This window comes from Panulirus ornatus, chromosome 29, assembly GCF_036320965.1.
Source record: "Panulirus ornatus isolate Po-2019 chromosome 29, ASM3632096v1, whole genome shotgun sequence".
NCBI lineage: Eukaryota > Metazoa > Arthropoda > Malacostraca > Decapoda > Palinuridae > Panulirus > Panulirus ornatus.
Genome location: NC_092252.1, coordinates 15,444,023 through 15,588,201, shown reverse-complemented (window position 1 = coordinate 15,588,201; position 144,179 = coordinate 15,444,023). Strand labels below are relative to the sequence as shown.

Here is a 144,179-nt window from a genome sequence, read left to right as displayed (position 1 = left end):
CGGCATCCCACAGACTCAGGGCTGGTAGCCATCCCACAGACTCAGAGCTGGTCGGAACCCCACAGACTCAAGGGCTGGTCGGCATTCCACAGACTCAGAGCTGGTCGGCACCCCACAGACCCGGGGGATACAGACTTATTGCTACTGGTGGCCGCTGCACAAGTCCAGCCACTAACATCGTGCAGCTCGTCCAGGATCGAGTGTGTATACTCGTGTTACAACGAGAAGTGGGAGGCTCCCGGAGCCTCGCTTGGCCACGCTAGATATCGATCTTTGGCCAGTTCGCCAGTGCCTCAACCCGGAGCAGGTGGTCCCGCGTTGGGGAGTCTTCACGCGAACACTACAATCCCAGTAGAGTTATCAATGGCTCGGGCCAGTGATCGAGACAGTAGAGGTGATAAATAATCGTTGTTTTGACTTTTACTTGTCCACACCGGGGCAGGGGTAGGAGGCCGGTTAGGGGAATCAGGAGCGAGGTCACCAATATCGGCCATACTCCACCCCGAGGTACTTGTCAATATGGCTCAGGTTGAGCGTGTTATTGCCCTTCAGTTTTGTAAAGAGGACACGTGTCTGGCCAGCGTTACGCTCGTCCGTCCCTCATTGATCGCAGCCTCACAATCTATGTCCTTCCTTCGGTATTATCGGCTCTTCCGCCGCCCGATGCAGCTGCTGCCTCTCGTTCCCACAACCTTGAACTTTCCCGGGCGATCGGCTGTCGCCTCCGGCGGGGCCTTCTGCTACACTTCCTACTGGAATAACCGCACGCAGATAAGAAATGGTCTGCTAAAGCCTAGAAAAGCTTCATCAAGCTTCCCTGATGACCTCTGAACCTTGAAACATAAGAAGTAATCATCTCGAGAAGCGTTGACTGATGAGGTGGCGCTCTTAGCTATGGCCGAGGCTAGGCCCTCTCGTCCTTCTGGTTCGAATCCTTTAAATGTTTCACAAGTTTACTGCTTGGGGGTATTGGGGGATCTTCTGACCTGTGTATTATTAACATACACACACACACACACACACACACACGTCCAAGTCTTTCAGGATCACACTTCAGTCTCCTTTTCGTTTTTCTTCTCGTCTGATGTTGGAGGTACAATCCCCCGTAAGGGTTGGAATGATAGTAATTAACGCAGGAGTTATATACGTATCCCTATCAGTCCTTGGGTGTCTGTCGCCTTCAGTCGATATCGGATCATAGCACCGTGCCTGAGACCGTATACTGAACTCCCCTGGCCTCCTACCGAGGCCCAGTACAGGGGCTGGTGAGATGAGGAAGGATGGATGGCTGGCGACCTTACTACCAGGGTGACGAGGGACGCAGGAGTCTTGTGGGGGAATGACTTCCACTCTGAGGCTGCAGAGCCATGCTGGAGGAGGCTGTGGCGGATGGGGTGAGGGGGAAACACTCTTAACCCCCTCTCGACCGTGGACGCTGACGATGGCAGGACATTAGGTGGTGATCTCCTCGAGTCTGAGGTCCCCGAGGTTGGTGAGTGAGGGAGCACGCTGGGCAGCTGTGCCAGGCAGCTGCGACACGGTGAAGCTGCTGGTGCTACCACGGTGATGCAACGTCACGCTGGCCATGCTGCTGTTGCTGCTGCTGCTGCTACTACTGCTACTGCTGCTGCTGCTGCAGGGGGCCCGGCTGTGGCCGCTCTCCACGTTGCTGCTGACGAAGTCACAGTCCTGGTCCAGATAACCCGCCTGCCGGGGAGACAAACCCCCGATAAGCCAGGCAGTTGGCACCACACACCCACATCAACAGACACTGATATAACATACTCTATACTTACATGTATCGACGAAACGCACTCGACGCTCACAAAACACACTTCAAAGTTATTAACAAGTGACTCAGCATTACCCACACTTCAAACCTGACTTAACACACTTCAAACCTTACGTTTCCTAGCAAGATTTACTTCAAATGAACAAAACACACACATTACACACCATATACAGAAATACACACACACACACACACACACACACACACACACACACACACACACACACACACACACACACATCCTAGAGATAAAACACACTTCACACTTTAATCATTTGGCATAAAGAAAATCACCAGCACACACGTACACATAACTATTTGCACACACAACACACTACACCCAACGCTTGCCTTTGAAACACTTGGAATACACCTGAACACCTGGCTTATGAAACACTTGGAATGCCTCCCAACATGTGGCCTATGAAACGCTTGGAACACATCTCAAAACCCAGCCTGTACAACACTCAGAATACACCGCAACACTTGGCCTAAGAAGCACTTGGAACATGGCAACATTTGCCTTAGATGTCAATTGCACCACTCGCTTCCTACATGCAGCTGTTTACAAATTAATCACATTCAATAATGAATGAATGATAGTGTTTGTTTGTTTGTTTGTGTGTGTGTGTGTGTGTGTGTGTGTGTGTGTGTGTGTGTGGGTGTTTGTGTTGGAGGGGAAAGGTCAGCGTTGCTCACCGTGGTCAGTGTGGGTGTGGGCGAGAGTCAGGATTACTTACCTTGGTCAGCGTGGGTGTGGGCGAGGGTCAGGGGTACCCACCGTGGTCAGTGTGGGTGTGGGCGGGTGTCAGGGGTACTCACCGTGGTCAGTGTGGGTGTGGGCCAGGGTCAGGGTTACTCACCGTGGTCAGTGTGGGTGTTGGCGGGTGTCAGGGGTACTCACCGTGGTCAGTGTGGGTGTGGGCCAGGGTCAGGGTTACTCACCGTGGTCAGTGTGGGTGTGGGCGGGTGTCAGGGGTACTCACCGTGGTCAGTGTGGGTGTTGGCCAGGGTCAGGGTTACTCACCGTGGTCAGTGTGGGTGTGGGCGGGTGTCAGGGTTACTCACCGTGGTCAGCGTGGGTGTGGGCGAGGGTCAGGGGTACCCACCGTGGTCAGTGTGGGTGTGGGCGGGTGTCAGGGGTACTCACCGTGGTCAGTGTGGGTGTGGGCGAGAGGGTTGTGGTCAGTGTGGGTGTGGGCGGGTGTCAGGGGTACTCACCGTGGTCAGTGTGGGTGTGGGCGAGAGGGTTGTGGTCAGCTGGGTGGGCTGCCCGTCCTCATCCATGTTGTAGTTGTTGTTGACGGTCAGTTTCTTGGTCTGTGGAGGACACAGGAGGAGGGTCAGGGGACGACACACACCTGGGGTTTATTCGCCGTTCCCTACGTTGGTGATGTAGCGCCAAGAAGAGACTAATAAAGACCTCATTTGCTCCCATCCACTCTCTAGCTCTCAGCCTACTATCCACAACCAGGCATCACAGGTCCTTTCCGTGGTTGTCCCCAGCTGCTTCATATATACTTTGGCTCAGTCCAATGACAGCACGTTGCCCCCTATATATCACATCCCTCCAATTCACTCTATCCAGTGCAAACCTTTTACCCTGCCAGGTCCCGAGCACTCAAAATCTTTTCTCTCCATCCTTCTCTACATGCAAAAAACATAGGCGTGTTTGGAGGAAGAGTTGTATAGGTGTAAGTCTTAGCCGCTGAACAGAACAGAATGGAAGAGGGTGGATACACTAGAAATGAGATGCCCGAAGACGATATGAGGCGTTAGGTGGAGTGAACACATTAGCAATGATAATGTAGATGTGTGGCAGTGAGCATAGTCTGAGTTAGAGGGCTAGCCAGGATGTCCTAAAATGGTTCGGATATCCAGAGAAGATGAGTGAAGAGAGACTGAAAAGAGGATCTTTGTGTCAGAAGTGGAGAGGAAGGCTGTGGTGGTGGAAGGACAGGCTGGAGGATGTTTGGGGGCATTTAGGAGCGCAAGAGGCATGTAGTTGAACGGAATGAGTTAGAGTGATGCAATACAAATGGGATGAAATGCTGACATGCGTAAGGAGCAGTCAAACAACCAGAGTGAACTATGGAATAGTTTACGAGGCTAAGATGACGCTGGTGGTGATCCAAGTTGATGACCAAGGGTGACTTGCAGGAAGGAGGAGGAGGGGGGGTGATGATATGAAGTGACCTGTGGTGACATGCGGGATGACAACCTGACCTCAGGTCATAAATTGGGCTTATTTGTCAGGGTTGATAAGCTAAGCTAAAGTGTGGATGGATTGATGACGTCAGCTACGCAGTTCGTTGATGACCTTATCAGCTGACCTTTGGGGTGATGATGAAGCCCAGGTCACTGTAGGAGATGTCGGTGAACTCTTCCTCTGATGATTCCTCAGTCTTGCCCTCGAGGCGACAGTGGGCAGGACGTTGCTCGAAGACGACGCCACCTTCGCCATCACCACCACCCATGTCCAGGGTCCTCGGCGTGCTGCTCCCTGACCCCATGGCTGCGGGGGTCAAGCTCTGGTCAGTCCAGGCAGGGAACCTCAGGGAGCAAGGTATATATATATATGTATATATACAAAAATATTCAAAAAGGGTAACAGTAATGGCTTTCACACTATCAAGGGAGCTGGGATAAAGACATTCGTCGGGAGAACATAAGGTTGGAGGGCGAGGAGACTGTCTAAGAACAGACCGCAAGATCCATGACGAAGTTATCTGTTGGAGGACAGTACTAGGATCATGCGATCCAGATCTATCAGAAAGAAGGAGACGGGATAATAGAGCAAATGGCGTCTCCCTACCCACCACACCCTCCGGCCCAACGGCTATCAGGAAAACAGACGAGAGTAAACGCCAGGTATTTTGTGAAGGGTGTACTACTATGGGAATTTCTATAGGAAAGTGAGAACGCGATTACTGCCCAAACTTGCAGTGGAAGGATCCGTGGAAGATATTCAAACCTGGAAAAAAAAATGATAAAACCGAAGAAGAAAATGGGTCATATGCTCCCGAGTGGGTGGAATATCAGTTTATCCGTCTTGAGGTAATTTATTTATTCATAACTGATATCGCTGAAGTATTCTCTTGCTATGTCTCAAAAGGTCTTGATAGTCTTGGTGTTGACATTTGGCTGGTGATATATTCTGCTGGTCTACCACTGTGGAGCTGAAGAAAGTTTTGCCCACATTAGTGTTAGATCTCCTCTCTTTTAATTCATGTTATATTTTCCTTATTGAATGTTTGAATTAATGTGAAGAATTTGTCGTATGTTGTGTTATCGAAATTAGCTAGTATTCTAAATCTATTAGATCTCCTTGGAGCCTGCGCAATTTTTCTATATAACGATTTTAGATTTCAGGTTCATTCAATATGATCATTTCTAATTGGCGATATTAGCTTTGTTGTTTTTCTCTGTATTTGCACTGTTGTTAGTTTCTTTTGTTCTTCGTCAAATTTGATCGCCAGGAAATGAATATCATACTGCAACTGAGGTCTGGCCAGGGCGTTGTAAAGAGTATTGCAATTTTCGTTTCACAGCTTATAATTCTGGCTATGAAACCAATCATTCTATTTCCCTGATCACATGCAATTAGACATTGTTTTAAGTCGCTACTGATAATCACCCGAAGGTCCTCTCCTTCTTACATTTGTGATCTAAATTTTTCTCGACACAGTGAAGTACTTTGCATTTGTCAACGATGAAGTCTATTAATGCCATGTTTCTAACAAGTCCAACAGTTCATGTAAAATACTTGAAATCTTCAAGCACTCATCCTTTGACTGAGCAATATTTCCTAATTTCGTGTTTTTAGCAAATTTTGAAATGCTACTGATCAGTCTTGTCCCCAAAGTCGTTCATGTGGATGATGAGAAAAATCTGGTTCATCAAGATTTGGGATAAAGTTAGACCCCAGAGTTGGGATAAAGTTAGACCCCAGAGTTGGGATAAAGTTAGACCCCAGAGTTGGGATAAAGTTAGACCCCAGAGTTGGGATAAAGTTAGACCCCAGAGTTGGGATAAAGTTAGACCCCAGAGTTGGGATAAAGTTAGACCCCAGAGTTGGGATAAAGTTAGACCCCAGAGTTGGGATAAAGTTAGACCCCAGAGTTGGGATAAAGTTAGACCCCAGAGTTGGGATAAAGTTAGTCTCCGGGGGAGTCTTATACACCAATGATATGATCATGTTAATGAACCTTATAGATCCAGGATATGAACCTGATAATTAGCTTTATAGACCAGATACACGAGCCTGACAAGGAGCCTCATAGATCAGTAAAATGAACCTGATAATGAGCCTTATAGGACAATGGTATGAACCTGATAATGAGCCTTATAAACTTGGGACATGAGTCTCATAATGATCTTTATAGATTCAAGACACAAGCCTTATGATGCTCCTTGTGCACCAGTGATACGAATCTGGTAATGAGACTCACAGATAAGAGCCTGATAATGAGCCTTATAGACCAGTGAAATGCATCTGATAACGAGCCTTATAACCCAGCAATGCGGATTTGATAGGGAGCCTTATAGGCCCACGACATAAGGTCGAATGTTGAATATTTCAAGATCTGCTGAAGAGTGGATGTCAAGCTTTGACTTCCGGGTTGTTGAACCTTCCGGGAACGGGCATACATCATTGAAAAGATCGTGTGTACGTGCGTCATCCGTCGTAACCCGAGGGTCGTACCGTCGTCGTCCCCGAGTGTCGTACGGGTCGTGCTGGTTCATGGGTCATATTGTCGTGCTGGAGGGTACCACCGTTTCAAGGTCACGTTTTCGGGAGGTCGTGCTGTCGTACGAAGTAGTCGTACCTTCATGTTCAGTCAGTCGTGACTTCGTGTTTAAGGGATCTTTCCGTCGTGTTCAAGGGTCGTAACGTCGTGTTCAAGGGTCGAACCGTCGTGTTCAAGAGTCGAACCGTCGTGTTCAAGAGTCGTACCGTCGTGTTCAAGAGTCGTACGAACAGGTTCAAGAGTCGTACCGTCGTGTTCAAGGGTCGTACCGCCGGGTTCAAGGGTCGTACCGTCGGGTTCAAGGGTCGTTCCGTCGTGTTCAAGGGTCGTACCGTCGTGTTCAAGGGGGGGTGGGACTATTCACTAACTCAGTATTTGCCCCTCATGGCCCTCGCTAACTACCCAAGCACCAGGGACAAGTTAAGTATAAATGTTACGTTGTTCAAAGTGGCATCTGTTCTACGTAACTATGGTCACACGATACGTTGTTCAAAGTGGCATCTGTTCTACGTAACTATGGTCACACGATACATGTGATATTGTTGTATGAGGCAACGCACAACACAGAGGAGGAGCTGAAGCCAGTAGCCTACTGTCTACGATAGATGTAGCTACTGTCTGCGATGGCTGTAGCTACCGACTACGATGGCTGTAGGTACTGTCTGCCATGGCTGTAGTAGTGGCTACGATGACTGTAGGTACTGTCTGCGATGGCTGTAGCTAGTGGCTACGATGGCCGTGGCTAAAGGCTGCAGCTACAACCACTGTAGCCAATGGCTACAGCCATCGTAGACAGTAGCTGCAACCATCGTAGCCACTAGCTACAGGTACCCTAGACAGCAGCCACAGCCACCGTTGACAGTAGCTACAGCCATCGTAGACAGTAGCTACAGCCATCGCAGACAGTACCTACAGCCATCGTAGCCACTACTACAGCCATCGTAGCCAGTAGCTACTGCCATCGTAGCCAGTAGCTACAGCAAATCATCAAGAACGGATAGAAAGGAAGCAGACAGTCTGCTGTAGTTAGTACTACATGACCCTGTCATCTACAAGACTCATCATCTACAAGACTCACCGTCGTCTCCAAGACGTGTATGAGACTCACATTACATCGTCTGCCAGACTCACCGTCTTCCACCGTGACTCACCGTCGTCTCTACCAAGGTATTGCCTCAGCCTGTTCCTGGCCTCATCGTAGTACCCGCGGAGTCTGTCCACGCCAGAGACCACAGGGGTCTCCTCATGTCTCACGAAGGGGTCTCGCTTCACGGACAGCCTGCCCGCGAGGTGTTCCATCCCACATACACACACTCACACACACACTCTCTCTCCCTCTCCTCTGTCCTCTCACTGTCCCGCCACTGTGCGACCCATAGGGATCGTCGGTAGATACAGCCAGCAACTGGGAGGGCTGGACGGGACTAAGTGGGGTCGCGATGTGTCTCCTCCCGCTCACTGTCGGTGACTGTATGTAAGCGCCATCCAGGCCCGTCGCGTCGCTACTGGCACCAGGTGGCCGCGCGGGTCATCAGGCTCAAGCGGAGCGCAAGGTTGTATTGAAGAGGAGGGACGGCTCCCACCACGCCTTCATATCCCTGCGCTTCTGGCTCCTCTCCTCCTCACAGACCCATAGGGAGGGCGGAGAGGATGGGGATGTCCTGACGGTCTTGACCAGGCGCCCTTTGAACCCCGGACGGGTGGGAGGGGTTGACCTCAAAGAGTGTGAAGTCGGGAGCCACAGATGATAAAGAGGGAGCGTAAGATAATCCTAAATACGGGTACTAATCCGATCCAGTTCACTTACTCCTTCAGCATAAAGCGGCTGCACTTGACCATCAGACTCTCTCTCCCTCTTTCTCAGCTATATGCTGACCTACTGAGGTGGGTCATGTATATATATATATATACATCCTCTACTACGATCACTCTTAAATACATAATGTCTATGAATAGCCGAAGTCTAAACACGGCAGGGAACACTCATTATCGTTTTCAAGGGTGAATGTGATCGAAGATACTGAGTTATTCAGGTTTTCATCGTTAACCTATGAAGACAAGGCATCATCAATACACCTGATCCATTTTGAGTCAATGGTGTTCGGTATCATACAGCCCATGACGGTAGGGTCATTCAGCTGGTGATTTTCCTTCAATGTTCCTTCGAGATATTATTGTCTGTAGTCCTGATATGAAAGATGATGAATGAGGGAGAGTTCATAGAATTTCCTCACCCCGAGATGTGATCCCAAGGCCTTCGTATCCTTCAGCTTGGCCAGAACGATATTCTGTGAGGCAGAGCCTCAGCAGCCTTACATAATTAACATCCCTCTTACTCTTGCCTCACACTGGCAGTTTCATTAAGCTTCCACACCTTCTGACCTCCTTCAATATTAGCCTCGCCTTCAAAAATCAAAATACGCTTCGAAATCTAATTAAGAATTCTTTTGTCAACTCATGTCACTGTGTTCGAAACATAAACAATGTAAGGAGGTTGAATATTGCACCGGCACCCTAGGACCTTGAACCAATGAGAATGCAACACAAATATACCGTTGGTCGTCGCCAGGAATATAGAGTTTCATTTTCAGTTTGGCCTTGTATCTCACGGAAAGAGACTTTTAAACTCGCTGCACCATCACTTTATTCTTATGTGTATAAACACACACTTATACACACAAACACACACCCCTGCACATTTATCGACTAGTCCCAAAAGGAGGATGAACAGCTGGAACAGGGTGTGGGCTGACTGCTGCACAGTGGGGGAATCATGGTCAGCAATGCTAACATCTTCACTACAAAGACCCGTTCATGCGTTAGACTATGAGCACCCTATTGCCTGGGATATCAACTGCTTCTGTAATGTATATTTGTAAAGATATTGTTGACAAAAAAGATAACTGAATCTATGGTATCAATCTATCTAAAGTGTTAATGGTAACCTTAACATTGGTATATATATAAACTGGATCCATTTATCTACCACTAATAAGATTGTTAGGAATGTTAGAGTTGGGAACTGGTTGTAGCCTCATGTGATGGATGGTCAATCTTACAGGGCAGGTGACCTTCCCTCTGGTGTGTCACTCCTTGTTGCCCACCCAACCCAAGATTTACAAAATAAACAACTTTACCAGACATTGGAGGGCCTGGTATCTCATCTCCCTTTGCCTAGAAAAGAAACTAGAAATATAAACTAGGATTACCTTGTTAGGGTTATTTAGTTATCTAGTTTACCTCGACAGTTGTTAAGGCTAGCCATTCGCCATCTGTTCCTTTCCTATCCCCTTCTTGTCCTACCTTACCGTTCCGTTCATGTGTCCCATCTCGGTATCTTCATCATTCCGCCCCTCTTTGCATTCTTCATCCTTTTCCTCCTACTCTCATTCGTGGATGGCCCGAGAATGTCATCAAAGACTGGCTTACTGACCCGAGCGTTTACGGCCCGTTAATCACAGATGATTAATATAGCGCCACTGTATTTGTGACCATAGGATTTACGCACAGTCTATCGCTGTTGCATTGTATAAGAGAGAGACTCATTAAACGTACACATTCTTCCGGGACACCTAGATGTTATACTTCCCACCTTGAGACTTGTTTGGTGTCACTACCTTATTGATTTTTATTGATTTTTATATATCATTTGAACGTAAAAGAGAACAGAAACAGCAGCCTGATCCAACGTACTATAGCGTCACCAATTTTTACCTGTTCCCTATGCAACAATTTTCTTTCAGTCGTGTTCAGTCATTTTCTATGGAAACAATTTAAGGCTTAACTTGTAATTTTTGAAGCAACACTGGTAGCAGGATCCTTGAGGAACTAGATTGATCATCAGGTCGGAAACAAGTTAAACAAAGATATGTCATTCAATAGATTAATTCTACGGTAAAACTACATGCCTTTCTGAACAGCTTCTTTGATAATATCCAGCATATATTGCATGCAGTTTTAACAGTGAGTCATTTCAGTTAATTATATATATATATATATATATATATATATATATATATATATATATATATATATATATATATATATATATATATATATATATGGGAAAACACATAACATGAGGTTAAATCACATGCAAACAGGCAAATTCATCACTGATAGCAGCTCATTACCATTTCATTCATTCATTAACAGTAACTCATTACAATCTAAATAACTCATTAACAGCAGTCCATTACAGTTATCAATGAATTGATCTGTAAAAGACCTTTTTGCTGGATCGATGTGGTGACTTTTCTCCTACTGAGCCCAAAGGAAAGTGTGTTGTTTCTGGCTATAGGAAGCTCATGCACCTAGAACGCTGCATCTTGTGTTGAATCTGTTGATCTTGTTTTATCTATTTGGAAAACTTTTCTTAATTTCACAAAAAAAAAGTTCCATTTGCGCAGAGAGAATAGCTTGGGTTTATTATTGATTATCTTTATACAGCGTTTGTTCGAAACCACGTCCTGATATTGCCTTTTTTTCTCACTTGTATCAGATCTCTGTCTGTCATACAAAAACAGAACAAAAAATCTGTTCAAAATGTTATAACCCCAGCCACGTGACCCCACCCCCATAATCACTCTCCCTTACAATGGTTACTGCCGGATCAAGTGTACAGTGCTTGGCCTGTATTGATTGGTGCTGGATGGCGGAACTTAAATTTGTGATGTTGGGATTTAAATAACTTTGTTAAGTGCTGGCACCTGATGAGGTGGATTGTCTCCACGAAACATGTCATGACACATGTATAGAAATAATTATATGTCTAATCAGATTGTCTGAACTACTGAAATGCAATTTCACCTTCATATATATATATATATATGTGTGTGTGTGTGTGTGTGTGTGTGTGTGTGTGTGTGTGTGTGTGTGTGTGTGTGTGTGTGTGTGTGTGTGTGTGTCCATCCCACTACATCTAATAACTAAAGAGCATCACCCCTGGATATAGAAGACATTCCACTTCCCTTCCCAATCCCTTTAGCTATGTGAGTTCCTTCCCCAACACCTCTCCTATATATGAGGTTCAATCCCTTGAGATGTTTATATACCGCATTATTTTTCTCTTGAGTCTATCTAGAGCCTCTTGAGTATTCATAAACATCTTCGTGCCTATATCTGTATGTTTTGGCTTTATAGTAGAGATCCTGAGGTCTTTCAGTGTGAGTTACACAGTGATTATGAAAAATGTATGTACCTGATCTAACCCCCCCCCCCCCTACACACACACACACACACACACACACACACACACACACAGGGGGAACAGAGAAGGGGGCCAGCTGAGGATATTCCCTCAAAGGCCCAGTCCTCTGTTCTTAGAGCTACCTCGCTAACGCGGGGAAACGGCGAATAGTGTGAAAAAGAAAAAAGAAAGATATATATATATATATATATATATATATATATATATATATATATATATATATATATATATATATATATATATATATATATATTTTATACCAAATATGTATTCATTACATCACTATCAATCGACCGCTCGTAAAATCCATTCGAGCTTCACAAGAGTGAACTGATGGTGTTGTGATGGTGACGCTGTGGCAACTATTTGGGTCGAGGTAAATATGCCTTACGTTCCACGCGTGGTGACTGCGTCTGGGAAATGGATCTCAGGCAGTTTTTCTTGCCTGACTCCATGAGCACGACGGTACGAGCTTTGGACACGACGGTACGACGGTACGGTGCCAGCACGACGGTACGACACCTTCATCACAAGGTACGGGCCTTGAACACGACGGTACGACGGTGTGATGGCAACACGACGGTACGACTACTTCATCACGAAGGTGCGGGCCTTGAACACGACAGCACGAACCATGGGTATCATCTCCTTGACCTTTGACCTGACCTTTAAGGAGTTAGGTCAAAGGCCAGGCCATCACTTCCACAGGTCTTGCCATCCTGCTGAAACTGCAAAATAATGGCACAATTGACCACCTAATTACACCAAGCATTTAACATTGAAGTCAAAAATTTCCTTCGTTTAATCATCAAGATTATAATTAGTCACCTGATTAATATCATGGTTGTCAGGTGATATCTTATCCTTCGAGAAGGTGAAGGTAATTAACACTAAACCCAAAAAGCCATTGGATTATTATCTCTCATACGCCACACTGGTATAATCAAGGAGGGCAACAATATTCCACGTTGCACTGATATTAAGAACGTTATCAGTCTTCAAATCTCTCAAGGAAAGTTTTGAGGTTATGAAACGTGTTGCGTGTACACATGCAACAATTATGCCACGCAAATGGTGTATGTTGCAGTTGAGAAAATTACCTTCCGCATGTCAAGAACAGTTTTAAAAAAAGGTGTTGATTATATGTTTAGATGGTCCCTACATCAGGTGCGACAGCTTCTACCTGCATGTTAGGACAAAGTTAGAATATGCATCTCAAGTTGGGTTTGTGCACTTGAAGAAGCACATAGAGTTACTGGAGAAGGTCCAGAGGAGGGTAAGAAAGATGGTACCAGAAGAAAGAAAGGTGAGTTAGAGTGAGGAGATAGAGGCTATAAAAATGCCTGTCTTGGATGGGAAAAGAGTAATGGGCGACTAGATCACAACCTTCATGTTTCTAAACCAGTTTGATGACGTCAACCGTAAACAGTCCTTCGAAACATGCACAGATAGAGCAACTAGAGGACATAACATAATACTGACCGAGAAACTTGTGAGAAAACATATGACGAAGTACTTTCAAAGTGTACGAATAGTGGTGGATAAATTTGTGGCGGCAGACAACGTACATAAGTTTGAAATGTTTAATGATAATAAGAGACATTTCAAGAGATGAGGCACCCGCTGCGTGTGGAACTCCTTCCCAATCACTACAATCAGGTAGTTAGAATGAGGCAATTACACGAAGGCCTCACCAGATTGGTTTCCTCACTAGAAGACTCATGTAGAGCTGGTGGAGAAGGTCCAGAAGAGCTGAGGGAACTGGTCATCGCTCCGTAACGTTACTCCAGTCGAAAGCGTTTGCATAATGGGGGGCGCATATATTCAAACACAGTACACTCTATGTACAGAGAGGAATGGATAAGTTATGATTGTTTTTGCCTCGTCCATTCAGCTCTTGATCGCTCGTGTATTCATACCAGATGGTGGAAATCCGTAGACTTACGAGACACCTGCAAGTGAGAGGAACTCGTGCAGTAGAGGAAACAGGACACGCAGGTAGGTCTTGCTTAGGAACTGGGAGCCATCTTGGTATATTGCCTCTGACGTCCACTGGGAAAAGAAAATGGGTGTGAGACACCTGAGGAATGAGAGAGAGAGAGAGAGAGAGAGAGAGAGAGAGAGAGAGAGAGAGAGAGAGAGAGAGAGAGAGAGAGAGAGAGAGAGAGAGAGAGAGAGAGAGAGAGAGAGAGGGTGAAGAGTTTAACGGCGCAATCACTGGGCTTTATGAGGCAATGAGTGTCTCTGAGGCATTGCACATATTGAGACCCCCCCCCCCCCACGTCGTGGTGGCGAGTGTCCATAACCCTGCACGGAGGTAACACGGTGGCGTCTTCTGTGCCGCGGTATTTTCCCCTCTTCGTCTTTTCCCTGCCTTAACGTCTGACTACATCCTCCGTCTCCTGCTGAGTGGAGGTGAGGTGAGGTGAGGTGAGGTGAGGTGAGGGAATCGTATCAGAGGTCTTCTAGCAGTCTAGAGTTCCACAGTTCACCCACAATATCACCTTATATTTCACTCTGTGTCGCTGCTCAATTTCTCAATGAAATCCGACAGACTCGTTACGTAAAACCTCCTTTTTTTTCCTCCCCTGTGATGTGCCTGCCCAACGCTTCCTAACGATCTTTCCTACCATGTTTGCGGGTCAAGCTAGCCCTTGATGGTGGACCCTATCGTCCCAGGGGGTACGCTACTTGGCCTTTATCTTCTCACTCGAGAATACTGGCGCGTCGTCGCCTCTCTACCATTGGGTTCGAACATGACCCATGGTATGACAAGGGTCTTCGTGTACAATAGTGTCAGTTCAAGTGGCGGGATGCCATTTGGTCCCTGGGTTTTGTGTGGGGTCCAGACCCTTCGCATGTCTCATCGCTTCAACTGGATTGATTTCAATATCATCTTTTCTTCTTGAGGCACCTTCCCCTCCCCTGAGACTGGCAGATTGCTCATGGTGCCGTCTCTGTCTTCATGGGCAAATGCACTCTGCAACTTTGTGTTCAGCTCCTCACAGAAGTCCTCGTCTGTATCAGCACCTCTCCTCCTCCTCCTCCTCTGAGTTTCATAATCTAATTATTTCCTCCTTTACTGTTAAGTTGTGGTAGTGTGGTGGTGCAGCAGCGTGGTAGTGTGGTGGTACAGCAGTGTAGTGGTGTGGTGGTGCAGCAGTGTGGTAGTGTGGTGGCGCAGCAGTGTGGTAGTGTGGTGGTACAGCAGTGTGGTAGTGTGGTGGTACAGCAGTGTGGTAGAGTGGTGGTGCAGGAGTGTGGTAGTGTGATGGTGCAGGAGTGTGGTAGTGTGGTGGTGCAGCAGTGTGGTAGTGTGGTGGTACAGCAGTGTGGTAGTGTGGTGGTACAGCAGTGTGGTAGAGTGGTGGTGCAGGAGTGTGGTAGTGTGATGGTGCAGGAGTGTGGTAGTGTGGTGGTACAGCAGTGTGGTAGTGTGGTGGTACAGCAGTGTGGTAGTGTGGTGGTGCAGCAGTGTGGTAGTGTGATGGTGCAGCAGTGTGGTAGTGTGGTGGTACAGCAGTGTGGTAGTGTGATGGTGCAGGAGTGTGGTAGTGTGGTGGTGCAGCAGTGTGGTAGTGTGATGGTGCAGCAGTGTGGTAGAGTGGTGGTGCAGCAGCAGTGTAGTGGTGTGGTAAGGAGTTATACAGACACAAAGTGTTATCACAGGAGGTGATGTGGTGAGCCAAGATAACCCCAGCAATATGATGATAATGATGATGCGACATTATGATAATTGCTGGTCACGCTCTAGTCCGCTGGGAGAACTGGTGCAAAATGTAGATGCCTTAATCACGACCCCTCCGACAAGAGCATCCTAACAGACAGCCAGGGGATATACATCAACAGGCCAGCAAGCTCACTACCTCAGTCAGGTGCAAAAAGTTCCCCCTGCTGAGGCGAGCCGTTCAAAGCCCATCTCCCAGCAAGCAAGTTGAAGAAGAAGGTTTTTGAAAACTGGAGACGTGTGTGTGTGTGTGTGTGTGTGTGTGTGTGTGTGTGTGTGTGTGTGTGTGTGTGTGTGTGTTTTCCTCATTGCCAGATTACCCTTTCTCTTTTTATGTAAACTGACGTCATTGCACTTAAAACGTTATGAACGAAGGGTGTTCTAATCCCTGGGGTGTGTGTGGTAGTACATGGGAGTCTTAAACCACAGCTGATCTTAGTGATGCCTGGCCAGGTGTGTTATGTCTGGCTAGGTGTGTGGTGTGGTGTCTAGCCGGGTGTGTGGCATGGTGTGCCTGGCCAGGGATGTTGTGACCTTCAGGTGTGTGAGGGCTTTATAATGACCAGTCAGGTGTGTACGTGGTGTATCGGACTGTATTGGCCACATTTGATTCCGTTAGCCTATTATTGTTTTTATTATTAATATTATTATTATCATTATTATCATTATTATAATTTCTATCATTATTATCATTGTTATCATTATTAACATTATTTTTATCATTATTATTATCATTATTACTATTATTATCATTATTATTATTATTATTATTATTATCATTATTATTATCATTATTATCATTATTATTGTTATCATTATCATTACTATCATCATCATTATCATCATCATTATCATCATCATTATCAATATTCATCATTATCATTATCATTATCATCCTTATTTGCTTCTCTGGTTGAACCTCTGGACTTAACTGCGAAGCTGCATTATTCTGGACCTTTGAATTTCCGGGAAGAGTCGACACAGACACGTCCTCCGTTAGTAACCCCTCTTCCCTCCCTTCTCCCTTCCCCGAGTGACCCCTTCACGCCCGGAGCCGCCCCTTCCCCTTCCCATCCGACATCTCCCTGTTGGTTTAATCCTGGCGCTACGCCAGTAAAGAGGCTGCAGGTGTAACACTGTACCCTCCCCAAGGTCTTACTACCCACCTGTATCCTTCTCAGTGTCCCACTACCCACCTGTATCCTTCTCAGTGTCCCACTACCCACCTGTATCCTTCCCATCGTCCCACTATCGACCTGTATCCTTCCCAGTGTCCCACTACCCACCTGTATCCTTGCCAGCGTCCTGCGCCCACTTGAGGATGGAGTCCAGTCGATTCTCAGGCAAAAGCGACGCTGCGCAGTCCATGTATTTGACCTTCCCAGTGACCCCGAGTGTCTTGTAGTTGGCCTTTACGCCCGAGAGATAAGCGCTGGCCGTACTTGCGCTGTCCGGCACCTGTTTATCAACGGTGTACGTCTGTGGCACAGGAAAACACACACCTGCAAGTCAGCTTTATACGTCTGTGGCACAGGAAAACACACACCTGCAAGTCAGCTTCATACGGCTGTGGTACAGGAAAACACACACCTGCAAGTCAGCTTCATACGGCTGTGGCACAGGAAAACACACACCTGCTTGCCAAGAGTCCCTTGGTGGCTCTTAGATATTAGCTGAATTAGACCCTGTATAACTGGTGGCAGAGGGAAAGGTAGACGGGGGAAACATGGTCGTGTGTTGTCACTGTTGGAATATCACGCAGAGTACAGAGAAGCCAGGCTGCCATGAAGTTGTAAAGGATATGTGTGAGTCAGTATGAGGTTGGAATCAGAAAGAAAAGATACACCAGAGATTAATTCTGAGATCCGTATAGGTGTGTGTGTGTGTGTGTGTGTGTGTGTGTGTGTGTGTAGATCCATCTCTTGCATGTGAAGAGAATGGAAAGAGAGAGAAACACGTAGGAAGGAAGAGAATTCTACAACTTTGCTCTACGATGAAAGAAGGAGGTAAAATGGCCAATCCTCGAGTGGTTGGTTTTAATATATAAACTATGGGAAGCAGGAGGCAGTCGTGCACAGTTAGTCCAGGTCTTAGGGACCAGGACGCTTGCAGACAGCTCATGGGAGAAATGGTAGAAACATCGCCTTCAGAACAGAGGAAGGGAAGCAACGTGAAGGTGGACAGAAACGCGATGGCTGAGTGGAGGCGACAGGTGGAGAGTACGTAAGGGGGAAGGTTTTTCAATCCACTCAGGTAAAAGAGAAATGGATGTAAAGTTACTCACAGGAAAATTGATTTGTAGAACATCAGATTTTGATAATCACTGAGTGGATTTCCAAAATATGGCGGACGATATAGTCATGCTTCCCAATATATTAGAGATACATGTGGAGCTGAAAATGGATCATGAAGACCATTAATGATGAGAACAACAACAGATGAGTGGGATGGACACTGTATAACGAAACAAAAGAAACTCTACAGAATGTCATATACAGTCAGCATATATATACCGGTTATAGTTCCTTTTACAGTGATTGCTAACACGACTAACATGGCTCACCTGTGTTATCTGTAGTCATAAGGAAGATGTTTAGTGATAACTTTACCTTGAGCAAAGCAATGTTGGGGAACTTCTCCCACACAAGGTGCCCCTCTTCCCCAGATATTCCCTCCTTCTGCCCCTTTAGGATACGTCCAGCCGTCCTTACGGTGACACCCATGCCTGTAACATAGTCAGGAGATCTTAATTACCATCCCTGTATATCTGTAACATGGGCAGGGGATCCTAATTGCTCCCCCTGTATGTCTATAACCTAACCAGGGATTGTAATTACTATGCCTCTGTACCTGTGTGATAGCCATTGGTGTCTTTACGAACGCTGTACACCTGTAGCATAACCAATGGATCTTAATCACCATCCCTCTATACCTGTAAGATAGTCAAAGCCTTAATTACTGCCCCTGTATAGCTTTAAGTTAGCCAGGGGTCTTAATCACCATCCCTGTATGCCTGTATGATAGCCAAGGGTCTTAATTACTACCCTTGTATACCTGTAAGTTAACCAGGGGACCATAATTACTGGCCATGGATACCTGTAAGATACACAAGTGCTCTTCATCATCGCTGCGGTGTAACTGTAACTGAACCAGGTAATTCTGATTATCGGCCGGTACACCAGGGATGCTAATGATGATAATATACCATAGACGTGGGAGTCTTGGAGGTGACACCAAGAGGACTGTGATGGGCGGTAGGTTGCCTCATCACCAGTACGTGATTCTTCCTGTATTCCGGCCACAACCCTCACCGTATCCTCCTCCCGGTACACACAACACACTGCCGGATCAACACACCCATAGTCTATGCTACTAATAGGTATCTGAGGGCAAGCGTGGGTATGAAATATCAAAGTAGATATATCTCAATGAAGGTAAAGATATCTCTTTTTTTTTTGTTTTACTTATTGCCCCTTTTCCAAGCCTGTCAGAAAAGTCTATGAATATTTAGACTCACGTAGAGAACATATGCTTAAGGTTGGCCATAGTGCTATAGTGTTGGTCATAGTTTGGACTGTAGTGGTGGCCATAGTGCCATATCGTTGGCCATAGTGCTGGTCACAGAACTATGCCATAGTTTTGGCCATAGTGTTGGCCAAGCCGAGACACTTGCACCACTACCGTACACATCAAGTGACAACGTTGGCCTTGGGCACGACTTTACGACCTTCAGTACGACGGTACGACCTTCAGCACGACGGTACGACCTTCAGCACGACGGTACGACCTTCAGCACGACGGTACGACCTTGAGAAAACGGTGCGACCTGTCGAGGATGACGGTACGACCCTTTAAGCACAACGGGATGACCCTTGGAAATAATGACCTGACGGGTCAGGTCAGAGGTCAGGCCATCATTAGAGAGAAGCGAAGATTCAAACCATCATTAAAGACGAGGGAAGTTAAATGGCTGGAATTATGTGATGAACTTCTCCTCCGGTCGAAGCTTTCCAATATGATAGATGACTCAAGTTTGATTGGCCACCAGTGATGATTTACCAGAGGACTGGCTTCTCTCTGACTCAGTGCTGCGTGCCGCGTCCTCCACTGTGAAGCAAGTGGAGGGCGAACTGCTTTTTATGCCCCTACCATGAAACAAGTAGGGGGCGGCATTTTGCTCTCTACTCCCCCACTGTGAAGGAAGTGGGTTGTTTATTGTTTTCCACGCTCCCACTGTGAAACAAGAGGAAGGCATATTGCTTTTCAGGCCTCAACTGTGAAGCAAGGAGATGTCATATCGCTCTGTGTCCCTCCACAGTGACAGACGTGAATGGCATATTCCTTTTCATGCCCCCACTGTAAAGCAAGTGGAGGACATATTGCTTTTTTATGTCCCCCAATATGAAGCAAGCGGATGACATATTGCTTTCTATTTCCCCCACTGTGAAGCAAGTGGATGACATATTGCATTTTATGTCCCTCACTGTGAAACAAATGAAGGGCGAATTACTTGGCATCTCTCCATTTGTGTGTACATGTCCGTGTGTTCGTCCATCTAATTAAGTCTTGTCATTATTACTGGATTAAGCTGGAAGTTTGATGATTCGTTCCTTACATTTTGGAGATATACTGGTTATATCATGGTGGCCATATTAAGGGTGTACTGGTTATATCATGGTGGCCATATTAAGGGTGTATTGGTTATATCATGGTGGCCATATTAAGGGTGCACTGGTTATATCATGGTGGCCATATTAAGGGTGTACTGGTTATATCATGGTGGCCATATTAAGGGTGTACTGGTTATATCATGGTGGCCATATTAAGGGTGTACTGGTTATATCATGGTGGCCATATTAAGGGTGTACTGGTTATATCATGGTGGTCATATTAAGGGTGTATTGGTTATATCATGGTGGCCATATTAAGGGTGTACTGGTTATATCATGGTGGTCATATTAAGGGTGTACTGGTTATATCATGGTGGTCATATTAAGGGTGTACTGGTTATATCATGGTGGCCATATTAAGGGTGTACTGGTTATATCATGGTGGTCATATTAAGGGTGTATTGGTTATATCATGGTGGTCATATTAAGGGTGTACTGGTTATATCATGGTGGTCATATTAAGGGTGTACTGGTTATATCATGGTGGTCATATTAAGGGTGCACTGGTTATATCATGGTGGCCATATTAAGGGTGTATTGGTTATATCATGGTGGCCATATTGAGGGTTCCTTATGCTTTACAACCATTTTTCAACCACAGCCAAGATTATGACTACAGACAACCTCGTCTTGGATCATTAGGTCTCCTCTCACCCGTCGCTCTAATGTACTCTCAAATACCTTTACTGTTCCACGTTCTACCGTCTAAAATGTTTCCTCATTCCCCCAGATATCTTCTCATATCTCTTATATACATTCCCCTAGATATCTCTTCATATCCCTTACAGACATTCCCTAGATATCTCCTCATACCCTTTATAGACATTCCCCAGATACCTCCTCATACCCTTTATAGACATTCCCCTAGATATCTCCTCATACCCTTTATAGACATTCCCCCAGATACCTCCTCATACCCTTTATAGACATTCCCCTAGATATCTCCTCATACCCTTTATAGACATTCCCCTAGATATCTCCTCATACCCTTTATAGACATTCCCCTAGATATCTCCTCATACCCTTTATAGACATTCCCCCAGATACCTCCTCATACCCTTTATAGACATTCCCCTAGATATCTCCTCATACCCTTTATAGACATTCCCCTAGATATCTCCTCATATCCCTTATAAACGTATCTATATCATGAAAGGATAGTTTAACCCATCAGCTCAACCCTACGCTCTCCCAAATCTGATGATATTCATTCACCTCATAAAACTCTCAACACCTCATTTCCCCTTTTGTAACTATCCCAACCAGTATTTGTGTTCGTCCCAGTCTCATTCTCCAACACTTTCACACCATCGCTACCTCATTACTCATCTCATCTTCCTCCACAAGCCCCAATTATCTATTTTCCCCTCACCCCTCCTCATTTCTCCTCTCGTCACGGGACTGTTTGCGGAATATCACGCACCTTATGAAGTGGACCATGATCAGGGTCCGGATGGGACCCCTAGCCTGAAGGAGATGACACAGATGGCCCCCAGTGGCCTCAGGAAAAGCTCTGAAGGCTCCTTCCTCCTTGTTAGTATTAATCAAAAAGTCTATCATAGATTTACGTCTTTTTCGTCCCTCACAAGGCCTTCAAGTAGCTGGCGGCCGTGCCCACGGTGGATGGACATGAGATACATGGAGGCGAGGACGTGGCTATGTTTGCCAGAGGTACCTACGTCAACCTTGCTTGTCTACTGTAGGAATATTTATCATCGAATACAGTCATCTTTCATCTCAATAACTCTCCATATTTTACCAAGTTCATGAAGTGATTTCTATCTTTTTTTTAAGAGTATTAACTTAGATATGTTTATTCCTCACATCAGTTACTTTCAGCAATGTATTGACTCCTATAGTCTAGTGGTTAGCGTTCCAGACCGGAGTCGAACTCGCATTGGTTCGAATCCTGGTCTCCCCAGTCGGTCCGCAGCCAACCCAGCTATTCATCCTCCCCCTAGGGGATGGCTTAAGCTTGTGTATATATATAGTGTAAATGAAAGAGTCTTGAGTAGGAAATTTCTGATTTTGTAACGTAAAGATAAGGGTGAATCACACGTAGACGCACACACTTCACGCACAGAAGTGTGATACGTTTTCCTATATAAGTCACATAAATGTGAGTGATACACCTGGTTGAAAGATGTGTTCAACTGAATCTCTTGAATATCTCGTGGATGTGCAGTCTTGCGATACGTCATTCATTAAGTGGTTCGAACGACGTCGCTTCAAATGAACCTGTCAGTGCTTCAAATTCAGTAAGAGGGTCTTTTACATTAATTGGTAATACCATTTCTCAAAGCTTCTGAATCATTCTTGAGTTGCTTCAGTCCATATGCAAAAGTTCAACTTCATTTTGCCTAAGTTCTAGTTTCATGTAACAAAACTGAAGTTCAGAATACGATCCCTTCATCCCCTGTGGGATTATTCCAGTTTGGTCTGTATGCAAGAAATATTTCAGATCCTTCAGCAGTGTGTCTGTGAAGTCTGTCTGTCTGTCTGTCTGTACCTTCAGTCACAATAAGGTGCACAGACCGTGCCAGGAAAGCTCACTGAGGATCACGAAGGAATACCAGAGGATTTCCCTGAAGATGTTCAAGACGAACAGATGGAGGAGGAGGAGGAGGAGGAGGAGGACTCAACGGAAGAGGATGATGACGAAGGTGATTCCACCGAAGAAGAGGCTAGCACCAACACAGAGGAAGATGGTGAAGACACAAACCTCGAGCCAGTGGAAGATGTTGAAGACGCTCACGGCCACTCGCTGGTCAACCTTGCCAATGCCTATGTCCACGCGAAGAACTTCGAGAAGAAGAAACAAAAGACAGGCGCTGCTGCCAACAGTGCCACTTGTGTTACTGTTCTCTGTATGATATTCCTTTGGCTTTATGGAGTCATTCCTCTCATGACTGTGATCAACAGTATACATACCTTATGAACTATGGACTCCATTGTGTGGACATCACTCGTCAATCTTTCTGTGGACATCTATACCGTATATGTATGTATGTATCTATCTGTAGGGGTTCGAAAAAAAAAGAGGAGATGAGAAGAAAATGTGTATACGATACCGCAGGTACGTTATTACTAGTAGCATTTGATGAAGATTATTATTTGATGGTTAATGATGTTCAGGTGAAATTACCATAGGGACCCATGGCCATGGTTTACGTAAAACCTCTTAATAAAGACACTAATGACCCAACTAGGCCAATGGACTGCCAAGCGTCATACTTTGACGACCCCTTTCCTGTGGGTTAAGGACAAGCCAATAATATTCTCACATTTAATACTTGAATCAAACGACATGAGTCCACATAACACGACAATTGAGTGTCCAAAGGCATGGCGTGGCTGTATATCTTGTTATCTTACTGGTTGCAACACTACTAACATGATCAGTCCTCATGCATGGGTCCTCAGACATTATCACATGAAATATCTAAGGGCTACTTGATCACGTGACCCTTGAGCACGACGGTGCGACCCTTGAGCACGACGGTGTGACCCTTGAGCACGACGGTAAGACCCTTGCGCACGACGGTACGACCCTTGAGCGCGAGCGACGGTAAGACCCTTGCACACGACGGTACGACCCTTGAGCGCGAGCGACGGTACGACCCCTGGGTATGACGGTGCGACCCTTGAGCACGACGGTGCGACCCTTGACCACGACAGTGCGACCATTGAGCACGACGGTGCGACCATTGATCACGACGGTACGACCCTTGATCACGATGGTACGACTCTTGACCACGACGGTACGACCCCAGGGTATGACGGTGCGACCCTTGAGGACGACGGGACGACTCTTGAGCACGACAGTACGACCCTTGAGCACGACGGTACGTCCCTTGAGCGCGACGGTACGACCCTTGACCACGATGGTACGACCCCTGGGTATGACGGCTTAGTCTTAAACCTAACCCTTAATATCAGGTCACATCCGTCGCCTGCTCGAGCGGTCGTGACGAAACATCGTCTGCCATGATCGTAACGCTTAACCCCCACCCCCCCAACCCCTCCCCACCCCCACCCCCTTCCCACACCCCAGACCTACCACCTGGGGAGGAAGGGGGGGGGGGGACGGTTTGCATTAGGGCGCCAGGATCTCTCGTTAGCGCCAGGGGCGTCGGGCATGACGTACACACAAGAAGAACAAGACTCAACTGGAAATGTCATCACAGTTCCCGTCCTATGCTATGATGCCCTGCAACAAGAGGGGTCCATCTTGCCTCACCTCTGTAGCCCTGAAGGTGGAACTGGTCCAGTTGATTTCTACCTCTTTCGGGGTTTTTGTAAAGCATGGGCCTGGAGGCCACCACGACCCAAAGACCCCGAGCGATGGCGTTGTAACGGACCCTGAGAGTTAGTTCTCTCTCTCTCTCTCTCTCTCTCTCTCTCTCTCTCTCTCTCTCTCTCTCTCTCTCTCTCTCTCCTCAATGCCCACACTTTGGTATGAGAGCCTGGACATTATGCCAACACCTTTATCTTTTACCACAAAGTAATCGAACTCTTTCACTCAGGCGTTAGTCGTCTCTTCAACAGGAACAGGTATGACGTCCGTACTTCTACCTCAACACAGTAGCGGAAGCCACCAAGCCTTAAAGAACGAACACCGTCAGCATCGCTTACTAAGCCTAAAAGAACGACCGCCTTTAGCGTCAACCACCAGGCCTAAAAGAACGAACACCTTTCCTTTATGGCCTCCTGGAGGACGCTCGTATCTCCCACTCCATTAAAGTCCTTCCACCCTCATCCATCAACGCTACCCACCTCCACCCACTCCACGGGGTGGAAGCTCATCCACTAATGGCTCCAGCGGGAGAAAGTCTAAAGCGATAAGGTCATAACAAAGACAGAGTGAGGAAGCGTAGCCAAGTGCGAGAGGGAACCCTTGCTGTCCCTCCAGTGTAGCCAGGGAGGAGTGTGACCCCTTGCTACCCCTTCAGTGTAGCCAGAGAGGGGTGTAACTCCTCGTTGACCCTTCACCACTATAGTGCGACCCTTGATCAAACAGATGCTGCCCTTAAGCACGTGGGATCGTGTTAAGAGCAAAGCTTTCATACGCAAGGGGCGTCTCAAGCTTAAGATTCGTACCGCCGTGCTCAAGGGTCGTACCGTCACACTCAAGGGTTGTACCGTCGTGATCAAGGGTCGGATCGTATCGCCGTGCTCAAGGCCTCGTACTGTAATGCTCAAGGGTCGTACCGTCGTGATCAAGGGTCGTACCACCGTGTTCAAGGGTCGTACCACCGTGTTCAAGGTCGTACCGTCGTGTTTAAGGCCTCGTACCGTCGTGCTCAAGGCCTCGTACTGTCATGCTCAAGGGTCGTACCGTCGTGATCAAGGGTCGTACCATCGTGATCAAGGGTCGTACCGTCGTGATGAAGGGTCGTACCACCGTACTCAGGGGTTGTACCGTCGTGATCAATGGTCGTACCACCGTGCTCAAGGGTCGTAAGGTCGTGATCAAGGGTCCACCGTGGTGAAGGGTCGTACCGTCGTGCTCAAGGGTCATACCGTCGTGGTCAAGGCCTCGTACCGTCGTGGTGAATAATATGAAGCGTTCATATGTATCGTTCAGTGTGCAGCCTCACACATCCCTCCTGTTCACACATGGTCCATTCCGACGTTCCACTAACTCCACAAATCCGTGCCTTTTGTCCACTTCTTATCTGATAGACTGATTGCTAATCTACTCGTCTGATAATCCAGTACATCATTAAGAGACGGATTTAACAGAACACTCGAAGCCGAAGTAGTTTCTGATGATGACGACAGAAATCTTCGCCTTCAGTACACGCCTTCGAGTAACCTCACTCATGGTGAATGAAGAAGTTTTGTCATGTGAATTCTTTATTGAAAAAAATCAGTGACAAAATTTAGATTGAATATATATATTAATACTTGCTCGCCTTCATCCATTCCCGACGCCACTTCGACCCACAGGAAACAGCACCGCCACCCCTTGCGTTAGCGTTGTAGTGGCAGAAAGCATACGAAAAAAGGCCGCATCCGCTCATATCCATTCTCTAGCTGTCATGTGCAATGCACCGAAACCACAGCTCCCTCTCCACATCGTGGCCTCACAGACCTTTCCATGGTTTACCTCAGACGCTTCACATGCTCTGGTTCAGTCCAAGAACGGCACGTCTACCCCAGTATTTCACATCGTTCTAATTCTCTCCATAACCTTGAACGCCTTTCACCCTCCTGCATCTTCAAGCCCCGATCGTTCCATTCACTGCTAAGTTCACTCTCAGATATCTAAAACACTTCATTTTCTCCAGTTTTTCTCCATTCAAACTTCCATCCCAACTATCTTGTCCCTCAACCCTACTGAATCTAATAACCTTGCTCTTTTTCACATTCACTCTTAACTTTCTCCTTTCAATCACTCTTCCAAACTCAGCCACCAACTTCTGCAGTTTCTCACTGCGTCCATAAGCACATTAAACAACCATGGTGACATCGCACGCTCCTGACGCAGACCGACCCTCACTGTGAACCAATCACTCTCCTCTCTTCCAACTCGCACACACGCCTTACATCCTTGATAGATAGATAGATAGACAGATAGATAGATAGACAGATAGACAGATGATTAAATAGATAGATGGGTAGATAGATAGGTAGCTAGAATCTAATAACGTCCACATGATGGAGTCCACAGTTCATAAAGTCTCCATACTGTGTATCACAGCCATGGGAGAAACGACTCTATAAACCCAAAAGAAATATTGTACAGAGAACAGTAACACAAGTGGCACTGTTAGCAGCAGCGCCTGCCTTTTGTTTCTTCTTCTCGAGGTTCTTCACGTGGACATAGGCATTGGCAGGGTTGACCAGCGAGTGGCCGTGAGCGTCTTCAACATCTTCCACTGGCTCGAGGTTTGTGTCTTCACCATCTTCCTCTGTGTTGATGCTAGCCTCTGCTTCGGTGGAATCAATTTCGTCATCATCCTCTTCCGTTGAGTCCTCCTCCTCCTCCTCCTCCTCCTCCATCTGTTCGTCATGAACATCTTCAGGGAAATCCTCTGGTATTCCTTCGTGATCCTCAGTGAGCTTCCCTGGCACAGTCTGTGCACCTTCAGGAGCCACTGTTGGGTGGCTCTCACCCCCTTCAGAATGCTCAGGGACGTGTGGATACTGGGAGCAGGAGTGTCCCTGGGTGTCGTCCGCTGGTCGGCCACAGTCGTCCTTGTACGGACCAATGCAGGCGGCGTAACCCATGACGTGGGCCACGTACGTCTGTTCGTGGACCCGGTGGAAGAGGTGGCTCATCGGACCTGCGAACCAGACAAAGTTGGTGAAGGTTTACACATCTGACCTGAAGCACCGGAACTCATGTGGTGAATCGTCTACTGACACACTGAATCCTTATGGTGGCAGGCTTCACAGACAAACTACTGAAGGATCTTAGATACTTCTTGCATACAGACCAAACTGAAATCATTCCACAGGGGATGGATGTACCATATTCTGAACTTCAGTATTGTTATAAGAATCTAGAACTTTGGCAAAAGGAAGCTGAACGTTAGCATATGAACTTAGCAACTCAGGAATGATTCGAAAACTTTCGAGACACGTTATATGGCAGATATTGAATATGAGGTTGAAGCAGTGACGGGCTAGTCTGAAGGAATTTCACGTTGGATTTTGAGTCAATCAAAAATGAAATATTCCAAGGCTGCAACACATTGATTTAAACATTTCTTTCAACCAGGGATGTCACTAACACTATGTGTGTGTGTGTGTGTGTGTGTGTGCGTGTGTGTGGTGTGCGTTGTTCAATCTCTTATCCCGAAGCCACTAAAGGAAAAAAATGGTACAGATCATTCTATGTTTAGCTGACGGTAAAAGAAGTATGTAAGTGAAGTGCTCTTACTAAAGAGAAAATAACTAATGCATAAATCTAGTTGAATACTGAGGGTTGTTGAAATAAGAGGTGACTGTATTCGAGGACTAGTATTCCTACAGTAGACAAGTAGGGTTGGCTCGGGTACCTATGGCAAACACAGCCACGTCCTCGCCTCCATGGGTCTCCTCTTCCTCGACCGTGGGCACGGCCGCCAGTGCCTCGAAGTCCTTGTGAGTGGTGTCCACCCCCGTCAGGTTCCGACGCATGACCTGCAGGGTGAGATGGTTCTGTGTGAGGCAAGGGGGGCAAGAGGGGAGGGAGTCAAAGGAAGGCAAGGTCTGTGGCTGTATCAGAATCACGAGCAGGTGAAAGAAAAGCTACAGCAACAGTAACTACAATACCACAGGTGTGACTACAACAACAACAACAACAACAATAACAACAGAGTACAGCATACAGAATACAGCATGATTACAGCAGCCTTACCTTCTCTCCGTCCCAGGTGTAGCTGTAACCCTGGCCAGTAGTAAACATGAGGGTGGTGTACGGGAGGCCATCTGCCACCTTGTCGTATGTGGTCACTCCTGAGGGGCGCGAGGGGGAGAAAGAGAGTTACCCACTTCAGTAGGCTGGTCTGAGTTACCGTATCCACGGAGCTAACTCACACACCATAACGACTGCCATTTCTATGTTAAGACAGCAATAAATCATACTGAGTATTGATCATTTCCTCTCATTCTCATTTTCATGGAATCTGCAGCAACTTTTGAATCAAGATTATCACCTCTGATTCCAAAACAGACATAAGAAAAGGACAGTAGTCAATACAAGTTTCTGTAATACTCTTGGAATCTGAAAATGTGCACAGATGAGCAAGAATGTTCTGGACAAGGTGTCAAATGAACATCACTTGTGGTCTAAAATTAGTACACTCAATTGGTGAAACTAAATATACAAAGAAACGTTTGAACATATTCATTGATTAGTCCGTCTTCTTCTGGTTAATACTGTGTGGCATTAGATTCTTTGAGGAATTAGTGCTGATAACATTTTCAAACTTCTGTTCACTACCCAACTTACAATCTCACTCTCATCTCTAGAAAAGACTCGAAGGCACACGAAGACCTTCCACTAGGACCTCCATGATGGTTCGCGTTAGTTACCCTCACCTAAGCGACCACAACATTCCCCAGGAGACGGGGACAGCTGACACGTTGGTCCTGGTGACCCAGCCAGCCACGTACCCTGGTATCACCATCTATGGTAGCTAAACCAGACCTTACCCAAGGTATCGCTGTCTTCAATAGCTGAATCGGGCCTCTCTTTCTATCCAAGATAACACTGCCCCTGGTTAGGTCAGACCTTACCCAAGATATCATTGCCTCTGGGAGGGTAGCCGGCCATGGCCATGGTGTGAGAGTGATCGGCCGTAACCAACACCAACGTCTCCTCCAGGTCGACCATCTCCAGTGCTGCCTCCACCGTCTCGTCAAGGGAAACTACCTCCTCCAGAGCTCGCCGGGGTTTCGTTAAGTGTAGACCCTTGTCGATCGTGCCTCCCTCCACCTGCAACAGAAAACGAGGGTCGCAGACAATGAGTCTGACCTGGAGAAATATGTTCTTGGAACTACAGAACTACAAGCTTGACGAAATGAGACATTAAACCTTGTTGAAATATGTGTCTCATATCAAAGACTGAAAACTGTAGTATTCATATTCCTTACACCTTTGGTGTATATAAATTATGGTAAATGTGAAGTCAGAACTTTGTATCCTGAACAATATGATTCGGATTCGGACTTTTTAGAGTGAACCAAGTGTGTGAATCATATAAGCTCGTGAAACACGATTCATGTGGTACGAATCATAAACCTTGAATTGTGGATGAATACGCATGAACCATGACCTCTCATATCTGAACTCTGACGTCTGAGCCGTGAACGTCAACAACGAACCCCGAACATAAACCCTGAATAATGAACAGTTTATAATGGAAAATGAACCATGAACTACGAGCTACTGGCACAGTTCAGACAATGAACCATACTGTATCAACTACCTTCGGTGTCATTCTATACCCATTTGATTGGTGTATTGAGCTGTTGTTTGCGACGGAGTCAAAGCTTCGTAGAGTTTGAAAATGGAACTTTGACCAACTGATTGAAAGGTAAAAAATATGTGGTATATTACGATATGAAATTGGTATTAAAAGAAAAGAAAAAGACTTAAGACTATCATAAACTTTTTTTTATTAATACTTAACAAGAGGAAGAAGCCATTAGGGCCTTTTTTGAGGACCCTGAGGGCCATCTGTGTCATCTCCTTCAGAGTGGGAGTCCCATCCGGGCCCTGATCACGGTCCACTTCGTAAGGCGTGTGACGCTCCCCAAACAGCCCTGTGACGACAGGAAAAGAGAAGGAGCACTGGGTGAAAAAAAAAAAAATGAGATAATGTGGGGTTGTGAGGGAAGATGAGTTATGAGGTAGTGATGCGGGGTGAAAGTTTCGAACATTGAGGTTATAATGGACAGTTATGGAATGCGATGGTTGTAAAGGGGAGAAATGAGGTATTAATGGGAATGCGAAGGAAGAAATGAGGTCTTCTGGGACGAGGTAAATGGAAACGTAGAATCTGTGACAAATAAGCGATTGTAGGGAAAAGTAGTGATGGTAGATGAGTGATCAAGCCATGGCTAAGATAATCCAGCCACCATGAGCACCATGATGCAGTATTTACCACACTACCATGATCAACAGTCTTTCTTTATTAGCCTGCTACCACCCCCGGCTATCCCGCCCCCTGGTTGCCCCACTACTGGCTGTCCTGCTTCCTGGTTGCCCCACTACTGGCTGTCCCGCCCCCTGGTTGCCCCACTACTGGCTGTCCTGCTTCCTGGTTGCCCCACTACTGGCTGTCCTGCTTCCTGGTTGCCCCACTACTGGCTGTCCTGCTTCCTGGTTGCCCCACTACTGGCTGTCCTGCTTCCTGGTTGCCCCACTACTGGCTGTCCTGCCTCCTGGTTGCCCCACTCCATGGCTGACCCATCCCCTGGCTGTCCCACTCCCTGGCTGCCCCATTTCGTGGCTGCCCCACTTCCTTGCTACCCTTCTCTCTGCCTGCCCCACTCCCTGGCTGCCCCACCTCCTTGGCTACCCACCTTCTGCCTGCCCCATCAGACTCCCATCCACCACTCACCCATCAGGAAGTCAGTGGCTTCGGGGTCGACGTCTCGAAGCTGACGTGTGTTGGTGACGTAAGCAGGTGTAGCTCCCTCCGCCATCTTGTCCTCCTGCCACTCCTTCACCAGGTTCCTGCCGTCCGATCTCGGGCATTTCTGCTCAGCCTCCTCCTGCGGGGCGCCCAGCTCCTGTCGACCTCCTCCCATGATCACCTGAAGAGGTGACATATGTAGAGTGCTTCCTTACATCAAAGTGGACGACAGACCTACACTGGTCTACCTGAAACTACAAGACAATCTGGCCAACTCCAGGACTGATATAAGAGAGAGAGAGAGAGAGAGAGAGAGAGAGAGGGCGCCTCATCTGCCTGACGTACCTTCATGTTCTTGCCAGGGTCCTCCAGCACCAGCTGGCGAGCGATGTCCACACAGCTGGTGGCGTTGTCCTTGGTCATGATGGTGTCGCACTGCCACTTACGATTGGCAGCCTTGGCATAGAGGGCTGCTGGGGTGGCGTGGGTCACCTGGGTCGTGGTCACAACACCTGCAGACACACGGGGTCACACTCTCTTAGACAGTCACGCCAGGTTACACGAATATTTATGATGTCACTATGATATCACGTACACCCTCAATATGGCCATAATGATAAAACCAGTACACCCTCAATATGGCCTACCATGATAAAACCAGTATATCTCCAATATGTAAGGACCGAATCATTAAACTTCCAGTTTAATCCAGTAATAATGATCAGGCTCAACTAAACAGACGAACACACGGACATGTAACACACAAATGGAGAGGTGCCAAGCAATTTGCCTTCCATCTGTTTCACAGTGGATGCATGGCAAGCAATATGCTCTCTCGTTTCACAGTGGGGCATCAAATATTTCCTCCACTTTCTTCACAGTGGGGGTATGAAAGGCAGCATACCCTCCACATGCTTTACAGTGGGGGGTATGGAAGGCAGTATGTCCTCCACATGCCTCACACTGGGGGGCATGGAAGGCAGTATGTCCTCCACATGCCTCACACTGGGGGGCATGGAAGGCAGTATGTCCTCCATATGCTTCACAGTGGGGGGAATGTCAAGCAGCATGTTTTCCACATGCTTCAATAGTGGGGAGTGCGAAGATAACATCTGTTCTGCACCGATTCGTAGAGACACCACCAGTCTATTGGTACGCCATCACTGGCAGCCAATCAAACTTTAACCCTCTTTTATATTCTAAGACTTTCGACATGGCAAGCAAATGATCCTATGATTCCAGCCATCCAACTTTGCCAAACCTCTAATTCCTCTTTTCATCCTGTCTCCCTTTCAGGGACCTTTCTGGCGAGAGAGAGAGAGAGAGAGAGAGAGAGAGAGAGAGGCACCTCACTCACAGTAGATGTGACGTGCTGCCCTGAACTTACCCCTTTAAGCGCGAAGGTATGACCTCGGATGTATGATGACCTAGTCCTTGACTTGATCCTCAAGGGTTAGGTCAAAGGTCGTACTGTCGTCCTCACGATCGGATATCGTCGTGGTCACAGGTCGAACGGTTATGTTCAGAGGTCACCCCGTCGTGCTCAGAGGGTCGTACCGTCGTGCTCAGAGGTCATCCCGTCGTGCTCAGAGGGTCGTACCGTCGTGCTCAGAGGGTCGTACCGCCGTGCTCAAGGGTTCATTATCGTCCTTATCGGGTCTGACTGTCGTGCTTAAGGGGTCGTCCCGTCATGCTTAAGGTCGTACCGTCGTGCACAAGATGTCGTACCACCAACATGCAGAATAGAGATGTAAATATTCTGACCTCACCAACATCAAGGCCTAAGCCTTTCTAAGTCTCAACGTGACACAGCCCTTAGAGGCCTCAGACAAGGGCAGAGGGATATCTTTGATTTGATATCTCACACACACGCTCCCTTCTCTACGACTGTCCGTCTCACTGTCTATGCTTCGGGTAAAAATCTGTCTGTCCGTTTGTCTGTCTTTAGTTGACGACAGCTCCTACCACAGTCGTAACTCAGGCTGTGACACGGCCGTAAATCTATGTACCTCCCAGAGTCCCAGAATCCACTTGTATCCTTCTCAGTATCCCGCTACCCATCTGTATCCTTCCCACTACCCACCTGTATCCTTCCCAGTGTCCCGATACCCACCTGTATCCTTCTCAGTGTCCCACTATCGACCTGTATCCTTCCCAGTGTCCCACTACCCACCTGTATCCTTGCCAGCGTCCTGCGCCCACTTGAGGATGGAGTCCAGTCGATTCTCAGGCAAAAGCGACGCTGCGCAGTCCATGTATTTGACCTTCCCAGTGACCCCGAGTGTCTTGTAGTTGGCCTTTACGCCCGAGAGATAAGCGCTGGCCGTACTTGCGCTGTCCGGCACCTGTTTATCAACGGTGTACGTCTGTGGCAAAGGAAAACACACACCTGCAAGTCAGCTTTATACGGCTGTGACACAGGAAAACACACACCTGCAAGTCAGCTTCATACGGCTGTGGCACAGGAAAACACACACCTGCAAGTCAGCTTTATACGGCTGCGGCAAAGAAACAAACGTGCTCCTCAGTTGCAGACGTATGTGATAATCACATCATCAGGGGAGACACAAGAGAGGAATATAACAGTCAGTTGATATATAGCGAAGAGACGAAGCTAGGACGCCATTTGGTAAACATGTTTGCCAAATGGCGTCCTAGCTTCGTCTCTTCGCTGTATATCAACTGACTGTTATAGTCCTCTCTTGTGTCTCCCCTGATGATGTGATTATCACACGAAAGTGCACTTGGGAACTTTTCGTGTTTCATTTTCCCCGTGGACTCATAGGAATATCTTGATCACGCGCAATCTATATGTATATATAGATTATAGTTCCTTTTACAGTGACTGCTAACACGACTAACATGGCTCACCTGTGTTATCTGTAGTCATAAGGAAGATGTTTAGTGATAACTTTACCTTGAGCAAAGCAATGTTGGGGAACTTCTCCCACACAAGGTGCCCTTCTTCCCCAGACATACCCTGCTTCTGCCCCTTCAGGATACGTCCAGCCGTCCCTACAGTAACGCCCATGCCTGTAACATAGTCAGGGGATCTTGGTTACCCTCCCTGTATACCCGCAAGATAGCCAGGGGACTTGGTTACTATCCTGTAGAACTCTTTCTCTTTGAAGTTCATCGTTACTCTTTCACATCTCTCTCACGTCCTCATTTTTCAGCTCCTGTACCTTTGCCTTGACTTCCTGCCGCTTTCTCATGTACTCCTCCCAGCTGTTTAAGCTCCTTCTCTGCAAATACCGTTCATGCATTTTTTTTTCACTCACAAGCGCTTTAATTTTCCCATTCCACTATCAACTATCCCTTTCCATACTTTTACTTTCCATGCGCCACACACACACACACACACACACACATCTCCCGCACATTTCGACACTCAATCTCTAAAATCTCTCCACTCCCCTAGTTCCCTTCATCCTCACCTTATGCCATTCTTCACTAAGTACCTCTTGGTATCCCAAAACTCGGGCCTCTTTTCTCCATCTTGTTCAGCTTCATCATTTCATTCACATATACATTATTTCTTCCCTTTCTAAACCTATCACACATCTTTTCACACTGGCTCCCATCAACTAGAGATCCCACCTGGTGCTCCCTCTCTCAGCAACTTTACTTCCAACAATCTCTCCTTTTGTGCCTGTCACGCAGCACAAAATCTAATGATAATGATGGTGACGATAATGATGATGATAATGAGAGTGATTATACAAGAAAAGAAGATAACGATCGTGATTATAAGTGAAAATATAGGCTGACTACACAGAGCACATACAATGAGGCTATGATCCCGCCTTTACACACCTGAGTGATCATCATACAGCTTCCGCACACCTGACCAAGCACCATGTACCTGGCCAGACACCACGCCACACACACCTGGCCAGACACCACGCCACACACACCTGGCCAGACACCACGCCACACACACCTGGCCAGGCACCACACCTGCTGGTTCAGGCCAAACTTACCATCACCAAGGAAGAGCAAGACGTTCTTGGCCTTTCCAGTGTTCTTGGGTTTGTGCAGAGCTTGCTGGATCTCCTCACTCATCAGCTGGTACCAGTATGACACTTCTGTAAGGATGAAGAGGTAATGGTACTGGTACTGTACTGGTGTTGGCAGTGGTATTCTAGGTACTGGGACACTGGTATTTGGAACTCGTGGTCTCTAGCACACTAGTACTGGTTCTCTTGGTCTCTAGTTTATTGATCTATTGCAACCTTTGGTTTCTAAAAGCTACGAGTATAATGGAACAACCAAGTAAGAGATGTTCTTGTGTCTCTGTGTCTCCTGGAACTGTCATTCCACTGAATCAGCATTGTGATGTACTGGAACTATTGGTACAGTGGACAGCTGCTGTATTATACTGTAACGTCCTACCCTCTAGTGGTCCAGGTACAGCATGAACAAATAACCTGCTGGAACAACTGACCAGAGGTGACCCACCTGTCTGTGGTAACCAGAGGTGACCCACCTGTCTGTGGTAACCAGAGGTGACCCACCTGTCTGTGGTGACCATTGGTGACCCACCTGTCTCCTTCGGGTTGGGTGAAGGGTAGACGATGGCTGAAGTGTAGGTCGCAAGACACGCCACCGTCACCAGGAGGTCGACCCAACCACCACACACCATCCTCCTCCTCACAGCGGACGCCATCTAGCGGACACCTCCTTCCAACAGACGGCTTGTCCAAGAGGGACACCCTTCCTTCCGGCGGACGAGAACGGACGGGCGCTTCGCGTACACACAAACGGAAACCACCTGAAGCGTGAGCCTTGGTCTCGCCCGCTCGTGGAAGACACGATATTCTGAGGGAAAAAAGATACAGGGTTTTGACTTCATTTTCTAATCTGTAATACAAGATATTCCCTGAATCCCGCCTGTCACAGCTGCCAATAAGAGGGAGGGCTCAGGCAGTAGCCATGCCAGCCCATCCCAAGGCTCTTGCCGTTCTAAATGACCCAACGTTGCATTAACACAAAGGATTAATTCAACCTTGCAGGGAGTATTGCTCTCACGGCTGAGAAGGATCCAACTAGATACTCAGCAAATGGTAAATGAAGACCTAAGGTGTAATAATTTCTGACGACCTTAAGCCAAGGAAGCAAGTACACAGAAGGGGGCACAGAATACGAGCATAGTTTTATGATTCATAAGGACGGACATTCGGATCTGTATATGAGCCTAATTCTCATTCTTTACCGCTCACTGCAGGTCATCATGCTTGTAAGAGGACGCAGGCAAAATGGAAAGAACGCAGCGACGTGCAGCCAAGCTGATGCTCGAGCGAAGAAGAGATTCGTCTGGGGAATCGGCTGGACGACTTAAACTTATCTAACTTAGTAAAACACAAAGGTTGTGAAGTGATTTTGGTACAGGTGTTCAGAGGTATCGAAGGTTTTAATAATTTGGATCGAAGACACTATTCAGAATTAGATTTTTGTGGTTCCAGTCATCGTAATGGATACGAACTCGCAAGATCTTTTGCTGCGACTAAGGCGAAGTAACCTCTCCCTCAGCAAAGGATGTGTTACCAACCAGGGTAGCTAAAGGCAGCACCATAGGTACGTTTAACAACAGACTTTACAAATCTTTCTTATGTATAAGTTGGACAAGCAAATCATCTGAACTCTTTTCTACTCTTACTACACTAATCGCTGAGTTTCCGGTCTCTTCCACTACTACAGACAGCCTCGAGAGGACCTAGTGGTCTGTTGCCCTTTGATTTCCTATGCGTGTTTCAGGTCACTAGCCACCTCCATGTTGCAAGGTTCAGAAATCCTGTTCGTTGCTTACGAGATGGAGACGTGTGGTTCGTCCAGCGTAACCCCTTATCTCTGACTGGCTCGGTCGCTGAGCCAGCCAGGGAGGAACAGCGCTTGAAAAATCGGTCAGTCGTCCCGAACAGTGGAGACGTGACCACTAATATGTTGACAAATATTGTCGATGGTCGGTGGTCATGTTGATTGTTAGGATGCTAATCTTTCTTGATCGCTCCACTTTAATATCCACTGAGATATGGGGCGTCATTTGTAACCTACTGACCTTACCACACTATCACGCTGTGATCCTTGTCTTCACTATATCCTGACCCTTACACGTATTTCATTTCTCCGCGGCATCACTGCTACGCTGCTCTTCGTAAATTCAAGCACATCTATGAGAAGAAACATGCGTTGGTTTGGCTTCCTCTTCTACTGATACATCGCTCACGTCCTTAAACCTAAAGTATCTTCAATAAAGTCTGTCGTTCATCCTCTCCTCCGACCTTTAGCACCTACCGCTCTCTCCTGACGCAGGGCATTTCCGAGTACACCCCCTGCTCCAGGTGGACTAAGGCTTACGGCCCAGGTGGCACACCTCTTTTAAACATACCTGATAAACAGACTGACTCAGCATGCTGATCATACGAGTGGCTACTGAGTATCGTCCAGTACCTAACGATTTCATTCTGGCGACGGAAGAGAACCCCTGGTGGCGTTTCCAGACTTCCGAAGGCGATGGCTTTGCTCAGCCGAAGACGTTACCAAGCGATGCACTACACCATAGGTACAGGAGCTTGGAGGATCTGGCTCTGAAAACGTAGTGCCAGTTGTGTTCGCAATTAACCTTCCACATTTTCCCTCCTGCATTTTGAGAGTCTAAATTACGGTTACAACATGAGAGTGGCGGGAAAAAGAGTTTAATGCGCCCTTCAAGTAGCATTAGATTATGTTGTAACCACAATTAGCGTATGTTGTAACTACAATCCACTCACCATTATGATGACCCAGAGGACGCCTCACTATCGCCCACTCATCATCATGACGGCCCTGAGGACATCTCATTATCACCCACTCATCATCATGGCGGCCATGTTTCAAGAGGAAACATACGGGAATTTGTGAACATAAATTCAGTCAAATGAACAATGATCACAGTGAAGCCAGGGGCCAAGTAGGTGATTATGACGTTCGAAAAGTGCTGCTCTTGTGATGGCGGTCGTTGGGTGGGAGGTGTATTTACATTTTTCTCTTCTATGTGTGTCAATAGATAGATGGATAACGGTTTATTGGATGTAGACAGCCATCTAACTGAACACACACAGTTGAGGTATTACAGATATTACAGAACTGAGTGGTTAGGTTAGTTACTACTAGACTAATCCTATAAGAACTTAAGATTAAGGTTAGCTGGATATTTCCACACTTTGGATAAGCATATGGATGAGGTACATTTAGATCGCACAGGGTGGCAGGTATACAGGGATGTTTACAGAGTCAGTAGTATGCTATATATATATATATACATCAAATCTTGATTGAACATTAAGTGACGAAAAGTTACAGTAACACAGTAGTTGACACACCACATAGCCCCCCTCTCTCTCTCTCTCTCTCTCTCTCTCTCTCTCTCTCTCTCTCTCTCTCTCTCTCTCTCTCTCTCTCTCTCTCTCTCTCTCTCTCTCTCTCTCTCTCTCTCTCTCTCTCTCTCTCTCTCTCTCTCTGTGTGTGTGTGTGTGTGTGTGTGTGTGTGCATGTTTCTGAAGAATTACTGACAGCATTTGGCATAAGATCTCATGGAAGAGATAGACCAGCAGGTCTGCGGTCATTAACCATAACCATGTGAAGACAGATTCCCCAGCAATGGCCCTGGAGTTGGTGCTTTGAGTTGCTGCTGATAAGCCAGGCTGGTGAAGGGCCGCTGAGGAGGTGCGGGGGGGAAATGGCCAGGTTGGAGATGAGGACCTGTAGAACTGCAGGGAAATGGAATTTATCCCCCTACCTGTAGTAGCACCACCTGTACCCCTACAGCTCCTCGTACACATCTCCTGTGGTACAACCATTATCTCTGCCGTGGTACAAGCCTTCTGTGGTAGTACCAAAATAACCACAGCCCTGGTACACACCTCCTGTGGTATAACCCAATACTATAGCCCTAGTACACGCCTCCTGTGGTAGTACCACCATTACCACAGCCCTGGTACGCACCTCCTGTGGTATAATCATTACCACAGCCCTGGTACACACCACCCGTGGTAGTACCATTACCACAGCCCTGGTACACACCACCTGTGGTAGTACCATCATTACCACGGCCCTGGTACCCACTTTGTGTGCCACCACCGCCACCTCACCCCACTAGCTGATGCCTCCACAAGATGAACGCTCTCTACTACCTGCCCATGCTCAGGGTAAAATACGCTCGAGTTATAAACCGTAATGGATACAGATGACGTCAGACCCCATACAAATTGCTGTTATATCCACTGAGAGATCAGGGCGAGGTCGGCAGTGGAAGAGGAAAGGATTGCGAGATAATGTAAATCGCGCGCATTATTGAGGACAGCGGAAATTTGTTTTGAGCCATCGAGGGCGCGGAGGGTTGGAGAGACGCGGGAAGGGAGTGTGAAGGGGAGGAGTGAAAATAAAAATCGAAACGAGACGAAGAGATAAAGCGGTTGGCAAGGGTCGTGGAGAGGGACGAAGAATGAATCCATTAATGTGCGTTGTCATCACGATGGAGGAGGGAGCTATCGCGCTCGGACCTGGGGAAGGTACGGGTGCAGACGGTGAGACTGAAGTACCGAGCGAGAAGTGAGAAATCTGATGGAGGCAAGACAGAAGAAAAGAGCGGGAAAAGACTCAAGCTTATGATGATACTGTATGGTACATATCGGGTCGGGTAGATTATCGATCACATATTCTTTGATCTATCCACGTATGTCAAGGGTATGTTCACACTTGCAAAAGATGATTCAGATTTCTATTACATATACATATTCATCTCAGCGTTCACTTAACGATATCCTAAGTGATACTATAACCATTCGTGTCACATATGGAGATGATGAGTGAAGAGAGACTGACACACAGGATCTTATGTGTCAGAAGGACGTAAAGGCATCAAGATGGGGGAAGGGGGAGCGAGATGGAAAAGGGGATAGAAGGATGGAGTGAAAGAGACTCTGGGGTACCTGGATATGAACATTTAGGAGGGTGAGACATGGCTATGGGATAGAATGAGCTGGAGCGATGTGTTGGTATACGGGGGTCGACGACTTGCTGCCTGTGGGTTGAACTAGGGAACATGAATGATGGAGTAGTCTGTAGGGCGCGCCTGTCGATCATCTGGGGCCCTATACATGACCAGCTGGAGCCTTGAAATGTTCAGCTAAGGCCTCGACACGACCAGGCGAAGCCTTGGCATGACCAGCAGGGGCCTTGATGCGCACACCCAGGGCCTTGACAGGACCAGCTGGGGCCTTCGGGGCCATGATATGAGAGAGAGAGAGAGAGAGAGAGAGAGAGAGAGAGAGAGAGAGAGAGAGAGAGAGAGAGAGAGAGAGAGAGAGAGAGAGAGAGAGTATGAGTTTCGCATGGGCGACCTGACAAGCGCTGTAATGCAAAACTCATCATCAACTTGAATGGAGGGGGAAAAGTTACAGGAAAATCAGATGGGACTTCATGACGACGACTTGACGACCCTCAGACATGACGACGACCTGACGACCCTCAGACATGACGACGACCTGACGACCCTCAGACATGACGACGACCCGACGACCCTCACACATGACGACGACCTGACGACCCTCACACATGACGACGACCTGACGACCCTCACACATGACGACGACCTGACGACCCTCACACATGACGACGACCTGACGACCCTCACACATGACGACGACCTGACGACCCTCACACATGACGACGACCTGACGACCCCGAGCCAGTCCTCCATCACCTGCTCGACCGACCACACACGCTTGACAGGCAGTGCGTGCTTGACAGTCCCGACGCTTGACAGGCAGAGACGCTCTGATAGACACGATAGATGACAGTCACAAATACACTGACAGGCATAACACTTGACGGTCATAACACATAACAGTCACAACACTTGACAGACATATGCCTGGGCGGGCGCAACGCCTGGCGAGTGGGTCCCTCGGCTGAACACACCCACACATTTTCCTTCTTTATTTCGACTTTATGCAAATTTTCTTTCCAATATATGAGGTCAAAGGTCAGACCCCCTCCGAGTAGTTCTCTTTGGTGATTCGAATCTGCGGAAATTAACCCCATAACTTCACACCTTGGATGGTGGGCGCTGGGTAATTCAGGCTCTCTCTCTCTCTCTCTCTCTCTCTCTCTCTCTCTCTCTCTCTCTCTCTCTCTCTCTCTCTCTCTCTCTCTCTCTCATTTCAGTTCCTCTACACACTGAAAGTTTCGTACATCGAGAGAGAGAGAGAGAGAGAGAGAGAGAGAGAGAGAGAGAGAGAGAGAGAGAGAGAATTGCGTGGTGAGAGTTTCTTAGTAGCTCATTACTTAGGAATTAGTTAAGCTGTGGGAAGAGCAGTTAGAGAGAAATGAGTCGTGGTAATATAATGGTATACCAGCCATTTACACCCCCACCCCCCTCCCCCAAGGTGAGACCCTCTTTCGTGCAACAGAGGCGACAGTCCTACTAAATCTAACGAGCTCATAGTCCTTTTATGCCAAGAATCTTTTAATTCATGACTCCACTTGCAGAGGGAGTGATGAACTTTGTAAGAGGAATAACTGGAAGTGTGAACTGAGCAACGAAGGCTGTAAATGGGACAATGGGGGTTTTTAGATGATGTAAATGGATGCTGTAAATAGAGTAATGGGGCTGTAAATGGACTATTGGAGGCTGTAGACGGAGTCATGAGGGCCTTACTGAACAATGAAAGTGTCTCCTGATAATTCACCAAGGATTTGAGGGAACTTAAGGGAAAGATTTGGATGAAATGAGTTACGTCCACTGTTTGTGTACATGTTCCCTCCCGATGGCTCGTAACCCCCCACTGTCTTGGTGCTTCACGATACCCGTGTCTTGGTGCTTCACAATACCCGTGTCTTGGTGCTTCACGATACCCGTGACTTGGTGCTTCACAATACCCGTGTCTTGGTGCTTCACGATACCCGTGACTTGGTGCTTCACAATACCCGTGTCTTGGTGCTTCACGGCACCTTGTCATGGTGCTTCACAGTCCACTCTCTGGGTGCCCCACAGCCCCTCACGACCCTCTACCTAGGTGCTTCATGACCCTCTACCTAGGTGCTTCACGACCCTCTCTCTAGGTGCTCCACGACCCTCTACCTACGTGCTTCACGACCCTCTGCCTAGGTGCATCACGACCCTCTACCTAGGTGCTTCACGACCCTCTACCTAGGTGCATCACGACCCTCTACCTAGGTGCTTCACGACCCTCTACCTAGGTGCATCACGACCCTCTACCTAGGTGCTCCACGACCATCTACCTCGGTGCTTCACGACCCTCTATCCAAGTGCTCCATGACCTTCTGTCTGGGTGCTTCACGACCCCCCTATCGCGCACGTCATTACCCGTGATATACGGTGCAGGTAATTAGGATTTATTGACACTTAAAACGTCGCGTTTGAAACCATGGGGACGCAGAGGCCACATCAGAACTGTGTGATTTTACGTAGGTAAAGCGCACTTTATTATTTCATCTAAGTTCCTTTTATTTTTCATTATTGTACCAGGGCCCCGAGGGGCGAGATCAACCCCCCTCCCAACCCAACCCAACACACACACACACACACACACACACACACACACACACACACACACACAGCAGAGTAAGGCTGGTGTCTCCTCAAAGAGAAATAGAGCAAGGTAGGTGCGCGTGTTAGACCGGTCGTTAAAAGAGGCGGAGAGTGTGAACATCATTCCATCGTCTCGACGGAAAACTTAGAATCGAACAAGACTCAGGCCGAGTGGGCAAGACGACACCAGCCACAAAACAAGTGTCGTTTACGAGATCCTCCTGCAGTGGGTGCCGAAGAGAGCTTTGCTGTGAAATAGAGCGTTGATCAGAATGAAGAATAAGGGAAGACAACGCGACTTTATGAACCATAGAACATCTAATGCTCTCGCAATACAAGTGGATGAAAATCGGCATATTCCCAGGTGAGGTAAAGTTCCGGAGCTGTATCATGGGCAGGAGAGAAGTAGAAATAAGCTCTAGAAGCAGCACATATGATTGGAAGATCCCACAAATAGGAGGAATGGCATCGCCAGTTGGGAAGAGAGATTTCAAATCATACTGCCATACGTGAATGGTCAGAAACAAGTGGTATAGGGGCCTATGGAACACTCTAACCATTAGGGGAACGGAACAGGTAAGAGGCCGGTTGGATGAGGAACGTGTCGTGTATATAAACACGTTGTTTCTTTGATGTTATCATTTGACTTTGGACCACACTTGGATTGACAGCACAACACCCGATTACCATGACCTTATCATTAAAGACGTGACTGCCAATTCACAACAAAAAAATCGTGTGTATGAGTCGAATACATTGTATGTGATTCAAGGATGTAAAAAAAAAAAAAGTGGGGGTCAGTAACAGATACCTTCAAGATGGACATGATCTTAGATACTTAAGACACATGTGATGCGAAGTTGGAGGGCACTGGGGTCTTGGACAGGGGCAGCATAGGAGGGATCAAATGCAGCCCGTAATGGCAGGTCTTCCGTGGTCATCCGAGGGAAGATAGGCAGCTCTCGGTAAAAGACGCCTGGGGTGAATAGAGGACTGATTGTGAGTGTCTGACTCCAGGTTAGCTTAGCTAACAGAAGATGCGATTGGACATGAAAATGATCCTTGGTTACGCCGTGTGATGCAGATGAAGACGTGCTTTGTGGACATCAAGAATGAGTCAGTATGTGTGTTATCATCCACCGCCAAACTGAAAGATTTGGAGGAAAAGCTAACTGAGGATGATGATGATGATGATATGGTACAAGGTAAGACTGTCATGGGGGAACATCTGGATGAGTTAGTGATGGCTGACACGTGAGACGTTAAACTGTAAGGAAGGTGTGTGAACATGTGTGGGGTGATGTTTGACGAGTGGCGATCAGGGAGGAAACGTGTGCGGAGCACGAGGAACAGTGCTAAGAAAACCTACTGATTATTTTTCCAGGTGAGAATTACAACATAGACGAGATAAGTTAATTATAATCGCAAACACACACACGCACACACACACACACACACACACACACACACACACACACACACACACACACACACACACACACACACACACACACACATACATATATATATACATATATATATATATATATATCCCTGGGGATAGGGGATGAAGAATACTTCCCACGTATTCCCTGCGTGTCGTAGAAGGCGACTAAAAGGGGAGGGAGCATGAGGCTGGAAATCCTCCTCTCTCATTTTTTTTTCTTTTTTTTAATTTTCCAAAAGAAGGAACAGAGGGGGGCCAGGTGAGGATATTCCACAAAGGCCCAGTCCTCTGTTCTTAACGCTACCTCGCTAATGCGGGAAATGGCGGATAGTTTAAAAAAAAAAAAAAAAAAAAATATATATATATATATATATATATATATATATATAATATATATATATATATATATATATATATATATATATATACAGAGAGAGAGAGAGAGAGAGAGAGAGAGAGAGAGAGAGAGAGAGAGAGAGAGAGAGAGAGAGAGAGAGAGAGAGAGAGAGAGAGAGAGAGAGAGAGTCTGTGCGTGTGTGTTTGTGTGTGTGTATGTGTGTGTGTGTGTGTGTGTGTGTGTGTGTGTGTGTGTGTGTGTGCTGTGCTGTGTGTGTGCTCGCACGCGTGTCCGTGCATGTACCTGCATGTTTATGCGCATTTGATGCTTTTCAAGCTTTACGAATTAGAAAATACGAGCACAGCCATTGATTATAAAGTGAAACACACACACACACACACACTCACACACACACACACACACACACACACACACACACACACACACACACACAAGACATTCAAGCATGCAACACAGAATAAAGACTTTTTCTCCCTTTTCCTTTTTCTCTGTTTTTGAACTCACTTGGAGATCCTACATACCAGATTACAGTTGGCAATACTGCCTCCTCCTCCTCTTCTCTCTCTCTCTCTCTCTCTCTCTCTCTCTCTCTCTCTCTCTCTCTCTCTCTCTCTCTCTCTCTCTCTCTCTCTCCAACCCCAACTCTTCCCCACCTGCTTCGCTCCAGCGTCACCAAGCCTGCTGGCCTGGAGACCCCCTGACCTGTGAACATGTTGACCACCAATGTGATGTGACACTGGGATAATCCTAGCCAGTGTCGGTGCGTCCCCCCGCTGTAGGGGAGAGAGGCCGGACCCTGAATTAAGATGAGCCTTGATTTCAAGAGGAAAATACAGACTGTAGCGACATTTGCCAGGCAGCGTAGAAAGACCCCGCCACTAAATACCTGGTAGTGGAACGGGGTGTGAGGAGGGAGGCTCGCGACCAAGAGGCTATTTGAACCCTGCATTGATCTTCGATTGCAAGTTTGGGAGCAGCTGGTCGATGGGCTGAAGCATCTAATAGATTATTAGAGTTTTAGATAAAAAGTGAGACAAGACTTGTGGCTATTGCTGGAAAACTAATGGAAAAAAAAAATAGATCTATTCACATCTGTGGCATCTGGTGTCCTCACGAAATGGATGGAAACGATTTGAACCTTTGGATGCGCAGGATTCGAACCACTGGACATACGGGGTTCGAACCACTGAGCGTGTGAGTTTCGAACCACTAGGCGTGCAAGGTTCGAACCACTGTGCCCCGCGGGATTCGAACCACTGAACCCGCGGGATTCGAGCCACTGGGTGCGTTTGGAAAGGTGTCCAATGAGCAAAGAGTCCTGGAACAACTTGTGGGAAAGCACATATGTGTGAATATTTATTAGCGTTCTCTGGAAGTGTTTACTGAAGTTCTCTGGAACTTCATCCTTTTATTGCCTCTAAACCGGAAATATTCCGGGTCGAACTGTAAAGGGAAGAACGATCCTTTATGGAAAGTGTTGAATTTGTGATAAAAAATTGAAGAAAACGTCCGATACATATTCGCCGTTTCCGAGGTCAGAGAGGTAGCGCCAAGAACAGATAAAAACAAGGCCTCATATGCTCACATCCATTCTCTCTCATGTGTAATGTATCAAAACCATCAAAAGCATATGTACACACAGACACACACACACACACACACACACACACACACACACACACACACACACACACACACACACACACACACACACACATACGCACTCATTTGCATACGATGATAGTGCACTAAATATTAATCAACAGGTGCGTCTCCTTGTCACTCTAGTCTCTCAGGGATCCCACCTGTGGCCCACTCTGGCCCGCTGTGGCCCGCCTCGTGACGAAGTGGCCAATCGTCCAGAGTGACAATGAGGGGAAGGGTCGACACCAGGGGCCAGGCCTCCGTGATGCATGGCCAGTCACCACCGAGGCTGGTGGCCCAGGAGAGAGAGAGAGAGAGAGAGAGAGAGAGAGAGAGAGAGAGAGAGAGAGAGAGAGAGAGAGAGAGAGAGAGAGAGAGAGAGAGAGAGAGAGAGAGAGAGAGGTAACTCTTATTTCCCCCCCGTCCCTAGGGTTCATCTATGCAAATGAGAGTATAGACTCAGGTGTTACGAGCCGTTGTCAATAGAGCGTCACTGTGTCGGATCCGGTTATTACCAGACATTAGAGCAGCACCTGTTCAGTATACGTAGGGCACCGGATCCTCCGTAGCGCCTGGCAATAAAACCTATACAGACGACCCAACACCACCAGTAAAGGGCATTGAAAACCCCTTTTAAGTGTCTCTTACCTGATTTTTCCCCCCGGGGGTCCAGGCATTTACGGTCTCGAAATACTGTTACGCCGAAGAGAATGTGTCTGTGTTGTGCAGCAGTGTGGTTGTGTGTGGTAGGTGGTACAGAAATCCTTACCACTATAGTGGAACAGAGGCACATAATGGTGAGTAAGCACAACATGATATTCACCATATATATATATATATATATATATATATATATATATATATATATATATATATATATATATATATATATATATATATATATATATATATATATATATATATATATATATATATATATATATATATATATATATATATATATATATATATATATATATATATACATATATCTCTGGGGGTAGGGGAGAAAGAATACTTCCCACGTATTCCCTGCGTGTAGTAGAAGGCGACTAAAAGGGGAGGTAGCGGGGGAAGGGACAGAGAAGGGGGCCAAGCGAGGATATTCCCTCTAAGGTTCAGTCCACTGTTCTTAATGCTACCTCGCTCAAGAGGGAAATGGCAAGAAACTGCAGAAGCTGGTGACTGAGTTTGGTAAAGTATGTGAAAGAAAGTTGAGGGTAAATGTGAATGAGAGCAAGGTTGTAAGGTTCAGTAGGGTTGAGGGACAAGTAAACTGGGACGTAAGTTTGAATGGAGAAAAACTGGAGGAAGTGAAGTGTTTTGGTTATCTGGGAGTGGATTTAGCAGCGGATGGAACCATGGAAGCAGAAGTGAGTCACAGGGCGGAGGAGGGGGCGAAGGTTCTGGGAGCGTTGAAGAATGTATGGAAGGGGAGAACGTTATCTCAGAGAGCAAAAATGGGTATGTTTGAGGGAATAGTGGTTCCAACAATGATATATGGTTGCGAGGCGTGGGCTATAGATAGGGCTGTACAGAGGAGGGCGGACGTGGAATGTGTTAGAAATGAAATATTTTACGACAATATGTGTGAGGTAGTTTGATGCAATAAGTAATGAAAGGGTAAGAGATGTGTGATAATAAAAAGAGTGAGGTTGAGAGAGCAGAAGAGGGTGTATTGAAATGGTTCGGTCACATAGAGAGAATGAGTGAGGAAAGATTGAGAAAGAGGATATATGTGTCAGAGGTGGAGGGAACAAGAAGTGGGAGACCAAATTGGAGGTGGAAGGATGGAGTGAAAAAGATTTTGAGCGATCGGGTCTGATCATACAGGAGGGTGAAAGGCGTGCAAAGAATAGAGTGCATTGGAACGATATGGTATACCGGGGTCGACTTGCTGTTAATGGATTGAATTAGGGCATGTGAAGCGTCTGGGGTAAACCATGGAAAGTTTTGTGGGGCCTGGATGTGGAAAGGGAGCTGTGGTTTCTGTGCATTATACATGACAGCTAGAGACTAAGTGTGAACGAATGTGGCCTCTGTTGTCTTTTCCTAGCGCTACCTCGCGCACATGCGGGGAGGGGGTTGTCATTTCATGTGTGGTGGGGTGGCGACGGAAATGGATGAAGATAGCAAGTATGGATAAGCACATGTGCATATATGTATATATATCTGTGTATGTATATGTATGTATACGTTGAAATGTATAGGTATGTGTATGTGCGTGTGTGGGCGTTTACGTATATACATATGCATGGAGGTAGGTTGGGCCATTCTTTCGTCTGTTTCCTTGCACTACCTCGCTAACGCAGGAGACAGCGACAAAGTATAATAAATATAGATTGATAAATGCATATATATATATATATATATATATATATATATATATATATATATATATATATATATATATATATATATATATATATATATATATATATATATATATATATATATATATATATATATATATATATATATAAAGACGTGTGCCTTCCTGCAGGTGTGGTGGTCATGCATCTTGCAAAGGATGCAGATTGCTTCATACATCTTCCCGCCAAACAAATCTTGACCTGACTTGCACGTGATACATCTTTTTCGGGTCTTACGCCTAACGCCGCGGTGGAAGGAGAGAGAGAGAGAGAGAGAGAGAGAGAGAGAGAGAGAGAGAGAGAGAGAGAGAGAGAGAGAGAGAGAGAGAGAGAGAGAGAGAGAGAGAGAGGGGGGGACGGATTTGGGTCGCTATGTGTTATGTGTTTCATTCTCTCGAGCATGCCGGCACGACCTTGGAGCGCTTCGGTACGACCCTCGAGCACGCCAGCACGACGCTCGAGCACGCCGGTACGACCCTCGAGCACGCCAGCACGACGCTCGAGCACGCCAGCACGACGCTCAAGCACGCCGGTACGACCCTAGAGTATGATGATGGAGGGGTCATTTGACCTGACCTAGGTTCGCCACTTCGGTTGGTCGCTGAGCTTGGGAGGTCCCTTACAAGTCAGCTGGTAAATGTAAACAAAGCCGTCCATCAGCTATTCGTCGTGTGACGTCAGCCCTAGGAAAGTCTCTCTCTCTCTCTCTCTCTCTCGCTCTCTCTCTCTCTCTCTCTCTCTCTCTCTCTCTCTCTCTCTCTCTCTCTCTCTCTCTCTCTCTCTCTCTCTCTCCTTCCCCTCGCTATTCTTGGCCCAGTTTTAAGAGGATTTGAAAGCTATTGATAGACAGACCTCCTCAAGCGGGATCAATAGGTCCCAGACGGGGAGTTAAGTATAATCAAGACGTCCCGGGTTGGGAGAGTTGAAAGACTAATTGTGGATCTGTGAGACCCGTTTCATCTGAGGCTAAATGAGAGGTGAATGATGTGCACACAATGAGGAGACGTAGGTAGAAGAATGACACTCCATTCAAGGGTGAATGAACATAAGAGGGAGGTTGTGTTACACTGTCAATAGATATGAACATTATTTACAGTGGAGGTGAGATTCACTAGAGGAAAACGATTCACAGAGGTGAGATTCATGGGGGAATATGGATTCAGAAGGTTATGGGGTTGTGGGGGAGAGAGGGGAATCAAGGAGGGAACGAGAAATACAATTCACGAAAGACTAAGATTCTAAAAAGAGGTAAGACATATACAGAGTTAAGATTCATGGATGAGATTCATAAGCTGGGGAAAAGACTCTCTAAGAACCAGGAATCACAAGAGATTCACAGAGGTAAGAAAGGATGGAAGATTCACAAAGGGGAGAGAATCACAAAAAATAAAGTTTTCTGGTTCATTTTTTGATACACAGATTTACAGAGAGACTAGAGTCTCAGGCCAGTCAGGTTCGAGGCAATTTAAGACACGCAGACCAAGATTCACCAAGCAACACGATTCTCGTGAGATGAATTCATACAGACAACTGATTTATGAAAGGATGAAAAAGGTTAACACATTCTGGACGGATACCCGCTTGAGCACGACGGTACGATCCTTGCGCACGATCGTGCGATCTTTAAGCACGACAGTGCGACCCTTGAGCACGACGGTACGATCCTTGAGCACGACGGTACGATCCTTGAGCACGACGGTACGATCCTTGAGCACGACGGTACGATCCTTGAGCACGACGGTACGATCCTTGAGCACGACGGTACGATACTTGAGCACGACAGTGCGACCCTTGAGCACGACTGTGTTCATACAGTGTAGGGCTGGACATCCTCCCATCTCATTTTTCAATTTTCCAAGAGAAGGAACAGAGAAGGGGGCCAAGGGAGGATGTCCCCTCAAAGGCTCAGTCCTCTGTTCTTAACGCTACCTCGCTGGAGTGGGAGATGGCGAATAGTATGGAAGAAAAGTTATATATATATATATATATATATATATATATATATATATATATATATATATATATATATATATATATATATATATATATATATATATATATATATATATATATATATATATAAATATGCGTGTGTGTGTATATGTGCGTGTGTGTATGTGTGTGTGTGTGTGTGTGTGTGTGTGTGTGTGTGTGTGTGTGTGTGTGTGTGTGTGTGTGTCCTAGTCTTTACAATATCATTTACACTTCCCGAGAAAGTCTGCGGACTTGACGAGCTTAGTTTAAATACCTTGCCCAGCAAAGTTCAGATATATTGTCAAATATTCCGACAATATTCGCCCTGAGCTGAGCGTGCATGGAATATCTCAGACCGGCCGAGTTTTGTAATATTCCTGCACATTGATTATCTTTATCACATATTTCCTAAGTTTCTTTTTCGTTATTTTACGAACCATTTCTTACTGAGTGCACCACGCCATTTGTAGTGTAAGCACATCATAAAAGAAAGAAAATAAACAGAAACACACTGACTCAGAAGTAACGCTTTCACACACACACACACACACACACACACACACACACACACACACATACATACCGACACACACATACACACACACACAGATACACACACACACACACACACACACACACACACACACACACACACACACACACACACACACATATACAGAGAGAGAGAGAGAGAGAGAGAGAGAGAGAGAGAGAGAGAGAGAGAGAGAGAGAGAGAGAGAGAGAGAGAGAGAGAGAGCAGTACGGTATGGATTAACTCACAACTGACAGCGTTCTCCATGGCAAAGTGTCCAAATACCCATGCAAAATGCACTTCCACCACAAACATTTAACACAGTTAATATGACCACGTTGGTTGTATGACATGATTATATACATATAGATATATAGATTCATATATCTGTGTCCTATATCCCACGGATATAACAACGGGGCTTAACAGGCAGGTAGCCAGGGATGAGGTAGTTGATAAAGGTATTTCCAAATTGGCAACAGAATTATCAAATACATGATGTCCTCGTAAATAAATATCAAATTTGATTACGCATCACCAGGACTCCTCCCATAAGGCACCTGTCGGCTTTAAGGCTGCGCTACAATCAGGAGCAGGGATATAATGGACCCCTTTGAAGGGAGGAGGTTCCTGGGGGAACTGTCTTCCATCTTTCGTCCATTGACGATGATACAACCACGTTAATGATGACGCTTCTCATGCAGTGCAACCTCGAGAAGACGGGATCCAGTAATATATATATATATATATATATATATATATATATATATATATATATATATATATATATATATATATATATATATATATATATATATATATATATATATATATATATATATATATATATATATATATATAGACAAAAGAAATTAAATGAATGAGGGTAACAGATCCTGGCCTCCGGGCTTGGTGCTCCGGTGTCACACCATCAGTATTTCGGCTCAGAGCCATTTACAGGAAAGCCTTTGTATACAGAGAGACCCAGGTGGCGCCCTGTGTTGCCGACCTTTCTATACAAATGGCCTGGTGGACCTGCTTCACGTCAGAGGTCAGAGACCTCTTCTCATCCCTCGACTCTTTTTCTAACTTATCCTGTTATCTCGAGAGGAGAGAAAAGATGAGATGTTTACTGCAAGCAGAATGGCCAGGGTGAGTGGATGGTGTGGGAGGGAGGGCCGACCGTGGGTGAGTGGATGGTGTGGGAGGGAGTGGCGACCGTGGGTGAGTGGACGGTGTGGGAGGGAGGGGCGACCGTGGGTGAGTGGATGGTGTGGGAGGGAGGGGCGACCGTGGGTGAGTGGATGGTGTGGGAGGGAGGGCCGACCGTGGGTGAGTGGATGGTGTGGGAGGGAGGGGCGACCGTGGGTGAGTGGATGGTGTGGGAGGGAGGGGCGACCGTGGGTGAGTGGATGGTGTGGGAGGGAGGGCCGACCGTGGGTGAGTGGATGGTGTGGGAGGGAGGGGCGACCGTGGGTGAGTGGATGGTGTGGGAGGGAGGGGCGACCGTGGGTGAGTGGATGGTGTGGGAGGGAGGGGCGACCGTGGGTGAGTGGACGGTGTGGGAGGGAGGGGCGACCGTGGGTGAGTGGACGGTGTGGGAGGGAGGGGCGACCGTGGGTGAGTGGATGGTGTGGGAGGGAGGGGCGACCGTGGGTGAGTGGATGGTGTGGGAGGGAGGGGCGACCGTGGGTGAGTGGACGGTGTGGGAGGGAGGGGCGACCGTGGGTGAGTGGACGGTGTGGGAGGGAGGGGCGACCGTGGGTGAGTGGATGGTGTGGGAGGGAGGGGCGACCGTGGGTGAGTGGACGGTGTGGGAGGGAGGGCCGACCGTGGGTGAGTGGATGGTGTGGGAGGAAGGGGCGACCGTGGGTGAGTGGATGGTGTGGGAGGGAAGGCCGACCGTGGGTGAGTGGACGGTGTGGGAGGGAGGGCCGACCGTGGGTGAGTCGATGGTGTGGGAGGGAGTGGCGACCGAACACAGCGGTGTTGGTTGGCCTTGCGTCCCCGACGGCTCACGGCGGGGGCCCAGCAAGCCACACTGGGCAGCAGGAGCATCGCCCTGAATTCAATATCGCTACGTTGCTTTGCCTGGGAGTCGCTCGTGGAGAGGCAGTCAAGTGTGTCGGTCAAATATAGCATCCCTCTGTCTGCGGGATTTATCCATTCTAATATCTCCCTCAGGATCGTCACCAGGGCAAAATGTATTCAATTGAGGTAATTTCTTCGCTAATTCTTTCCTCCTCGTTTTCTACCCGGCCAGAGGAGCTACTGGGTCCAGACACACTGGCTGTTCCCTGAGCGGGGAATGTGTTTATATTCAGTTTTCCCTGCCATGCAGACCCAGTGACACTGTGGTGAAAATAACCAGTTTCTGGTGGGTTTACGGCACACACACACACACACACACACACACACACACACACACACACACACACCCTGGGGGACCTGCAGCAGAGTTCCCAGCTGTAGTGGTAGGATTCATGATGGTGGTGGGGCGGTGGTTGGGGATGGGGTGTCGGTGATAGTGGTGGTGAAAGAGGGTTGGTAGTGGTGGTGGTGGAGGAGGGTGGTGGTGGAGAGAGCGCCTGTATTCCACACACGGCCGACAAAATGTCATCCTATTTAACAACAACAATAACAAAATCTTATCATCCAACAATAATATCATAAGAAATTACATTCCTTCTTAGCTATATTCAAAACTTCCTCCATAAAACCTACTAAACCAGTCCAATTTTTATACATCACTTAAATTGGACTAATCAACACTGGGCCAATTAACACTGCCTACATCTGTTAAGGTGATCTTTATTATTCTAAAACAGATGCCCTTGAAGTAAAAGTATATATCTGATCATTAATCACTGTTGTATGGCTTAAATAACTATGACTCGTAGCGCCATATATCATATTACCTTGGGTGGGCGTCGGGCAATATGGTCGCCAGGATCCGTGCGCCACCGCCCACCAAAAGTAATTCACTTAGTCCTTATTTACATATCGTTAGCCAGAGAGTGTGACGCGGCTGCACCTGCTGGTAGGTCGATTGCAGTACATCCAAACGATGCAGGGTGAACTTTGTTCCTTTGTTTTATGACCCTTCGAAGACTCCACTCAGCGACTCCGTGAACGGCAATGTAAAGTAAAGAGTTGCAAAACTTAGCGGCGTAAGGTTAAAAACAGACGCCACAAATGCTCATCCTTGCGTTTCATTGGCCACACCGGAATCATGCGACACTGTGGCTTGTTGAGTGTTATGTCGTCTAGTTGATTGCGGAAACACACAAGCCATCTCGGCAGCGGAAATGATATCTCTATAAGATGGAGAGAGAGAGCGCCATCCTTATTGCAGAGGATAAAGGCCAGTTCTAAGGTCAGAGTGGGAGAGGAGTATTCTGGATTAATTTCAATGTGACTCTGTCCAGTGAGGGTGTAGATGAGAGTACTCCAGATGTGAGAGCAGTACTCCACACAAGGACGTCTCGGTCCTTTTATATAGCCGGGGTAGCTGTTGAGAGGTGGAGGAGGAGGAGGAGGTGTCGACACCTGAGCTGAATTCCTCGTTTCTTAGAAGTAGAGTCAGCAATCTGTGTAATGCAGAGTCTCAAAGATCCCCGATATGAGCGATATCAGGTATATCTCTTGTGTTTAGTAGAGGAGTTATAGAGTTATCACAGGAGAAGGGAAGGAGGTATACGGTTCTAAAGAAGAAATAAGTCAAATTTTGGATTTTAGATGGGTTGACATACCTGGACTGCCATCTTCTGCTCCGCTCAGAGATCCTGTCCAAATCTGAGTTTGTGGTGTTAATTGTGATGAGACAAGACGAGACGAGACGAGACGAGACGTACGATCGAGTGAGGGAAGATGAAGTGGATCTGAGAGAATTGTAGGACTGTGGTTTTAAGTCTTCAGCATTTGAGGTATTGACCAGTTATGTTACAGAGCAGGAATCATTGGTCAATAAAAAGTAGAAGATAGGGTGGGAGACTTCAGACAGACCCCTCTGTGGGACACGGAGAAGAGGGAGAATTTTAGTCCATCAATATTTGTCGAAATGTATCCTGCCGGATGAGAAGGCAGAAATGGAAGAACAGTGAGAAAGGAGAGGTGACAGAGGAGAACTTGGGGAAAGAGACATCATCACAACCTGTTAAAAGCTTTTCCAGACATCGAAGGATTCAATCTACGGGGGGAAGATTCACAGTAGGGTAAGATTCATTAAGGAGGAAGATTCACAGAAGAGTAGATTTCACAAGGGGTTAAAGATTAAGTTAAGAGAGGCAAAGTTCATAGTAAGAGACAGTTGGCAATTACTCAAACCAGTATACGATTCACATGAGAGGAAAGGTTCGTAGAGTCATGAGACAGGATTTGCGATGTATGTATATCACACAAGAATCTGCATATGAGCAAGAGATGGAAGGCTGACAGAAGAGGTGTGGTGCACACAGAGATAAGATTCACAGAAGGATGAACATGAACGATCCTTTGGAAGACTTCAAGAACTGGGTATGGTGGTTCACAGAGAAGGCAAAAGGTTTAATGAAAGAGGAATATTTTTTTACTACCTCTGTCCACCTCTGATCCCAGCCAAGACTCCGATCTAACATTCAGTCACAGATGTTGATCGATCCCTTCTTCCTTGCATATAGTGGCACAGCAGAATCTCTACATCATACTTGGTTCTTCCTTCCATCTCTTCATATAACTCTACATTTTATTCCTTGCTTTCTATCATGTCATTATCACGTTCTCTTCCTTTTGTTAAGCTCTCTCTTAAGTCACTGTGTGCTCTAAGACTCTTCCAGAGAGAGAGAGAGAGAGAGAGAGAGAGAGAGAGAGAGAGAGAGAGAGAGAGAGAGAGAGAGAGAGAGAGAGAGAGAGAGGCACCAACGGCCAGGGGGGGAGGTTCCGGCGAAGACATGTTGTCATGATTTAATAACCCAGCTCGAGGAGGTCGCGCTAGTGGAGGTTTTAGCCCAGGTCTTGAGGGAAGAAATGGGAAGTGAGAACGAGGCTGGTGATGGCTGGGAGTTCTTGTAGAGGACCACACAAAACTCTCATCCTTGGGGGTTACTGGTGGTAGATTGAGGTAGACCCGTATCTCCCACGTATCGTAGAAGGCGACACAAGGAGGGGAGGTAGCGGGCTGGCTGTAAGTTGTCCCTTCCCACAGTATCTCTTTCTCAAAGTAGATACAGGAGGAGGAGCCAAGCGAGGATTGTGTTCCTGAAGACTTAGTTTCTGTGGCTACCTCGCTAAGGCAGGAAGGGCGAGCGGATACAATGATAGAATTATCAATTATCAGGCAAAGGCTTACGGGTCGTTTAATGTCATAGAGATGATGTTAGGGGAAAGCATAAGGAAGGACTTACGCCAACATCAACAAAACAGAAGTTACAGCCAATTACTTTATGAATTGCAGCAAAGAAAACGGGAGGACTTTGAGGAAGGACTAGACAAATATACACCAAAATTTGTGGCATGAGAGAGTGTGTGTGATTCCTTTTCTCTTGACTGATTGGAAATATTTCTCTCACCCTGACGCACTCGAGGCTCATTATCTCCGCCACTCAGAGAACCAGCCACAAGTGTCAGACAATCAGAAGCGTTATTACATCGAGTGTCGGCAGGGAAAAGACACCATTACATCAAGCATGAGCAATTTCCTAACATCATTACTAGTTGATTTTAGCTCAGTGGCAAATGCTTGCTTGCTTGCTTGCTTGCTTGCTTGCTTGCTTCAACTCTCATGATTCTCTCTGGACTCACGAAAAGTTTAGATATAGTAGGAGAGGAACTTGTCTGTGCTCAACAAATGAAGGAGATTAGTTCCGAATTTTAAACAGGTGAAAATTCAGGAGATGGAGTAGGTTAGGTTAATGTTGAGTGTCTGGTCGTGGGTGATGGAAAGGTTATGTGTTGTTACGATCATAATGAGAGCTTTCCATTCTGAGATTTTTCGTGGAATTAATCCGCCTGCACGTTCACATCCAACAACCTCTCCATTGCTCGCACGCCATTTCACACAAAATCCATTAAAGTCGGCAGAATCTCGCCACCCGCCACTCACCTTTGTATGTTAATTCATGCAGATTTTCTTAAACCACGTTTTGCCAGTTACCATTCCGCTTTCATCAGGCAACTTCACAAGCTTTATCCTATTCCTTCATATCTATCACGGACCCCTTGACACCATCATATCCTCCACTGCCACTTAACTCACAATTACATTCAAATCCCCTAGCAGTAATATATATATATATATATATATATATATATATATATATATATATATATATATATATATATATATATATATATATATATATATATATATATATATATATATATATATATATATATATTATCCCTGGGGATAGGGGAGATAGAATACTTCCCACGTATTCCCTGCGTGTCGTAGAAGGCGACTAAAAGGGGAGGGAGCGGGGGGCTGGAAATCCTCCCCTCTCGTTTTTTTTTTTTTTCTTATTTTCCAAAAGAAGGAACAGAGAATTGCGCCAGGTGGGGGTATTCCCTCAAGGGCCCAGTCCTCTGTTCTTAACGCTACCTCGCTAATGCGGGAAATGGCGAATAGTTTGAAAGAAAGAAAAGATATATATATATATATATATATATATATATATATATATATATATATATATATATATATATATATATATATATTTGTTTACTTGTGCCCAGCTGTTGCCGTGGTGTGGGCTGGACCCGCTGGGGCTTCAATATAGCAACGTGAACTTCCTCAGGGGAGTGATTGGTGGCAGGCAGGTGAGGATAGTTTAATGAACCAACTTTGCCACTCCGGGACCTCCATTCCTTTGTCCGTGTATCTTGTTTGGTGATGCAAGATGTGCCTGAACAAAGTTCTAATAAAGGTGGCGGAAGGTTTTCTTATATGACTGATACCTTCCTTTTTATTAGCTTTATTTGGTTATTTGATAACTTGGACAAGAAGTAGGTGATGTGAAGTTGTCATGATCACATGTTATCTGTGTGTAGGGACGGTGAATCAGTTATCACTATGATAACCGTAGATTGTTTTGGTGATCACACACACACACACACACACACACACACACAAAACAATAGCAAAATCTTGACTCCGGTTGCAATATATCATTAGAGGGTATACCAAGACTATAGCTATACCATACGTCATTAGAAGATACACCAAAACCATAGCTATACCATACGTCATTAGAAGATATACCAAGACTATAGCTATACCATACGCCATTAAAAGATATACCAAGGCTATAGCTATACCATGCGTCATTAGGGGATCTCTCTTCGCTATTCCAATCTGCTGAAGAAAGACGAAAACCAAGTAAAAATGGAAGAGAAAACGTAGGATTATTAACATCAGATTATCCCCGTTGCGAAATTACTCTGTGGCTAAAGCGTTATACCTCGAGAACCACCAGTCAATAAGACTCACTTATGTCTTGAAGTCCTTGTGAAGTGCTGTGTGAGAGGCGATCGTCTCCCGAGACAGGCAAGGGTGTTTAACTCTCCAAAGGCAGCCAGACCCTCATTACTAAGGCATCATACACAAACTCTCACTTTAACTGGCCGAAGTTTGGCTATTCCCGACACAATTCACGCCATACTGTTGGCTGTGTTGATGCTGGTTGACCTGGCGGAGATGGGAGGAAGGATGTCATTAGCTGTTTTAACAGAAATAAAATGAGGATGGAAGAGGCTGTGGAATGGGAGGGGGTTTTTTGGAGTGGGAGATGGGGATTAATTGGAGGGAAAATTAATAGGGAGTGGAGGGAAAGAGAGTCTCTCTCTCTCTCTCTCTCTCTCTCTCTCTCTCTCTCTCTCTCTCTCTCTCTCTCTCTCTCTCTCTCTCTCTCCCCAACCCCAGGGTACGAGGCAAAGAGTTCGAGTGGTTCATCAGTAAACACCAGTGTGTGTGTTCAGATACAAGGCGAGGGCCTTCGGGGTGACTCAATCTTTGTGTGCAGGTCGTGTCAGCGACGCTACTTCATACCAGGTCAAAGTTGGGTATTGGGAAAGTTTCGCCTCCTCCCCGCCCCAAACCTCGCCCCCATATTGCTTCCTTTAAGGAACTTCCTCCAGCAGGATGTTTGCGCTAGAATAAAGCACAAAGGTTCTCTGGGCCCTCTGATCCAGACGACCAGGGACGCTAACCTCCTGGTTGTACATCCCAAGGGAGTCTTCATAGAACGCATGATGCCCTTCAGCAGTGAGGATTCGAACTCCATGCTATTTGCGTGGTAGATGGGCACCCTGACCACTGCAAAGCTGCGTGGTCATCGTGCCCATCTACCACGTAAATGGTACGAGGGTTCGATTCCTTGCTGTTGAAGGGCATCATGTGTTATGTATATATATATATATATATATATATATATATATATATATATATATATATATATATATATATATATATATATATATATATATATATATATATATATCCCTGGGGATAGGGGATTAAGAATACTTCCCACGTATTCCCTGCGTGTCGTAGAAGGCGACTAAAAGGGGAGGGAGCGGGAGGCTGGAAATCCTCCCCTCTCATATTTTTTTTTTAATTTTCCAAAAGAAGGAACAGAGGGGGCCAGGTGAGGATATTCCAAAAAAGGCCCAGTCCTCTGTTCTTAACGCTACCTCGCTAACGCGGGAAATGGCAAATAGTTTAAAAGAAAGAAAAGAATATATATATATATATATATATATATATATATATATATATATATATATATATATATATATATATATATATATATATATATATATATATACCTCCCTAATGCGGGAAATGGCGAATAGTATGAAAGAAAGATATTCTATGCGCAGATACATCGATAAGTGAGGTTCACCTAAAAACATATTCGTAAAGCAATTGAAATACATACTCAAAAATGCAATCACTCACACACACACACGCACACGCACCTATCTGTGTGCGCACACGCGAGTAACGATGTGGTCTACATATTTACACAAGGTTAAAAGACGTGACTTCACTAGTGTAAAAGTGTCTCTGCGTAGCACACAAATAACTGCCTCAATTAGAAATCACGACGTTTCTTCAAGGATCTTGTGGGCGACGAAGGCTGCCAATAAAGTTGTCTTGGTGGGGCAGCAATAACACTTGGCTCGAAGAAGCGAAGCTCCTGTTAGGGGTCGAGGCGGAGGCGAGCCCAGAAATCCATTTAAAACGACAAGTCGGGTTTATTGCGAGCGACCGTCTCACCGGCATGCCTTGCTAACAAATTAAAGATTAATGACCTTAAAACGCATAAAGCTAAACCAAGATTTTACGACCAGTTACAAGCAAAATGAATTTTGTTTCCGTTTTCAATGAATTCTACATCTTGCTTCGGGGCTTCGAACACTCAGAAGCCGAGGAACTCAGCAATTCTACATCTTGCTTCGGGGCTTCGAACACTCAGAAGCCGAGGAACTCAGCAATTCTTTAATTTCTTCTTTTTCTTTCTTTTTTCTTTTTCTTTTTTTTTTTCTCGATCTTATGTAAATCCCACAGGGGGATGAGGAGGATGAGGAGGGGAGTAGTATACTACCCCGTCCTTTTGATGTAAATATGTCAATAAGGATCTCAATTCAATTCCAGCTCAGTTTAGCAACACTAGATTTGGCCTTCCGTCTCTCTCTCTCTCTCTCTCTCTCTCTCTCTCTCTCTCTCTCTCTCTCTCTCTCTCGTGAAAACGATTTGTTTCAGAGCAAAGCTGCTGTTTCTTGTGCATCTCTTTCAAGTTAGCAGCCAAGACTTTCCTTCCCTTTTTCTTTTTAGATTGAATCCAAACATTTCCCTGAGCTGTTCGGTCCTACAAAGGCGCTTTTGGTTGGCCAAGCGTTCGTTCCCATTGGCTAGAAGGGTATGGTCTACTCTTTTTACACAACTCTGGGTCAGGAATTACTACACATACTACCTCTCTCTCTCTCTCTCTCTCTCTCTCTCTCTCTCTAGCCCTGCCATCCCGGCTAATCTCGTCAAAGATTCTCGCTGTCCTATTGTCTGTCTGTCTGTCTGTCTTTCAGAGCTGTTGTTCAGATGTGGATCCGCTAAAGCTGCTGCTGCCATCTGTGGGAGGTTTACCTGGACATGTTTAAGCCGCTGTGTGATCTTCTCTTTCATCATCTCTTTGAGGTGTGTAACTATGTTCTCATGTGGAGGCATGAGTCCGTCGCCTGCTGTCTTCACATCCCATCAATGATGTTCCCAAATTGTGCTCTCAGCAACTAGCAATTTAGTCCACACTCTTCTCTAACCACATCCAGACGAATTCGGGAATAATGGACGGGAAAACAGACCTTGTAGATAATCATTCATGATATCTTATCGCTTCCTAACACTCAAGACGATAATTTTGTGTGGCAGAGAGCGTCTCGAGGTCTTAGAAGTACATTGTTAATTTCGGTTCTGAAGAATTTTGGATGATTACAGGAATCTATATGTAGAGAGAAATGCCTTTAACATGATACAACTAGGATGGTCCTCTGATATGTGCAAGTAAATGGAAAGGGCAGATGACAGAGGACCAGGTTTTCTTACGAGGTTTTCTGCAGGAGGACAATTTATGGGAAGGACAGGTAACAGAAGACCTGATGGTCTATGACGAAGTTGTCTGCTGGGAGATAGTAATTGTCTCTTAAATTCCTAATTGCACTTAGAGAACGAAGAGTAAAGCGAGTGAAATTGTTTTAATGACGTAAATATCGAGAAACAAGATAGGCCTGGGAAATGTACAAAAATGTTAGATATTGTGAGTTTTTTTCAATACTACCAGAAACCTAACAAGGGATGATCACGGGCTCTGGAACCACAGAAATGTTCAGAAGAGTTCAGAAAACTCATAATTTGTGTCTTCTCCCGTAGATGGCGTCCACCGGGACCCCTCAAGTTTGGCAATAACTTTTCAAGAAGTGGCCGTTCTAGTTTGGTAACACTGTAAAGATTTCCCCGCCAAAAAATGAAGGGATGGAGGGAGGGAGGGAGGTCTGTCTGTGGATGTATACACCCGCAAGAATGGGAAGACATTTTGGATGATAGGTGGAGGCGGAGGAGGGTGTCGGAAATAAAAGTCCGGGCGGAAAATAGTATGAAGGTTCTCTCTTCTTTGTGCTGGGGATGAGATGGGCAGCGGCGAATGTGATGGTCTAAATGCTGCGGGGGAAACTGCAAGTGTTGTAGCCTTGCAGGTACTTGGTAGGTGATGCCCACTCACGCACAAGACACATGGAAGGGCTTTGAGGATCTTGGTGAAGGAAAAGGTAGATACAGGGGGGGGAAAAAATAGACCCCAGGTCTCTGGCATGAGTGTAAAACCTTCAGTTTTTATAACATAGAGATAGGAGGGTAATAGATATAGATAACTTGCATGTATTTTTCTAAAGATGATGGAAGATCAGTGTAACGGTAAGGATATGTGAGACAGATTTGTGTTTCGAAGTCCTTCGGCGAAGGTGATGGCGGAGTGGCTCGCACGGAGAGGGAGAGACTCTAGCGTATGAGAGGCTGGTGAAGGTGGATGGTCTCTATGGTAGTCTCGTTGTAGGGTCACGGGAGAGACAGCTGTAGGCTCATGGGAGAGACAGATGAAAAGATGAAACAACGCACTGCGTGAACTCTTGAAATCTGAGGCCTGATAAGGAAAACATTGTTGGTCTTCTGAAGTAAAAATGTGTTTATGTGAGCGTTTAGTGTCTGTATATATATATATATATATATATGTATATATATATATATATATATATATATATATATATATATATATATATATATATATCATACTTTGTTGCTGTCTCCCGCGTTAGCGAGGTAGCGCAAGGAAACAGACGAAAGAATGGCCCAACCCACCCACATACACATGTATATACATACACGTCCACAAACGCACATATACATGACTATACATTTCAACGTATACATATATATTCATAGACAGACATATACATATATACACATGTAAACATTTCATACTTGCTGCCTTCATTCATTCTCGTCGCCACCTCGCCACACATAAAATGACAACCCCTCTCACCCCGCATGCGCGCGTGGTAGCGCTAGGAAAAGACAACAAAGACCACATTCGTTCATACTCAGTCTCTAGCTGTCATGTATAATGCACCGAAACCACAGCTCCCTTTCCACATCCAGGCCCCATTACAGATAATTCAGTTAAACAGATAGGACTCTGAAAGATAACTCTCTGCATTTAATCATCTCAGTGCACAGATAGAATACATTATCTAAGATACTGTTTTCATCCCACGGGTATCTATAGATATCACAATGCTGCTTTTGCCGAATAAACTCATTCTGTGCTGAATCTATCTTCTGTCATCGTAAGCCGGGCTGTAGTAATATTCAATCCCTTCCAAAGTAAACTCGGATCGTCTTCATGAGGGATCGAGTTCACGAGCTGCTGCCACTTTTCGAGGCATGTAAACTTTTCCTGTTAGGGGAGGATCGGCTGCCATTTGTCTATTGTTTTGTCGGTATTTCTCGATGGTTATGGCGGGTTGAGGCGGGTAGGGGAAGTTTGTTACTAGTCACTGTGCGGTGTAAAGTATAGATGGATAACATTTAAAGTGCAGGTGGGCCACATTTAAAGTAGGGCGACACTTAAAATGTAGGTGGGCAAAGCTTAAGCTGCTGGTAGGTTGCACTTAAAGTGTTGGGTGGCTACACTTAAAACAACGGGTGACCTGCACTTAAACTGCTGATGGGCTATACGAAAGTCCACACCACAAGGTATAAAGTATTGGAGTCCACGCAGCACAATGTAAAGTGTTGGAGTCCACATGACACACGCACTTAACTAAATATTATGAACTAGTAGAGAAGGTCCAAAGGAGGACACATCCTCATCAGCCACAACGCACTCAAATCCTCACTAGAACACCACACACTCGCACCTTCGCCAACATTCATACACTTACGCAATGGCTAACCACCACACTCTTACACCATCGCCCTCATGTATATCCTTAACCGCTTGGAAGACCAGGTTGAGTCTCGCCAACACATTCTAATTCCCAGAATAAAGATATTTCTTCTTTTTACTCTGTTTTGTGTATTGAGCTCGTACACAACAAATATTAGGTGAATCCGGATTTGATCCAGATGACAAGAACGTAGACTGTGAATACTTGTAGAACTACCTGACGAGGCTGGAGTGTTTGTACTTAAGCAATGTCCTTTGTATAAGTCTCTCATTGTTACGACTGCAACGCCACATTACCTCAGGTTGAAGGTTAACTGGCGCCAAGCCTCGAGACATGACGAACCTGGAGGTGGAGAGAGAGAACGTGCGATCAGGCCAGAACGAGCAGCGACCCAGCACTCAAGCAAACAATACGTATCCACTCCAGCCTTGGTGCTTCTCTTGTTGTGTTCGTCACGCAAATTAAACCTTTCCCCACCCATTAACGATACAAAAACTAAGCTGGGGACTTATAGACGAGGCCATTCGAAGATTTCAAAGGATGAGATGGCTGCTTTCAATACGCGAGTCTTCTTAATACCCCGATGTACAGGGCTGAAATGACGTTCAGAGGAACGAGCCAGAAGTCAGTTTTGGCTGAGAGAGAGAGAGAGAGAGAGAGAGAGAGAGAGAGAGAGAGAGAGAGAGAGAGAGAGAGAGAGAGAGAGATAGAGAATCAGACCAAGCACTTCAGAGACTAGACCTTATGGAAAGGCAAACTGTTATGGAGCAATGAAATGCTCTGGGAGAGTGTGTTACAGAGAGATCGAGCGTCATAAGGGGATTAGACATGATAAAGAACCCAAGAGTTACAGGGAAATTAAGTGCTACAGAGAGACCAAGGGTTATAAATGAGACGAAACGTTATAAAGAGACTAAGCTTAAGTGGACAACAAAGCATACTGGGTAGACTAAGTACCCGTTCTAACTCTCTTTCAGTCGAGTCAAATCCAAAGCTTTCCACCTTATGATCTCTTCACCTATCACCTCTCTTCAATCATCCCCTCCCGTCCTCTGTGATGTCGCCTCCCTCTCTCTGTTCTACAGGTACCATTTCAGGCACTGGTCTCGTAAGATGTCTACGTGTGTCCCAGCCTTTACGACCTGCTTCCCATAGGTTTTATGTGGAGGCACAACCACACGAGGATTGGCCGTTATGGCACAATGATGCAAGTTTCTCTTCCTTTTTCGTCCCTCCCTTTTTCCACAACCTTTCCATCTTAAATTTAACCTTCCATTTCATTCTTACGAAATACTCTTATGAGATTTAACAAGGCTTAATCATGTAGAGTTTGATTTGTTAATTCTATCACAAAAAAAAACACAAAATGGTGGTAAATAAATCATGAAACGCCTTAATAAAGAAATCACAAGTTCGAAAAAAAAAGTGAGGACGAAAGGTAATGAAAAGAGTTTCCAAGGGTTGCCAGATTGTTTGGCTGTCCAGGAGCGTCGAATGTCCCACATGGGTAGTGGTGTGTGTGTGTGTGTGTGTGTGTGTGTGTGTGGTAGTTAACAGCAATTGTACTCATTATCCCATCATCATACCTGCTGTGCCACCCTCTGTGCCAAGATTCGACTATGTCCCCTCCTGCAATGGCCTCAAGCCCGTCCTTCCTCCCACGGTACCTTCCCACTACAGCAGGTAACCTGAGCCCTCACTCTTCCCTGGGAGCACAACACATAAGACATGCACACAGCAGCACGGGTCGGAGTGGAAACCCCTACCAGCACAACACCGGCGGGAACACAATATTCTCGCTGGAAATAACGAGAGTTTGTGTGTCATGGACGGAGAGAGAGAGAGAGAGAGAGAGAGAGAGAGAGAGAGAGAGAGAGAGAGAGAGAAGACGTGTATGGCATGCACACGGCGTCGTAAAATCGAGACCGTCGCGAAGCGAGACACACGTCGCCGTGAAGCGAGACTCGTCGTCCGCCTGTTTGTGCCCTCGTTAGAGTGGTGTGAGGTGAGGTGGGAGACGGGCGCGGAGGAGCAGCGCCCGGCTCTGTGTACCTGCTAATTGGAATACGTCAGGGAAGGCTATAGGTGGCCTCGACCCCCTTTTGCACTGAACGTTTCGACCCCCCCTTGAGCACGACGGTACGACTCATCTGGAGCACGACGGTACGACCCCTCTTGAGCACGACGGTACGACCTCTCTTGAGCACGACGGTACGACTCATCTGGAGCACGACGATACGACCCCTCTTGAGCACGACGGTACGACCCCTCTTGAGCATGACGGTACGACCCCTCTTGAGCACGACGGTACGACTCCTCTGGAGCACGACGGTACGACTCCTCTGGAGCACGACGGTACGACTCCTCTGGAGCACGACGGTACGACCCCTCTTGAGCACGACGGTTCGACCTCTCTTGAGCACGACGGTACGACCCCTCTTGAGCACGACGGTACGACCCTCTTGAGCACGAGCCCTAGAGCAGAACGGTACGACCCACTTGAGCACGACGATGTGAACCTGGGAGACGACCTTACGACCTTCCTGAGCGAGAGAAAGTACGATCCTTTCAACACCACAGCACGACCGCTTCGAGTGCGACCCTTGGGTATAATAGCCTGGCCCTCGACTTAGTCCTAGAGGGTCAGACTGTCCTACTCAAGGATCACACCGACATACTCCAAGGGCTTAATCGGGATCATAACATCCGCTGGGTTCAGATAATGCCAAACGCCACCCACAACAACAAGCTAAACCAAGACACTGGAGAGAGGACGCCCTCGACTTACAGTCTGATTGCAGCTTAGGGAAAAGAGAGGAAGGGAGGGACTTGTCTCACTCATGTCGTCGCTCTGAGAGTTAATTAACATCATCCCAACCTTAATCAACACGTTGCTTAAAAACCAGGTCAGAATAACGTGCAAAACATTTACGTCTAACTTTTTACAAGATGGTTTTTCTATATGGTCTCAAAACCTGGCGTCACTTGGCTGAACCAATCCACTCGTGACATGGGATTCAGTGAGATCTGTGAAGCTAATGAGATTCTGATTCTGTTCTCAATATTCCGTGAATCTCTACAAGGATCATAAAGTTCGCCCTGGAAGATGGTTGTCACAGTACGAATCTTATTCATCCCAGCCAAGGAAGAAATTATTCAGTGAATAGAACCAAAATTGAATCTAAGGTTCCTGGCGTTTTAGAAGACATTAGATTGTTATGAGCAGAAGCTCACATTGTGTTGTCTGCATGACCCCAGTGTATTGAGAACGGCGCTAAGACCACCAATTAGCACGCTGGTCTGTTCATAGGTACGATTCAATGCTAATAGACCTCACCTCAATAGGGGTCAGGTCAAAGGGCAGACCGCTATATCGCTGGATCATACTGAATAGCTTAACAGATTTTTATACACGATTCATATTTGATATAGGTATATTACTAGATGGATAGATAGATAGACAGATAGGTAAGTAGATATACAGGTATATTATTGTTGATATTGGTGATTTGGCAGCATATCGTAGCATTTACAATTTCCCATACAAGTAAACTAGCAATTACATAACGTAACTTGAGTAATTACCTTTGACTACTACAGTAATCAAATGACGTTCTCATTCTACGTCAACAATTACAGAACCCAAAACTCCATCTCGACCTCCCACAACATTGGCGGAGAAATTAATGAGAGACTCTAATGAGATGCCACTCCACGGGCAATCTTCCTCAACCTCATTTGCATATCAACATGTGACAGTCCAAAGTAATTTCCCGATCATTTGGGATGTCAGTGGGAAATTAACATCACCAAGGAATCGGGATAGATAGAGTATATTTGACAGACAGACAGATAGACAGATAGATAGACAAATAAAGAGAGAGAGAGAGAGAGAGAGAGAGAGAGAGAGAGAGAGAGAGAGAGAGAGAGAGAGAGAGAGAGAGATGAGATTACATTCTTCAGTTGTGATCCTAGACAAAGGGGATCAAATATCTCTTCTTCGTCTCTCTTGTAAGACTCTCTGCTTGCTCACCTGTCTCCACCTTCTCTCGTTGATACGTCTCGTGCAACGTCTCCCCCCCGGCAACGTCTCATGCAGCACCTCCCCTGGCAACGTCTCGTGCAACGTCTCCCCTGGCAACATCTCATGCAGCACCTCCCCTGGCAACGTCTCGTGCAACGTCTCCCCTGGCAACATCTCGTGCAACGTCTCCCCTGGCAACATCTCGTGCGGTGCCTCCGCAGGAAACGTCTCGTGCACCGAGGCATGAGACCTCTGACCATCAGCCTCCACCATCCGAGCCTTCGACGGAACGACCCTTGTTAGCGACGGCGCTCCAGGGGTCGTCCCGTCGTGCTCAAAGGGGTCTATACAGACGTATATATATATATATATATATATATATATATATATACTCAACCAAAAATTCCCTGATAACTAGGGAGAGCATGTGTTACGTATGCCAGTCAAGTGGTAATCAATACTCATGATGGGAAAGAATACATGAACCACTACCCGCCATTACCTGGATTTCAGATCCTACCTAGAGAACACACACACACACACACACACACACACACACACACACCTGTCGCCAGAGCTTGTGATCTGGGTTCATTATTATTATCATTATTATTATCATTATATCTCGTGTGATCATGAAACTCGTACTTAACAGAGGCGAATCATTTTTCTTTCCTATTGTCGTGTTATAGATCTGTGTTGATACATATACAGATGACCAGACTGTGAGGCGGCCTTTGTGTAAGGCTCCAAAGGGATGAGTTCCGTGAATCATGTTTTCTTTTTTTTTTTTTTTAGAAATGGTACGAAAAATGTGTGTTGACTGGAATCAGCTGTAAACAGCGCGACTACATCTGAAAGCCATCTCTGATATAACTGAATATATATATATATATATATATATATATATATATATATATATATATATATATATATATATATATATATATATAGTCTGTATTGGTTTTCCGTATACAACTATCACTTCTTTTTTGAGAATTTGGGGTTCAATTAAACTGCAGGCAGTACCTCACTGTTCAGCTTAGGGCATCAAGATATATTTATATATGTATATTTATAAAAAACAGATGAAAAATTTTTTCTTTTTCGGGGGGGGGGGTGGATTTGTGTGTGTGTGTGTGTGTGTGTGTGTGTGTGTGTGTCTGTGTGTCCATGTGTGGTGATCAGTATGCAACACGATTTCAACAAACATGACGATAGATCTGCTGGTTTGTGAGAAGTTTACAAATCGTTTGTCTGTAAATGACTTGTATTTACAAGTTTACAGAGCATGAGCAGGAAGTTGCCGCTTGTAAATGAACAACTTCCAAGTTCCTTCAGGGATTTCCAGCCGTTGTTGGAAGGGACAGACAACAACACAAAATGTCTTAGTTAGAATGGATGATTATCATTCTGGAACTGAAAAGTTCTGTTTACATCCATACATACGTGCTTTTTTTGACTTTCTACACACACACACACACACACACACACACACACACACACACACACACATATATATATATATATATATATATATATATATATATATATATATATATATATATATATATATTTTTTTTTTATTCATACTATTCGCCATTTCTCGCAATAGCGAGGTAGCGTTAAGAACAGAGGACTAGGCCTTTGAGGGAATATCCTCACCTGGCCCCCTTCTCTGTTCCTTCTTTTGAAGAATTAAAAAAAACCCAGAGGGGAGGATTTCCAGCCCCCCGCTCCCTTCCCTTTAAGTCGCCTTCTACGACACGCAGGGAATACATGGGAAGTATTCTTTCTCCCCTATCCCCAGGGATAATATATAGTGGGAAGTATTCTTTCTCCCCTATCCCCAGGGATAATATATATATATATATATATATATATATATATATATATATATATATATATATATATATAAGACATACAAACCTCCAACAGCCAGGATCGAACCCGGGACCCTTGTGTGGCAGGCGGGAGCGCTACCGCTAGGTTATGATCGCTCTGTGTATGGTCTAGCAGTAGTGCTCCCGCTTGCCACGCAGGGGTCCCTGATTCGATCCTGGCTGTTTGAGGTTCGTATGTTATATGGAAGTGCGCGTTCATCTGCACTGTGTTTACACACACACACACGCACACACACACATGACAAGTGTGACTTCATCTTCATCGTATGACGTCCAACACCAACTCCCAGGGTACCAATTAGTCTTTCCGTGTTATGTAATGATGGCTATTAGCATGCCTAACCATTCCTGAATGGTGATTCAATTGGGTAATTGGATCCCGCGAGTCCAAGCGACCCATTCCTGGTGAGGGAGATAGGCCAATTACGGAGACTTATGTATATATGTATATCTGGGATGTCCTCAAACTGTGTGACGGAAGATGGTGGTGTGGCTGTCACTGGATCTACATGAATAGTTTGCTTTGGGTGCGTCGGTACGACCCTTGAGCATGACGGTACGACCCTTGAGCATGACGGTACGACCCTTAAGCATGACGGCACAACACTTGAGCACGATGGTACGACCCTTGAGCACGATGGTACGACCCTTGAGCACGATGGCACGACCCTGGAGCACGAGAAAATGACCCTTGAGCACGAGAAAATGACCCTTGAGCACGAGGGTACGACCCTTGAGTACGATGGTACGATCTTTGAGGGCGAAGGTACCTTCCTCGAGTAGGTCGACACGATGGAACGACCTTTAAGTCGGATAAAAGGCCAGGCCATCGTTCACAAGGGTCGTACCGTCGTACTCAAGGGTCGTAACGTCCTTTGGTAATCTGTTTATCATTTATCAAATAATCTTTCCAATGATCTTTGGCAATAATCAACCCTTACAACTGGGTATTTCCCCGCGTCATTTCTGTCTCGCTGTACATCATTCGGTGCTTCCGTTTTCATTCGAGTCACCTTGTGGTCCAAATGAAGCTGCTTCGGTTCAGTGCAGGGAGCGTGTCGGTTGCTCGTTCCCCTCAGTGGGCGTAATGGAACGTGAGGTATCGAAACGTTGTGGCAGGTCCCAAGAGCCTCGTTTTCGGTGTTGCGGTGGATGTGGTGGGCTGCAGCGGATTGCATCCTGTTTATCTCCCGTGAGCCAGAGATGGGTTCGAGCCCCAGGGAATCATCAACAGGTGGCTGGATAGATAAAGACGTGATCTTTCTTGGACTGTTGAGTGGAGGGAGGGGTTTAGGGCAGTGAAGCCATCAGGAGGCGGTCGTTGGAGGAAGGGAGGAAGTGTTGACTGAAGATATGGATTTAAGGAGTCGAAGAATTAGGGAGAGACGAAGGGGGTTGGAAATTAGGAATGTTGAGGAGAGGGACGGGTTTTAGGAGCTGAGCATTTGATGAAGAGGGGTTGTTGGGGTTGTTTACGGGGAGTAGTGACCATGAGTTGAACTTGTCTTGGATTTGTTAGGATGTTTTTGGAAGCGCACACCAAAGGGACAGGACCTGGGAGTTGAGGAGTTGAAGGTAATACATCCCAGAGCTAAGCCAAGATACTCTGGTGACAGTCAGTCAGGTTGAAGAATAACGAACATAGATATCTAATAAGTCCTGAAATCAATCTTTTCTGTCAACATGGAATCTGCAGTTTTTCTGCAAATGTCAACAATACATCGTGGAATAAATTACTCATTTTCTTCCACTGACACAGAAACAATACGTTTATATCCGAACTCCATAAGGACTTTTCTTGGGTTCCGCATTGACGAGAGTCGCTGTAAAATCGAACAGAAATTATGACTTAAACTAACGAAAACTCCGGACCAATCAGAACTTTTGAATCCCAGTGGCTCCCGGGCCTACGTCTCCGTAATGAAATATAGCAAGAAAATTGTGGTGCGTCAGTTAACAAGATACAGTAGACAATACAGAATGTCACATGGTATTCCCTGTTACCAGTTTTTTTTCTTCCACGAGGAATTTCCTTTATTCGACGTATAGCCAAATGTTTTCATACATTTACTTCCTCAGCACTGTATTCCTCCACTTCCTTCAAACGTGCTCCCTCCTCGCTCCCTCGATACACATCTCGTCTCGTCACACTTGCCTCTATAAACTCAGATTTGAACAGGAGTTCCCCATAGGGCAGACATGACCTAGTTCAGCTAAACGCATCTAACATCCAACCTTTTCCTGTTTACTGTTCTAAAACTCTTTAGAACTACCCCACCATCTCTGGTGGATCTATGTATATCCAACACTCAGCAAAGATAAACGTGCCTCTTATTTTCATATCATCTAATCTGTCTCGAAAACCCCACATTGCACAGATAACCAAGGCTCGTTTAAATGTCATAGTCTTCTCTTCGGAACAGTTGCCCCGATTGTACAAGTAGTTGACTTGTGCTTGTGTAGAGCACTGCTCCCAAATCTGGGGAGGACCTGTTTCTGCATACTTGAATATCATAGTCTAAAGCGTTTCGAATTCTTCCGGTTCGACCTCACAACCTTTACCCACTTACTGTACGCCACCTGAATTGTTTCTCTCTCCCTTTTCCACAGTTGTTATTTCGGGTTCTGCTCCTGAGAACTGAATGTCTGTGTGTCTACACCATTATAAGGTGGCACACAGAAAGCTACTGTATCACATGATTACTGTGCGGCCGTTGGCAGATCAAAGTTTGGCCGTTGCGTGTCTGTTTTCTTCCTTACACCGCTAAACTTCAGAGGTCTGTCCCTTCCCAATCTTTTTTTTTTTCAAATAGCTAATGACCTTGACCTTCCTAAAGGATTCTTATCTTTTCTTCCTCCTTATTTCTTTTATCTCTTTAGCCCTTTTGTCTTCTTTTTATGTTTCACTTACGACCTGACCTCGGCGAGGAGCTGTGTCCATGAGGGGAAGGGGAGGTGACCTGCCAAATACAAGAAAAGAGGAGGAGGAGGAGGAAGCCATAACTCGTATACGACCGTGTTGCAGCGGTCCCCCGCCAACAGCTTTGCTGGTAGTGATGGTATTGATGACGGCACGAAACACTGGCTGGCGTCTTGTGGTCTGTAAGGTGGCAAAACCTTCCATAGGAACATACGTTCCACTTCGTAGTCCCACTTTACTGAAATTTGTCTTAGTAGCGTAAACGTTGTTATATATATATATATATATATATATATATATATATATATATATATATATATATATATATATATATATATATATATATATATATATATATATATATATATATATATACTGTTAGTATCATTTTATCTATTTTGCTTAAATCTTCGAAAATGGACTTACTGCCTACTGTATTTTGGCTTTAAAAAATGTGTGTATCTATTAACCTGCATCTTCTTTATCTTCCTCCTACTTGACTTTCGCATTATGAATCATGTTATACAGCTCTAGCAGCGAAAGTAACCAGGCGAACATCATGCAAATCATCTAATTTTGTTATGCAGAGCAGCATGCAGATGCAAGCGTTCTCGTGTTAATCACATTTTCAGGCAGTAAGACAATGAGGATGTAATATACATTTAATATACATTTGGTATGTGATCTGACCCAGGGCATAAGGGAATCCAAGAGCCGAAGGTCATCTCCCCCTTGTGATAGGTCATCAGACACAGGTCACAGGTCTAAACACGGTTGAATTTCATTACCTGTAAGAGGCTGCCTTGCATCATACGATCCAGATCTAATTAGGCTAACAGACGGTACTATGATTCTATCTACCGATAGATCTACATGTGATTATTTAGCAATCACCGTCACCCTTGATGAGGTAGCTGTTCCCTCCTGCTCCGCTCGTATATCAGTGTACCTGTATTCTTATTAGCAAGTCTTGGCCAAGTTGTTTATCTCTCGCTGGTCAAGTTCCCATTCTCAGTTCTATATATCCATGGTGTCAATTCTTTGCCTCTTTATCTATACCTCTCTATGCAGCTTTCCCTTCCATATCGTTTATAGCGTCTAGTTGCTCCAGGCCCCAGGGAAGTGAGGCACGTCTAACCCGCTTTACAATGCGTCAATCCCTTCCCCATAATCCTTCCTTCAGAGGGATGAGACGTGAGAATCCCTCTTTCTCAGCCTCTCAGCTCAGGTCCTTTATTCAGTTCACTCGCCCACTGCACACTGCCACACTCGCCCCCTGCACACTGCCACATTCGCCCCCTGCACACTGTCACACTCACTCCATGCATACTGCCACACTCACCCCCTCCACACTGGCACACTTGACCCCTCCATACTGCCACACTCGCCACCTCCACACAGCCACACTTGCCCCTCCGTCCTCCCACGCGCACCCCTCCACTCAGCTATATTCACCCCTCCACTCTTTTACACTCGTCCCTCCACTCTGCCACACCCAACCCTCCACTCTCACATTATCCTTTCCTCTCCCTCTTCCCTCACTGTCATCTCCGGCCTCTCACCGCCTTCCCTCGCCTCTCCACTCCTCTTTCATATGACCAGAGGCAGAGGTGCCACAGGGGGTAGAGGTCTGCGAATCAAGGTACCCGTGTAGACGTGCCAGGATCCCCAGACTGAGCAACCTCCCCCCCTGTATATCTACCCAGCCACGCCCATCCTTCCATCTCTATCCTATCAGCGATCATCTATCCACTTACGTACATATGTCTCCCTACATACAGATCTGTCATCTGTGCTTCAGCGAGATCGATACATGGCGAGAGCACCGCCGGGAAAATGGGAATCATTCAGTGCTAATCTGAGGTCCCCCTTCCCGCCTCTCACTCCACAAATGGAGAGAAATTGCTAGCCTGCATTTTGACGTGGATCCCTCCTCCAGGTGAGCCGCGTCTGTGCATGCATGATGGGCTGTAGATACACCAGCTTTTTCTACGTCTATCTGTATAGTTCTACATATAGATCATGGGTTAATGATTGTACTTATAGATACTGATGCGCAACAGCTCGTATTTCTCAAAGATTCTGAAATACATCAATTTTCTGGTGATTGTACGAAGGCTTCCTCGTTCGGTTGCAAAACTTTACCGCAAGCCACCACCACACGGCCCTTATCATAAACCACCACAACGCAATACCACCATACACACACACACACACACACACACACACACACGCACACCATCACCACCATACAATCTCTCTCCCTTTCCACCTACGGGGTATTACCAGCCCGTCAGGGGAGGACCTTAATAGAATTTTACGAATTTTAACCATCCCTAACACCCCTTACCCCCACCCTGCCCCCAACCCCAAGACCAGACCAGGGCCCCCGCCATACGAGGCAAGACTCGAAACTCACACTACCTCACAGACTCGAAACTCACACTACCTCACAGACTCGAAACTCACACTACCTCACAGACTCGAAACTCACACTACCTCACAGACTCGAAATTCACACTACCTCACAGACTCGAAACTCACTCTACCTCACAGACTCGAAACTCACTCTACCTCACAGACTCGAAACTCACTCTACCTCACAGACTCGAAACTCACACTACCTCACAGACTCGAAACTCACACTACCTCACAGACTCGAAACTCACTCTACCTCACAGACTCGAAACTCACACTACCTCACACGTTTTTGTGTTCCAGGGTGTGCAACACAAATTGTATTGCGCCTTGGGTAAGGCATGATCTCAGCGCACACCTAGCGGTCAGGGGTATACTTGATATACTTACATATTGGTATATACAGTATATATATATACATAGCATACTAATATATTGGTGTACTTACAACATAAGCTCTCAGCATACTCATGTCTTGATCTATTCACTATATACGTATATATGTAGGTCAAATTAGTATAACCACAAAGTAGCATACTCATTATACATATATATTAGTATGCGCAGTATATTAAGATATTGGTATACCCATTATATTTTCATTGCAGTACATTTAACATGCTCATATACTGCTAAACTTAGGATATACTCATTATGTTATGCCAACTTTAGTGATATGTTGCTATACCCCGTAAAATCACATATTGCTACGTGAAATATACTAATATATCGGTATACTCGGTATACTTCCTCCCATACATACACTACACGTTGTAGAGTGTTGTAAGAGAGGCATAAGCAACGAGCAACAGCGACTTGCTGGGGTACATGACAAACGGTCCGGTGCTGGCTCGCTGCCTCGCCCCTCACGCACCTTCCTCATACCTAGACGGCACTACTTCCCTCCCTCCTGTGGCCAGATGTCGCCTGATATGACTGATAAGAATATTCCTGATTATCAATATCACATTTATAGATATATGTATCTACCTCTATCTATCCATCTATCTATCTATCTATCTATGCGATCAAAGAAAAAGAAGGGGAAAGACTCGCTGGCCGCTCTCGTATTTTGCGTGGTTGGCGTGGATCAAAGTGGGTTTCGGGCGGGGAGCATTGTACGGCCTGGCTGATCACGGCGCCACCAGCCATTGAGGGGCCCTGGTAAGCCTTCGTCCAATCACACATCTCATCTGCAGGTGTCAAAGAAACACGCAGGGAATCACTGGGGGAAAGGGGGTGGGAGATGGATCCTCTGTCACTGATTTAGAAAAGGCACACACACACACACACACACACACACACACACACACACACACACATATACATAATATATACATAAGTATATATATATATATATATATATATATATATATATATATATATATATATATATATATATATGTATATATATATATATATATATATATATATATATATATATATATATATATATATATATATATATATATATATATATATTATTACTATTCGCCATTTTCCGCGTTAGCGAGGTAGTGTTAAGAACAGAGGACTGAGCCTTTGAGGGAATATCCTCACTTGGCCCCCTCCTCTGTTCCTTCTTTTGGGAAATTGATAAACGGGAGGGGAGGATTTCCAGCCTCCCGCTCCTTCCCCTTTTAGTCGCCTTCTACGACACGCAGGGAATACGTGGGAAGTATTCTTTCTCCCCTATCACCAGGGATGTATATATATGTGTATGTGTGTGTGTGTGTGTGTGTGTGTGTGTGTGTGTGTGTGTGTGTGTGTGTGTATTGATTCATATACCTCTAGAATTACCTAGGAATATACACTAATGACCCAACCATTATCATCCTTCACCCATTAATGTACATATATAAATCAGTTACCATCATCATCATCATTCTTCGTTACCGTTTATACTGGATGGGTTCACTCACACTCTACTGCCCTTAACCCACGTCCACTGTGATAACGTGGAGGGGTGAGGGGGAGGCAATCATTCACGTCATTCACTCTGTTCATTCATCAAATATTCATCGTTGTAAACAGTCACTTAAAAAGAAAAAAAGAAATAAAGTGTTTGTGTTTCCCTGTCGCATGTATGGTCAGGGAATTTTTATTTTCCTTTAATGTTAAGCAATTGCCATTTTCTGGAAACTGTGGTGGACGTGTGAAATGATTCTATTCAAATGCTCATCAATATTCTGTATCAAATTACGACAATGATTAACACCAATGACTAGATGATCAAATTGAATGACATTATACATATATATATATATATATATATATATATATATATATATATATATATATATATATATATATATATATATATATATATATATATATATATATATATATTCAATTCTATTTTATTATACTTAATCGCCGTCTCCCGCGTCAGTGAGGAAGCGCAAGGAAACAGACGAGGAATGGCCCCCGAACCCACCCACATACACATGTATATACATAAACACTCATACACGCATATGTACATACATATTCATTTCAACGTATACATACATATATGCACATGTACATATTCATACTTGCTGCCTTCATCCATTCCAGTCGCCACCCCGCCACACATGACATGGCATCACATCCATGGGCTGTACCATCGTGCTCAAGAGTCGTGCTGTCGTACCTTCATGCTCAGAAGTCGTGCTGTCGTGTCGTCGTGCTCAAGAGTCGTGCTGTCGTGTCGTCGTGCTCAAGAGTCGTGCTGTCGTAGCTTCGTGCTCACGAGCCATGCTGTCGTGTCGTCGTGCTCAAGGGTCGTGCTGTTGTACCTTCATGCTCAAGAGTCGTGCTGTCGTATCGTCGTGCTCAAGAGTCGTGCTGTCGTGTCGTCGTGCTCAAGAGTCGTGCTGTCGTACCTTCGTGCTCACGAGCCATGCTGTCGTGTCGTCGTGCTCAAGAGTCGTGCTGTCGTACCTTCGTGCTCACGAGCCATGCTGTCGTGTCGTCGTGCTCAAGAGTCGTGCTGTCGTACCTTCGTGCTCAAGAGTCGTGCTGTCGTGCCTTCATGCTCAAGAGTCGTGCTGTCGTGTCGTCGTGCTCAAGAGTCGTGCTGTCGTACCTTCGTGCTCACGAGCCATGCTGTCGTGTCGTCGTGCTCAAGAGTCGTGCTGTCGTACCTTCTTGCTCACGAGCCATGCTGTCGTGTCGTCGTGCTCAAGAGTCGTGCTGTCGTGCCTTCATGCTCAAGAGTCGTGCTGTCGTACCTTCATGCTCAAGAGTCGTGCTGTCGTGTCGTCGTGCTCAAGAGTCGTGCTGTTGTGCCTTGGAGGTCAGAGGGAGTCATGAACACCCAGATCATGTGAAGATGGTGGAGACAGTTCATAATGGTGTTCCCGCATATTCATGTTTACGTCATGTGGTCCAGTTGCCAGTCGATCATTTCGGTCGCCAGCCATCACGGAAGTCGCCAGGATTCCATTTCCTCCAAACTTATGCCCAGCTGGAGAACGATTATCGAGTTTTCAAATAACCCCGAGAATGGCTGTATCATTTCCTCTCGTAAGTAAAAGATGAGTTGTTCGTTGTCTCTTGTCGGCTCTCGTAAACGTACGAACGGAACTGTCAGATGTTGAGGCTGGAGGTTGTGGTGTCTGCTTCTTTCCTTACCCTGCTAAGCTTTGGAACTGTCTTTATACCTTTCTATGTCTTGGCCGACAGCTAAGGCTTGTCCCCCTTTCTTTAAAAAGGCAGAGCAGGTTCTCTACTTCCTCAATAGCACTTTGAGGTAATGCCCCCCCCAACCCACCCACTTTCCTCTTTACTTCTACATCTAATTAATCCCTATTCATGTGACATCAATGAGGACCTTTCGTCCGTCACCACATCACTCGTCGAGAGCGTCGAGGAGATTCTCTCTCTCTCTCTCTCTCTCTCTCTCTCTCTCTCTCTCTCTCTCTCTCTCTCTCTCTCTCTCTCTCTCTCTCTCTCTCTCTCTCTCTCTCTCTCTGACTCGTACACGCTTCGCGCAGACGTATTTCCACAACTGACATTGCCAAAAGTTATTCCTTCGTGCCATGTCCTTCTGCAGCGATAACAGAGAAGAGAGACCGTGGCCAGTGTTGGCTGAACAAGACGAAGTGGCTTCTTGTGTCTTCACTTCGATGTCATGAAGCAACGAGTGAAGCTTAGCACAGTGGGGTGAGGAGAGGCGTGAGTGAGGTACTACCTGAATGAAGCAATTATGATGTCTAGGTGACTGGCTATAAGGCTTGTTTTATGATGCCTCAGACACCCGCAAGACTTATCACATGATGTCCTATAGAACTAAGATGTCCTGCTCTGTGATACGCTTGTTTCACAATAACCTGGACACCTGTAAGACGCTTGTTATCTATTGCCTAGACACCTGTAAGACCTGCTTCATCATGTCCTAGACACCTGTAAGACCTGCTTCATCATGTCCTAGACACCTGTAAGACCTGCTTCATCATATCCTAGACACCTGTAAGACCTACTCCATCATGTCCTAGACACCTGTAAGACCTATTTCGTTATGCCCCTGACATTTGCAAGACCTAATTAGACCTTTTATTCAATGATCACTTTCCCTACCTGTCTTGTGTCTACGATGTCTAGTTACCCAAAGGATATGTATCATAAGACCTTTAGGTAAACTAAACAGGTAATATGAACAGTCTCCTTCGTTCCCCTAACCTTCAAAACTTTGGCAACAACAATTTCTTTCTTCTTCCCCATTTTTTTTTTTTTGGGGGGGGGGTGGGTAACACAAGAGGTATCGATCACTGGCTAGGGTACCCACTTCATTAATAGGCTACTGAGGGGAGGGAAGATAGAGAGAGAAAGGAGTCACCCGCTCTGAGAATGATGATAGACATGCGTCTTGTAGGACGAGAGATGGTAGGCGTCTGTGGGGGAACATAATGAGGTATAGGGATGCAGCACACTGTGGCTGTGGATAGCTGGATGGGGACTACGTTGCCTAGTCTTGGTGTTGACAGCATTTATATAACGTGTGTGTGTGACCTAAGTGGCCTGTCGGATGTTGTGTGACCTAAGTGGCCTGTCGGATGTTGTGTGACCTAAGTGGCCTGTCGGGTCCTGTGTGACCTAAGTGACCTGTCGGATGCTGTGTGACCTAAGTGGCCTGTCGGATCCTGTGTGACCCAAGTGGCCTGTCGGATGCTGTGTGGCCTAAGTGACCTGTCGGGTACTGTGTGACCTAATTGGCCTTTCGGGTGCTTCATGAAGCATTCCCTAGTGGGTCACTTTACTCCCCAGTGAACACAGTCCATAAGTAACTCACATTTGACAACCAAAACCATACATAAAAAGAAAACCCGCCCCCAAAACCTGACGTAAGCATATAATCTGGGTCTTTCCAGCAGCCTCGTGCGTTGTTCATTTTCAACTCCAGGAAATGGAAAATCAAGCACTGCTTCGTCCTCTCATCTGTAAAATAACGCAAACAATTCGTTAATTACGGACTCCACACACAGCGAACTCTAGCCCAACTTTCACAAGGGGAATAAAGTTGCGAAGCATATTACAAAGACTTTTAATTGCAACTAATGTTTCATAGGATAATTAAGTTTGCACTAGATATAAATAGATAAATGAATATATATATATATATATATATATATATATATATATATATATATATATATATATATATATATATATATATATATTCTATTTCATATTTATTATACTTTGTCGCTGTCTCCCGCGTTAGCGAGGTAGCGCAAGGAAACAGACGAAAGAATGGCCCAACCCACCCACATACACATGTATATACATACACGTCCACACACACAAATATACATACCTATACATCTCAACGTATACATATATATACACACAGACATATACATATATACACATGTACATAATTCATACTGTCTGCCCTTATTCATTGTCGTCGCCACCCCGCCACACATGAAATGAAGAACCCCCTCCCCCTCAAGTGCGCGAGGTAGCACTTGGAAAAGACAACAAAGACCACATTCGTTCACACTCAGTCTTTAGTTGTCATGTATAATGCACCGAAACCACAGCTCCCTTTCCACATCCAGACCCCACAAAACTTTTCATGGTTGACCCCAGACGCTTCACATGCCCTGGTTCAATCCATTGACAGCACGTCGACCCCGGTATACCACATCGTTCCAATTCACTCTATTCCTTGCACGCCTTTCACCTTCCTGCATGTTCAGGCCCCGATCACTCAAAATCTTTTTCACTCCATCATTTCACCTCCAATTCGGTCTCCCACTTCTCCTCGTTCCCTCCACCTATGACACATATATCCTCTTGGTCAATCTTTCCTCACTCATTCTCTCCATGTGACCAAACCATTTCAAAACACCCTCTTCTCCTCTCTCAACCACACGCTTTTTATTACCACACATCTCTCTTACCCTTACATTACTTACTCGATCAAACCACCTCACACCACATATTGTCCTCAAACATCTCATTTCCAGCACATACACCCTCCTCCGCACAGCTCTATCTATAGCCCACGCCTTGCAACCATATAACATTGTTGGAACCACTATTCCTTCAAACATACCCAATTTTGCTTTCCAAGATAACGTTCTCGACTTCCACACATTTCTCAACGCCCCTAGAACTTTAGCCCCCTACCCCACCCTATGATTCACTTCCGCTTCCATGGTTCCATCCGCTGCCAAATCCACTCCCAGATATCTAAAACATTTCACTTCCTCCAGTTTTTCTCCATTCAAACTTACCTCCCAATGACTTGTCCCTCAACCCTACTCTACCTAATAACCTTGCTCTTATTCACATTTACTCTCAGCTTTCTTCTTTCACACAATTTACCAAACTCAGTCACCAGCTTCTGCAGTTTCTCACTCGAATCAGCCACCAGCGCTGTATCATCAGCGAACAACAACTGACTCACTTCCCAAGCCCCCTCATCCACAACATACTGCATACTTGCCCCTCTTTCCAAAACTCTTGCATTCACCTCCCTAACAACCCCATCCATAAACAAATTAAACAACCATGGAGACATCACACACCCCTGCCGCAAACCAACATTCACTGATAACCAATCACTTTCCTCTCTTCCTACACGTACACATGCCTTACATCCTCGATAAAAACTTTTCACTGCTTCTAACAACTTGCCTCCCACACCATATATTCTTAATACCTTCCACAGAGCATCTCTATCAACTCTATCATATGCCTTCTCCAGATCCACAAATGCTGCATACAAATCCATTTGCTTTTCTAAGTATTTCTCACATACATTCTTCAAAGCAAACACCTGATCCACACATCCTCTACCACTTGTGAAACCACAATGCTCTTCCCCAGTCTGATGCTCTGTACATGCCTCCACCCTCTCAATCAATACCCTCCCATACAATTTCCCAGGAATACTCAACAAACTTATACCTAATATATATATATATATATATATATATATATATATATATATATATATATATATATATATATATATATATATATATATATATATATATATATATATATATCCTAAGAGCTCGTTTGGTCACCACCATGGCCTCGTATGGCCACCACCATGGCTTCGTATGGCCAACACCATGGCTTCGTATGGCCACCACCATGGCTTCGTATGGCCACCACGATCAGTGGCGTCAGGTAGCCTCACCCGCGGCAGTATGGAAGGCAAGCGTGGACCTGTTAATCCTGCTGCTCACACACAGGGACACGCCTACACCTTAGCCAAGCGGATTACATAATGGTACACTCAAGGGTACTGTAGTGCATCCCTGCCTGTCTGATCTCCCTTTATGAGGGAGAGGAACCTCCAGCCTGCTGGTGAGGGGTGGCGGTGGATGGAGGCGGGGGTAGTGGCGGCAGTGATTGAGCGCGGGGTAGTGGCAGATGCGGATGAATATCGACTTTACAATATTCCTAAGAATACTCTGCTATTACTTTCGTGTACACACATGTTGTCTACCTTAACTTATTCCCACACACAGACACACACACACACACACACACACACACACACACACGCACACGCACACATTATACAATACTCATCCTTGAACCGAAGGGAAATAGATGTAATAATCAATTGATTTCTTAACCTTTTTATTACGACAAAAAGAATCCAGTGTCCCTGTCTGTTTTTCCTTCAGGATCCACCTTGTGGTACGCCAGCCAACGCCGCCCGCCAGCCCACCAGCCATCAGACCCCATCTGCAGTCTCACAGATGGTGCAGGTGGTCCGGTACGCTGACCCAGGGACCATGTGGCCTCTGAAAAACAAAAAAGAACAAAAAGCCTACGCTTAAAAGACCTGATTCATCAGAGACCTTGAGTAAATAAGACTTCTCAATGTATCTGGCAAGGAAGATAGTAATTTTGTATGATAGTGAGCGAAAAACACTCAGACGCCAACTTTCTCCAGCGAATACGTGTTTACAGGATGTAATAGTTACTAAGTCTCATCACCCTTGGCAGAAAGAGAAAGAGAGATACCTGGTCATAGTCAGAAATGTTGGCATTACTAATGTAATATATGCGTAGCGTATGGCATGCATGAAGATACCTCTGCGCTGAATTTCATGAACGCTGTGTAAACTATGGCCAAGTCATGGCTAAAAGGGTTTACGTCTTTTGAACGACCTTTAACCCCAACAGAACAGTTTAATGACCTGGAGTCTCCAAGTTATTCTGTATAGTGTATGGGACATGTGGAAGGTATATGTACGCAGCTTTTCCCCGCAGGTAACTGATACTATAAGGAGCAACAGCCTAATATATACTTTATGAATAGTTTGACCTGTTACCTCATCAGACCTTCGTTAGAAATGACGAAGGAACAAGTTGTGTGGGCGAGGTGAACCCAGGTATACGTCTACCAGGTTTCAAGTCAGTGGACAACAAATTGAAGAACTGGTGCAAGACCTTGAATGATGGAGAGGGGAAAGAAGAAGAAGAAGAAGGAGGAGGAGGAGGAGAAGAAGAAGAAGGAGGAGGAGGAGGAGAAGAAGAAGAAGGAGGAGAAGAAGAAGAAGAAGAAGAAGAAGAAGAAGAAATGAGGGGGAGGAGGAGGAGGAGAAGAAGAAGAAGGAGGAGGAGGAGGAGAAGAAGAAGGAGGAGGAGGAGTAGAAGAAGAAGAAGAAGAAGAAGAAGAAGGAGGAGGAGGAGGAGGAGGGGAAGGAAATAAGAAATATCGTAAAAATGATAATGTTTCCCTCCAACATAAGATGATGATACATTAGGAACTTGAGATATATGATGGATTTCCGTGGTGTGTGTGTGTGTGTGTGTGTGTGTGTGTGTGTGTGTGTGTGTGTGTGTGTGTGTGTGTGTGTGTGTGTGTATGTGTGTGTGGTGTATGTGTGTGTGTGTGTGTGTGTGTGTGTGTGTGTGTGTGTGTGTCACGTCGGGCTTGGCGGGCTGTATATGCTTATAGTGGGATCGGGCGTGAGGCCAGGGTAAGACGAGGTGATTATGGAGGATTTTACCTTTGAACTGTGGTGGACGAGAATGGACGCCACCACACTTATTGTAGAGGCAATGTCGTGGAGACTGGTGGACCGTCTCGTGGTGAGTGTGGTGGAGTAAGGCTGTCTCGTGGTGCATCAGCAGGTGAGACCAGGGTCCTGCAGAGAGACACCATGGGATGAGGGCCATCTCTAAGCTATTCTGGACGGGAAGATATTGGGTCTACGTAGTATGAACACTTAAACTTGTAAGTTATCTGTCTTCATTCTCAACGTGTGATATAGAACCCAGGTCTTCCTGGATGGAATAGAGAAATGAAAAACGAATTAGTAGGCCAGATAGTCGGTATTCATAGAACTGGGAAGGAGTGAAGAAATGAAAGGCAGGCAAGAGATGGATGTTGGATAAGGATGAGCTTTCAAATCTCTCGTAGATTAAACTCCAGCAGCGCGGTACACAGCCGTACAGACAAGACTCACAGAGCAGGGAGGATGAGCGAGTGCAACGTAGAGAGTCGAGGGTTGTGTGGGTAAGACGGAGTGATGCAACATATAGGGTCAGGGTTGCACAGACGAGGCAGTACAGATAGACACACACACACACACACACACACACACACACACACACACACACACACACACACACACATACCTACAACTACACTGGACATGGACACACTCAAGCGCTGACTTTTTACTGACTCAAGATATAATTCTTAAGGACTTATTATAATTTCAATTGACTACATCGGCTTTATTAATGATCATTGTCCCGAGTACATTGATACCCTAAGAGGATTCCGCAATCATTTAGAAGAAAATTTAATCGTCTCTGATAATGCTATTAAGTTCGTTTTATTTCCCGGAGGTGTGCCTCGTACCTTGTTATGTTCCAGTGATGGTTCTGGGCCACGATTCTAACACCGACTGAGACGTTCTCCTACCAAGGTCTCGGGGTACGGGAGCGTCACGCCTTAACAAGACTAGCGTATTGGGTCAACTGCTTTGTCGTCTTAACAAGACTGGCGTATTGGGTCAACTGCTTTGTCGTGTATATTGCCAGACTCCAGCTGCTGGTGGCTGTACCGGAGGGGTAGGGTAAGGAGCCACCTTCGACAAGGCTGTTGAAGAAAAGGGGTTACAGTCTCCTGGAAGAGCTTCTCGCCCTGAAGGAGTCTATCCTTTCCATGCTCCTGATTGTAGCGCAGGCGGCCTTCAAGCTACAGGCTCCTAGTATTCTGTGGTCAGAAAAAGAAACACTGCTGGTCTTTATTCCTTGTAGATCTGTGGACACCTCCGTCATCTCTAGCAGTTCATTTGATTCTTCACAATTGTTCCAGAAACCCTTTCTTGAAAGGGTCTTGGTGTTACTCCAGGAGACCCTTTTCCAGAAGATCCTGCACTCCAAGACTGCGCTACTTCCAGCTACAGGGAAATGGATAGACTCTTTTGAAGTGAGAAGTTCGACAAGACTGTGCTACTCCCATCCGTCAACAAGTGGAGTCCGGTAACACTTCTCCGGTGGGTTTATCTAGCCTTGCGGACGTATCCCACTGCGGATGTAAAAATTTCAACTTGGGGTCACAACACACAGTGGGAGACATCTGCCTGCTCTCGCGTCCCTCTTGTCAGGATTGTGTCGTGGTGGTTCCCCAGCGCCGGTGTCCCAGAAGTGGGGCATTCACGCCACGTAGGTGAATCTAAAGTTTATGGAGAGAGAGAGAGAGAGAGAGAGAGAGAGAGAGAGAGAGAGAGAGAGAGAGAGAGAGAGAGAGAGAGAGAGAGAGTGGGTGTGGCGACGTGTGGCAACCGTAGGCCAGCGGGGACTCCACCCCCGGGTTCAGCCGTAGCGCGGGTCGAGTGCCTTCCCAGACAACCGACAGAACACAGGTGTTCCCGCTTCACACCGTCTCGCTCGCGACGTGGCTGTCGTGGTGTCTCCCCGTGTCTCGCTTGCCCGGATCGCGACGAGACCAGGGTCTCGTCTCGAGACTCAGTTACGACTGTCACTCATCTTGTGTTCTAGTGAGTTTCCAGTCTGGTGACTGTGTCTCCTAGTGTCTCACACTGTCTCGATCTACCCAAGAGACCCTCACAGGTGTCTCGCGTGTGCCAGGGGGGTCTCGCTTCCCTCCAGATTTCGGACGTGGTTCCTGCTGGGGTGCCTCACGAAGCAGGTGACCTCCAACAAGTGAGTAGGTCAGAACACAGACTTACCTCCAGTCCTCAGTCCCTCTCACCAAAGACAATACATGAACCATTAATCAATTTCCACTTTTTCGTCCAAAGGAAACAGCAAAAACGGAAAACAAGTGCATCTACTTTATAGCTGAGGTAGAGTGTAAAAGGGACTTTTTCACGTTAACATCTGTTGTAAGTGGAGGTACAACGAAACGCTCGGAGCCCCGGATGTTATACGGTTGTTAGACCAGCAAACGAGGAGGCAAAACAACGACTTGAAGAGCCGTGAGTACACGCAAAACGTGGTGGGGATTTTCTTCTCAATCTGATCAGTGAACAGATAATTTACGGGGGAAATTCTCCGGTAAAATAGGAAAAGTTTGTTCGGAAGGAAACGAGAAACAGATATTGTTCTTATCAGAGAGCTGTGTGCAATTTCCCTCCGGCCACAGACCCTGCCTGGGCTGGGGCAATGTTTAAGAATTTAGGAGTGAAGTTGTGTATATGTAAAAGCAATATTCGTACCAGTAAAAGTCACGTAGCTGTACGTCCTGTGTGTGTGTATGTGTGTGTGTTTTACACTTGTGTTGCCCCATCTCTTATCTTTGTATAAATGTACCATGTCTTTACTCTTGAGTATAAACACAAGTACACACACACACACACACACACACACACACACACACACACACACACACACACACACACACACACACACAGACCAACCTAAGCCAGGTGTGTGTATATGCGTGTGTGTGTGTGTGTGTCTGTGTGTTACCGGACTCCACCTGCTTATGGTCACACCACGAGTGAAAAGTCCACCTCGACGAGGATGTGTCATCGTCCACACACGATAAAGAGTTACAGTCTCTTCGAGGATCTCCTTGGCTTAAGAAAGTCCGTGACTTCCCTGCTCCTGCATGGAGTGCAACCTTGCAGCTGTGGAAGTCCTGGGGTTGTATGATATTAATGAGAGTAATGATAACGATCATGATATCAATCATGATGATGATACTGGTAAGATGTATATATGATTTTTAGCTTTTAATGTGGAGGAAAATGTCTAAGGGAACATGGCTGAATTATATTCTATGACAGGAGAGCAACGTAGCGTTGTGTTATGATTTCTCCTACAGAAGGACCCTGTGTTCCATCCTGTAGAAAGCAGGAACAGCTGGAATGATTCATAAGTTGGAGTATTATATTGGTAACCGAGAGTGAAGGTTATCTCTAGGTATAGACTCCAAGTTCCCCTGCAGACGATGATGATTGTGAGTGGCAGCAGAAGTTAAGCTCAGTGGGTTATCTTCTTTGGGTAGGGGTCGTGTGTGGGGTCGAGTGAAGTTAAAGAGCGAGGCCGATTTCTGGGAATTGCTTGTGCTATAGGGTCCTCGCTTATCCTGCATCTTTCGAGGGAAAAGTTTCCTTTATACACATATGTTCGGTTGTCTGTATCCTTGGTGGGTAGTGGTGATGTTTCAGTGCTTTTGCCTTGTCAGTGAGATGCTGACGAAGTAAAGTCGATGCAATGTTGTTGCATGCAAATTATAAGGTCATCGTGTTGAAGGTGGGCTGCAAACATCAGCTGAATGATGATCGAGTTATACCATTGTAATTCACGCTATTATGAAGGTTACGACCTATAACTTGGCAGGAATACTTCTAAACTACATCGCTAAAGTGTAGCGGATCAGTCTTCTGTGTGAGGTTGTTTTCCCATAAATGTAGCCGGTACTTTTCTCACTTACGTTGTGGCTGATGACGTTGAGTCGATATTCAGGTACACTGCAAGTTAGAATCTGATTCATCTTTGCTTTCAAGACACGTTCTTCTGATCGACTGGCTGGAGTCATCGGCTGCGTCTGATTAAAAAGCCCATTTGGAAGAACAGGTTTATCTCTTTATAAATAATCTCATCCAAAGAATTAATTGCTAAATACAGTTTGTTGGGTATTGTACTTCCTTTGGTAGACGAGGTCCTGTGATGAACAGTTTCTATAAGAAGGATTTAGAAAGGCTATGATCATACTTCACACCTCCGCGTACACTCACTCTCAGCATTCAGACACCTGCTCTTAAACAGTAGACTCACAATGGACACAAGTCTCATATTCACCATTATAGAAGCCTCGAGAAGGGAAAGGGATCCTGGTGTCCACACCCAACTCATAGGCAAACCTCCAGACTGCGAGGTTCTTGCCCGTAGCTTCGTTTAGTCTCTTCTTCGGGCGATCTTCATTCCATATGTCGACGTGACGATCATCAACATGGCAACAGGTAGTCAGAAGGATGGCTATTGTCCAGTAACGCTTGGTGTTCCACGTCACATATGAAAACATCTGCAAGCGTAGGGAGGAGGGTCAGCGGGCCGGAATAGCATCGTCCTCGATCTCATGGAAGAGCTTCCACATCTGGGATGCGAAATGAAGCACTAGAGGTGGCAGCAGACGCCAAGCCTTCGGATACAGTTCCAGGAATCCTGGACTCTGGAACAACAAGGGATTCTTTCGTAAATATGTGTATTTACCTTGAATGTAGTGTGATGTCTGGCTGGATGGCTCGAAAAACAAGCGTTCGATACCAACTGAATACAATAACAACAACTTGCGTGCATCCCTTTCTTCTTAACGTCCCTGCCGTCAACGTTGCTCAGGTCTTGTAGAAGCTGTCGTAGTTCTGGGGGACGTAAGACAGCTTTTCTTGTGAGTTAGAGACGTTCGTGTGTATTCCACCCCAGTGTCTATTGTCTTTACTTGTTCTGTGCATCGTAGGAGCAGAACCAAGAGAAATGAGATCACAGCTACAGGAACATTAAGAAGAGAAATGCATGCACTTTTGTGACTCAAAAGCACCGAACAGTTCTAGAATCCATTTCTGGTGTTCCTATAAACCATATGACTTAGAACTGATAGATGTTGGAGCTCCAGGACTTAGGAAATTCTAGATAACCAGAGAGTTTAAGATCGCAGGACCTCAGTCTAAGATGGTAGCAGCCCTAGGACCTGGCTCACTTGCATATATTATGATTTTGCTTGAGAGAAGGAAAGATTAAGACAAGGCGCTATCCAACACACGACTCTCTCTCTCTCTCTCTCTCTCTCTCTCTCTCTCTCTCTCTCTCTCTCTCTCTCTCTCTCTCTCTCTCTCTCTCTCTCTCTCTCTCTTGCACAGCACCGTTCACCGTCTTCCGTTCCCGGCAGTGATAACTAATACTGATAATTATTGATATTCTATCAAATGACCTGCAGCCAAGGGCTGTGGTGAAGATATAAAGGCACTACATACAGTAGAGAGGGGCTGGATGACGTGTGAGATGAAGGGGTTAAACAGACAGCCTCTCCACCACTAAGGGTGTGGCAGTCTACTGAAGGATTGCGGTTTGATCCCTCACCGGTGTGGACGAACTCATTATAAGTTCGATGCAACTGCAGAGCCGAACCGCAACTCGGGGACGAGGGATCAAGGAGGACAAGAGGTGACGGTGGCAAGGAGTAGGGAGGGAGGAGGATGATTGTGCAGTAGCTTCTTCCCAAACTGTCGCGCGAGGGCGTGTGATGGTTGGAGTGAGGTGGGAGGACCAGCGTGGTGATACGTGGCGTTAGAGGGAACCGAAAACAAACTTGCAAGTCCAGCTCTGCATCCAGTCTATTGTGTGAGGAGAACGGGAGGTTTTAAGGACAAGAGGAGACGACAGTTGAAGGATATGATGATGGAGCAGACCTCTGGGTAATTACGTATCTGTGATTACCTGTTGGTACTGGACGGAAAGGAGTCTTACACCAGTAATTCGTAGCCCGGTTCCCTGTGGTTCCTAGCCCGGTTCCCTGTGGTTGGTATCCCGGCTCACCGTAGTTTGTAGCCCGGTTCCCCGTGATTTCTGGCCTGGTCCCTAACCCGGTTCTCCGTGGTTAATAGCTCGGTTTCCTTTGGTTCCTGGCCTGGTTCCTGGCCCTGTTTCCCGTGGTTCCTGGCCTGGTTCCTGGCCCGGTTCCCCGTGGTTCCTGGCCTGGTTCCTGGCCCGGTTCCCCGTGGTTCCTGGCTTCACACCAGCCGCCGCTGAGGAGGTAATATACCCAGATCATCCGCACAGTAATCATTGCCACTGGCCGCTGGAGGCTTATGTTCTGTGAAGTTACTCCTTTGCTTGATCTCCTTAATAACTTGTAAAGTAAACATTATATATATATATATATATATATATATATATATATATATATATATATATATATATATATATATATATATATATATATATATATATATATATATATATATACATATATATATATATATATATATATATATATATATATATATATATATATATATGTATATATATATATATATATATATATATATATATATATATATATATATATATATATATATATATATATATATATATCATTCCTGGGGATACGAGAGAAAGAATACTTCCCACGTATTCCCTGCGTGTCGTAGAAGGCAACTAAAAAGGGAGGGAGCGAGGGGCTGGAAATCCTCCCCTCTCGTTTTAATTTTCCAAAAAAAGGAACAGAGAAGTGTGCCAAGTGAGGATATTCCTTCAAAGGCTCAGTCTTCTGTTCTTAACGCTACCTCGCTAACGAGGGAAATGGCAAAAAAAAAGATATACATACATATATATAAATATATATATATATATATATATATATATCATACAAACCTCCAACAGCCAGGATCGAACCCGGGACCCCTGTGCAACAGGCGGGAACGCTACCGCTAAGCTATGATTGTAGCCTAGCGGTAGCGCACCCGCCTGTTGCACAGGGGTCCCGGGTTCGATCCTGGCTGTTGGAGGTTTGCATGTTCTATGAAGGTGCGCGTTCATATGCATTTTGTTCGTGTTTGTGTGTGTGTGTGTGTGTGTATATATATATATATATATATATATATATATATATATATATATATATATATATATATATATATATATATATATATCTTTTTTTTTAAACTATTCGCCATTTCCCGCGTTTGCGAGGTAGCGCTAAGAACAGAGGACTGGGCCTTTTTTGGAATATCCTCACCTGGCCCCCTCTGTTCCTTCTTTTGGAAAATTTAAAAAAAAACGAGAGGGGAGGATTTCCAGCCCCCCGCTCCCTCCCCTTTTAGTCGCCTTCTACGACACGCAGGGAATACGTGGGAAGTATTCTTAATCCCCATATATACAAAGCCCATGTCCCCCTCGTGAACTCATGTATCTCATTTGCATATTGGCCAATGCATGCAATTTTCACCTCGTCTTTCTTTTTTCACCCCCTTGTCACAGTGAACCAAGACGCCCAGGTCTTGTCCACAAGTCATACCTCTATTGTGCAAAAGACGAGTGAATATTCTCGCAAGCGAATATTTTTCGCTCACGTAGCGTTAGGAGAAAAAAAAGTAAGAATACATATCTTTGGGAAATGTCATGGGTATTCAGTGCAGCTCAATCTTTTCTTTTTTTTCCCCTCATTCCTTTCACTATTTAGGAGATTTCAGATTTTATTGCTGTCATCTAATGTCATATGTATACGTTCCTCTGTAGTAATCTGTCTCTTAAGTTGTCTTTCACCTTTTTTGGGGAGCGGATTATATATTGGATTACGTTGCAAGTAAGTCATTTTTTCTTTGGATTTTTCATTCTTCCTTTTCTCTCGTACGATTTATAGATGATCTGCACATTTGCGGGACTTTTGGTTTTTCCCCAGTGATGAGTGGGGCAAGATGAGTGATGTGTGACGTGGGTGAGTCAGTCTTTGTTCATGGCCTGTGAGCCAGCTCTCTCTCTCTCTCTCTCTCTCTCTCTCTCTCTCTCTCTCTCTCTCTCTCTCTCTCTCTCTCTCTCTCTCTCTCTCTCTCTCTTTCGTACGTGGCCTGATCGAACTCAGAGCCTGAAGGAGAGCTATGACGTTCGACCATTTACCCACAGAAGGACGAATCATAGATCCTGTGCGTCACTTTGATCGAGGTGTGAAGTGTTGATCCACTTTACGCCGTCGTATACACGGCATGACCTCGTGAATTCTAGGTCAATATAATGATTATATATAACCCTGCGGCTTCAGGGGCTGCGCTACAAACAGAAGCAGGTAAGTGATGGATTCCGCTGGAATGTGGAGGTTACTCGACTAAAAATTGTATTCGTTCTTGTTCCTCTTACTTAAGCATTTCATTTCCAACGTCTTTATTCTTCGTTTCCTTCACTTTCAAGGACCAAGACTCACTATCATACAACACTGTCCGGAAATAATGTACCTTCAAACATACTTATATTTGGTATGAAGAGCAATGGCTCCTCCTCACACGCTTATCTTAATGCAGTCGTGTCCCTTAGGAGCCTCTTCCATCCTATGACTCACCTCAGTCTCCATCGTTCCATCAGCACGTCCGCTCCTAAGTGTCTTAAACACCCTACGTCTCCCATTACGTTTTCCCTCACTTAAACATAAACCATCCTGTCTCATCTCACCTCCTTAGCACATCCTCACCTTTGTGTTGTTTCCATTTACTAATCATATCTCACGCACTCCTCCTCCTCCCCTAACTCCGTCACCAGCTTCTGCAATTTCTCCCAGGGAGGTATGCCACCGAAGCCGTGTCATACGCAAACAGCGACTGATGTACCTCCCATGGTGTCTCTCTCTCTCTCTCTCTCTCTCTCTCTCTCTCTCTCTCTCTCTCTCTCTCTCTCTCTCTCTCTCTCTCTCTCTCTCTCTCTCTCTCTCTCCACCTATCTATCTATCTATTTCTCTCTCCAAGGACACCGCAGATCCGCCCCTCACCCCAAGAACCGCCTTGCATTAGCGTCCCTAATCACCCCGTCCATAAATAAGACCGAAAAGTCGAGGTAACATCATATATCATTGATACAGACTTACCCCTCGCCAGGAAACCACTCACCCTCCTCCCATCCTACTCGCACATCTGTCTTACTCTCACGGTAAAAAGACTCCTCACTGCATGGAGATATCCTGGTCCCCAAGTGACCAGGTGGTTCATCTCACCCTATGGCTAAGATGGGTTTCTTGTCTCGGAAACTTCGACTTGAGCATTAGATGAGGAATGAGTTCGGCCACACACTCCAGCAGGAGGATGAATGCCGTGTAGGAGGTAATGGTAACTCGAAGTGTTCCTCGACGCCTTTCAGAAACCTGAGCCGGGATCGCTCCTGCCAGATATCACATATGTAGGTGGGGATGCAATAAGGTTTCGGTGATCACAGAAGAGATTCGCCTGCTGAGGGTACGGCCACAGGATCCTTTCCCTGCTGGGGACGACGGGGTTCAAAAGACAAGTCTTCTCACGGCTGGTTCAAGACCCTCAGGAGACACAAAAGACTTGCTGTCAAACGCGGGCACAAAGGGTACGAGAGCATCTCACTGAGGCGGCGGCGTCTGCTTACAAGATGATCTGCAAGGACACCGTGCGTGCTCTAATGTCCCGAGACTCAAATCCACCACAGGAGGAGCTAGACACACCACAACCTCACCATGGGAGGAGCTAGACACACCACAACCCCACCATAGGAGGAGCTAGACACACCACAACCCCACCATAGGAGGAGCCAGACACACCACAACCCCACCATAGGAGGAGCTAGACACACCACAACCTCACCATGGGAGGAGCTAGACACACCACAACCCCACCATAGGAGGAGCTAGACACACCACAACCTCACCATGGGAGGAGCTAGACACACCACAACCCCACCATAGGAGGAGCTAAACACACCACAACCCCACCATAGGAGGAGCCAGACACACCACAACCCCACCATAGGAGGAGCTAGACACACCACAACCACACCATAGGAGGAGCTAGACACACCACAACCCCACCATAGGAGGAGCCAGACACACCACAACTCCACCATAGGAGGAGCTGGACACACCACAACCTCACGATAGGAGGAGCCAGGCACATCACAACCCTACCATAGGAGGAGCTACACACACCACAACCCCACCATAGGAGGAGCTAGACACACCACAACCCCACCATAGGAGGAGCCAGACACACTACAACCCCACCATAGGAGGAGCTAGACACACCACAACCCCATCATAGGAGGAGCTAGACACACTACAGCCCCACAGACACAACTTAGGTCCTAAACTGACACAAAACTCTACAGGAAATATTTTCATTGGAGATCTAAACACACACACACACACACACACACACACACACACACACACACACACACACACACGTACAAACACACATACAATGCTATTCTCTCTGCTTGTGTCAGATCTGCTTGGACTAGACTGACGAGAAAAAGCTTTTGTGACAGTGGCCAGGAGAGACAGACTGGGGGAGCACACGTTTCACCCTTAAACATATACGACCGTCCATGAGGACCTGAAGCAACAGATGGGCCCCCAGGGACGCCCTTTACGTGAGAGTCGTAACGATCCGGGACGTGTACGGAGGCAGGAAGGTAGAACACCACGGTACAATCTCCACAAAGATTCCTAAGATAACATACAAGATCACATGACGTGATCCCCGGCTCTTGACGAAGGTGACGAGGCTGACGAAGTCATGTACCCATGTGAGAGGTGGTTCCTGAGGTCTTGATCCCTCGTACAAATAGGCGGACACGTACCAGCAGGTCTTGTCCCCTCTGGAGCCACCTACAGGAAGTGTGTGAGAAGCGGTCGTGGGTGAGTCAGATGGCCTTTGTAGTTTTAAAGTAATATAGATACAAGCATGCAACACCCTGAACATATCATCCACACACTGTGATCAGGGTATATACACGCAACATCATCTCTGATGTAGGATTTATATATAATATATAAATCATTCCTGTAGTGCGACAGCAGACGCACACGGACTGTGTGTGTGTGTGTGTGTGTGTGTGTGTGTGTGTGTGTGTGTGTGTGTGTGTGTGTGTGTGTGTGTGTGTGTGTGTCGTATGTGTATGAAAATCTATGCACATATGTATGTTTGTGAGTATATGTGTATGGACGTGTTTGTGTGTGGGGAGTAATTGTCTTTATATGTACATATGCGTGTGTGTGTGTGTGTGTGTGTGTGTGTGTGTGTGTGTGTGTGTGTGTGTGTGTGTGTGTGTGTGTGTGTGTGTGCGTGCGTGTTTGTGTGTGTGTGTGTGTGTGTGTCATTTGTATGGCCTGTGCTTCAGTGAGACAAATGACCATCTGATCTCACAGTAACGAGTCTCGTGTTCACTGTGTGACAGGGATGACGTCCGCACGTACAGTCGAGACGTGGTATCTGAACCCCCTTTTCTTCGTGATGCTCCGAGCGTTCCCCTAATGATCCAGTATGCGATGACGAAAATCGACAGCACAGAGCAATGATTCGCTAGAGTCCATATCACACAGACAACGGAGGCAAGGCTGAATAATAGGATATTTTTTTTTGGAGTCTGCGCGGCGCCCCTGGAGGCACAGACGAAGATATCTTCAGAGGGAATGGGCCACGGCGCCTCCCTGTCAGAGAAGGCAGGACGCCTGCAGGAGCCAGATACAATCCCCTTCTGCAACATGCACACATGATCTCACAGCCAACCATCATCTCTCTGCTGGACCTTATCCGCCCTCCTCATTTGATCTCTCGGTCTCCCAGCTGCTCAGGGCTCTCTCTCTCTCTCTCTCTCTCTCTCTCTCTCTCTCTCTCTCTCTCTCTCTCTCTCTCTCTCTCTCTCTCTCTCTCTCTCTCTCTCTCTCCTCTCCATTGTCACATCTGTCACATGTATAATTTCTGCCCCTGTGGATGAGGGGGGGGGGGGGGGGGGGAGCTCTTATTGAAATCTGGTTCTACGTGGCAGGGGTTATTATTTTGCCGACTAATCGGCCACCATGGGTCAAATGTTATTTTGCCGACTGCTTTACTTTCCTATTTCCATTTTTCCTATGGAATAATAGATTAAGGTAAAAAAAAAAAATGATATATATTCTAACTACGCTAATCCCACAGGGAAAGCCAATAGACGTGTCCATCCTGAAGTCCAGACAAAACGATGCGATGATATATTCAAACCAGTTGACCTTGGTCAACCACGACCCATCCCTTCTGTCCTCCAAGTTGTTGCTTCCCTCCCTCTGTTGTGCAGATATTATTTCGACCACTTCTCCCCGCGAGCTGCCTGTGTGTGTCTCAGCCCTAAGGACGTGGACTCTGTGGCACGCGTCGGGCTGCTGCTGCTTCCTATAGTTTGTGTGAGGAGATCTTCTACACGAGGATTAGCAGCTGAGGTGTGTGATTCCTTCTCTCGAACTGCAAAGCTATGGAATTCTTTTGTCTCCATCTCGTCCTGCAAGCCATCCAGCTTGACAATTCGGGTCTGCAGACACCTGAGAAGTCAGGTCTATATACACCTGAGGAGTCAGGTCTATAGACACCTGAAGAGTCAGGTCTACAGACACCTGAAGAGCTCCAGCTAATCCTCGCTGCATGTCTCATCTCCTCATCCCTATTGACCTTTCCCCAGGGATGACCATGACTGCGGAGTATTGCTCTTCTCTGTCACCCACGTTGGCTCCTTCGAATATATAGCATCTAGGTTTGAGAATAGTTGGATGGATCAAGTGTGTGTGTGTGTGTGTGTGTGTGTGTGTGTGTGTGTGTCTTGCAGGTATATGATAAAGCCACGTGTGTGAAACAGTTGTAGAATAACGGTGAAGGAAAATTCTTTTCCCTCTCGAGCATCATCGTCAAATGATAATCACGACACAGCAAACATTTGGGTTGAGAGTCTGGGAGGATAATGGATGGATCCGACAGCACGTTTGAAGTGCATTTATCCAATTTCCCTCAACGTTTTACGTCAGGCCTTTCGCTCAGAGCAGGTTGACCCTACCTACACCAGGTCAAACGATCCAATAAACTGCTCCTACGTTTCTCATTTCATCTCGTTACGAGTGAAGACACCGGAGGGGAGGGTGGAAGAGGAGGGAAACCTAATGGAACGTTTAGGGTTTTTTCTTAAAAATAGAAGAAAGAGAAAGATATAGCTTTTCGTATTCTTTTTAATACAGAATTATGTGCCTCCAGAAGTGTTTGGGCTTTCCAGTAAAATATATTGACTGGATCTCCAAGTCGCGTATATCTTGAAAATGTAGTGAAGAAAAATCTTATTCTCTTTCCTTACACATTTTGCTGGATGCTAGCGTTCGCCACGGACCTCCGGATTTATTCGTTGTGGCAGCAAAACGAAGAGACACATTACCGTTAACAGATATCTTCCTAGCGGCAAGAGGTCCCTCTTAAATACTCTCCTCTTGCAAGAATTAAGTCCCTCTGTCTCAAGTTCATGACAGTTCCCAAGTCCATGGGAACATTTCTCGCGTCGGAGCTATGCATTTGATAAGCTAAAAGAACGAGGTAATTAATCCTGGGCTACACCTTCAACCCTCCCACACCCGCCCAGACCGACCCTCTTCCTCCCTATTCCCAGAGGGGCAAGGATTCTCCATCTGAGAACTGTAAGTCTGCCAGAATTACTCCACTCTCCTGTCCTGGGAAAATGCCAGTTACTTATTTAGGTGTCTCTCTGACCCAAGGGATCCGTGTGAGCGCTGGGAATTATATTCTACTCCTCTTGCTTCCATCAATGTTCTCAACTGTCTGTCTCTGCTATTCTCAGGGTGTATGTGGTAAGGGTTTGTGTCTATACGTCAGGGCTATCTGTACGTCAGGGCTATCTGTACGTCAGGGCTATCTGTACGTCAGGGATATCTGTGCGTCAGTGCTATCTGTAAGTGAGAGAGAGATGGTATAGCAAATCTAAGGGTTGCACCGATTCGCTCAAGGGTCGTACGTCGTGCTCATTGGTTGCACCGTTGTACTCAAAGGTCGTACCGTCGTTCTAACGGGATTAAGTAAGAGCTTAGCACTACAAACACACACACACACACACACACACACACACACACACACACACACACACATACTCACACACACACACACACACACACACACACACACACACACACACACACACATACACACGTACACACATACATCCACATAGATATACAACCTGCCGTAATGTCCTGCTTTCGTTATAAACCATGCTGGCTCCTTGGTTATAACTTGCTCTTTTTCCAAGATTGCCGGGTATCGAACAATATCCTCTTTCTCTTTTTCGGAAGATTCCCAACGTGGCTTCCTGACGGAGAGGGGAACGAGGTTTGCCACCCCATGCAGCTGGACGTGTCCTCCTGCTGGAAAGGTGAACGAGGCTTGCCACCCCTCGCAGCTGGACGTGTTCTCCTACTGGAGAGGTGAACGAGGCTTGCCACCCCTCGCAGCTGAACGCCTCTTCCCACTGGAGAGGTGAGCGGGGCTTGCCACCCCTCGCAGCTGGACGTGTCCTCCTGCTGGAGAGGTGAGCGGGGCTTGCCACCCCTCGCAGCTGGACGCCTCTCCCCACTGGAGAGGTGAGCGGGGCTTGCCACCCCTCGCAGCTGGACGTGTTCTCCTGCTGGAGAGGTGAACGAGGCTTGCCACCCCTCGCAGCTGAACGCCTCTTCCCACTGGAGAGGTGAGCGGGGCTTGCCACCCCTCGCAGCTGGACGTGTTCTCCTGCTGGAGAGGTGAACGAGGCTTGCCATCCCTCGCAGCTGGACTCCTCCTCCTCCTCCTGCTGGAAGAGTGAGACAAAGGTTGGCATCCCTCGTATCCTCATTACTTATGCATGGCGATATCTGCATGATGATATTCTTCCCGTTCTTTGACCATCGATTTATTAATAAAGGAAAGAAAAAGAAGAAAGGAAAATGATGAAATGACATTGAATTAGTGTCACATGAAAGGATCGACAACTTTATGATATACAACAACAGCTGCAGCGACAAGGACGATTAATACAGCGACGAGGAGGACGAACACCAGCACTTAGAGAGGTAGAACAAAAGGGGAACAGAAACACTGAAAGAGAACATGAAAACAACAAGGAACAGCAACACGACTTGTGGACACAAAGACTAGAACACCAAGGGAGGATTGTAATACTTAGAGAAAACTCCAGAAGAACAAAGTAGCAACACTGGTAGAACACGAAGACTAGAACACCAAGGGAGGACCTGAACAGGGAGAACATCAGAGGAACGAAATAGAGCATCAACAATGTCAGAACACTCTGACTATAGAACCAGGGGGAGTGTAGCAAAACGAGAGAACACTAGAACAACCAAGGACTAGAAACACTTAGGAAGAACATTAGAAGAACAAGGTAGAACAGCATCAACGGTAGAACATTAAAGCGAGAACAACAAGGGAGAACTGTAATTACGTGGCATGTGTGTATGTTATTTGTCTTGCTAGATTATTCTCAAGGGTGACGACGCAGCTGCAGCCTCCAATAATGCCAATATTGGCCCAGCTGCTTCCCTACATGATTGCGTACCACCTCTCAGCACCACCTGTCCTGCCCTAAGGACGTCGTCCGCCGAGGCAGCAGTGCCCTGAGAAGGTCGTAAACTAAGGAGGTTTGGGCTTGTGTTGTGCCCTTTGGAGGCTGTGCCCCTGAGAGAAGAGGATTGCCTGAGAAGGGGTGTCAGATGCCTTGAGAAAGCGTTTCAATGACGATTTTGTGGCCTAGGACAGCCTTTTCCCTGAGGTCTTCGTGCCCCAAGCGATCCGTGCCCCTGGGGGTCCATGCCCTTTAAAAGCCATGCTCTGAAGGGTCCATGTCCAGGGAATGCTTTGCCCTGAGACGTTCGTACCCTAGGAAAGCCTTGCTCCTAGGGGCCCATGCGTTACAAAAGCCGCGTTCTAGGGGGGTCCGTGCCTTAGGAAGACCGTGCTCTTAGGGGTCCGTGCTCCAGGAAAGCCGTAATATGGAGGTTCGGATGGTCAGAATCAAGTCGAAAGGAAAGAATGACACAACCCACATTAGACTTAACGTTAATTAAGGAATAAACTGCGAGTTTGGGACCAATGCTTCAGGAGGGTCGGCGAACAGGGAAGCATTGGACCAAGCCTTTGAGTAAAGAGGGTCTCATGGAGGAGCTTGTTATCTGCCACACCTGCCTGTTACCGTCGCCAGCAGCGGCCACCTGGAGCAGGGTGAGGGAAAGGGCGAAATTGGTGAATCGAAGCTTCACTGAGCCATATTGCTAGTAAAACAATGCTTCAAATGATACACGATAGCTGAAGATGAAACAGTCGACGCTTTACAACAGATGTAGTCGAAGTTTCGAATCAGAAATTGCCAAAGCATCGGAACAGATACAGACAAAGCTTCGGAACAGACGCAATCAAAGCTTTTGAAGAAAAACAACTGGAGCTTCATTTAATCCGCTTCGAATTCCAGGTGAGCCAACATAGCAATAGTCATTCGGCCTTGGAAAAAAAGAGAGGCACTTGTAACGCCTCACATTCGATACAAATGAGATACAATTAAGTATATTTCTAGTCACATGAACTGTACTGGGGTCATGTGTAAAGGATTACATAGAAGGCGCGCTCGGTGCGAGGAGCAAACTCACGTGAACTCATGAAGCCAAGTGCTCGTAACCCTGTTAGTCTCTCAACCTAGCTATGTGGTGAGTACGTGAGTCCTCTGATGGATTCTACCGTTGCTGCTAACTCCACGATGAGTAATATCCTCTCCCATAGCCTGAGATATCGAGGTACCTCCCATCTTTATCATAGCATTTGCTTGAGCCTTCGCATCATCTGAAGGAGGAGGAGGAGAAGGAGACGGAGGAGGAAGAGGAGGAGGAGGAGGAGGATGTCCTTCGTCAGGAGTGAGCCCCCGGCCATATCTTCTACGAGTACAGCTTGCGTCTTGCGACCCCTTAAGCGCAGGAAAATATAATTGGGACGGATTTAGAAAACTCTGCAACTGTTTGTGAATTCGAGGCAGTCTTAAAGTTTAGGTGCTATACACAAGTGGAATCTCTCTCTCTCTCTCTCTCTCTCTCTCTCTCTCTCTCTCTCTCTCTCTCTCTCTCTCTCTCTCTCTCTCTCTCTCTCTCTCTCTCTCTCGTTTGCTCGGGCAAACTTACTCCCGGGTAACACCTGTTCGTCAACTGAATGTGCCTCGGTATTGAACGTCGATATTTATCTAACGACGCCGCTGGAGCATTACTCGTTTAACAGACGTAACGCGAAAATAAAGAGCCAGCTGAAGGTAGAGCAGCTGTCTGGCTGGAGGGAGGAAAAACAAAAGAGGTCAGAGGTTTTTCTAAGAATGAAATCCTTTAGGAAATCATTCTTCCAAAAATGTAATCAAAGACATTTTATTCCATCAGAGATTTTACACACACACACACACACACACACACACACACACACACACACACACACAAGCGTTGCCTGGGGATCCTTGAGGGTAAGCCACACAGAGATTCTGGAAGCCACATGAAGCGATGAAAACGCTCGAGTCATTACTTCTTGTAAGTTATGAGAACTTAAATCGGATTAGCTTCCAGCATTCAGGGGCAAACCGCTTTGTGCCTTGGACGATGGTCTTGCCCCGTCTCAGTGCACAACACTTCTTGCAGCAGCAAAACACACTTGCTGCTGCCTTGCCTCGGTTCGCATGACCTGGTGGACGAGAAGTTACCTTGCTTACGAACCGACGCGTCTTGGTGTCACTTACAGGGAAGTGAAGGGATTGATATTGATATTCATTGAGATCGGGTGATCCACAGATCATGGATGGATTTCAAGGTTTGCACAGCCATGAAGGGGAGAGAGTTCAACACTGACTCTCATTACGAACCATGAGAGGTAACAAGGGGATGTGATTTGGTCTCATGACATCAAGTCGTAAAAAAGATGGAAATTTTCCTCTTCACTCGAGTCGTTCAAGAGAGTGGATTCTCAGTCTCACCATTTCTCAATGGCTTTCCTTTACGAGGATCAAGGCCAACCAGTGTGTCATGACCCACATGGTAGTTGCATGGTGAGGTTTGGGATGATATAATACTCACTGTGTTCGAGTCGGTATGAACGAAAATTCGATGGTTACCAGCGAGCACCATGAAGAGCGGTTATCTGTTTTATACAGAGGGACATTTTATGTTACTGCCCATCAGTTCGGTATAGGATCATGTCTCGTTGCTATGCACTGCGATTGGGGCAGCGGAACGAAATTCAAATCGACCAATACCATGGAAAAAAGGATATATAGTTTATACAGAGAATTTGAGGCCAATTCACGGTATTTTTTTTTCCCCGTGAGTTGAATCGATGAACAATTTTGGGATTCATTGTAATTACACCCGTTTTCTCTCAGTTTGTTTCACTAATTCTAAAATTGCGAAGTTTACATGAAAATGGCAGGAACTGGATTGCTCTAGACAGAAAAAAAAAAAAATTAAAACGATTTTATTTACAGAAACGAAAGCACAAACTGACTATTTGTTTCCACCTCAGCCTAACTGAACCCCAGCCAGACAACATTTTCTCCTTTGTTTATTTTTTTCTTTCTTTGAGAGGAAGTTCACAAGACCATGTTAAACTCGAGTCACCAGAGGATAATATCAGGCTTTATCCAAATATTTCTGTTTATAAATGGTGGATATGTATGTGTGTGTGTGTGTGTGTGTGGAAGGGAGTAGTGGATCTCCAGCCACTCGCTGATGAACATCACAACTGGGTTCGTCAAGTATTGGCTACTGTTCCCTTCGCAGCAACAGTACCAGCTGGCGCATGAGACTCCCAGCTCACCGATGTTTAAGCACATATTGAGACGTGGTCCAACACTATATCTGGCGCCCAGCATCGCTGGGAACCCTCTCAACTGTGGCAGTTGGGGGCTCGTTCAACTGATGTCCAGAGATAAAGGTGGTGACGGAGGCTGTGTCCAAGGCCTCACAGCTGGCGAGGGGAAGGGATCGTATGGAATCTGATGAGAGAGAGAGAGAGAGAGAGAGAGAGAGAGAGAGAGAGAGAGAGAGAGAGAGAGAGAGAGAGAGAGAGAGAGAGAGAGAGAGAGAGAGAGAGAGAGGAGCGCACTGTTATTAATATCTCTCGTGGCGTCATACATGCTGTGATTACAGCCTGGCGATCAGATAATGATATATATGATAATTCATGGCGCCTCACACATTAATGTCTCGATGCAATAATTGATGACAAAAGAAAACTTAACTTAATTCGGGTGACGTTTTGTGTGAATATCTTATTCCTACAGAAGCCAAGGGAGATTACATGGTTGGCTTCGTTTAATATCACAAAGACATTTATGACACATTTATTTGGCTAATAACAAGAGATGTTCGCCTCATTATTCATCGATCAACCCCAGCAGAGCCTGGCCTTTCAGCTGACCCATAAGAGAAGATAAGGAATAAATGTTTGATTAATCGTTCTTGTGAGTAATTGATCAATTGAGGAGATAATGGCCTGCCTTGTTAGACTAATTCACAAAGTTTTGCTGTTAGAGTTGACATTAATGGTTCACATTATGCAAAAGGGAACGATATTGTCTGACACACACACACACACACACACACACACACACACACACACACACACACACACACACACACACACACACACGCGCGCGCGCGCGCGCGCAACACTTCAGTCATTGAGGTGGTAAAGGATAACATTTCTAACGCTCAAACCTGAAGCAGAGGAATAACCTAGCTTCCTTGAGGTTGCTGTATGCAACAACGTATCGTAAACGATGGATCTCTGTAACTATGAGGATTTTTCTTTTTCGTATGAGAAATGCTCAGCTGGGAACCTGATATATGATGGGTCTCCTTCGCTGAGAAGTTAGCATTTTTGGCATGCAAAGTGTTCACTCAGAGACCCATCATGGGTTGAATGTTTGTAACTAGGAGGGAAATGGAAAGTTACCGAATGCAGTCAGGAGTTTGAACCGGGTGTATGTGGATAGGAAGAGAGCAGGGGCGAGTGTATCCAGGTAAAGATAGGTCCGCGTCAAGGGCATGTGATGTCTCCATGGCTATTTAATCATTTTATCAGAGAGACACATGCAAGGCTCTTGAAGTAGCAGCTGGGTGCAGATAATGTACCTTGGATGACAGCGTCTGAAGCGGAACTCCAACGACCAGTGTCGGATTTTGGAAGTGTGTGTACAAGATCGAAGTTGAAAGCTGATACGAGAGTTGTGTAAGGAGATGCAGATGAGAGGTGAAGAAAGACTGTTTGAGCGTGATTTTAGGTGGGAAAGAGCTGGCGCAAGTGGAGTCGTTGAAGATACAGGAGTCCCTGCGGTTTAAGGCATTGAATTCAAACGACAAGAAGAAAGTGGACGTGTTGGAAATACGCGTCTGGGGGATATGTGATGCGAGGCAGGTCCACAGTGTTGTCAGAAAAAGGTACAGCAGTAAGCTCACTCTGATCCGGCTGGTGGACCAGAGTGTGCGGGTCAGGTTTAGGCATCTGGGGATGAGCGAAGAGAGATTGAAAAAAGAGGATCTGAGTCGAAAGTGGGGAAGGCGAGAGCAATGAGGGAGACTTGAGGAAGGAGTAAGGAAAACTGTCAGGTGTCATGGCTTGAATGTCCAGGAGGTTGGGAGGCGGCTGGTGTGGCCCAGGTGGCTGGCCCGGCACAGTGTGCTGCAGGTGGGCATGGGAGAGATGTGCTATATGGGGGGTGAAGAGCCGTTCATATGAAGCACTTAAGGTAAGCCTTAGAGCAGTGTGGGAGGTTTTGTTGTGGATGGTAGTCTTTGGTTTCGGATCATGATAAGTAACTGCTTGAGAGTAGATGTGTACAAAGTAGGCCATTGTTCTTGTGTTCCTGACACTACTTCGCGAAAATGTGAAAGGAAATGAGGTTGAGATCAGTAGCAGACTCTTGCCTTATCCTTCAGCTGCCTGTACTCGCAGTTCCCTCGCAGCCTCACGGGTCATGTAAAGTTTGACTGTGGCATTATCTTTCCTGGCCCCTTATGGCTGCCATCAGGACCTGTGGCCAGTCCTGCTTACCTCTCTCTCTCTCTCTCTCTCTCTCTCTCTCTCTCTCTCTCTCTCTCTCTCTCTCTCTCTCTCTCTCTCTCTCTCTCTCTCTCTCTCTCTCTCTCTCTCTCTCTCTCTCTCTCTCTCTCTCTCTCTCTCACACACCTCAGGACACAGTCTCGACGCAGGCATTCGTGTGTAGGTAGGCAGGAACTCCCTCTGCGTCTCCCCGCCTCCCTTCCTCTCTATCTAACCATCTATCTGCCTATCTGCTCTTCGACCTAATCTGAAGCTTCATAAGAGTTCGTTCCTTCGACACGTAGCTGAAGCAGAAGAATCCTTACGTGGCCTTGCACTTGTAGACACATCTGGGGACGCCCATGGAATTGATCTCAGGACTTGGGACTGTGTCCACTGTACTTTTGATAGAGTTTTGGGGCGAATTTTATGGCGATCATAAGACTCGATCTATATGACCTCGTTGGGCTGAGATGGCAGCTAGAGTCTAGACGGAGAGAAAGAAAAATTAGTTGGAAAGAAACGAAGATTATTTGTTTTGGTGTTTGGAGCCGAATTACATGCCTTGGAGATCTTATGATCATTAGACCTCAAGCTAAGTGTGGGAAGGAATGCACCACACGAACCCAGTGAGGCAGGGGAAACCCACAAGAAAACTCTTAAGACTTTGGAACAAAAGTCTAACTCACCAACCAAGGGAATTAAAGAAGTCCACATAACCTCGAGAAGACTCAAACTCTCCCCCACGCCTCCTCAAACCCTTCCCTCACCAGATGCCCCACGCCATCAAAAGCCCTGATTAGCTTCATTAAGAAAAGTTGTCAGATGCTCCATAAAACATGCCATCACTCTGAGGTTCTTCGACGTCCGTCAAACGCAAAAGATTGAAAAAAAGGGAAAGTTAATCTCGAAGATTTTATATCAGTTCTTGGCAGGTGGCCTTCGTCTCCTTCTTCAGGTATATTCTTCTTTTCTATTGAGAAGTTGGGTTTCACGTATTTGCACGCTATTCTCGTTAACTCTCAAGGTTATCAGCTCAAAGCTGCTATAGTGAGCGAGAGCTGGGGACCCTATAGTTAATTCAGCTAGCGTTGAGACGTGTGCAGTTAGCAGCTGGGAGTGCGAGTCTAGCAGCTGGGACTGCGAGTCTAGCAGCTGTGACTGAGTCTAGCAGCTGGGACTGCGAGTCGAGGACACCACCATAACTGGGGTTGGGATCCAGATCACAACTCTAATTCTAGTTATCTGTCCCTTTCAAGTCTTCCTTTCTCACTCTCCACTTCCTTAGTCTCCCTACTCTCCATTATAACCCGCTGCCATAATGGTACGCACCTCCCTCATACATGGGCATATGGCCATATGGCCTCTCTGTCTGGAATTCAAGATAAGGACATGTGGTCCTTATCTCTTCAGTCCAAAATTTTACTTTTACCTCGGCATGTTTCTCTCTTCACATTCGCCAATAGTGGCTAAGAGCATCATCTACCTCCATGTCACAGTTTGACTTCGAATGCTGCCTTCTGGTAAGACAAAACCCACAGTTTGGTTCAGTTTTGCCTCTTTCTCCATAATGTATTTTTCCTCATAGTAAGGATATGCAAATCCGAAGGAATGGTACGCTTTCTATTTCCCTATGAAATGTAGGTTGATATTTTTCAATAGCAATATCAAAATCACTTTCTAAGACCTCGATATACAGTAGAGATGGTACAGATTTGAACCATAGAGTACATTTTGATCAATTTTTGAATCTTGTCTTCCTATTCTAACATTGATTCACGAACATCTGAACTCATTTGATGTTCTGCCCTCCTGGCTTAAAGCTGGTGTGGCGACCGTTCGGTCAAGCGTTTTTAAACCCCCCGCGACCACAGGCTGTGTTCGATGTGTATGCAAAGGAGATGGAGGCGGGAGGCATTAAAGAAGGACGTGATGGTGCGACATTGTAAATCAGTCGAGGTGAGGAAGAGGCATGTCCGTCTTTTGTTTCATCGTTGTATGCGACGTGAAGCCATCTTGTATTTCCACACACACACACAGTACTGGGAAGCGTCGCTGACCATGATTTCCACAAGACCCCGCTTGAGTTCCTATTTCGGCCCGGCAGTCGGTCCACACCTAGCCCAGGTGTTCATCCTCCAATCGGGGAAGGTTGATTAATATATATATATATATATATATATATATATATATATATATATATATATATATATATATATATATATATATATATATATATATATATATATATATATATATAATTACAACACACAAACATAGATACACAAACCTACCACAAATACGTACACAGACAATATAAACCAAAAGACAACTGGACAACCTAGCCACAAGTTTAACTCCACTTCCACTAAGCTGTTTCGGTTGGCGGAGCGCACCGGAGACACTTACTTTGGAGCTGGCTATTGGCGCCTCCTTGATGCAACATCCTTGATGGCTGGCGAGGTAAGTGATTCCCGGGAAAACTGCACAGAACCTCATTACCTTCGTCAATACATTATGGCCTGCAGGGACAAAGGCTCCCCTCCTACCGTGCTGTGTACAGCCTCCAGGTGCTGTGCAGCCTCCTCTGGCACCAGGTACTGTACAGCCTCCTCTGGTACCAGGTACTGTACAGCCTCCTCTGGTACAAGATACTGTACAGCCTCCTCTAGCACCAGGTACTGTACAGCCTCCTCTAGCACCAGGTACTGTATAGCCTCTGGCACCAGGTTCTGTACAGCCTCCTCTAGCACCTGGTACTGTACAGCCTCCTCGAGCACCAGGTACTGTACAGCCTCCTCGAGCACCAGGTACTGTACAGCCTCCTCGAGCACCAGGTACTGTACAGCCTCTGGCACCAGGTTCTGTACAGCCTCCTCTAGCACCAGGTGCTGTACAGCCTCCTCGAGCACCAGGTACTGTACAGCCTCCTCTGGTACCAGGTACTGTACAGCCTCCTCGAGCACCAGGTACTGTACAGCCTCCTCTGGTACCAGGTACTGTACAGCCTCCTCTGGTACAAGGTACTGTACAGCCTCCTCTAGCACCAGGTACTGTACAGCCTCCTCGAGCACCAGGTACTGTACAGCCTCTTCTAGCACCAGGTACTGTACAGCCTCCTCGAGCACCAGGTACTGTACAGCCTCCTCTAGCACCAGGTACTGTACAGCCTAAGTGTTACAAACTGCGCTTCGCCCAAGACATCGCGGTAATCAACTGTCTCTTATGTAATCCTACGCAAATCCGCCACATTATTCAGCGTTATGTTGTGAGTGGTTTCCTGAGGTAAAGATGCGCAAGCAACACCTCTCTCTCTCTCTCTCTCTCTCTCTCTCTCTCTCTCTCTCTCTCTCTCTCTCTCTCTCTCTCTCTCTCTCTCTCTCTCTCTCTCTTGAAAGAAATAAGCGCCGTTCTTCAACGCACAAGGCAAATGGTGAGCGCTACGCGCCGACGTGGCAGAAGTTCGTACCAGGGACCCGTAGGTAGGCAGGTGGTAGGTAGCCACCGACCAGGGGAGGTAGAGTACGCGCCTCGGTATCAGCTGTCAAGTTTCACTCCTCTGACCCAGGTGGCTAACTTGGCTCTCCTCCTCCCCCAGATCTACGTGGGCTGCTGGCATTCACATAACACTTGACAATACGTAACTCACATGACTCGTTCTCCGTTACTAGATTTCCCTGCGGTGAACGCTGCTCGCTAGGCCTTGCCTTGGGTTAGAATCTCGTTGTCCATGAGTGTATGTACACACTCAACGCACTTCATGAGTGGACCTATGACTCAACGCACTTCATGAGTGTACCCATACACTCAACGCACTTCATGAGTGTACCTATACACTCAACGCACTTCATAAGTGTACCTATACACTCAACGCACTTTCATGAGTGTACCTATACACTCAACGCACTTCATGAGTGTACCTATACACTCAACGCACTTCATGAGTGTACCTACACACTCAACACTCCCTATTTCCGGGCCGCGGGCACCACAGTAGTAGAAATACCTGTGGCGGAGGTTTGAGTGAGCTGGTTCAGCAAGCTGAGGATGTGCAGTGTGTTGACGTCTGTCAGTTGATCAAAGACGCTCATCTCAGCTGCAGGAAATGGGCTGGCGGGTTCCCTCTACGCCACACGTGGGGCGCCCCCTTCCAGCTTGGGAAAGGAAGTTCTTAAATACCTACCTGATTATTTCCCAGTTTGGGAGAACCACACACTCCGTCAGGGTTCTCGTGGCTTGGCTGGCCACTGTATGCAAGGGCGTGGGTTCTAGTGTTGTGGGTCTTGTTTTTGGTGCGATGGTCGCCTTGGACTAGTACCCACCACCCCTACGAGGGACGAGTCGCCATTACTCCCACCAGCCACTCAAAGTCCGTGTTTCCCTCCTCCCCGGCAAGAGTGCCCAGGCTCCACCACTCCAAGTCCGTGTCTCCGTCCCCCCCCCCCCCCCTTGCAAGAATGCCCGGGCTCCACCCCTCCAAATCCGTGTCTCCGTCTCCTACTACAGGTATTACAGGCTCTACCACTCCAAGCCTTTGCCTCCGTCCCCCCGCCCTACAAGAATACCCTGTCTCCACCACTCCTGGAATCCTCCTCCCCTCCAGCCTCACATGTTGGTTTGAGTTCGATCACCTGAACCTCCGGTGAGACGCCATTTCTTCAACTTCGCCCATCAAGAGCACCGAGGTTGGTCTGCCACCGTTCCGCAAGACACTGTTTACGAGGTATTCACTGCCCGGCACATCAAGCAGATTGCCAATGGCAGTGATCTATCAGGAACCAGAGCTGGCTCTCCCGGCCATCCTCTCCATTGATAATGTCAAAGCTATCAAGAGTTCATCAGGCAAGTTCGAGGACTCAGTTAGCATCCGTTCTCCCTCTCCCAGTTGAGATGCCACAACATACCGTAAACTGAATGTGCGACAGTGACGTCCCCATTTCACTGGCGCATTTTGCTCTCTAAATCTCTCATTCTAAACCTTATGAGACATTAGCAACTCATGTGAAATTTCACCTTATCTTAGAACAGACTTTCCCATAAAGCATATTTTCAAGGGCTTCTCATGAAGAGCGAATGATCATTCTGGCGAATCGTGAGGCTGGCGAATCACACGTCCCTCTGACAAGAACCAGCGCACCACAAAGTTGGCTGCAATCTCTGGCGGCGAATGGTTGGCCATCATTGATCGAGGCTTCGATGAAGACGCTGCCCACAGACCTTGTTGGTGTTAGGATATATGGGGTCAGAGAACTACCAAAGGTGTGTGTGTGGGTGGGTGTGTGTGTGTGTGTGTGGGTGTGTGTGTGTGTGTTGTGTGTGTGTGTGTGTGAGTGTGTGTGTGTGTGTTGTGTGTGTGTGTGTTGTGTGTGTGTGTGTGAGTGTGTGTGTGTGTGAGTGTGTGTGTGTGTGAGTGTGTGTGTGTGTGTTGTGTGTGTGTGTGTTGTGTGTGTGTGTGTTGTGTGTGTGTGTGTTGTGTGTGTGTGTGTTGTGTGTGTGTGTGTGTTGTGTGTGTGTGTGTGAGTGTGTGTGTGTGTGTGTGTGTGTGTGTGTGATTAAGTGTGCAAATCAGTGAGAGGCATTACTGGACGGTGAGAGAATCTGTTTACGCAAAACTTTCACGGAGAAGAAGGACAGGAGACTCCGCGCGATCTGCGAGACGAGGAGCTTACGCCACTGTTCTATAAAGGAAGAGGAAGTTATAAGACGCCTGATGAGAGATGCCATCAAGTTTCCCCTGTGGCATAGCCGGGGTCTTTATCTATCTCCAGAAAGTCTATGCGTCAGCCTGGAGGTGTTGAGTCTACGTTGCCGAACGGTAATAAATCTTGACCATAGAGTTCAATGGAAGTGATGCTACATAGTCTGAATTCAGTCACAAAGAACAGGAATAAATTGTAGTCTTACTCTAAGAAACAGACTTTCGCAGCCTTGTTCCTAGAAAGAGATTTTCACTGATTCATTCCGGAAGAGAAAACAGATTTTCAAAGAAATGTTCCAAGAAACAAGTCATTAGAACGGACAGTGATGCCATCTGATGTGTCTGACACGGGATAAGACTCGACCTCTGCAGCACTACGATAGTGAGGAGATCCGACCTAAGACCTGGGAGTGTGGTCAAGCTGCCTGTGGCAGGAGCAGCGGCTCACATGAGAGAAGGGAATGAACACAGAAAAGGTTGGTAGGGTGGTGGGGTGGTGGACCAATCGTCCAATCCCTTTCATAAAAGGGGTACGAACAGACATTCACACGAACCCTTTCATTTCTCAAACGTGCTGTAGGAAGCTGTGCTAATGGCATTGGATTCGTCAGGTCTGCGTCTCAAATGACAGGGTTCGGATGATGGGCTCTTCCCACCCCTTTCCCCACTGATGAAAAGGTTCGGAAGACCTGGCTCTTCAATTCTTCCCTCCCCCTTCTTGTTTGCCTCTCCTGCACCATCCTTTACAGGAACATAACAACTAATTTATCTGATATTACTTTCAACCTTAGATTCGTTGGCGCGCAGAAACTGCGCCTCAACCGAACAGTTTTTCTGGGTTCATTTTACAATCCAGTTTGTTCTTTCCTCGTCTCTGCTTTTCTCATAAAACTAAGGCTTTGATCACAGCCACTGGTACCTGCTGCAAGGCCGGGCCTTTACCTAGATAAATATTTGCACCCCAGATTACAATCAGGTGCGTGTTTTATAGACCATCCGCAAAAGAGAGAAAAAAAAAAAAAGCGAGGATGTGAGTGGCTGTTCGAACCAGGAGTCGAACCGTGGCTGGTTCGCTGATTCATAGGGAGCGACGCACTAACTTCATTTACATATGATTAAAGACAAATTGATCAACAAACTTTACTTTAGGACTGTAAAAAACGGAGGCATGTTTGCAAGTGTGTTTACGAGGAGGTTTCCATCCTGTCAGACATATTGGTCTTTTTAAATTAAAAAATGGACATAAACATGAACATTTATGGTGTTCCATGTCAACACACACATTATATATATATATATATATATATATATATATATATATATATATATATATATATATATATATATATATATATATATATATATATATATATATATATATATATCAGCCTCATCTTCCAGGAAGGAAATTTCTAAAACTGGCAAAACAGAGATGCATCACTTGTTATACCTTTAAGATACTTTAGGCAACAAGGAGACTTTCCTGAGGTTATAGAGCATTAAGTCTTAGGTTCAGATGTGCGGAGGATAGAGTGTGAACCCCCGTGAACGCGACGGTGTACAACCCTTTGGTTATATAGACCCTCGGTCCCTCCTTCGTGATCAAAGGGTCGTAATGTCTTCTTCTGGGGACCAGATGCTACTCTTCCGTCCGTCAGTGGACTGTCAAGAGTTTCAGTAGTCCAGCAGCAGCAGGAGCAGCTCTCTCTCTCTCTCTCTCTCTCTCTCTCTCTCTCTCTCTCTCTCTCTCTCTCTCTCTCTCTCTCTCTCTCTCTCTCTCTCTCTCTTTCCTGGTGGAGGACTTGACCCAGCGTGCTTATATACCGTCAAGCTGCACTCTGTATTGATTGGATGGACATATGTCATGGGTCAGATGCCTCCAAGGGTTAAGATAGAACAGTTGCACTGGGTGATGTAAAAAAAAGAATACGTTTGTCCTAGCTTCGTCTTTTCGATGTATATCAACAGACTTATTTCTCTCTTGTGTCTCCCCTGATGATGTGATTATTACACGAAAGTGCACTTGGGAACTTATCGTGTTTCATTTTCCCCGTGGACTCATAGGAATATATATATATATATATATATATATATATATATATATATATATATATATATATATATATATATATATATATATATATATATATATATATATAAAGGTGAAGAGATGATGTGGGAAGAGACGAAAGATGGAGGAGACTTCCACACCTTCGCTGTTCGAGGAGGAGAGATGGAGACAGCACAACGGTCAATCCTCGAGTGGCTGGTCTCCACACAAGGGCCATAAGAAGCAGCGGTTGAAGGTAGACTCTCACGAGAACAGTGGCTGAAATGATACCTGATAAACAGAGAGAAGGAAGCAAACATCACAGCGGATGATGGAGAAGGGGAAGTGACGGGAGGACAGCTCGTAAAACCGAATCCTTCTGACGTCGAGGTAGGAGAACCACCTCATGAATATGAGCAGTGTAGACATGAAGCAGATGCGCGAACCATCGTTATTCAAGGGTTGAACCGTCGTCACTCAAGAGACTACGAAAGTTGGACGACTTAATTGGGCCGTTAGCAACAGGTGGTTGACCTGGGAACTAAGCCAGTAATTCCATGACCACGGATGTAGCGAAGAGGCAAACTTCCTTCTCTGACCTCGCCTCCCCTTATGCACCACAACAGCCTTGATAGCTACCCAGCCTAGATTAATTACCCTAATTGATGCCTTAGTCTAATGACCTGGTTAAGACGTGGACAAAAATCGTTAAGTGGCACTCTATGCTTCACGCTTAGGTGTCGCACTATAGGGGCGACTGGTCACAAGGATGTCTCTGGCGTCTTCGATATCACAAGGTCAATGGTTCGAGAATTTGAGACAACAGTTCTCTTAGTGAGGAATCATTGCTTTCCTCTGCATGTTGTCTGAGGCGTGTGTTATATGTGTGGTACTTATTCCACTTCGGTTGGGCTTCAGAGAAACCAGAATAATATTTTCCAAACCTAAGATTTGGTAATATATATTTCCCTATAAGGGGCGATCATAGCCTCGCGGTAACGCTCCCGCCTGTTGCACAGGGGTCCCGGGTTCGATACTGGCTGTTGGAGGTTTGTATGATATATATATATATATATATATATATATATATATGCTCCCCATAATATACTACTATGAATGTAAAAAATGTGTCATGATATTTGTCCTTGACCAAAACATATTTGTCATAAATTTGAACTCCCTGAGTTAAAGCCCAAACAAAAACAAAACGAAAAAACAGATTTTCTTCCCTGATATGCAAATTAAAGCAATTACTGTACGTGTCCCAAAATATAACCATTTGGTCTCCACCACAGTGGATGCAGGCCGTGTAAGCACAAGGGTTCGGTCATGTATTGTTATATTGGACGGAGGAATAGCGTCCAGCACACATGTCCTGATGGAACATAACAAAGATTTCTCATTTCGTATTGACGGTCCTGGAATGCAATTGCGAAGTTTATTACATGTTTGTTCAAGCAGAATTTAACTGAGAGGCTTAGATAAGACATTGAAGAATATTGTAACATTCTAATGTCCATTTCATTTCATGAAAACATAATAGCATCGGATTTTGAATAACGAGAACAAATGAGAAGGTCAATGCGCAACCTTTTTTTAATTTTTCCTCTTGAATCTTGAGAGATCTTGAAGTGCACACTGGACACTGTCTTGGATCTTGAGGGGCTTTCGTGATACGCTCCACACTTCACACTCAAGTTAGTCTCACACACGTTAAGAGAAATATTCTACCAGATCTTCAGATGTCAGACAAATGACGAGCGGTGTGGTGGTGTGGTGTGGTGTGATGTAGTGGTGTGGTGTGGTGTGGTGTGGTGGTGTGGTGTGGTGTGGTGTGGTATAGTGGTGTGGTGTGGTATAGTGGTGTGGTGTGGTGTGGTGTGGTGGTGTGGTGTGGTGTGGTGTGGTGTGGTATAGTGGTGTGTGTGGTGTGGTGTGGTGGTGTGGTGTGGTGTGGTGTGGTGTAGTGGTGTGGTGTGGTATAGTGGTGTGGTGTGGTGTGGTATAGTGGTGTGGTGTGGTGTAGTGGTGTGGTGTGGTGTAGTGGTGTGGTGTGGTGTGGTGTAGTGGTGTGGTGTGGTGTAGTGGTGTGGTGTGGTGTAGTGGTGTGGTGTGGTGTAGTGGTGTGGTGTGGTGCGGTCTAGCGCGGTGTACAACCTGAACTTACTTCTTGTTTTCAAGTGACAATATCTTTACTGGACACTTAAGTGACATCTATTGCCAGGAAAATACAAGATCATAAGCACAATATACAGTAAATGCTTGGGTGTGAATATTCGCTCAGATCTTCGATCGCCCAGGCATTTGCTGAATACTACCAGCTTACCGAGGTGACCTTATCTAGCTGCCGAGTAGAAGTGAAGGCCACAAGCCGACAACAGCTCTTACCTTAGCGTTATCAAGTTCCATTTCCGTCCCTGATACTTACTTAGGAGTTCTTATGTACAGGAAGGTGCAAGATCAAACTCACGACACGAAGAAACTTTCCTGAGAAAAGTAGAGTTTGAGTTCATGCCATGCTGCAGAGAAAGAGAGAAAGAAAGAAAGATCCTTTCTTTGTGTAGTGGCTGAGTATGTGCATCTTCTATTAGGTTGATAACATAGTATCCAGCAAGCCACAGTGTCACATGAACAGTGTGTGGCCGCTGGCAACCAGAGAGGATGGGCCGTTGTGATCTCTGTCTCTTTCCCTCCACCGATAAGTTTACTCCCTCATGCTCTTCCTCCAAACTCTTTACTCCCTCATGCTCTTCCTCCAAACTCTTTACTCCCTCATGTTCTTCCTCCAAACTCTTTACTCCCTCATGCTCTTCCTCCAAACTCTTTACTCCCTCATGCTCTTCCTCCAAACTCTTTACTCCCTCATGCTCTTCCTCCAAAAGTTCATGGATTACATTTCTTCTCCTTTCTTCTTACTCTACATCTCTCTAACCCTTGTAATATAGTTGAGGCTTCGCCATGATAAGGACTATATTGTCCACGAGAGGAACCCTCGCCATACACGGTTCCAGATACTATATAGTGCTATAAAACCACCTGGTCGGCTGTCGACTGCACATAGATGCTCCTTTCAGTACAGATGACACGGTAGTCTGGACTGTAGTGCTAGATCTAATACATTATTTTCCTGTAATTTTCTGACTCGAGTGTCGTCTGGAGGACGAGGTAGCGTGTCTCATAATGTGCTAAAAATTCTTTACCATGCTAGAAAGTATCAGCTAATTCAAGGACTGTATCTTATGTCCACGTCTACCGAGTAATGCCTCGCCAGCTTTGTCTACTTGTGGGCTCGAACATGAGAGTTACAGGTCGTGAGTAGGGTAACTAATGTAACTTCCAGCGTAACTAATGTAACTTCTTTAAGGTTATGGGTCGTTTCCTATTTTCCCTTACGTTCTTCCCGTCTTCTATCAATCTTCTCATCGAGCGCTCTTGTCTCTTCCAGGGTGAGGTGAACGAATAGTAACATGGCACCGTAGGGAACTCCACCATGAAACCGTAGGACGTGTGTGACGCGGGCGCTGCTCCCGGAGCAGGGCATGATGGAAGCTTTAGATGCACTTGAGAGCCAATCGGAGGAAGTGTTGCTCGATGTCGGGTTGAATGTCCGGACGACCAACACCCCCGGCAGCGGCACTTGGCTAGAGCAAGCCCTTAATGATAGTGAGTGCCTGCTGGCCCCTGGGGGCGTCTCAGAGTGCCAGCCCAACACCACGCTAATCCTGGCCAGCGCCAACACCACGACCCTACCTCCGAGCTTGGGCTTCGACGACAACGCCCTCACGGACATCATCATCTACTCGGTCATGTTCGTGGTGGCCGCCGTCGGCAACCTCACCGTCTTCATCACCCTCTTCCGCAACCGCCATCGCAAGTCGCGCGTCAACCTCATGATCATGCACCTGGCAGCCGCCGACCTCATGGTCACCCTCATCAACTTCCCCCTCGAGGTAGGCTGGAGGATCACCACCCAGTGGGTAGCGGGCAACTTGGCCTGCAAGCTCTTCCAGTTCCTGAGGGCCTTCGGCCTCTACCTCTCCTCCCTGGTACTCGTCTGCATCAGCCTCGACAGATACTTCGCCATCGTCCACCCTCTCAAGGTGAGTCTCCCTCCCTCATGACCCAGGATGTAGTAACCTGACACCCTTTCAAGGTGAGTTTCCCGCCCTCATGACCCTAAATGTTGTGACCTGACTTGATATGATCCTCTCTTGACCGGTGTCACTCATGACTTATTACGCGTAACACCAAAGGCAAAGGTCGTGTGGTGGGCTACATTCCCTCCCAGACCTTTGAACTGACCCTTGACTTGAACCTGAACCTGACGATGCAACACTCCATTCCTCCACTTCTTTCACCTTCTTTCCTCCTCCTCCTCCTCCTCTCGCTCGGTCTACGTCAAAGCCTCCTTTATAAACTTAAATTCCGACAGATTATCCTCACTGGACAAACGCAGCTTCTTCACGTTATCTATCCGTCTCTCTCAGTAGATGTTTCCAATTTCCATTCATTTTGTTTCCCATTCTCGCTACCGTCCGTCCATCCTTCCCTCACGTGCTTTGAAACTACACTCAGCATAACCATGTGATCTACGTCCCCTCCCTCCTGTGATCTCAGTATCAATAAGTCCAACTGAATTTCGCATCACGTTCTGGTGTTTCCATTCCTCAGTGTGGCACAGTGACTTTGACAATAGGACTGTATCCACCGGGGGTGAGGACTTGGGCATCTGGGAGGTTAGCTTTCATGAATCAACCAAATTACGAAGACAATTAAGTGAGTGTGGTGACCCATGGGAGGTCATAGTGATCCCCATATGGTCATATTAGCCCTGAAGTGGTCGTCATGACCTTTTGTCACGATTATATATATATATATATATATATATATATATATATATATATATATATATATATATATATATATATATATATATATATTTATATATATATATATATATATATATATATATATATATATATATATATATATATATATATATATATATATATATATATATATGTATATATTGGAAATTTATATTTTGATTCTTTGATCATCAGGAGTCTTGATAGTCGACCTTCATTAGTTAAGTCTGTGAGATTTCCTTCTAATCTGCCTGTGTTTCGTAGGTGAACGACGCGCAGAGACGAGGCAAGATCATGCTATCCTTCGCCTGGTCCACGGCTGCTGTGTGTTCCCTCCCACAGGTGAGTCCAGGGTCCTGTTCTTTGGCAGATCAGGTCTTAGGAGAGACCAGTAACTTCAAAGGTCGTACCGTCGTCGTGCTCATGGATCGTACCTTTGTGCTCAAGGGTCGTACCGTCGTGCTCGTGGACTGTTCCGTTGTGCTCAAGGGTCGTACCGTCGTGCACAAGGGTCTTAAAACAGTGCAGAAGACGCTATCAAACACCACAAAACATCTGTTACATCTGTCCATGGTTTCGCCCTCTCGAAATCCAAAACAACTGAACTGCTTCTTATTTCCGATGACGCTGAAAAAAAAAGAAAAGATCTGAGACGTCTCGAACAGAAACCCGAATCCTTTTGATCAGTTTTCGAACCAGTCTGTGACAAGCGTCAAGTTTCTCCTTCTATATACTAGCGCTTCATCTATGAATATTCTGGCGTGTCTGTTAACTGGACTGAACTTCTCTTGATATGATGCCTATCATTTAAGCTACATCGGGCCTAATTGTGACAAGATATCATGTGGAAACTCAGATGCTTCGTTTCGAGCTGGAAACATTCCGTTTCATCTGTGAGAAACGTAGTTCGTCTCTTCAGTCTGTTCCTATCTTCACCAAACATACAAAGGTTCTAGATATTGCATCCCCCTCACGCCTCTCCTCCTGTCTCCATGTTTGCGCATCACAAGAAGGCTTAAAAACTTTTCATTATATTTCAAACATTTCCTCCATTGCTTTGAACATACCATCAAAGACATGGAGATGAGAGTGAATTGATATTGTCATGAAAGATAAAGATAAGATACTTTAATCTACTAAGATTTGGATGATTATTTGTGTAAATTCAGCGAAAGTGAATGGTTGTTCAAAGCTCCATTCCGAAACGGAGACAAGGGAACTATTTCAATTCACAAGTCGCGACAGAAATCGCCTGGCCTGGGACAACAAACAACAGAGTCATCTGGTGACGGCTGTATCAAGTGAACGAACCAGTTCCATGCCCAGACTCGCCCCAGCCTTGGACATGTTTACCACGGCGAGTCAGTGGTGATACGACGATCAACCATACAACAATACTGGCTTATCTTTGCTATCTTTGTCATCCGACCGAACGAATGTAGAGATAAGGAAAGATTTACCGAATTCAAGTAGCCATTCTGCTGAAACTACACAGTTAAGGAATTACATAATTGGGAATTAGTTGTGGTGGTATAGTAGTAACGAGTTAATCAATCTCAAAAGAGCTTGAGATCAATATGGGGTTGGATAGTACTAAGCTTTGGATAAGCATCTACGTGAAGTCTGTCTACATAGTACAGGAAACTTTACCGAGCAAGTGTTATGGTTTATACATTATACATTTATACATTATACGTTTAGTGGTGGTTCGTTGAACATTACGTGACGTAATGGTACAAATGGGTTAAATTGCGGTGGTATTGTCTCGATATACGTAATTCATGTGATCCAATCTACACACATAATGAACGCTAAATTACTTTGTATCTGCTGCTTATGTTGTTCTCTTTGTCTCCCGATGAATCTTATACTTTGATAAAGCCTCTCTCTCTCTCTCTCTCTCTCTCTCTCTCTCTCTCTCTCTCTCTCTCTCTCTCTCTCTCTCTCTCTCTCTCCCACCACCTCTCTGGGTGCCAGTAATTAGCCTCATAATCTGGGTCATTACGCCAACATCCCTCTGGGATCACCTCCTCTCCTGACATACATAATGAGCTCCAGGTTCTTTTACCTGCCTGGTATACAGGTCTCCTTGTCCCTCCATCTCTCGTACTTCATTTTATACTTCGATAAACCTTTTATCTTTTTTTCATGCCAGCTCACCATTTTCCCGCATGAGCGAGGTAGCGTCAAGAACAGGTGACAGAGCCTTAGAGGGAGAAATCCTTACTAGGCTCCTTGCTCTGTTCCTTATTTCGAAAAGTTATACAGGAAGGGAGGATTTCCAGCCACCTGCTCCCGTTCTTCTTAGTCGCCTTCTGTGACACATGGGGAAAACGTATATATATATATATATATATATATATATATATATATATATATATATATATATATATATATATATATATATATAATGAGTGTGTGTGTGTGTGTGTGTGTGTGTGTGTGTGTGTGTGTGTGTGTGTGTGTGTGTGTGTGTGTGCGTACGTGTTTTCAGCAATCATTATTCTCACTTTATCATGACCTATCTCTTATCATTATCAGTTTACCTATTCTTGACGAAGGTGACACTTCTCCTCCCCTCGCCTACCTGCAGAGCGTCATCTTCCACGTGGACACACACCCGATCTTCAAGAACTTCCGGCAGTGTGTGACCTTCGGGTTCTTCAGGACACAGGTCGAGGAAATGACCTACAACCTCTTCTGCCTGGCCGCCATGTACTTCCTGCCGCTCTTCGTCATCGTCGTCGTCTACCTCAGGATCCTGTGGGAGATCTCGCAGAAGTCCAAGGATTCCAAAGGTGAGTATTTGTGATATTATTGGTTGCCAGAGTTGAGGATCAGTGATGATATTGGCTTCCAGAGTTGAGGAACCATGATGATATTGGCTTCCAGAGGTGAGGATCCATGATAATATTGGTTTCCAGAGTTAAGGAACCATGATAATATTGGCTTCCAGAGTTGAGGACCCATGATGATATTGGCTTCCAGAGTTGAGGAACCATGATGATATTGGCTTCCAGAGTTGAGGATCAGTGATGATATTGGCTTCCAGAGTTGAGGATCAGTGATGATATTGGCTTCCAAAGTTGAGGATCCATGATGATATTGGCTTCCAGAGTTGAGGAACCATGATGATATTGGCTTCCAGAGTTGAGGATCCATGATAATATTGGCTTCCAGAGTTGAGGAACCATGATGATATTGGCTTCCAGAGTTGAGGAACCATGATGATATTGGCTTCCAGAGGTAAGGATCCATGATAATATTGGCTTCCAGAGTTGAGGAACCATGATGATATTGGCTTCCAGAGTTGAGGAACCATGATAATATTGGCTTCCAGAGGTGAGGATCCATGATAATATTGGTTTCCAGAGTTGAGGAGCCGTGATGATATTGGCTTCCAAAGGTGAGGATTCATGTTAATAATCGTCTCCAAAGGTGAGGACCCACGTCAGTATTACTTTCCAAACATAAGGACGATGTTCTTACTTACGAGAATGGAAAAAGTAAGAGAGACATCTCTCTTTAGCTTCCCAGGCTTCCAGTGGCATGCAATATGCCGCTTCAGTTACTGAGATTTCAGAGTCAGGGATCACGTCTTCGTCTGCTTAAGTTCCAAGAATTCCATACGCGGGCACCAAGTCCCTGTTTCCTCTGAAGTATTTCAGAAATGATAGAAGCATTCGCTCTGCCTCCAAGGAATCAAAAGATGATTTCCAGACAGTAAAGTCATACTTCTGACGCCAAAAGATTTCACAGGAAAGACTTACGCGTGCGTCTGCCTCCAAAGACTTCAGAGATGAGAATTATGTTTCCCTCCGGATCCAAAGAATTTCAGAGAAAAGAATCATACTTCTTTCTGCCTCCAAATATTTCAGAGGTCAAGCCTAGAATTCACTTACCTTTCTCGTCATAATCTTGGGATCTACAGGGACACTTAGGATCAATCCAGTGGCGCATAGAAACGTAGAACTCCCTCTCTGCCTACATACTGATGCTGATTTACAAAAAAAAAAGGGGATCCAAAGACAGCATCTGAAACTATAAGACAGTATCATGAACCCAAGCATATCCTGAGGCTACGGAAGGACGAGAAATACTCTGTAATGATCATAACATATGTACAGATTGTGATCATCAGGTACAGTGTATGCAATATGGACTCAAAGCCAAGTGTTTTCAGGTGTATGTTTGAGAGAACTAACTCACCGATGGCAAGTATTCTTTACTATTTTCTTCATAGTCCATGACTTCATCTTATTGTACCCACAGTTAAAAAAAGTGAAAATATATATATATATATATATATATATATATATATATATATATATATATATATATATATATATATATATATATATATATATATATATATATATATATATATATATATATATATATATATCAGATGAAAGTCAGGCAGGCCATGCACTTCTGACGATAGACACGCTAGCCATACACACCTGGTAACATATCACAAGATTCCTCACCTGCCATCAAAGACGACCCTCCTCTCCAGTATGTGCCAATTAGGAAGGTCCTCCTCCTTGATCTTATCCTCCGGCCATACGAGGACACTGGATTTTCTTTTTTCTTTTTTCTATCAACCCATGAGAGGCTAATAATTCTCCTCCTGACAGAAATAGTTTGAGTTAACTATTCCAAACAGGTAAAAGTGGCGTTTGCTATTCTTAGGCACGTTAACTTTGCCCTTGGGTACGGCGACTGAGCTGGCTGGGATATGATCACAACCCTCTGGGTACGATAACTTGAGATCCTGGGTACAACAACGTAACGTTAGAGAGCGATAATATATCCCTAGAGTACGATACCGAGACTACTGCAGAACGATAACAAGCCTCATGTGTACAGTAACCCAAAACCTTTAATACAATGATATGGACGTAAAAGTACGATAAGAACCCCGTAAGTACGATAACTTAATCTTTTGTTTAAGATGTCGAAACAAGTGAAGAACAGTGACACCTTGCTACATACTATAGCATAATTTCTTGTGCATGATAACCCAGCAACTCGGGTCCGATGACAACCCTCTGAGCAAAAGAATTTAAAACTTCTTTATAATAATTCAATTACAAGAGTACGATGGATAATTCCTTTAGTACGCTCTCAACCCTTTGGTTACTATACCTTAATCCTTGGCGTACGGTGTTTCAGGGTTTAATCTTTTGACGACTACGATTTAATCCCTTAATCCCTTGAGAGATAACTTGACCCCAAGAATACTTTAATCGTCTAAGTATCACAAGTTAATCGCGTGAGTGAGACGGCTTCCTTACCTAAACCTTTGGGAACTATATATATATATATATATATATATATATATATATATATATATATATATATATATATGGAGAAAAACTGGAGGAAGTGAAGTGTTTTAGATATCTGGGAGTGGATCTGTCAGCGGATGGAACCATGGAAGCGGAAGTGGATCATAGGGTGGGGGAGGGGGCGAAAATTTTGGGAGCCTTGAAAAATGTGTGGAAGTCGAGAACATTATCTCGGAAAGCAAAAATGGGTATGTTTGAAGGAATAGTGGTTCCAACAATGTTGTATGGTTGCGAGGCGTGGGCTATGGATAGAGTTGTGCGCAGGAGGATGGATGTGCTGGAAATGAGATGTTTGAGGACAATGTGTGGTGTGAGGTGGTTTGATCGAGTAAGTAACGTAAGGGTAAGAGAGATGTGTGGAAATAAAAAGAGCGTGGTTGAGAGAGCAGAAGAGGGTGTTTTGAAATGGTTTGGGCACATGGAGAGAATGAGTGAGGAAAGATTGACCAAGAGGATATATGTGTCGGAGGTGGAGGGAACGAGGAGAAGAGGGAGACCAAATTGGAGGTGGAAAGATGGAGTGAAAAAGATTTTGTGTGATCGGGGCCTGAACATGCAGGAGGGTGAAAGGAGGGCAAGGAATAGAGTGAATTGGAGCGATGTGGTATACAGGGGTTGACGTGCTGTCAGTGGATTGAATCAAGGCATGTGAAGCGTCTGGGGTAAACCATGGAAAGCTGTGTAGGTATGTATATTTGCGTGTGTGGACGTGTGTATGTACGTGTGTATGGGGGTTGGGCCATTTCTTTCGTCTGTTTCCTCGCGCTACCTCGCAAACGCGGGAGACAGCGACAAAGTATAAAAAAAAAAAAAAAAAAAAAAAAAAAAATATATATATATATATATATATATATATATATATATATATATCCACACCTCCCAGACTACCTTAAAGCCAACACATGAAGCAGGTCTGACCGAAATCAATGACGTGCCTTCATCCCAGTCAACACCAAAACTTGCACACGAAACACGACTCAAACATCAGCTATAAACCAACCTCACCACCATACAGTCGTGATAAGGTCCACCTTGCGACAGCTCCCCACCTTCCTTCCCTCACTTCTAATGACACTTGGCAACATCACAAGATCCCTCTCTATCTAAAACCCCTTTCACAACCAGTCACTATCCCTAAGGAAGAAACAACATGCTTACTCCTGCCTCACACTTCAATAACCTATTCTCCAAGATCAACAACCTATACTCCAAGATTTCCCTTTTGTCTGGAAAACACAACAGTGGCAAAATATATCCACATCATTATGACTTGACGGACTTTAAAAAACCACCCTCCTTACCCAGATTTGAGCCACGACTCTCCAAACACACCCATCTGAAACTGCACTCCCTAGACATGTGCGTGTTACTCTTTCTCGTCTGTGTTTTGGACACCACCCATCTCTCCAACATTACAAATGTCACCAGACACTTCATTCTCAATACACTGAACACTTGCCCTTCAGTTGCCCTTGATGGCTTTCTATCTCTTTTATAAAACGAAAAAAAAAATATTGAATAAATGGATAGGACTGGATCCTCCTTTTAGTGCCATCACCAGCGATGTATTGAGATTTTCAGAATCTCAATAAGTATTTGAATTCATACGTATTGATCAAGCTGAACAAGAGGTCAAAGTTGACTTGCGTCAAACGAAATCAAGATCTATTGCCAATAACAGAGACACACTCAGTTGGATGTTAACAAAGAGAGAAAGTAAAAGCAGTTAATGGAACCGTTTCCGCTCGTAACACAAAGGCTAAAATGCTTTACGCCAGATCTTACTGTTATAACCATTTGTTATCACTGTTATCTTCTCATGTTATCTATGTTGTCATCTTGTATGTTATCTTGATTCTATAAACTTATGAATCATGTTGTAATGTTGTTATCTTTGCTCTAATCTCGTTATCTTTCGCATATCTCATGTTATCTTTATCATAATCTCATGTTGTTTTTCCCATCATGTCATGTTATCCTGGTTAAGATTTCACATCATCATGATTGTTATAAACGTAATGGCACTATTTTCATTAGCTCATGTTGTCTTAGTCATCATCCCATATGTTATCTGTGTTATCACCACATACGTTATCTGTGTTATCATCTCACATGTTATCTGTGTTATCACCCCATATGTTATCTGTGTTATCACCCCAAATGTTATCTGTGTTATCATCCCGTATGTTATCTGTGTTATCACCCCATATGTTATCTTTGTCATCATCCCATATGTTATCTGCGTCATCATCCCATATGTTATCTGTTTTATCATCTCATATGTTATCTTGGAATATTGTCAACATAGAAAGACAGCTGATCGCTGCTGACGGCTGACGGTAACCAGCTGCTGACGGTAACCAGCTGTTCGTCATCTCCTAAAATTATAGATCAATATGATAACCCCGCTGACCTGTTATGATGACCTGACCTGGTGTGTGACCTGCTGCCTGATTTGACCTGGCATGTAATCTATGGGACTGACCTGGTGTGTGACCTGGTGCCTGATTTGACCTGGCATGGAATCTATGGGACTGACCTGGTGAGTGACCTGGTGCCAGACTTGACCTGGTATGTGATCTATGGGACTGACCTGGTGTGTGACCTGGCACCCTTCCTGGTGCCTAGTTTGGTTGGCGCTCAGCCTACTAATGACCTGGTGATGACCCTCTACCTTACATAGTGACCTGAATCAGTGTTGGATTTTGACCTGATACTACATGAAGTACCAGAATTAAGGCTGACCTCATGGTACCTGAAGTATTACCTGAAATAGAGCTGACCTGATCCCTGAGGTCATACTTAGTGCTGACCTGGTATCTAAGTTGATACCTGAACTCGAGTTGACGTGGTGGTACCTGAAGTAAGACCTGAACTAGACCTGACCTGGTAATGACCTGGTACCTGGAGTCATATACCCCACAATACCCATTATATCAATCATATCTTCTTTCTCTTCTCTCTTCCTTCCTCTTCCCCATTCCCTCATTTCCCCATTTCCCCATTCCCCCCTGCCGCCAACACCCACCACCATACAGAGGACGCCAGTAACAGCCGTGGGCGTAGCGGCCGCTTGCGGCTCAGGCGCAGCGACATGACCAACATCGAGCGCGCGCGCGCCCGGACGCTGCGCATGACAGTCATCATCGTCCTGGCCTTCATCTGGTGCTGGACGCCCTACGTCGTCATCGTCATGTGGTAAGTCGTCTTCGTCGTCACCTCCTCCAGTCAGGTCAGCAGCTTCCCACCGCAGACAGTCATCAATCACTTGACCAGTTATAATGCCAGTCTGTGTGTCAGTCAAACTGTCATCATACTCAACCATTATACGCCTTTTGTGACTCTGTCATTATTTTCATGACGTCATATTGCTGTCAGGCTCATGCCAGCTGTTATATATATATATATATATATATATATATATATATATATATATATATATATATATATATATATATATATATATGCAACAGTCACCACTGGAATGAGAAAGTAAAAACGTTTTCAAACGTTTTTATTTTCTCATTCCAGTGTTGATTGTTGCATAGTTCTCTTCACTGTGATGGTTCAGTATATATATATATATATATATATATATATATATATATATATATATATATATATATATATATATATATATATATATATATATATATATACATGCTTCTTTTCTCTCGTCTCAGTTTTTTCGCTTTAGCTAGGCAGCGTCAGAGAAATATGGCCTTATTTGGCCTCCTCTTCTTTCTACCTGTCTGGCATAATGTGCCAAAACCAGAGCTTATCATCCACTACCAGGCTCCACAGACCACTCCGTGGTTTCTCTCGACTGATTCATCTGCCCATCAACGCCACGTCGCTCCTCATATACCACATCGATCCACGTCTTTGTGCCTTCAGGCCCTTCGTCCTTCTTGGATCTTCACGACCTCGGGGCTTCCTTCACTCCATCCTCCCATCTCCTCTTCGATCCTCTTCTCTCTCTTGCCTCCACCACTCCCGACACACGCATCCCCTCTCTCTCTCTCTCTCTCTCTCTCTCTCTCTCTCTCTCTTGACATTGTCAGCACACCCCCAGGTCACAGGGAGAGGCAGCTTTGATACACTGATGCGTAGCCAGGCTGGAAGTGCGTGGCTACCATTCGCAATTACTATTTTTGTGCTTCGGTGGGATGGATTTACACTCGTGTTGCCCCGTCTGTGACCCTCGCTCGTGTGTACCATGTCTTTATACACACACACACACACACACACACACACACACATATGCACACACACACACACACACACACACACACACGCAGTAGCGTATGATAGATACCCATTGATCGACAAGCCTAGAATGGAGGATGAACAGCTGGGATTACCTGTAGGTCAAAGGCTGCATTCAGTTTTCGAACCCATGCAGGCCCGACCCTGAGCAGACCCCCTCCCCCCCTGTTGACTCTAGGTCAGTGACGCTGTGTGTGTGTGTGTGTGTGTGTGTGTGTGTGTGTGTGTAACTGCATACATTGAAATATGAATATCCCCACAGTCAGAAGGAGCAATGCATTAGTTCTGGGAGCGTGGGATCTCAGAAGCTATGCTTGCGTAAAATCAAATGAATCCAATATAATTTCCTGGAACTCAATTCATGAGGTGAGGGAGGAGGTGGGGGTGCTTTTAATTCCACTAATGCGCGTATCTCTAGATTACATTTTTTCCAATCCCACTATTGAATGGAAATCACATCGCCTCTCGGCTCCAGCACTCCTGACCTCGCACGCTAATGACGAATTTCGTCAGCAAGACGCACTCGTACACGACCCTCTTCAGCAGAAGGGACGAATCACTTCCTGACAACTTCACAAATGACATGGGAACCAGCGCCACGCCTCACGGGGCACCTCACTAATTCTTAGACTTCTTAAAAGATTTCATATAGATATTTTTTTTTTTTTCATACATATTCGCCATTTCCCGCGTTAGCGAGGTACCATTTAAGCACAGATGACAGAGCCTTAGAGGGACGACTCCTCACTTGGCCCCCTTCTCTGTTCCTTCTGTGGGAAAAGTAAAAACAAAAGGAAAGGATTTTCAGCCCCCCGCTCCTACCTCTTTAAGTCGCCTTCTACGACGCTCAGGGAATACGTGGGAAGTATTCTTTCTCCCCCATCCCCAGGGATGATATATATATATATATATATATATATATATATATATATATATATATATATATATATATATATATATATATATATATATATATGTATATATATATATATATATATATTCGCCTCTATTTTCGCACTTTTGAATTATATGGATCAGACATCCGTCAAGAGTTTTTGAGTGTGTTTACATCGTCACGAACGTCTTAACGACCTTCAGTCACACTCAGGCAAAGAAGCTCGCTAGGGTGGCCTTGACTGGTCCTTGCCGGGCTGAACATATCATCAGTTTTTTGATATCTGGAGGAAGACGTGTTCATAGGCCTGGGGACTGGTTAACCTCATAACCACTACACCACACCGGTACGTTCAGACGCTCAGAGATAAAGAATGAGGGTGTGAATGAGGAATGAAAGAGGAAGGTAGTTGGATAGATACGTAGAAACAGATATCCACACACACACACACGATCTCTCTCTCTCTCTCTCTCTCTCTCTCTCTCTCTCTCTCTCTATGTATATATATATATATATATATATATATATTTTTTTTTTTTTTTTTTTTTTTTCAAACTATTCGCCATTTCCCGCGTTAGCGAGGTAGCGTTAAGAACAGAGAACTGGGCCATTGAGGGAATATCCTCACCTGGCCCCCTTCTCTGTTCCTTCTTTTGGAAAATTAAAAAAAAAAAATTGAGAGGGGAGGATTTCCAGCCCCCCGCTCCCTTCCCTTTTAGTCGCCTTCTACGACACGCAGGGAATACGTGGGAAGTATTCTTTCTCCCCTATCCCCAGGGATAATATATATATATATATATATATATATATATATATATATATATATATATATATATATATATATATATATATATATATATATATCCACGTATCTCCTTAACCGTAGTTTCGAACAGCGTCATTCACACCATCTTGCTGCTTCACTCCCTTTGAACCCCCGAAGCAAAGCCACGAACGTCCCCCTCCTAACCTCTACCCGACACTCCTGTTTCTATCTCTCTCTTTCTCTTCACCTTTCTCTGCCTCTCTCCCTCAGGTACATGTTCGACCGGCAGAGCGCGGAACAGGTAGATAAGAGGCTGCAGGACGCCCTCTTCATCATGGCGGTGAGCAACAGCTGCGTCAACCCGCTGGTGTACGGCACCTACACCATCAACTTCAGGAACGAGCTCAATAGGTGCTTCGGGAGGAAGACGAAGCCACCGGTACTCGCCCGCAAGTCCACAGGTGGGTTTGGGGTGGTGGACGACTGACGGACAGACAGACACTGAGAGAAACGGATCCGACAAGAGACCCTTCTTACATTGGACCCGTCACTTTTCATTCACCCGGTCGGTCCTCTTGCTCCCAGCATTCCCCATGCAGGGTCAACACAGGAAAACAAACATTTATTGAAAGCTAGAAAATGATATTTCCCAGTTTTCCTTTGAATTTACTGGAGCTATTTTTACCACGAATCATTTTTCCTCCACCAGAATCGACTGTTGCTTGTTATCTCTTCTTAAAAGCATTCTCGCTGGTTTTATACTAACACAGGTTAACATCGTTTTATATATGTATATCAGTATATCAGGTTCCTTTATATTCTACTCTGTACCTTCAATATGGAAGCCAGATGTTTGTATATGATGAAATAAACTTCGGAATTGATTTACAGTGACAGCCCACGAGTCTGCTCGGAAAAAACACAACAGTTAACTTTATAAATCATCTATATTTCTTTTGCAAGATGCTAAGTTTAGCATTATCTCTAATTTCATATTGATTAATCATCTCTCTTCCAAATGATGGAAATGAGGAAGAAATTCAGCTGAAGATTCATAGCTTCGATGCTTCGAACGCAAGTGGTTTGTTTACGTCCTCGGTGTTACCATCTATTGACTTGAAAAATCAAACTACCGATACACAGAAATGAAACCATGATGTTGGCAGAGTGCTCTTATCTCAAAATTCATAGCGTTATTTTTCTTCCTATCTCCCATCTCTTTTTTCTCTCTTTTTCATGGGTTTTATGAACGTGTTCGTATATATGTACGTTTCAGATCACTGTTTGTGTGCTCGGGGTAGAGAGTTTTACAGTCGTGTTGCCTCGTATCTCAACTTTCTTGTTTGCATGTAACATACCTTTACTCCGATGTGTACATACACACAGTCTAAACCAGGCACACATTTATCAAGCAGCTCGAAGGGAGGATGAACACCTAAGTTGGACGTGGGCTGAATGCCTCTTATATGTATATGTGTGTGCATGCCTGAGTTTATGTATGGGATTACTATTTGTGATTTCTGCTTGTGTGTTACAGGGGAAAAGAGTGGTTTACACTCGTGTTGTCCTGTCAAGATCTTTACCTTGTATGTATGCATCATGTCTGCGCTCATATGTATATACATACATAAGATCAGACGGGCGACGCAGAAGGCGTATATGTAGGTGGGTGTCTCCTCCACCAACACTTTAAAACCTTATAGACATGACAACGGCTTCCGTTGTCGCCAGTTAAAGGATTCTAAACTCAGTTTGAATTCAAATTGAGAATTCTAAGGATCTAATCTCATTGTCGACTATAGAAACGTAAGATCCAAATCTGAATTCAGATCAATATCAAAGTGAATTCATGTCGTACAGTTGCAAAAAAAAAAAAAAAAGAGTCCAATTTAAAGTCAAATTACTGTCAGTTTGAAGGCCAATTTTGAGACCGTAAAGTCTAATTGGTTACTGTCTATCTAAATACTTCCCAGTGACGTCAGCACAATTATCCACTGCCGGAATTAGACCAATTGCAACAGTCGACAATCACCTGGGAATGACGTATTTTGGACCCGGGGGAAAAAAATAAAAAAGACACCTGTTAAATGATGAATATAATTCTCACTCTCACGGACAGAATACAAAAGACGAACCAACCTGTGTTAACTGCTTTCATTTTTTCTTTTTTTCTATCTAGAATTAGTCAGTCATCAAAGATGCAAATGTGCAGCAGTAAATGACTAAAGTTGACAGAATCATATATCTTTTTTTTAACTTCCCCCATGCGTGGGAAAGAGGTAAAGTGATTTGCATAATTCATGCTCTTAATGAGCCACAAGTAATAGAAAATTTATGGGTCTTGTAGTTCTTTTATTCGTCAAAATCTACGAATAAGATAAATTTAGATAATCATAAAAACTATACGTATATATATATATATATATATATATATATATATATATATATATATATATATATATATATATATATATATTTCTTTCGTCTGTTTCCTTGCGCTACCTCGCAAACGCGGGAGACAGCGACAAAGCAAAAAAAAAAATATATATATATATATATATATATATATATATATCATCCCTGGGGATAAGGGAGAAAGAATACTTCCCACGTATTCCCTGCGTGTCGTAGAAGGCGACTAAAAGGGGAGGGAGCGGGGGGCTGGAAATCCTCCCCTCCCATTTTTTGATTTTCCAAAAGAAGGAACAGAGAAGGGGGGCCAAGTGAGGATATTCTCTCTAAGGCTCAGTCCTTTGTTCTTAACGCGAGCCTCCCCTCCCGTATTATAACTTTCTAAAAGCAGGAACAAAAGAAGGCAACCAAGCGGGGATCATTTCTCCACGACTACACTCCTCTGTTCCTGGCGGTACCTCGTTAAGACTAGAAAGACCAGCAGGCGAAAAAAAAAAGAAAAAAGAGTTCGCAAAAAAAAAAAAAAGCTCGCCAAACCTCCATCAAAAATTTTTTCGTCTTCGTTCATTACGTGTCTCTCTGTAGTCGGTGCTATTTTTCCCCCCCGTTCGTAGTAGCGCTTTCCATCACCCCGTGTTTGGGGCGTGCCACCCTGGTGCAGCGGATGTGCAAATAGTGAACCCCTCGTCCGTACACCAGCGCTCACAAAGAGAAAGTAAACGCCCTGTTTCTTCTTTTTTTCATCCTTCGTTCTTTTCTAAACTGGACGCATCAGATTGACCCAGAGGTGTAGAGAGGAGTAGGTCATGGCTGTGGTGGTGGGGATTGGCTGGGTGTCGAGTGCACCTCCCCCAGGCGACCTGGAGGTGGAGGAGCAGGAAGGGGTAGTACGTTGATCCCAGCTACTGTGAGACAAGTGGTCGCCACAGTGAGAGTCATTGGTACTACCTTCGTGGCTTTCAGGAAGGTCGTTTGACATGAGCGTCTTGGTTTCAGTAGGGTCTCCGCCTACCGAAGCCAAGAGGGTCGTACGAACGACCTTCCGGAAGCCAAGAGGGTCGCATAGACGACCTCACTAAAGCCAAGAAGGTCGTATGGACGACCTTACTAAAGCCAAGAAGGTCGTACAGATGACCTTACTAAAGCCAAGAGGGTCGTACGAACGACCTTACTAAAGCCAAGAAGGTCGTAAGGACGACCTTACTACAGCCAAGAGGGTCGTACGGATGACCTTACTAAAGCCAAGAGGGTCTTCTCTAAGACCTTGCTGGCCTCTGAAACCCAATTATTACCGAGCCATGCTCCTATGACTCAGCATCGCCAAATAATATTTGATCTGTTCCCATTACGCAAAGAACTGTTACATCCCTGTATGGAGTACTTACTATTCGCACATCTTGAGAAGTTCTAGTTCTATATATAGTCCTTTATAGTCGAGTCCAGAGCAATCGGTTCTATCAGCTCTCTCAGTCGACCTCGAAATTCGACCCGCTTGTCTTACATCATAACATTGATTCTCTTTCTTTATTGATATAACTTGTGTTCCCCCGCCAGTGGCTGGACCACATCATTCCCAGCGAGCCACTGCGCCACACGACTACTGTGTAGCCGTTGGCTTGTTAAGAGTAAGCCGACTGCGATGTCTATTTCTTTCCCCACACCTCTCATCTCTGGGTCTCTCGACCGTCTCATATCTCTCCCGACAGCTGCGACCTGATCCTTTTAAAAGGCGGGTCTCCCACTCCTTCCAAACCAATTAGATTCCTCTTTCTGTTCCCTCCTTACGCCTTTATCTCTTTAGCCCTTTTATACGTTTCAATTAAAGCCTGGCCTCATTGAGAACCTTTCTCCAGGACTGGAACCTCCTATTTAAGAAGATGAAACCGCTATTCCTCCTGGCGATATCCATCTCAGTAACATAAGATTGAATGCTAACATATATTGGATCAAGACTGAGTGCAGCTCAGGTCTCTTTCCCAACTCTGGATTTCTCAGTGATATTCCTCTTCGTCCTCAACGTATACGCGGAGTTATAAATCCCAGGTATGAAATGATAACTAAATACCAAACCCCTCGCGTGCTGTGCTCTTGGCCAACGAATATTCGCCTCCCACAGACAGAGGTCGTGCATATGACTCTTGAATATGCATTTGCGAAGATGACCTTTGGCCAAGGTTGCTCGACGCGCACCGAGGCAGAGACGCAATGCCACAATGTTGATGGTACAGGGAGTGGTGGCGGCGGCAGTGGCAGGGAAGCTTACAGAAAAGCTAACACAGAATATCCGCACAGAAAAGAATAACTTTGCTCGGATTGGCAGGGCGTAACTCTCACCTCCATTTGTTCGTGGAAATGTCAGCCCTAAGTTTCGAGTCAGTCCTCCACTAGGAGAGTGGGCGGACACAGAGGAGTGTGTGACACCCAGAGCCCTGTCAGTGTGCTGCCTCGCCTGCGTCACACTCTTCAGGATGGACAGCAAGGCTGAAAATCATTTTCGAGAGAAGAGAGAGAGAGAGAGAGAGAGAGAGAGAGAGAGAGAGAGAGAGAGAGAGAGAGAGAGAGAGAGAGATTTCCCCCACTGTAGCGGCGGCGGGAAGGTTCCCCTCTTTCGCCTCCTTGCCTTCAGAGGCCTTGCTGGGAGGCTCATGAATTATGGTCCTGTTGACGCTGCCCGGGACAAAGGAGCGGGATGTTTACCTATCCCTTCTGGGTGCTCCGTGGTTGGTCATCCACTTCGTAGAGTGAAAGGGAAAACGAGCCTATTGTGTATCCTTAACATATATACTTATATATATATATATATATATATATATATATATATATATATATATATATATATATATATATATATATATATATATATATATATATATATATACGAATGGAAGAGACATACACGTAACCTTTTCAGCTCGACAGTACGACCCTTAAGTACGATGGTACTATCCTTAAGAACGACAGCACGACCCCTTGAAGCACGTTAGTACGACCTCTTGAAGCACGACGGCACGAACCCTTGAAGCACGAAAGCACGACCCCTCAAAAGCACGACAGCACGACCCCTTGAAGTACGACAGCACGACCCCTTGAAGCACGACAGCACGACCCCTTGAAGTACGACAGCACGACCCCTTGAAGCACGACAGCACGACCCCTTGAAGCACGACAGCACGACCCCTTGAAGCACGACAGCACGACCCCTTGAAGCACGACAGCACGACCCCTTGAAGCACGACAATAGACCCCTTGAAGCGCGACGGCACGACCCCTTGAAGCACGACAGTACGACCCCTTGAAGCACGACGGCACGACCCTTGGGTATGATAGCCTAAGCCAGACAGGTCAGGTCAAAGTGCCAGACCTTTATACTCAAGGGTCGTACAGTCATGGTCAAGGGGCTTAGCAAGGTACGACTTACATCAAATAAGTACGAAATCACCTTACGTTTGCATGCGGGAAATTATCGTACCTCTGTCGGCTGGTGAGCCCGTGGCAACACATTATTAGTCTCTGCAACACACTCAGGCTTTATATAAACACAGGAAACACAACGAGACAAGAGTGTTGCGTCGGATGAACAACCCAAGTTGTTCAGGTGTTACTGATTCTGGTGAGATGATAGTTGTGTTGAACTATAGTGTTGGGAGATGTGGAGGAGCCATGTCACTGTTTTTGAAAGAATTAAAGTTCCATATTTATCATACGTTCAGCGGGTTGATACAAATTAGCCTGTAATCATATACATTGCTGCAGGATTTCTATCATTTTTTTTCAGAGTTATCTTCTTGTGTAGATAGATAGATAGACTGATAGATTGTGCCTACGAGTACCTACGACAACATTCAGCCAGGGAAAGAGAGATAGATAGATAGATAGATAGAGAGAGAGAGAGAGAGAGAGAGAGAGAGAGAGAGAGAGAGAGAGAGAGAGAGAGAGAGAGAGACATACATACATACATACATACATATATACATACATACATACATGCATGAATGAAACAGACTGAATCTCATAAGGCAAACATTACCTTGACGACTGGTTTAACAGTGATGACTCTGCTCCAGCCACAGTAATCATAGGAAGAAAAAAAGTTGATTGCTTAACTGCTAAAAATAGCGAAAGAAAATAGACAGAGGAGGGTTAAAAAGAATACAGTTTGTGTACGCTGTTCCATTAGCATCGTCATGATGTATGATTTTCAGCTGTGCCAGGCTTTCACAGCTGGTGGGAAGGTCTTCAAATGTAATTACGAATTACTTATGTCATTTTAACAGATTACATTTCAGATGTAAGTCGATTCCTTTGTCCATGGATGACCTCCTCCTACTGCCGTCTTAAGCTGAGCTATTGTGAGGGTGTTTTTTTTTTTCCCACTGTAGAAATGAGCTTTGCTGAGGATATGAGACGCAGTGCAAGGATTTTATGGGAATGAGGAGAGAGAGAGAGAGAGAGAGAGAGAGAGAGAGAGAGAGAGAGAGAGAGAGAGAGAGAGAGAGAGAGAGAGACCAGGAGGGATATGTTATCTGATGGTTTTCCATTTTCACAAGCAGTGTAGTTACAGGACAGTTACTGTATAAGGAATGGTACAGTTACTGTATAAGGAATGGTACAGTTATTGTATAAGGAACGGTACAGTTACTGTATAAGGAACGGTACAGTTATTGTATAAAGAACGGTACAGTTACTGTGTAAGGAACAGTACGGTCATTGTATAAGAAAAGGTACAGTTATTGTACACGGAACAGTACAGATACTGTATAAGAAAAGGTACAGTTATTGTACACGGAACAGTACAGATACTGTATAATGAATATTGCAGTTATTGTACAAGAAATGGAAATAATGAGAGTAAAACTTATGAGAAAAGGATTACTGTGATCAATCTTAATCAGATCAGTATTAATGACTAAGATCAGAGGACCTTTTCCTGCTCTCTCATTTCCACCAGGTCTCCATCTTTCACGCAACACAAGAGAACACATAACTCACATGATTCTTTGCCCTAGATCACAAGTTTAATTGATCCCTGGGGAGAGCGGATTGAGAAAAACTTCCCTTATCTCTCGTGCGTCCAGTATAAGGCAACTAATAAGGGAGAGAGAGCGTGAGGGACTGGAAACCTTCCCCTCCTTACTCTCTGAAAGGTGGAATGGAAGGGTTGGAATTATAAGTGAATGTTCGAAGTAAAGAGCACAAAGTTGAACTAGTAAACTTGGTCAGGCATATGGGAAGGGCGGTGACTGTGAGGCTGGTGGGGTGCACAGAGCTCAGGATGTGGCAAAGGGCGTGTGGACCAGGTGGTTGAGGTTGGAAAAGAGAAAAGTGTCTGAGAAGTACATTTAGAAAATGTGTATGACATTTACTGTCTTGGGTTGACAGACATGACTTTGGAAGGCGCTATGGATAGTACTGGTGTGAGAAGAAAGCTAGCAGACGTGGTAAGATGTTATTAACGATAGAGTGAGGCTTGTGTGCGAGTAAGAGGGAAGGGAGAGGTTTCATGTGAAGGCGGGAATGTATCAGTGGTGTGTTACGTCACCCTGGCTGTTTAATCTGTCCATGGCCTTGGTGATGAGGGAGGTAAATGCGAGGCTCTTGGAAAGAAAGGCGGTTCTCCAGTGCGTAGGAGAAAGGGGTTGCCATGGGAGGTGAGTTAGTTACTGCTTCTGATAACTTGGTTCTGACGAGCAAAGTCGAGGGCGAAACTCCAGGAACTGGTACCCGGGTCTAGAGGAGTGTGTGAAGGGAGGAAGCTTAGAGTACATGTGAATACAGAATACGGTAATGAGGTTTATATCACGGAGTCGAGACTGGCTGGCTTAAGTGTGAATTTGAAGGGGAAGAACCCGGAGGAAGTGGAGCGCTTGAGATACCTGGAAGTGAACATGGCAGCTGATGGACCAATGGAAGCTGAAGTGCTTCGGAGAGACGACAATGGTCCTTTGAAGCGTGTGTGGGAGGAGAGGTTATTTTTGATGAGGACAAAATCGAGTATGTTTGATGGTATATCCGTCCCGATTGGTGCTGTATGAGCACGAGTACTGGGTGTTGAAAAAAGAGAACGGAAGAAGATGGACGTCTTGAAAATCAAATACCTGATAACAACATATGGTGGAGGAGGGGTGATTGTGTAAGGAATGACAGCGTAAGTAAGTGATATTTGGTTGTAAGTGCAATCTGACTGAGAGAGCTGACCAGAATGTGCTAGAACACGAAAAGAATGGGCAAGGAAAGGTTGACTAAGAGAGGCTAGGTGTCAAAAGTGGAGGGAGCAAGAGGCAATAGAAGGCCAAGAAAGAGATGAAAGGATAGGGTGAAAGAGGCAATGAGGCGCCGAATCTTAAAACACAAGAGGTTGAGAGGCGTGCATGGGATAGAATGAATTAGATCATGTGGTATACGAGGATCAACGTGCTTTCCTTGTGCTGAATCAGGGTATATGAAGAGGTCAAGAGAAACCACACAGTGGTCTTAGGGGCTTACGTGGAAGTAGCTGGTGGGCTCTGGTTTTATTGCATTATACAATACAGCAAGGGAGGGGATGTGAGCGAATGAGACCCACTTTCGTCAATCAAAAGTCTAACTATATCAGTTAACATTCTAACGATATTGAATGAAATTCCAACTGCATCAATTAACGTTCAAACTGTACCAATCGAGATTATAACTCTACAAAATAACATTTCAGTTATGCTAGTTAAGAGTCTCATCATACCACATAAACGTCTAACTGTACCAGTTAATAGTCTTATGACACCAATTAGGCAAACACTGACAAAGTTGAATAATGACAATTCGACTTAATTCAGTTGTAATGTTTTAATCTTTTTTTCCAGAATGTAATCAGTAGATGAATCAATCTACATTAGATACTTTGATAATACTAATGACCAATTCACCTAATAGACATCAATGATTAATCCCAACGATAACAAAACCTATTCCGAAAGTAGTCAAAAATGGAAATCTACTCTAATGTTAAATTCTGCTAAAGTTACAAATAACGTCATTAGATCTAACATTGATGCTGGACTTTCCATGGATTTTAACAGTGATGAATCCTGGATGTTTGATTATAGCAACGTCTATTTTGTTACTTTCTAGTCTCTCATAGATGTGGTGTGGTGGTACAGTGTTATGTAGGAGTGTCGTGTGTTCGTGTCATTGTGAGATGTTTCGTATTATTTTTTGTTGATTTGAAAGACCAAAAATATCATTGGTGTTTACATCTTTTTGCCACAGTTATGACCAGTCAGGACGCGAGGAGTACCAGGTACCAGGTCCGCTCCAGTGTGACGACTCTCGACCCAGTCCAACACCAAGGTAAGGTCCGCCTTGCCTTCTCTCACACCACACAAGAATAGCTGGGTTCGAGTCTTACCGGGTCAGATCAGCTGGACTTACAACCGACGAGACTAGTCTAACTCTACCAGATCAGTACCTAACTCTGTCGGGCCAGAGGCTAACTCGACCCAAAGGCTCACACTACCAGACCGTACCCTCATTCTACCATACCAGAGCCTTATTCTACCAGACCAAAACCTAGCTATGTCATTCCACCCTGCTCACTCTACCAGACCATCTACATACCTTAACAGACTCCTTACATACCCCAACATACCCCCTACATACTCTACCAGACCACGAGAATACCCTACCAGTCTCACTTCCACATTCTGATCTCTTCTCTGAGACCAACAAAGGAACCGGGTCTGGTGGTACCCGCTCCTAAATGGTTTCTAAGACCGCTCACGTGACTCTCTCTCTCTCTCTCTCTCTCTCTCTCTCTCTCTCTCTCTCTCTCTCTCTCTCTCTCTCTCTCTCTCTCTCTCTCTCTCTCTCTCTCTCTCTCTCTCTCTCTCTCTCTCTCTCTCTCTCATTGCTCAATCCCAATGCTCTCTACTGTATCCATTCATTGTCAAAGAGTTCAGTCGAGATTGTCCTCATCTCATCACTTGATTCACTTTATGTCTGGTCGTGCGACCAACCTCCTCAACCAGTGTGTCGTCCAGTGAGTCGCCCAATATGTCGTCCAGTGAGTCGCCCAATATGTCGTCCAGTGAGTCGCCCAATATGTCGTTGAACGCGTCGTCCAATGCATCATCCAATGTGTAGAATTTTCAGTACAAGTGTTATTCCATGTTTTCCCTGCATGGAGTGTAATGTGAGGCGCTGCTGCTGTCAGTGATGTATTCTGTAGTGACTGTAGTCTAAATGTCCCTCTCTGTACTACCTCGACAGATAGACGATTAACCGTATCGGTCCATGTAGTAGTCACTGCTGCATTTGTTATAAGCAATATTCGCTGTATGAGTCCAGTGGCGTATCCCTCCTGTGTCATCTGCTTTAAACGAACGGTATCGGTCCACACGCTCAGTTATCTCCAGAATAGAATTCAGAAACAAATTAGCGCTCTATACTTAGCACATGTGTTAAATGAACAGCTGTGGTGCATATATGATATATATATATATATATATATATATATATATATATATATATATATATATATATATATATATATATATATATATATATATATATATATATATATATATATATATATATTCCTATGAGTCCACGGGGAAAATGAAACACGAAAAGTTCCCAAGTGCACTTTCGTGTAATAATCACATCATCAGGGGAGACACAAGAGAGAAATATAACAGTCAGTTGATATACATCGAAGAGACGAAGCTAGGACGCCAAATGGCGTATATATGTGTGTTATGTGTGTGTGTGTGTGTGTGTGTGTGTCACGAGTCATGACCATGGATTCATCACGCCCTTCCCTCATTCCTCAGGGTCGACGGCGATGCGAACCACCGTCACGGCTCAACTCTCTCCGGCAGCTCCATCAGGATGTCCACACACACCCAGGTACCTAACCCTCCCCCTCTTGATATAGTGCTCCCTCCCCCCCAGTGTCCTGAGCTTAGCCACACCCAGGTCTTCACCCCATCACCAGTGTCCTGAGCTTAGCCACGCCCAGGTCTTCACTCCACCACCAGTGTCCTGAGCTTAGCCACACCCAGGTCTTCATCCCACCACCAGTGTCGTGAGCTTAGCCACGCCCAGGTCATCACTCCACCACCAGTGTCCTGAGCTTAGCCACACCCAGGTCTTCACCCCATCACCAGTGTCCTGAGCTTAGCCACGCCCAGGTCTTCACCCCACCACCAGTGTCCTGAGCTTGGCCACGCCCAGGTCTTCACCCCACCACTAGTATCGTGAGCTTAGCTTAGCACACGCCAGATACACCAGCATATCCCTTCCCTCAACTTTTAGATCCGCCTTGACAGTATGATTACCAAAATCCTCTGATGACCTCGTGTGGTAGGGGAACCCTTGTCAGGTAATGAGAGGTTCTATGCTACGTAATGAAGGGCCTCAGGGTAATATGATGAAGCAGGTAATATGATAATGGGCCCCATGAGATGTAATTAAGGGTCTCCTCAGGTCACACAGTGAGGGAGTCTAGAGTAACCCCGTCTCTCTCCCTCCCAGGTGGTGCATCGTGAGGGGACGACGCGCGGCGCAGGCCGTCGCATCACTGTCGGCGAGAACCGCTACTCTCCCTCCAAGAATTGCCACCCTCTGCCACCTTCCCCTCTTTCCAAGCCACCCGCCGCCTCTCCCACACCCCAAGGCTCCGCCTCCTGTCCACCTGCAGGCCAGGGTTCTGCCGCCGCAGCAGCGGCTCCTCCTCCTCCTCCTCCTCCTCCTCCTCCTTCCACCACAACGGCCTCTGGCTGCGTAATGGTCGAGATCGAGGTCGATGTTGGTGGCCAGGTTTCTCAGACCCACGCCTCCAGCCAAGACGAGGATGAGCATCCGGATCCTCGCCCTCCAGAGCCCGAGACGCATGGGTGCTCACCTGCCGACGATAGATCGGTGACGCTCCCGTCGAGGAGTGAGAAACAGATTAAGGAGAACGGGACGGAAGGTGTCAAGCTGGCCTCTCCACCCTCCGCGAACTGCGAGATGCAGAGTAACGGCACAGACAGTGCTAAGCTCACGGCATTATTGCAGACGGGAGGCAGCCCAGCCACTCTGTCCAAAATCCTAAAAGAGACAGACGCGAAGGAGTCGCTCATTCTCAGCAGGAAGCTGTCATCAGACTCGGGGGTTTTCTTCGACAGTCGACACAAGCGGCTGCAACAGAATTCCCTGAGTGACATCACCTCCGACCACTTAGAGGCCCGGAGACCCGGCGCTCAGGCGACAGACATCGAAATGAAGTGCATCAGGCCGCTCGCTCACATGCTGTGAACACCGCCTTCGCAAGGAAGATATGCTCAAACTTTTCCGTCTTCCTTTTCAGCTTCCTCTTGCTTGGCTATATTCTTCTACTCTCCCTTCTTCTTCTTCTTCTTCTTTCTTCTCCTTCTTCTTCTTCTCCTTCTTCTTCTTCTTCTTCTTCTTCTTCTTCTTCTTCTTCTTCTTCTTCTTAACCTCACACTCTCTTCCAACATCATCATCATCATCATCATCGTCCTCTTTTTCTTCTTCACATTCTAACATTCTTCGCTTCATCTTTTACCATCACCGACATTACTTTATCCCCAAGATTTCTCACTCAGTATATCATAAATTCTTTTCATTGCAACTTTTAGCATAATTTCCTGCTCTCGTAACCTCCGATATCCATCTGGATCATCAACCACTTTTCTTATCACCCTCGAAGACAATCCTTTCCATGTCTCGCTGTCAGGATGATTGTCCTGTAAAAAGAATCCAGTGAAATAAGTCCACATCACCAGGATGTGGGGGTCCGTGCTCAAGGTGGCCTCCAGAACGACTACCAGGGGTCCACATGGCCTGCATGTAGGGTCCGTGCTCAAGGTGGCCTTCAGAACGACTACCAGGGGTCCACATGGCCTGCATGTAGGGTCCGCGCTTCTAGTAGACCTACTGATTGGCTGTAAGAGGTCCACATAGCCATGATGTGGGGCCTGGACTCCAAGTGGGCACGGGGTCTGCTGAAACAGATGAACGTGGATAGATTGTGTCCCCCCCCCCCTCCCCTGGGGACGAACCCTCGCTACTATCTACCACCACCACTTCTTTGAAGACTCAAGGTAGAATGGTAGGGTTCGAACCTCACACTCCATCAATTACATGTTCGAACCCAGACCAAAATGAGTCAGCGGGCGTCACTCCGTTGCACCGAGGGATCTTCCATGAACTTCAGACCCTTCTCTTCCAAAAGGCTGCTGATCTCTGACAAATGAGGATGGCAGGAGAGAATATGTTCTGCTCAACGAATTTCTTTTGTAAACACGTCTGTAAATTCCTTGTAAATAGTGTGTGATGCCAGTGATATTAATCATCTAGTCTTAAATAAAAGGTCAATGATATTTTCGACATTTTTTTCTCGACATTTATCGCTCAAGACCATTTATCAATGTTTTGGTGATATATATATATATATATATATATATATATATATATATATATATATATATATATATATATATATATATATATATATATATGTATATAGTGCCTATGAACGCGTACTTCCATATGACATACAAACCTCCAGCAGCCAGGATCGAACGCGGAACCCTTGCATAGCAAGAGTAAAAAATGTTACGTTGTGCTGTGTTTCCTTGCAAATCATGAAGCATTGCATAACTACTTTACTATTCCGAAATCCCTGTTGAAAGTTGCCAGGGCAACACTGCAGGAAAGAATGTTAAAGAAAAAACAAATTAAAACTTGCTAATGGACTAATGGATGAGCAGTCTCCGTCCCATTGTGATGGGAGGGGGTCTCCGACCCACTGTGATGGGAGAGGTCTCCGTCCTGCTGTGATGGGAGAGGTCTCCGTCCTGCTGTGATGGGAGAGGTCTCCGTCCTGCTGTGATGGGAGGGGGTCTCCGTCCTGCTGTGATGGGAGAGGTCTCCGTCCTGCTGTGATGGGAGGGGTCTCCGTCCTGCTGTGATGGGAGCGGGTCT

The 144,179-nt window shown here is 45.7% G+C and overlaps 3 protein-coding genes across 6 annotated transcripts; 1 reads left to right on the top strand and 2 right to left on the bottom strand.

The window, feature by feature from the left end:
- Positions 1-856: 856 nt before the first annotated feature.
- Positions 857-8,058, bottom strand: LOC139758148 (uncharacterized). Of its 2 annotated transcripts, XM_071679301.1 has the most exons (4): positions 7,695-8,058; positions 4,126-4,307; positions 3,014-3,112; positions 857-1,707 (listed from the first exon to the last, which is right to left on the bottom strand). In XM_071679301.1, exons 1-4 carry the CDS (start codon positions 7,840-7,842, stop codon positions 1,453-1,455), a joined length of 684 nt encoding a protein of 227 aa, XP_071535402.1. In that variant the 5' UTR covers positions 7,843-8,058; the 3' UTR covers positions 857-1,452. The 2 variants fall into 2 exon arrangements, with proteins under 2 accessions (XP_071535402.1, XP_071535403.1); XM_071679302.1 differs by lacking the exon at positions 3,014-3,112.
- Positions 8,059-26,834: 18,776 nt separating this feature from the next.
- Positions 26,835-37,152, bottom strand: LOC139758145 (alkaline phosphatase-like). Of its 2 annotated transcripts, none has more exons than XM_071679296.1 (12): positions 37,034-37,152; positions 35,770-36,045; positions 35,208-35,312; positions 34,142-34,257; positions 33,398-33,590; positions 31,570-31,736; positions 31,210-31,405; positions 30,277-30,409; positions 29,381-29,580; positions 28,500-28,597; positions 28,159-28,282; positions 26,835-27,441 (listed from the first exon to the last, which is right to left on the bottom strand). In XM_071679296.1, the coding sequence occupies exons 2-12, from the start codon at positions 35,891-35,893 to the stop codon at positions 26,873-26,875; spliced, it is 2,025 nt and encodes a 674-aa protein (XP_071535397.1). In that variant the 5' UTR covers positions 35,894-36,045; positions 37,034-37,152; the 3' UTR covers positions 26,835-26,872. The 2 variants fall into 2 exon arrangements, with proteins under 2 accessions (XP_071535397.1, XP_071535398.1); XM_071679297.1 differs by lacking the exon at positions 37,034-37,152 and adding an exon at positions 36,884-36,900.
- Positions 37,153-86,710: 49,558 nt separating this feature from the next.
- On the top strand, positions 86,711-141,978 carry LOC139758144 (adipokinetic hormone/corazonin-related peptide receptor variant I-like). Of its 2 annotated transcripts, none has more exons than XM_071679295.1 (9): positions 86,711-86,859; positions 117,097-117,751; positions 118,784-118,861; positions 121,113-121,317; positions 126,912-127,071; positions 130,074-130,264; positions 139,458-139,538; positions 141,020-141,095; positions 141,723-141,978. In XM_071679295.1, exons 2-9 carry the CDS (start codon positions 117,191-117,193, stop codon positions 141,973-141,975), a joined length of 1,605 nt encoding a protein of 534 aa, XP_071535396.1. In that variant the 5' UTR covers positions 86,711-86,859; positions 117,097-117,190; the 3' UTR covers positions 141,976-141,978. The 2 variants fall into 2 exon arrangements, with proteins under 2 accessions (XP_071535396.1, XP_071535395.1); XM_071679294.1 differs by having other exon boundaries at positions 86,711-87,300.
- Positions 141,979-144,179: the final 2,201 nt, after the last annotated feature.

Bases quoted from the DNA above. Each gene is read 5' to 3' on its own strand.
- LOC139758144 (XM_071679295.1), top strand. From the start codon at position 117,191: ATGATGGAAGCTTTAGATGCACTTGAGAGCCAATCGGAGGAAGTGTTG. The intron at 127,072-130,073 runs GTAAGTCGTCTT...TCTCTCCCTCAG, and splicing joins TACGTCGTCATCGTCATGTG to GTACATGTTCGACCGGCAGA. The intron at 141,096-141,722 runs GTACCTAACCCT...TCTCCCTCCCAG, and splicing joins GGATGTCCACACACACCCAG to GTGGTGCATCGTGAGGGGAC.
- LOC139758145 (XM_071679296.1), bottom strand. From the start codon at position 35,893: ATGGCGTCCGCTGTGAGGAGGAGGATGGTGTGTGGTGGTTGGGTCGAC. The intron at 29,581-30,276 runs GTTAAGTATTAA...TTTTCTGTTGCA, and splicing joins CCTAATGGCTTCTTCCTCTT to GGTGGAGGGAGGCACGATCG. The intron at 28,598-29,380 runs GTAAGGTCTGAC...CGCGCCCCTCAG, and splicing joins CAGAGGCAATGATATCTTGG to GAGTGACCACATACGACAAG.
- LOC139758148 (XM_071679301.1), bottom strand. From the start codon at position 7,842: ATGGAACACCTCGCGGGCAGGCTGTCCGTGAAGCGAGACCCCTTCGTG. The intron at 3,113-4,125 runs GTCAGCTGATAA...TGTCCTCCACAG, and splicing joins GCTTCATCATCACCCCAAAG to ACCAAGAAACTGACCGTCAA. The intron at 1,708-3,013 runs GTGAGTACCCCT...TCTCCCCGGCAG, and splicing joins CCACACCCACACTGACCACG to GCGGGTTATCTGGACCAGGA.